Source organism: Coregonus lavaretus, assembly GCF_964263955.1.
Source record: "Coregonus lavaretus genome assembly, chromosome: 24".
Taxonomy (NCBI): domain Eukaryota; kingdom Metazoa; phylum Chordata; class Actinopteri; order Salmoniformes; family Salmonidae; genus Coregonus; species Coregonus lavaretus.
The window spans coordinates 21,474,021-21,576,847 of NC_140011.1; the positions used below are offsets into that span (position 1 = coordinate 21,474,021).

A 102,827-nucleotide genomic window follows, 5' to 3' on the forward strand; every position below is an offset into this window, starting at 1 on the left:
AAGCAGAGCTGCAGGGGCTCCCTCTACTCCAGGGTAAAACCTAAATCCCATGGGATTCATCTGGGTCTGTTTAATCTCAGGCATATTCTCCCTGCACCAGCAGCGGCACCACGCCACATCACAGCTGCTGGCAGATGGGACAAAGCCCTGACACCACCGACCTGAGAGAGAGGTCGGGCTAAATACCTAACTTTATGCTCAGTGTACAGAATACTGATGTCTGAACTCTAGATAGACTGTGCTGAATACTCAGCATCAATCAAATCAAATCAAATTGTATTTGTCACATGCGCCGAATACAACAGGTGTAGACCTTACAGTGAAATGATTACTTACAAGCCCTTAACCAATAGTGCAGTTTTAAGAAATAATACCTAAACAAATAAGAAACAAAAGTAACAAATATTTAAAGAGCATCAGTAAAATAACAATAGCGAGGCTATATACAGGGGGTACCGGAACCGAGTCAATGTGTGGGGGCACCAGTTAGTCGAGGTAATTGAGGTAATATGTACATGTAGGTAGAGTTATTAAAGTGACTATGCATAGATAATAAACAGAGAGTAGCAGCAGCGTAAAAGAGGGGGGGGGGGGGGGGGGGGGCAATGCAAATAGTCTGGGTAGCCATTTGATTCCTCTGACACCACCTGGTATAGAGGTCCTGGATGGCAGGAAGCTTGGCCCAGTGATGTACTGGGCCGTACGCACTACCCTTTGTAGTGCGTTGCGGTCGGAGGCCGAGCAGTTGCCATACCAGGCAGTGATGCAACCAGTCAGGATGCTCTCGATGGTGCAGCTTTAGAACCGTCTGAGGATCTGAGGACCCATGCCAAATCTTTTCAGTCTCCTTAGGGGGAATAGGTTTTGTCGTGCCCTCTTCATGACTGTCTTGGTGTGCTTGGACCATGTTAGTGAGTTGGTGATGTGGACACCAAGGAACATGAAGCTCAACCTGCTCCACTACAGCCCTGTCGATGAGAATGGGGGCGTGCTCGGTCCTCTTCTTTTTCCTGTAGTCCACAATCATCTACTTTGTCTTGATCACGTTGAGGGAGAGGTTGTTGTCCTGGCACCATTTTTTACATTTTTTACATTTTTAGTCATTTAGCAGACGCTCTTATCCAGAGCGACTTACAGTTAGTGATTACATATTTTTTTTATACTGGCCCCCCGTGGGAATCGAACCCACAACCCTGGCGTTGCAAACGCCATGCTCTATCAACTGAGCTACATCCCTGCCGGCCATTCCCTCCCCTACCCTAGACGACGCTGGGCCAATTATGCGCCGCCCATGAGTCTCCCGGTCGCGGCCGGCTGCGACAGAGCCTGGATTCGAACCAGGATCTCTAGTGGCACAGTTAGCACTGCGATGCAGTGCCTTAGACCACTGCGCCACTCAGGAGTTCACCACATGGCCAGGTCTCTGACCTCCTCCCTATAGGCTCTCGTCGTTGTCGGTGATCAGGCCTGTGAATGGGCCTGACTTCACAGTATCGTATAGGATCAGTTTTCAAAATTGTGCACAGTATTGCAGGTACAGTATTTTGTAGCTTTAAGAGCTATAGCCTATTGTACTGTATGAATTAGTGGCTGAAATGCAAATTCGATGGATACAGAAAGCAGAGAGTGTACAGATTTAATAAAGGCTGGATATCTGACTGGAGACTAGGGGCAGAGGTTAATGCAGTACCTCAGACTGAAAGTCATCTGACAGAGAGGAGACGTGAGGAGGACAAAGAGTGTAGATTTTTGGGGCGAGGTTGTCGGGAGAGGTCGTGTTTTTCTCTGGCTGGAGGTAAGCAGGAGGTAAGCTACATGTAGTGTTGAGTAAAGCTTAACCATGTGTTAGATCGTAGGTAGGTAGTTAGCTGTAGTTAAGTATTGTATTTATTGTAGGTTAGTATTGTTGTTATTGTAGGTTTCCGTGGGTAATTGTGGGTTAGTATCGAGGCACGAGGCTAGCTAGCTAGCGGGTAGCTACTGGTAACGATTAGCAACGCTGGAGAGCTGGTTCCAATGGTAATGTAGTCCTAGCCAACGTTTAACTTTTGCTTAACCATGTATTAGATCGTAGGTAGGTAGTTAGCTGTAGTTAGGTATTGTATTTACTGTAGGTTAGTATTGTTGTTATTGTAGGTTTCCGTGGGTAATTGTGGGTTGGTATCGAGGCACGAGGCTAGCTAGCTAGCGGGTAGCTACAGGTAACGATTAGCAACGCTGGAGAGCTGGTTCCAATGGTAATGTAGTCCTAGCCAACGTTTAACTTTTGCTTAACCATGTATTAGATCGTAGGTAGGTAGTTAGCTGTAGTTAGGTATTGTATTTATTGTAGGTTGGTGTTGTTGTTATTGTAGGTTTCCTTGGGTAGTTGTAGGTTAGTATCGAGGCACGAGGCTAGCTAGCTAGCGGGTAGCTACTGGTAACGATTAGCAACGCTGGAGAGCTGGTTCCAACGTTTAATTTTTTATTTTATTTTTTGCTGCGTTGTGAAGGGAACTCGACACGGACTTGAATTGTCTGTTTGGTGTGCTGACACACTCTTGGCAGTTTGTTGTGGCCAGGTGTTGATGCTAAGTTGTGTGTTAATGGATGCTAGCTTGCAGGTTGGCTACGGCGTCATAGCTAGGCTTCGTGGGTTGTTGTGGGTAGTTACTGTGTCTTGGCAGTGTCCTCGGCCGTGCCGGCTGTAGCACGAAGCTAGCTAGCTAGCCGTTCTTCAAACAGAGTCAACACAGTGGCCATTGCTAGCTACCCAACATGACCAGCTGGCTGTACTGTAGTAGCTAACCACAATATACTTGTCCTAGCTAGCCAACGTCTAATCATTGCTGCGTCATGAAAGGAACTTGACACAGACACGAATGATCTGTTTAGTGTGTTATCACATTATTGGTGGTTTGTTGTGACCAAGTGTTGGTGCTAAACGGTGTGTTATTGTTATTGGATGCTAGTCTGCTAGTTGGCTATGGTGTCATAGTTGGCTAGCTGAACAAAGTGGGTTGAGTCTATTCCTTTAAACATTGAACCGCTGTGGTTCACAACAATTCTGATTTCCAAAGGCGGAAGTTGGGAGAGTTTTTTGTTCGGGTGGTTCAGTGAAACAATTTTAGTTTCTGAGGTAGAAGTTTTTGGTGAGGGAGGCCCTGCTCTCTCCGCTCCCAGATGCTTAGTCCATTTCATTCCGATCTCCTCTGCATTTTTGTAGCCATTTGCTACAGCCTGTCAACTATGCCTCTGCCTATCCCTGTTCTCTCCTCTCTGCACAGGCTACACAAACGCACCACACCGCGTGGCTGCTGCCTCTCCAACCTGGTGGTCCCTGCACGCACCACCCACGTGGAGTTCCAGGTCGCAGGCAGCCTCTGGAACTGCCGTTCTGCTGCCAACAAAGCTGACTTCATCCCAGCCTATGCCAACCTCCAGTCCCTCGACTTCCTGGCGCTGACGGAAACATGGATCACCACTGAAAACACCGCTACTCCTACTGCTCTCTCCTCGTCTGACCATGTGTTCTCGCATACCCCGAGAGCATCTGGTCAGAGGGGTGGTGGTACAGGAATCCTCATCTCTCCCAAGTGGACATTCTCAATTTTTCCCCTAACCCATCTGTCTATCTCCTCATTTGAATTCCATGCTGTCACAGTCACTAGCCCATTTAAGCTTAATATCCTTGTCATCTATCGCCCTCCAGGTTCCCTTGGAGAGTTCATCAATGAGCTTGACGCCTTGATAAGTTCCTTCCCTGAGGATGGCTCACCCCTCACAGTTTTGGGGGATTTCAACCTCCCTATGTCCACATTTGACTCATTTCTCTCTGCCTCCTTCTTTCCACTCCTCTCCTCTTTTGACCTCACCCTCTCACCGTCCCCCCCTACTCACAAGGCAGGCAATACGCTTGACCTCATCTTCACTAGATGCTGCTCCTCTACTAATCTCACTGCAACTCCCCTCCATGTCTCCGACCACTACTTTGTTTCCTTTTCTCTCTCACTCTCCTCCCACACTACTCACTCTGCCCCTACACAGATGGTAATGCGCCGCCGCAACCTTCGCTCTCTCTCTCCCACTACTCTCTCCTCTTCCATCCTATCATCTCTTCCCTCTGCTCAAACCTTCTCCCTCCAATCTCCTGATTCTGCCTCCTCAACCCTCCTCTCCTCCCTTTCTGCATCCTTTGACTCTCTGTGTCCCCTATCCTCCCGGCCCGGCTCGGTCCTCCCCTCCAGCTCCGTGGCTTGATGACTCATTGCGAGCTCACAGAACAGAGCTCCGGGCAGCGGAGCGGAAATGGAAGAAAACTAAACTCCCTGCCGACCTGGCATCTTTTCACTCCCTCCTCTCTACATTTTCTTCATCTGTTTCTGCTGCTAAGGCCACCTTCTACCACTCTAAATTCCAAGCATCTGCCTCTAACCCTAGGAAGCTCTTTGCCACATTTTCCTCCCTCCTGAATCCCCCCCCCCCCCCTCCTCTCTCTCTGTGGATGACTTCGTCAACCACTTTGAAAAGAAGGTTGACGACATCCGATCCTCGTTTGTTAAGTCTAATGACACTGCTGGTCCTGCTCACACTGCCCTACCCTATGCTTTGACTTCTTTCTCCCCTCTCTCTCCAGATAAAATCCTGCGACTTGTGACTGCAGGCCGCCCAACAACCTGCCCGCTTGACCCCATCCCCTCCTCCCTTCTCCAGACCATCTCCGGTGACCTTCTCCCCTACCTCACCTCGGTGATCAACTCATCCTTGACCGCTGGCCATGTCCCTTCCGTCTTCAAGAGAGCGAGAGTTACTCCCCTTCTCAAAAAACCAACACTCGACCCCACTGATGTCAACAACTACAGACCAGTATCCCTTCTTTCTTTTCTTTCCAAAACTATTGAGCGTGCCGTCTTTAGCCAACTCTCTTGCTATCTCTCTCAGAATGACCTTCTTGATCCAAACCAATCAGGTTTCAGGACTGGTCATTCAACTGAGACTGCTCTTCTCTGTGTCACGGAGACTCTCCGCACTGCTAAAGCTAACTCTCTCTCCTCTGCTCTTGTCCTTCTAGACCTGTCTGCTGCCTTTGATACTGTGAACCATCAGATCCTCCTCTCCACCCTCTCCGAGATGGGCATCTCCGGCGCGGCTCACTCCTGGATTGCGTCCTACCTGACCGGTCGCTCCTACCAAGTGGCGTGGCGGGAAGCTGTCTCCGCACCACGTGCTCTCACCACTGGTGTCCCCCAGGGATCGGTTCTGGGCCCTCTCCTTTTCTCCCTATACACCAAGTCACTTGGCTCTGTCATATCCTCACATGGCCTTTCCTATCATTGCTACGCTGACGATACACAACTAATCTTCTCCTTTCCCCCTTCTGATAACCAGGTGGCGAATCGCATCTCTGCATGTCTGGCAGACATATCAGTATGGATGACGGATCACCACCTCAAGCTGAACCCTGGCAAGACGGAGCTGCTCTTCCTCCCGGGGAAGGACTGCCCGTTCCATGATCTCGCCATCACGGTTGACAACTCCGCTGTGTCCTCCTCCCAGAGTGCGAAGAGCCTAGGCGTGACCCTGGACAACACCCTGTCGTTCTCCGCCAACATCAAGGCGGTGACCCGCTCCTGCAGGTTCATGCTCTACAACATTCGGAGAGTGCGACCCTGCCTTACACAGGAAGCGGCGCAGGTCCTGGTCCAGGCACTTGTCATCTCCCGTCTGGACTACTGCAACTCGCTGTTGGCTGGGCTCCCTGCCTGTGCCATTAAACCCCTACAACTCATCCAGAATGCCGCAGCCCGTCTGGTGTTCAACCTTCCCAAGTTCTCTCACGTCACCCCCCTCCTCCGCACACTCCACTGGCTTCCAGTTGAAGCTCGCATCCGCTACAAGACCATGGTGCTTGCCTATGGAGCAGTGAGGGGAACGGCACCTCTGTACCTTCAGGCTCTGATCAGTCCCTACACCCAAACGAGGACATTGCGTTCATCCACCTCTGGCCTGCTGGCTCCCCTTCCTCTGCGGAAGCATAGCTCCCGCTCAGCCCAGTCAAAACTGTTCGCTGCTCTGGCACCCCAATGGTGGAACAAGCTCCCTCACGACGCCAGGACAGCGGAGTCACTCACCACCTTCCGGAGACATTTGAAACCCCACCTCTTTAAGGAATACCTGGGATAGGATAAAGTATTCCTTCTAACCCCCCCCCCCCCCACCAAATTGTAAAGTGGTTATCCCACTGGCTATAGGGTGAACGCACCAATTTGTGAGTCGCTCTGGCTAAGAGCGTCTGCTAAATGACGTTAATGTGCCCTTGAGCAAGGCACTTAACCCTAATTGCTCCTGTAAGTCGCTCTGGTTAAGAGCGTCTGCTAAATGACTAAAATGTAAAATGTAAAATTATATGCTAGACCTACAGTGGGGAGAACAAGTATTTGATACACTGCCGATTTTGCAGGTTTTCCTACTTACAAAGCATGTAGAGGTCTGTAATTTTTATCATAGGTACACTTCAACTGTGAGAGACGGAATCTAAAACAACAATCCAGAAAATCACATTGTATGATTTTTAAGTAATTAATTTGTATTTTATTGCATGACATAAGTATTTGATACATCAGAAAAGCAGAACTTAATATTTGGTACAGAAACTTTTGTTTGCAATTACAGAGATCATACGTTTCCTGTAGGTCTTGACCAGGTTTGCACACACTGCAGCAGGGATTTTGGCCCACTCCTCCATACAGACCTTCTCCAGATTCTTCAGGTTTCGGGGCTGTCGCTGGGCAATACGGACTTTCAGCTCCCTCCAAAGATGTTCTATTGGGTTCAGGTCTGGAGACTGGCTAGGCCACTCCAGGACCTTGAGATGCTTCTTACGGAGCCAGTCCTTAGTTGCCCTGGCTGTGTGTTTCGGGTCGTTGTCATGCTGGAAGACCCAGCCACGACCCATCTTCAATGCTCTTACTGAGGGAAGGAGGTTGTTGGCCAAGATCTCGCAATACATGGCCCCATCCATCCTCCCCTCAATACAGTGCAGTCGTCCTGTCCCCTTTGCAGAAAAGCATCCCCAAAGAATGATGTTTCCACCTCCATGCTTCACGGTTGGGATGGTGTTCTTGGGGTTGTACTCATCCTCCTTCTTCCTCCAAACACGGCGAGTGGAGTTTAGACCAAAAAGCTCTATTTTTGTCTCATAAGACCACATGAGCTTCTCCCATTCCTCCTCTGGATCATCCAGATGGTCATTGGCAAACTTCAGACGGGCCTGGACATGCGCTGGCTTGAGCAGGGGGACCTTGCGTGCGCTGCAGGATTTTAATCCAAGACGGCGTAGTGTGTTACTAATGGTTTCCTTTGAGACTGTGGTCCCAGCTCTCTTCAGGTCATTGACCAGGTCCTGCCGTGTAGTTCTGGGCTGATCCCTCACCTTCCTCATGATCATTGATGCCCCACGAGGTGAGATCTTGCATGGAGCCCCAGACCGAGGGTGATTGACCATCATCTTGAACTTCTTCCATTTTCTAATAATTGCGCCAACAGTTGTTGCCTTCTCACCAAGCTGCATGCCTATTGTCCTGTAGCCCATCCCAGCCTTGTGCAGGTCTACAATTTTATCCCTGATGTCCTTACACAGCTCTCTGGTCTTGGCCATTGTGGAGAGGTTGGAGTCTGTTTGATTTAGTGTGTGGACAGGTGTCTTTTATACAGGTAACGAGTTCAAACAGGTGCAGTTAATACAGGTAATGAGTGGAGAACAGGAGGGCTTCTTAAAGAAAAACTAACAGGTCTGTGAGAGCCGCAATTCATACTGGTTGGTAGGTGATCAAATACTTATGTCATGCAATAAAATGCAAATTAATTACTTAAAAATCGTACAATGTGATTTTCTGGATTTTTGTTTTAGATTCCGTCTCTCACAGTTGAAGTGTACCTATGATAAAAATTGCAGACCTCTACATGCTTTGTAAGTAGGAAAAGCTGCAAAATCGGCAGTGTATCAAATACTTGTTCTCCCCACTGTATGCCCTTTCCCCGGTGCTTGGTGCTGCTGACTGGGTGGGCACCTGGGGTGCAGTGCCAGGTCACAGATGGTCAGGCTGTGGGCAACATCAGCCAAGCGGTCGGCGGAGGGAGCTATGAGCTGTGTACAGCTCCTCCATCTGTCAGGGCTCCAGTGAAAGCCCCAGAGAGGGGATTTACAATACCAAGTCATTAACTCACTGATCTTACGCAAGCCTAACACACACACACACACAGACAGGCCAATGTTAAAACAGTGTTTACTTGCAGGGGAGAGTATGTTGAGCCATTTCTTACATTCAGCATCACTACATCAAGGGAAATATAGTATTCTTTCTAACAAAGATATCTACACTGAGTGTACAAAACATTAGGAACACCTTCCTAATACTGAGTTGCACCACCTTTTGCATTGAGAACAGCCTAAATTTGTCAGGGCATGGACTCTACAAGGTGTCAAAAGCATTCCACAGGGATGCTGGCCCATGTTGACTCCAATCCTTCCCACAGTTGTTTTAAGTTGGCTGGATGTCCTTTGGGTGGTGGACCATTCTTGATACACACGGGAAACTGTTGAGCGTGAAAAACCCAGAAGCGTTGCAGTTCTTGACAGACTCAAACCGGTGCGCCTGGCACCTACTACCATACCCCATTCAAAGGCACTTAAATATTTTGTCTTGCCCATTCACCCTCTGAATGGCACACACAGACAATCCATGTCTCAATTGTCTCAAGGCTTAAAATCCTTCTTTAACCCATCTCCTCCCCTTCATCTACATTGATTTAAGTGGATTTAACAGGTGATATCAATAAGGGATCATAGCTTTCACCTGGATTCACCTGGTCAGTCTATGTCATGGAAAGAGCAGGTGTTCCTAATGTTTTGTACACTCAGTGTATATTTCAGGATGTTGTGTATCCCTGGATATAACCAGAATGAATGTAAACCTAACAGTTTACAAAACATAGCTTGTCCAAAAAAAAGCGGTCTCTTGGCACAATTTACCCGGGGTATGGGTTAAATTGAGCAGGGTAAGTTGAGCCGCCATGGGGTAAGTGGGTGGTAGGTCAAAGTTTAATTCATGGAATGGGGGTGTGGTATATTGTATATATTAAATGTATGCCTACATTCAGATATAGATCTCTCTGTTCAATATCACTTACCCTTCCATTTCTTGACCAGTTGTCTGGGACAAGGTTGTTGTTTCAATGTGCCAATTCGTAGGCAAGTTCTCTGCATTTGAGGATACTAAGCCCATGAAACTGGTCCACGAGATTCTTAATATGTTTAGCAAGCTCAGACGCCATGTCATCAGATAAGACCTTGTGTGCCTCTGCTACTGTATCACAGCCTCTCTTTCGCACAGGTACATGTTTGTTTTCTTGTTTGTCAGTGAACCTCTTAAGCGTCATTCAGTAGATTTTGTTCATCCCTTGCTGCTGCTCTAATGGACTTATTCCCTTCTCTCACTTCCTTGGCTGCTCTCTCAAGAACCTCAATGATGATGTCTGCTCTGTAACAAAAAATGCACTTGAGCTCATATGCATGACACATTGCAAAAATACTATGCATATTATGCATAAAACTGACCAAATGTAATCATAATTTGTATGGAGTATGGTCGACATTGGCTCAACTTACCCCAAGGCCATTGGCTCAATTTACCCCAAGGCAAACATGTTGACTATATTAGCCCACACAGCTACAAGGATGCACTTTCATGCTAGATTAAGGACCTCATATTGTAGTTTATAGAGACCCCAAATTATGTATAAAACAATATTTGGTTTAGATAAAACGTTGGTTTAGATACAAGCATCATGAAACGTATAACACAAATTCATTTGACTTTGTGAAAATCTGTTTTTGGGTACCTAACTTGCTTACTACTTTTTGTGGTTTTGTCCTTCATAGACTCAATGAAATGATGACCTCTTCCTAAATATTTGGTCACATGATTAATTTTGTGTATGGTTTCCTAGAAACAAGGGGTGGCTCAACTAACCCTTTGGCTCAACTTACCCCACTCTCCCCTAGCATCAGTAGGCCTATTGGTTACATTTTGTTGACGTGTTTGTGGTTTCAGCAGGACAGGATTAATGCATAGGCTAAGCAAGGTGGTGTGACGACTGACAAAAGCTTGTAGGCTATTCAAGTCCCACGTTGGATGGCCGCTGGGAGGACATTTTTAAAAAATCTGCCTGAACGTGAGGAAATTAAAAGGGTGGGACAGCAGGTAGCTTGTACAGAAAGCGCTGTCCCGATTCTGTCACCATGTGTGGAGTGGGACATAACCCAAAAGGAAAGCAAGCTGACTAGGCGCTCCTGCGATTAAATATCCTAATACATGTTTGTTTATTGACAACTGCTCTACGAACGGGCTATCGTCCTATTTAAAAAAGAGACACCTGTCTGAATGTCCGACGACGATGAAAGCCTATACGATGTGACACGTCACTAATTAAATGATCCGCCAGGTGCTTTTCATGGTCAAATCATCGGCGCCACCGGTACCTTCATCGATTGAAATCGATACAGTGGTGTTATGCGAGTCGCCGTAATGTAGGCTACATCGTTGCCCTATCTCCTGGATGATAAATAGGCGTTTACCTGTTCATGACTAGGAATGTGTAGATCGCGTAACAATCCGCTTCACAATGTTCATCCTACTGGTCCCTCTGCTCTGTACCTTCAAACAACTTGCATGGATTCGGCCCGATCTGTCAGTTCCTGCGGCATCGTGACATTTGAGCGGATTACCGATGCACAAAGCGCCTTTAAAAGACTGCTGTGTTTCAACATGATGGCGCTGCACCGGGCGTGTTCCACCTCTTCGTAGGCTACACTGCTGTGGTCTGCACCACTTTTTCCCACTCGCAGTGCGATATCAGAGCCCGCCAATTATTCCCTTGCCCGCAATGCACCCCCTAGGGCTAGGAAACACTTGTGTAGGCAAAATATCCACACCACGGTGTCAAGCACACAAAACAAACAATTCAAGGACACTCGCTCACAGCATTTTATCAGAATAGCCTATGGATGTAGACTAGCCTACGTTATCTAGGAGGAACATATTCCCTAGAACGCACTCACACCTCTATTGCTACCTTCTCGAAAGTCTAAACGGAATCCTTGGGACGTCCCAACTCTGACGTCAACCTATTGAAGTTGACATTTAAAACGGTTAATGTAAGGTTTAATGTTGGGGTTAGGTAAGGTTTATGGTTAAGGTAGGGGTATGGGTTAAGTTTAGGGTTGAGGTAGATACGTCCCAAGGTTACCGGATTGCAATAAACCTCTCTTCACCGGAGCAGAGCTGTCGTTACCGTGACAACATGTGACTGAAGATACTGATGTCAGTAGTAACCATGGTATCCAATCTGTGATCAGCATTTCAACCTAGAGGGGCCTGATTGTCCCTTCTCCCTCTCTCTTTCCCGCACATCCATAATTTCAGCTCCTTCTTGAACGGTAAAGGAGTGATTGGTTTGGCAAATTTGGATTCATCCATGTTGGATTCATAAAGTAGCCTATCATATACCCCCTTCTTATAGGTGTCACCTAGCATTTCATGCTCCCATTCACACATTTGCTCTTCTATTTTGAGACTGGGCATCAATAATTTATTCTCCTTTCTTTTCATTCATTGATGAAGGTATATATTCTGTTTTAAGTTATTTAGGAACATAACAGGCTTGAGAGCATGTTTATTGGATAGGACCCTTTTTTTTTTTTTTTTTCACCTAAAATGACATACCCAAATCTAACTGCCTGTATGTAGCTCAGGACCTGAAGCAAGGATATACATATTCTTGATACCATTTGAAAGGAAACACTTTGAAGTTTGTGGAAATGTGAAATTAATGTAGGTGAATATAACACATTAGATCTGGTAAAAGATAATACAAACAAAAGAACATGCATTTTCTTTTTTTCTTTTTGTTCCATCATCTTTGAAATGCAAGAGAAAGGCCACAATATAATATTGCAGTTTAGGAGCAATTGAGATTTTGGCCACTTGATGGCAGCAGTGTGTCGGCAAAGTTTCAGATTGATCCAGTGAAGCATTGCAATACTGGACTATTTTGTATCAAGTCTGCCCAAATGTCCCGAATTGGTCAATTGATACATTTTCAAGTACATAACTATAGAGAACATACAAAAATGATATGGTAATACAAAATGTAAGTTTACACACTCCCAGGAATGTCATACATGATGGATCATTAGCTTATACACTAACTTTCACACATCTAGATGGCCGAGCGGGGTGGGTGTGGAGCCAGAGGCAGCAGGGGTTCAAACTGTAGAACCCAGTTCCTACATTTGAATATAAAAATTGATTTTATCAAACAAAACTATGCTACATTTTATCTCTGGGACCCTTAGGATGACAAATCAGAGCAAGATTATTGAATGTAAGTACATTATTTACCTTCAGAGGGGAATGTATCAAACCAGTTGCCGTGATAAGTTTGTTGTTGTTGTGCACTCTCCTCAAACAATAGCATGGTATTTTTTCACTGTAATTGCTACTGTAAATTGGACAGTGCAGTTAGATTAACAAGAATTTAAGCTTTCTGCCCATATAAGACATGTCTATGTCCTGGAAAGTTAGCTGTTACTTACAACAGTCATGCTAATCACATTAGCGCACGTTAGCTCAACCGTCCCGTATACGGGACACCGATCTCGTAGAGTTTAAAACCCATCTTTGAAATTATAATTCATAAATGTTTGATCAGGTCCATTGCAGTGTTGTCACGCAAAACCTATGGCCCACATGCAAGACCTCCAGTATTCCAGGCTTAGACTCCACTGAAGAAAGCAAGGGTTGGATAGTGTAGTATTGTCTCTTCCTCTACCATCTTCCCAGTACTTACCATTGTGCTGAGCTGGGCTGCAGGTGGCACTGTCCAATGGCTGAACTGTTCTTAATCTTTTGATATGAGCTGACCAACCATATGGTACGCCTATCAACTTCCTGTGCTTACAGAATATGTACATCATTGCAAGGCTCAAACCACTCCCATAACAATCCATGACACTCCCATAAGCAATGTGTGACATTGTTTGAATATACAGTACCTGTCAAAAGTTTGGACACACCTACTCATTCCTGGGTTTTTCTTTATTTTTACTATTTTCTACATTGTAGAATAATAGTGAAGACATCAAAACTATGAAATAACATGTATCATGTAGTAACCAAAAAAGTGTTAAACAAATCAACATTTATTTGAGATTCTTCAAAGTAGCCACCCTTTGCCTTGATGACAGCTTTGCACACTCTTGGCATTCTCTCAACCAGCTTCATGAGGAATACTTTTCCAACAGTCTTGAAGGAGTTTCAACATATGCTGAGCCCTTGTTGGCTGCTTTTCCTTCACTCTGCGGTCCAACTCATCCCAAACCATCTCAATTGGGTTGAGGTCGGGTGATTGTGGAGGCCAGGTCATCTGATGCAGCACTCCATCCCTCTCCTTGGTCAAATAGCCCTTACACAGCCTAGAGGTGTGTTTTGGGTCATTGTCCTGTTGAAAAACAAATGATAGTCCCACTAAGCGCAAACCAGATGGGATGGTGTATTGCTGCAGAATGCTGTGGTAGCCATGCTGGTTAAGTGTGCCTTGAATTCTAAATAAATCACTGAAAGTGTCACCAGCAAAGCTGGTTTCTCTTTGCTTATTTGAGCTGTTCTTGCCATAATATGAACTTGGTATTTTACCAAATAGGGTAAATCTTCTGTATACCCCCCTATCTTGTCACAACACAACTGATTGGCTCAAACGCATTAAGAAGGAATAAAATTCCACAAATTAACTTTTAACAAGGCACACCTCTTAATTGAAATGCATTCCAGGTTGACTACCTCATGAAGCTGGTTGAGAGAATGCCAAGAGTGTGCAAAGCTGTCATCAAGGCAAAGGGTGGCTACTTTGAAGAATCTAAAATCTAAAATATATTATGATTTGTTTAACACTTTTTTGGTTACTACATGATTCCATATGTGTTATTTCATAGTTTTGATGTCTTCACTATTATTCTAAAATGTAGAAAATAGTACAAATATGAAACACCCTTGAATGAGTAGGTGTGTCCAGACTTTTGACTGGTACTGTATATTCAAAGGTTATGTCCTAGCTCTTGCATTATAATGTTAATAATAATATTATTATTCAGATTATCTTTGGTGCCATTCAGAAACAGGGACTTTAAATAATTGTAATTGTTATTTTACTTTAACAGGCAGGTCATTAAGAACAAATTCTTATTTACAATGACGACCTGGAAACTCCACACAATGCTTGCCTAGAAACTCCACACATTGACAACTGCAACTGGTTGAGAGACATTCTTTTGGGATGCTGTCGTCGATGATTGTTCTGGGAGGAGAGAGAGGGGGGACTAGCTATTATCCATCCAGGCCCCTAATGAGGCCATCTGGGCTGGGCTGGCCCCGGGGATGGGTGGGGCCCAAAAGGACCTGACCCATAGAGTCCTCTGGTCCCTTGCCACATTCTGCACAGAACCTGTCAGAGTATCAGCTTACACACAACAGCACTGTGTCGACCCACGTGGCTACAGATGTCATATTCTTCAAGCACACTTAGGTGTTTATGAAACCATTGTCCCAGTTTACAAGGTGCTTGAGAAATTACATGCTGTTATTTATACCGTTTTTGTTGATTGTCATTTTATGATGATTGTGGTAGTTTCCGACCTAATGGAATTCTGTGTATCTTGCTGGTTCAGTTCTCTCAATGCTTGGTCTTACACTGTAAATTACCCCACTCTTCACTCTTAGCGAAGTCTGGCCCTCCTTCACATAATCAAGTGTGTATACTGTAATATTTCACCCAGAACTGACCTCCATCTGTTTTCCCGTATAGCATTTCACTGCACCTTCAGGAAAGAGGGAAAGGCGAACACGAAGGAACAGACCAGACAGTTAAAGTACATATGGAAGACGAATGTGAGATGTGCCGTATAACTAGCATCAGACCCTCTCTGCCCAATCCATCACCCTGATGGCTCTTGACTTTTACCTCCCTCTGACATTCATTTGTTTATGTTCTGAAGCAGATGACAGAATTTAACAGACAACCATCTTTTTATTATCAAAGGCTGGCTGTCATTCAGCCTCTTGTGATTTACTTCTGATAATTTTAACCCATAATTCCCATCAGGTCACTTTTTCAGCTAAAAATGTTCCATGCCACAGAATACTGCCAGTCCTCTCTGAAAAGGAAGCTTCACAAAGGACTCAGTGTGCCGTGTGCCATGTGTGTGTGTGTGTTGAATGTCAGCCTTTTGTAAACATTTTTAATTAAGAGCAGGGATTTAAGGACCAGTTCACAATGTTTATTTTTGGTTGTCAAGGACATGTATACAAACATATGACACACATCCCAGCTAGCACATAACATTCTGGGAACCATATGTTTCTTAGAGCTTGGTGAGAGCGTGGTTGTCCTATGGTTATTTTGCATACAACCTTCCCACAACTTTCTGGGAATGGTGCAGGATAGTTGCTTGGCTTTGGAACATTCTCAGCACATTTAAGCAACTTGAATTATTTTTATTTATTTATTGGTATTTCATTACTTTAACAAAACATTTCCTAAAATGTAAAACATGGTTACATTTAATTTCAATTTTGGTAATGTTCTAGGAACGTTCTGGTTTGACATTGGGAATGTTCTCAAATTGTTCCAAGTGTCAAGGGGTGCTGAAGGTGGGTGTGGTGCATGAATCAAGCGCAGGACGCAGAAGCTCAGTCCAAAAGACTTTAGTGCAATATTCACGTAGAAAATAAGCACAATAAGCCCGAAGGCGAACTAACGGCGCACACAGGCGTCAAACAAACGGCGCACTAACATGTGCGAAAAACCTCTCCAAAACACTGGAGGGAAGTACGTAGCTCCAACACGAAACAGAAGAGCAATCACACACAAAGACAAACACACACAACGAGAACTAAATAGGACACTAACGAGGACTAACAAGACACAGGTGTACAACATCAAGACAAAACCAAACGAACATGAAACATAGATCGGTGGCAGCTAGTACTCCGGGGACGACGACCGCCGAAGCCTGCCCGAACCAGGAGGAGGAGCAGCCTCGGCCGAAACCGTGACACCAAGAACATTAAGAAACAACGTTCTTCTGAGGGAATTTCAGCACTTCAGCATAACGTTTCCTACAGGTTTCCTCATGGTTCTATTTAAAATCATGTTCTCAAATTGTTCCAAGAACGTTAGGAAACAATGTTGTTTTGTGGAAATGTCAGTACTTCAGCATAAGGTTTCGTACAGTTTTCCTCATGGTTCTATTTAAAGTCATGCTCTTAAATTGTTCCAACAACCAATGTGAAAGAAAAAACATACGTTCCCACAACTTCCAAGGAACCAAATGTGCTAGCTGGGATAAAAGGCCAGGCAGGCAAAAGGCATAGCAGCTTGCAAAATGTTTAGCTTTTATTGGTACCATGTCTTACTTGCTGGACATTTTTTACATCTCTTGTATTATTATTTCCTGTCTCCTGTAGACTAGTCACGAGCCATATCTCAAGTCAACACCATATTTTCGTGAATTGAGAATCAGTGCTTGACATTCTGGAGAAACCTCTCTAGAACTGCTGGAGTCGAGGTTACTTGGGGACTGACCAATATGTATAAATACAAAAGCAGTGTACCTTAAAGGCTACCTCCCACAGTATAAATAAAGACAAACTCTCCAGGAATCTGAGGTGAGAGAAGTGTGAGAGAGTTCTGCTGCCTGATTCTGGTACAGATTATTACTCCCTCCCTCTCTCCTCCTCCTCCTTCTCCTCCTCCTCCTTCTCCTCCTCCTCCTCACAGCATACTCTCCAGATATAGTCTTCCAATCTGAGACTCTACAGTGTGCTGCCAGTCTGTGAGCTGGAGAGCCACCGACAGAGCCACTGACACAGATTGATACTGATTGATACTGACAGGAACAGACTTTGACAGATGACCAGACAGAGATAATGACGGTGTGGACCTTGGGGTGGCATTGATTTTAGTTGGCACGCACACTTGCTCCTGCATTTGTTTGAAGGTACTTCAGCTCGTCTCCTGGTCTTGGATCATTTTTATGTAAGACTGCAATGCTTCCATTCTACCTCTTCACCCTGTTTGGTGAGTAAAGAAAACACATTTGCAGTGAATATGTGCATGTTTTTGTACATGCAGCGATGCTTGTTTTAGTGTCTGTGTATGATTCATATCCTCCATCTTCTCTCTTCTCCCAGCCACAGTCCAAGGCCAGAATGGGCCCTTGCCAGGCTGCTGTAGCTTTGAGTCCAGCACCTGCGGACAGTGGTGTAGTGGTCCCTGGAGAAGTGGGTATACTCTCAGTATTCACCTTTTTTTTTTTTAAGTAGTCCAGAAAAAAGCCCTGTTTTAGAAACAGTGACATGTAAGACTATGATTTAGTTTACCCAAAAATATGTAATTTCTACTTGCACACTATTATAAAATGATCATGACTTGATTAGGAGCAGTTTGTAGTTACTACTGGTCACAAGAGCAGCCTGGATGAATGTAAAATGTATTTATCATGAGGCAAACAGGAAATGGTGTTTCGATTATTTTTTGCACATTTATTTAAATAAAATACTTCAAATCTGAAGGTGACAATGCATCCTTGTTCATATTGCTATATGCTTTGTTTTGAACATGTTCATTTACCGGTAAATCATTCAACAAAATATGTTACAACAATATTTAGTTAACAATTAACAAAAATATATGCATTAACAACACATCAACAGTGATATACTCTCTCAACCCAGCACTGGGTTTCTGACCTTTGCTCATACTACAGTATATTCCAGACAAATTTGCTTTCTGCAGGAGCTTTCACACTGCACTGTCTAGAACGCACCGAAGAGGCAGCACGATGGCTCTTCAACCAGGTCCTTGTATATTTTCTAGGATCAAACTTGGAAGTTGGTGGGCCGTTGATATTAATCATCATCAAGTTTGATATGTTTGAGATCAGAAGGACAGCCCTCTTGTCTGAGCTTATATTGTTCATAAGGCTAAAATTCCTCTCACACTCTGCTGTACCGACAGGGAATGTTTTCATACAGTTCATAAGTGGTTTTAGGTCCTTGGGCTCACTACTGGGCTCTTCCAGTAGGTCCCGCATCCCATTCAGTGCTTGGTCTGTGCACAAGTTAAATCGCTTGCACAGTCGCTTAACTTGTTCTTCACCATGGCGGATGCTGGGCTTTGATGGCCACTTACTCTGATCAAGGATGCTGAGGTCCATGATGGTCTCATCTTCAAAAGACAAGCGTTTCTCCAGATTGTTCACAAGGCTTTGTAAGAACTGGCCTGGATTGATAGACTTCAGCTTTGCATTTGTTTTCAGGGCTATAGACCGATACTCCCCAGTCTGTTTTGCTTCTAAAGCCTCACTATATTTCTCACCTGGACTCTCTTTGAATGACTGGATCACTCTGATTGAGCGTTTCAGCAGATGCTCTGCTCTGAGGAGCGTTATAGAACGAGACTGAAGCTCCTGTGACAGGAGACTTAGTTCATGGAGAGTGTCGTACATGAGGCCAAGGTCACAAATGAATTCTGGACTTTGAACACGGTCTAACAAACCTCTGTACATCTGCCTCTCTTTGGTGGACCTCATCTCATCACTGCAAGCATTTTTAAAGTGCTGCACAAGAGCTCCCAGGGATGTCCAAACAGCACGAACAGTCCGAAAGCTACTGGCCACCCAGCGTACATCCAAGATTCTGCCAATGCGAAGAAGTTGTGAGCCTACTTCAGCTGCTGCATTAACAAGTTCACGTTCATTTTTGTTTGACACACTATACAGAGAGTATAGCTTCTGGATAAAAGTTTTAAAGTGATTGACAGAGTTTACCTCATCAACTGCATCTGACACAGCAAGTTCAAGTCTATGGTTCATGCAGTGCCATACAAAAAGCTTTGGGAATCTCAAAGTCAGTCTGGTTGCTACTCCTGACTTCTTTCCTAGCATGACACTGGCTCCATCAGATACAAATGTTACCCAGTTTTCATGAAGCCACTCTTCTGTAAAGCCAGCATTAGTTAAACAGGTGAGTAACGCCTGTAATATGCCATCTGCTCTCTGATTTTCCAGTTCAACAAGTTCCAGGAATATGAACTCAGGGCTTTCTTCTTGAATTGATGCTTTAATAGAAACTGTCATGACAGCTTTGTGACTTAAAGAAGATGCCTCGTCAATTAGGACAGCTAACTTACTGGATGATGCTATAATGCTACTGATGATTTTGCTCTGCATCTCACTAGCAACATGTTGTATTATTTGTGTTGCACTGTAACGTGAATGAAGTATTGAGCCCATTTTTACACCATTCAGTTCCTGCAGCTCAATGAGGCTCTCATGGTCAGAAAAGGGTCGGTTCTTTTTGGCCAGATGGTAGGCTGTTCGAAACACAGCTTCAGTTTCCTTCATGTAGGACTCAGTCATAGTCTCCACTGCATTCTCAATGGCAGCTTCTTTCTGTTGCTCTGCCACCTTCACAGCCTGAGTGTGGGCCTTGGACAACGCATGTTTCCTCACCTTATTTCTCAAGATTGACAAACTTGTTGTTCTACTTCCCTGGCCAGACACTTGAATTTCAAAGTTCATCCATTCTCTTGAGAGCGATACACCTTGTCCTTGCTCCTTGTCGATCCCAATGGAGTTCACACTGCTACAGACCAGACATCCTGCGAAGCATAAACAAACAATGTAACTACTCCTGTATCCACAGCTGTACGTGTGCATGGTCCTTTACACACACACACACACACACACACACACAAAGTTATCTGTGCCCACTGTTTCAGAAGTTACCCAAACTAGCAATCTACCTAAACTTACCCAATTTTTTGTTTTTGGATCCCAACCAGGGGTTCTTGGATTTGAAGTCTTCTGTTTGTTTAGCACTCCACAGGTCTGGCCAGTCATTATTGATGTCTACAGACAACAACAAAACTAATTATGCATCTCCCTGTCTCTCTCTCTCTCACACACTTACACACACACACACACACACACACACACACTACTGTGATCACAATAGTCATCAGCAAGACATGGGTCCCCCTCTTTACATTAACAATCTGCATAACCAAGTGGAAATATTTTCAGCAAGTGAAGCTGAAGCATACAGGAGATTAGTGAGTGAAATACTTGGGAGAGTTTATTTAACAAAAAAACAACAAATTTAACACAAAATGTTATATAACAGTAGCATTGTAAAAAACAAACATGGATACAGACAAAATAAATAGAAGGGCAATAAAATAAATAACATCACACAGAAATTCAAAATGAGGCTTAATCTGTCAAAATCACCTTTTGTTACAGTGTGAGGCTTCACTTTTCAATAAACTGGAGATGCAATTTACTGCCTGTGTGTTCTGACCTGGTGGTGGTAGACTGGATCCTTCTCTATGCTCACACTGACTTGCCTGGCTAGCTCCCGGTTGAGAGCTGCCAGGGCTGCTGGTTTTAGGGGTGGGGTCTGCCTGGGCCTGATCTGGGCCTGATTTGTGCCTCTTTACAAAAAAGTCTGCAATATCTCCCTTCCTTTTCATGGTTACCTGTCCCTATACAAAATAAGACAGCCTGATTAGACCTCAATATTGTTTTAGGCTGAATCTTAAACTATTTGTCCCCATTCTTGTGTTTTAACTTACTTAAAAATCAACTACCAGCTTAGCTACTATGCAATTAAACTAGATCATATAGGTTAGTTAGGGCTAAGTAACTTGGCTAATGTTATAATTTAGGGCTTAGTAACTTGGCTAACGTTATAATTTAGACCTTTACAATAATAAACAAGCTTCATAAACATTGAGATAATCAGTTTCATCAGTCTGGTATGAAATTCTTATGAACTGGGTTGATTAAACACTTACTGAAAACCAACAATGCCCCGGTTTCCCCACATTATCCCAATCTACGTAGCTAGCTTCATAACGTTAGCCGACTCGCACTAACTATTGGCGGCAACATCTCTTCTCCTCTAAATGTGCAGTCACTGGCAATTTGCCAGTAGTTTAAAATAATGATTCATTTGGAAACCACCTTAAAACTTACCTCAGAATGATGTCTTCCATCAACTGGGGTGGCACACCGCCGCTTGTGTCCTTTCTTCATCCGTTGTTTGGTCTGCTGCCGTTATCGTAGTCAAGTGGCACCGGCACCTGAGTTTTTTTTTTTTTTTTTTTCACTGGCACCTGAGGTATTAGCGATATTTTCCTCGGCATGACCCGCCCTACTCTGCCTCTGATTGGCTCATCAGTCCTCATGCCTAAAGTTAACCAATCTAATCAGTGAAAGCAGCGAGTACCAGCCAATTAGAGGCAGAGGAGGGTGGGTCATGGCTTCACTATCCCCGAGGAAGAAAATAGGCAATCTGACTCACAGATATTACTGAATGATGCGCATCAGGGGGGATTTAGAAGTGGGTATACGCAATGCTGACTGAAAAATAAGTAGGTATACGCCGTATACCAGCGTATACCCTGGACTACACCTCTGCCTGCGGATACACGTCAGACCCAGACTTTACGAGCTGGACGCTCAACAAAGATGGTAGGAGACTTTGAAAAAGGTTGAAGCCTACCCCCTTTAAATTACACTGACAAGTGCCTATAATACAGTAGCTTATACCCTTTGAAGTGCTTGAAATGCATGGCAACCTGTTGTTGTGTATGGAAAACACAAGAAGACAGTGACCTCTCTTCTATGCAGCAAAGATTATTGGGGCTTATTACACATATTTTAATATTCTAGTGCCTGTAGTAGTTGTTGTACTAGTTGTTGTACTTGTTGATGTGGTTTCTGCAGTTGTTCTGAGGGAAAGGAGAGAGACAATAGCAAGAGAGAGACATCTGGAATGCAATTGTTTCCAACATCAGAGCACATCTGGAGTCAGTGAAATAGCACATTTAGGCATTCACAGCTCTAAGAGTTGGTACTTGGTACTATTCTGAAGAGTGCTAGATACATATTTATACCCCAGATAAGTCCATCATCACTTAAGCAGAATGATCAAAGGACACATAAGAAAGCAGATGAAATGTTATGGCAACCATGTAATCATAATTGATCTGTAATTATTCTGTTTTGCCCTGAGACAGGGACACATAAACTGTTGTTCACTGAGCAAACAGAATGTCTCCTCCTGTGTTTGTCTTTTACTTGTGTCCTGTTGTGGCGAACCTTCTCCAGTCCTTCCTCTTCATCATCTGATTCCTCTCTTCTTTTTTCTATCCATCCTTCCCTGCCACTGTCGCCCTTGGCATCCTTTGAAATAAGGCGTAATGACAATAGATGAAGTAGATTCTGTTATACTCTCTATCTCTCTCTGTTTTCATAGTACCTCTATTCAAACTGTCTCTATGTCTTCTCAGGGTCTTTTATCTCAGTGGACACAGGACTAGAGTACCAGAATAGTCAGGAGAAGAGGCCAGAGGGAGAGGAAAGGTCAGAGGGAGAGAGCAGGGGGGTTCTGCTGAGCCCGGCCATGGAGCAAGAGGACTGGAGCTGTCTCAGGCTGGTGTACCAACTCTCTGGGTCGGGCTCCCTGCAGGTCCAGCTGCGCAGGGAGGGAGAGAGCTTCGACTGGACACTGTGGAGCACCCAGACCGCCTCTGACAGCTGGCTCATCTCTAGCATCGACCTCCAGAACACCACAGAGCCGTACAGGGTAAACAACACACCCTCAGGAACACGGGAGGCACATACACACTGTTAAAACATATGTGCTAATCTAAACACTGCCATACGTAGGTGGAGGAATGGGGCCTGGAAAATGTTAGAGCCCTCACATTGATTAGTCCAAACATGAAATGACATGCATGTCTCGTATCTGCTGCTCAATCTCTCATGTCTGTGTACTGCTACAATGTATGGCAGGGGTCGGCAACCTTTTTTGTGTGGAGTGCCATTTTACAATTTATCCTACCATTTCTAATGATCTGCATGCCAGTTATGATTTTCATATGTGCATTGCAACTAATTGTGTCAATTGAATATCTAATTGCCCACAAAAGGAAGAATTCCATAGCTCGCTAAAAAGGGGCGCTGTCCATTAGCACCACGGGCTTGATCTTGGAACACAGATTCTCTTGTTGAATGATACAGTGACATTTAACCACAGGGTGGCCAATCTTATCTTCAATCAGCTTTGAGAATCCTTTAGGTTTCCCCACCATAGTGGGGGCACCATCAGTTGTAATAGTGAATATGTTTTTAATATCGACACCTCTCTCCTCAAAACGATCTGTGAAGGCTTTTGCTACATCTTCCCCTTTAGTAGTACCATGCATGGGTTTTAGACAATGCAGCTCCTCACGTACCTGCTCTGAGTCACAGTAACTTGCAACAACTGCCAGACGTGGAATGTCATTCATATCCACACTCTCATCAAGAGCCACACTAAACACAGGTGCATATTTTAACGCTACAGTTTGCTGCTCCTTTACATTTTCAACCATCTCGGCAACTCGCCTTTCAACAGTTCTGGCAGACACAGGCATCTCTTTTATCTTTGAGATGATTGTGTCTTTCTTAGGTAATCCATCAAATAAGCCTCCTTGATATATTCCCCATTAGTAAATGGTTTTCCATGTTTAGCAATGCACTGTGCAACTTTGTAGCTCTCCTCTGTAGCTTGATTTGTGACTGCATGTAGATTTGTAAACACACAGCTTTGCTTTTCATACCTGGACGGCCTTCTTGATTCCTTCAGCCTTGTCCACCTCATCCTTGAAGTTTTTCTCATGTCTCGTTTCAAAATGACGCCATACACTTGATGTCCGACAAACAACAGTTTTACAATAGAGAGCGCAAACAGAGCCGTCCTTCAGTAAAACAATCCATGTTCCTTTGTCCAAGAGGCAATAAATGAGCGGACATATGCCTTATTTTTCTTTGCTAATGACATTTTGCGCCCTGAACTTTTTTAAATAACAAAAGAAGGTTTGCTAGCTGCTAGCCATGAGAAAACACATTTCTCATCTTCAGCGCTGCCAAATTTGGCGGGAGAGGCGGGTCATCTTGCTCTGAACTAATAATATGAAACTATTCTATTGGCTAATCAGGATTGATATACCTTGGGAACTACAACATTGCAGTGAATACCAATGCAATTTCGAAACCAATGCATGCAATTTCAATTATTTTCTCCAGTTTCATTTTTTTATTTTTTTTATGGCAAAAATAAGTGAGATAATAAACGTCCAGCCAAGGCTTAGCACACCACGCAAGGGGGGTGGCTCATACGCCCCCCAGCTAGCATACCCTCACTTGCCAAGGCTGGCACACATGCCTTAGGTTGCCGACCCCTGTTGTATGGCATGTAACCTCTTAAATGTACTTCCTGCTGCACAACCTGACTGGATTGATAGAAATAAGGGAGCATGGTGGAAACGTGCGGTGCACTGCACACAGGCTGTAGTCATGGTTTTAAACGTTTTGAAATCTCACAGTATCAACTTTGCTGTGCGTTCGAGGCTTCTTTTTACAGTTTATAGCTCGAGGAAACTGTGCAGACATGGTGATCTGAGCTATCTCATTGGCCAGCGGTAGGCCTATAGGTGCACTTGATTTGTTCTCTGGGCCTACTGAGTAGGCGTTCTACCTTCAGACACATGAAATGGTTCAAAATGGGAACACTTTGCCTTCCCAGTGCTAGGGCTGCTGAATCAAGTGCACCTACGCCAAACGCAAGGCTTTATCGCTGGATTTTTTACAGAAATGTTTGGTGATCGACTAGGAATGCCTTGGAGATCAACCAGTCGATCGTGATCGACCGGTTGGTGACCACTGAGCTAGACCATGCTGGTCGGCCAGCAAAACCAGTTAGATCATGTTGTTCAGAACAGCTTGAACAGCATCAGACCAGCACTGACCAGCATGGACCAGAATAGACCAGCTTGAAATGTTTTTTTCAGCAGGGATAATGGAGCACAGACATACTATACCTCCATATCCCCTCCTACTTCATTACTGATTGAGGGCCATTACTGAACATCTGTTTCCCATCAGATTGTCATTGATGGCAGACCCGGTGAGAGCACAGGCAGCAGTGTGGCCATCTTTGAGATACGCATCAGCTCTGGATACTGCTTAGGTCAGTGAATCGCACACATATCATATACCCATGGGATTTGTAAGACTTTGAAAGTGTATGATATCATGCACATACGCCCCCCAGCTAGCACATAACGTTCTAAGAACCATATGTTTCTTAGAGCTTGGTGAGAGCGTGGATGTCCTATTGCTTTTTTGCATACAACCTTCCGACAACTTTCTGGGAATGGTGCAGGATAGTTGCTTGGCTTTGGAACATCCTCATCACATTTAAGGAACTTGACAAAAATATATATATTTATTGGTATTTCATTACTTTAACAGAACGTTTCCTAAAAGTTCAAATATGGTTCCATTTTATTTAAATGTTCGTAATGTTCTAAAAACGTTCTCCAACTGGTTTGACATTGGGAATGTTCTCAAATAGTTCAGAGACTGTTAAGAAACAACATTCTTCTGTGGGAATTTCAGTACTTAAGCAGAACGTTACCTACAGGTTTCCTCATGGTTCTATTTAAAGTAATGTTCTTAAATTGTTCAGAGAACGTTAAGAAAACTTTCCATAAAAACCACAAGAAAACGTATACATTCAGTTCTCAGCATCAACAAAACTCTTTCTATCCTCTGTCTTGTTAAGTGTGTTCAGACGTGTTGGCAACACCTGATCTTAATGAGTGCTTGTTTCCTTTTAAATGGGGTCTCTTTAAACAGACTAAAATGGCATGCTAACGCCATCCTGGGGGTGCAGTGGACTAATTCCATGGATAGAGAAAATAAGATTATAGGTTCGAATTACACTGATGCAGTGTCACAATAAAAAAAATGTTGTTTACATCCCTGTTAGTGGGAATTTCTCCTTTGCCAAGATAATCCATCCACCTGACAGGTGTGGCATATCAATAAGCTGATTAAACACCATGATCATTACACAGGTGCACCTTGTGCTGGGGATAATAATAGGCCACTCTAAAATGTGCAGTTTTGTCACACAACACAATGCCACAGATGTCTCAAGTTTTCAGGGAGCGTGCAATTGGCATGGTGACTGCAGGAATGTCCACCAGAGCTGTTGCCAGAGAATTTAATTGTCACGGTTTCGGCCGAGACTGCTCCTCCTCCTGGTTCGGGCAGGCTTCGGCGTTCGCGGTCTGTCTTGTACACCTGTGTCTGTTTGTGTTCTGATTACGTGTCCTATAAGTTCCCTGTTTTGTATTGGTTAGATTGTGTGTTGTTGTCTGCCTGTATTTCGGAGCTGCGTGTTGACGCTCTGTTTGTTTGTTTAGTGTTTACGCATGGTTTACGTATTCACTCGCCTCTGTTTGTTTCGAGGCCGTGTATTGTATTTTTGCACTTTTGACTAGTAAAGTCTGTTGGACGAAGCCTCTGTGTCCTGCGCCTGACTCCTCCACCACATCCACATCGGTTCATCTGACAGAACAACACACCAACCATGGAGTCAGCAGGAGCAGCTGCGACACCCAAGTCGCTGGAGGAACGGATCAGCTATCAGGACACCATGATCCGGCAACTTGGGTCCGCCATGGACGAGGTGTCCAACACTCTGCGCCGGTTGGTTACTGGGGAGGTGCCCACGTCTTCTTACACCATCCCATCACCAACGGCCAGTCCTCCTCTCTCAGCACCGGAACCCAGGGGCATTCGGCTCTCGCTCCCGAGGGCATATGACGGTTCTGCAGCCGGGTGTCAGGGGTTCCTCCTGCAGGTGGAACTTTACCTGGCTACCCTACACCCAGCGCCCTCGGGATACGAGAGCGTCTCCGCCCTCATCTCCTGTCTATCCGGCAAGGCGTTGGAGTGGGCCAACGCCGAATGGAGGGGAATAGACGCCGCTACCATCACCTACGCGGAGTTCTCCCGCCGCTTCAGGGCTGTCTTCGATCACCCACCTGAGGGAAAGGCGGCGGGGGAGCGTCTGTTCCACCTCCGACAGGGGAAGAGGAGCGCACAGGAGTTCGCCCTGGAGTTCCGGACTCTAGCAGCGGATGCGGGGTGGAATGAGAGGGCCCTCATCGACCATTACCGGTGTAGCCTACGAGAGGACGTTCGTCGTGAGCTGGCCTGCAGGGACACCAACCTATCCTTCGACCAGTTGGTGGACATCTCCATCCGTCTCGACACCCTGCTGGCTACCCGCGGACGTCCCGAGTGGGGGTCGTCCATTCCACCCTCCAGCACCTCCGAGCCGATTCCCATGGAGCTCGGGGGTGCTGGCGCTAGAGAGAGGAGGAGAGAGAACCCGAGGGGGGCCATCCCCTGCACCAACTGTGGCCGTGGAGGACACACCGCGGCCAGGTGCTGGGGAGGGTCTCCTGGGAGAGGGGACAACAGGTCACGCACTGGGGAGTCATTTCAGGTGAGTAGGCGCCCCACTTACCCAGAGCTCTCTGTTGGTCACATGAGTATTCCTGTGAGATTTCCACAGGTGGCACCTTATTCCCAGCATAAGGCGCTAGTAGATTCAGGCGCAGCTGGGAATTTTATTGATCGTGCATTTTATTATAGGTTAGGAATTCCCCTTCGGCCGGTAGAAGCCCCCTTTCCTGTCCACGCCCTAGACAGCCGGCCGTTGGGGTCGGGGCTGATCAGAGAAGTCACAGCACCACTTAAGATGACGACGCAGGGGGGTCATGAGGAGATCATTCAGTTTTATCTGATTGACTCTCCTGCGTACCCCGTGGTGCTGGGGCTTCCCTGGTTAAGCGCCCATGATCCTACCATTGCGTGGCAACAGAGGGCTCTTATGGAGTGGTCTGCCCAGTGTGTAGGGAAATGTCTAGGTGTTTCCTTAGGGGCGACCTCGGTAGAGAGTCCGAACCAAGTGCCCGCAATGCGCATTCCCCCTGAGTATGAGGACTTAGCACTTGTGTTCAGCAAAACGAGGGCAACACGGCTACCACCTCATAGACAGGGGGACTGTGCGATAAACCTCCAAACAGGAGCGGCACTTCCGCGGAGCCGTGTGTATCCCCTGTCTCAAGAGGAGACTGCGGCTATGGAGACTTACATAGCCGAGTCCTTGGCACAGGGATACATACGGTCCTCCATTTCCCCGGTTTCCTCGAGTTTCTTCTTTGTGAAGAAGAAGGACGGGGGTTTGTGCCCGTGTATTGATTACCGTAGTCTCAATCAGATCACGGTTAAGTACAGTTACCCTCTTCCACTGATTGCGACTATGACAGAATCATTACGCGGAGCGCAGTTCTTCACAAAGTTGGATCTCAGGAGCGCGTACAATCTTGTGCGCATTAGGGAGGGGGATGTATGGAAAACAGCATTTAGCACCACCTCGGGTCATTACGAGTATCTCGTCATGCCATACGGGTTAATGAATGCTCCTTCAGTCTTCCAATCCTTTGTTGACGAGATTTTCCGGGACATGCATGGGCAGGGTGTGGTAGTGTACATCGACGACATCCTAGTGTACTCTTCTACACGAGCCGAGCATGTAGCCCTGGTGCGCCGAGTGTTGAGAAGACTGTTGGAGCATGACTTGTATGTCAAGGCAGAGAAATGCCTGTTCTTCCAGGAGTCCGTCTCCTTTTTGGGTTATCGGTTGTCCGCGTCTGGTGTGGAGATAGAGGTAGACCATGTGTCGGCCGTGCGTAATTGGCAAACTCCAACCACTGTAAAAGAGGTGCAGCAGTTCTTGGGTTTTGCTAATTACTACCGGAGGTTTATCCGGGGCTTTGGACAGGTTGCAGCTCCCATTACGTCCCTGCTAAAGGGGGGTCCGGTTCGTTTGCAGTGGTCAGCTGAGGCGGACAGGGCATTTGTCAAACTGAAGAACCTGTTCACCTCGGCCCCGGTGCTGGCGCATCCGGATCCCTCTTTACCATTCCAAGTAGAGGTAGACGCGTCCGAGACCGGTATTGGGGCAGTCCTGTCACAACGGTCCGGCACGCCACCTAAGCTCCGCCCCTGTGCGTTCTACTCCAAGAAGCTCAGCTCGGCGGAGCGCAATTATGACGTTGGGGACAGGGAGCTGTTAGCTGTAGTCCAGGCCCTAAAGGTGTGGAGGCATTGGCTTGAGGGGGCTCAACACCCTTTCCTCATTCTGACTGATCACCGTAACCTAGAGTACATCCGGGCAGCTAGGAGATTGAACCCTCGTCAGGCTAGGTGGAACATGTTCCTGACCCGGTTTGTTTTTAAGATCACATACATCCCAGGGTCCCAGAACGGTAAGGCAGACGCCCTGTACCGGCGGTATGACACAGAGGAGAGGGCCATTGAGCCTACTTCCATACTGCCGGAGTCTTGTCTGGTGGCTCCGGTGTTATGGGAGGTCGATGCGGAAATCGAGCGGGCACTGCGTACCGACCCTACTCCCCCCGAGTGTCCTGTGGGGCGGACGTACGTTCCGCTCGAGGTTCATGATCGTCTTATTTATTGGGCTCATACATCACCCTCCTCTGGACATCCAGGTATTGGCCGGACAGTGCACTGCCTTAGCGTGAAATACTGGTGGCCAACGTTAGCTAAGGATGTGAGGGTTTATGTCTCCTCCTGCTCGGTGTGCGCCCAGTGTAAGGCGCCTAGACATTTGCCCAGGGGTAAGTTACATCCCCTGCCCGTTCCACAACGACCATGGTCCCACCTCTCGGTGGATTTTGTAACCGACCTACCCCCTTCCCAGGGGAATACCACCATTTTGGTCGTTGTGGATCGGTTCTCCAAGGCCTGTCGTCTCCTCCCAATGCCGGGTCTCCCTACTGCCCTACAGACCGCCGAGGCCCTATTTACCCACGTGTTCCGGCACTATGGGGTCCCCGAGGATATTGTGTCTGACCGAGGTCCCCAGTTCACCTCCAGAGTCTGGGGGGCGTTCATGGAACGCTTGGGGGTCTCGGTGAGCCTTACCTCGGGGTACCACCCAGAGAGCAATGGGCAGGTTGAACGAGTCAACCAGGATGTGGGTAGGTTTCTGAGGTCCTATTGCCGGGACCGGCCGGAGGAGTGGTCTAGGTATATCCCCTGGGCAGAGATGGCCCAGAACTCTCTCCGCCACTCCTCCACCAATTTAACACCTTTCCAGTGTGTTTTAGGGCATCAGCCGGTCCTGGCACCGTAGCACCGTGGCACGAGAGCCAGATCGAGGCCCCTGCGGTGGACGAGTGGATTCGGTGCTCGGAGGAGGCGTGGGACGCTGCCCATGTCCATCTGCAGTGGGCCATCCGTCAACAAAAGGCGAGCGCCGATCGCCACCGCAGTGAGGGACCGGTGTACGCACCGGGAGATCGAGTCTGGCTCTCGACTCGAAACCTGCCCCTCCGCCTGCCCTGCCGGAAGCTGGGTCGGCGGTTTGTGGGGCCCTTTAAAGTCCTGAGAAGATTGAACGAGGTGTGTTACAGGTTACAACTGCCTATTGAGTACAAGAATATTAACCCCTCGTTCCATGTGTCTCTTCTCAGGCCGGTGGTAGCTGGCCCACTCCAATAAGATGAGATAGGAGAGACCCCTCCGCCCCCTTTGGACATCGAGGGGGCCCCGGCGTACAGGGTCCGGACCATCTTGGACTCGAGGCGCCGGATGAGTGGTCTCCAGTATCTCGTGGAGTGGGAGGGGTACGGTCCGGAGGAACGGTGCTGGGTGCCTAGGAGGGACATCCTAGATCCATCCCTCCTGACTGAGTTCCACCGTGGGCATCCCACGCGCCCGGATCCGCGTCCTCCTGGCCGTCCCCGAAGCCGGGGTCGGCGCACGTACTGTCACGGTTTCGGCCGAGACTGCTCCTCCTCCTGGTTCGGGCAGGCTTCGGCGTTCGCCGTCCCCGGAGTACTAGCTGCCACCGTTGAATGTTTCGTGGTGTGATTGCTTTGGTCTGTCTTGTACACCTGTGTCTGTTTGTGTTCTGATTACGTGTCCTATAAGTTCCCTGTTTTGTATTGGTTAGATTGTGTGTTGTTGTCTGCCTGTATTTCGGAGCTGCGTGTTGACGCTCTGTTTGTTTGTTTAGTGTTTACGCATGGTTTACGTATTCACTCGCCTCTGTTTGTTTCGAGGCCGTGTATTGTATTTTTGCACTTTTGACTAGTAAAGTCTGTGGGACGAAGCCTCTGTGTCCTGCGCCTGACTCCTCCACCACATCCACATCGGTTCATCTGACATTAATGTTAATTTCTCTACCATAAGCCGCCTCCAATGTTGTTCTAGAGAATTTGGCAGTACGTCCAACTGGACTCACAACTGCAGACCATGTGTAACCACGCCAGCCCAGGACCTCCACATCTGGCTTCTTCACCTGTGGGATCGTCTGAGACCAGCCACCCGGACAGCTGATGAAACTGAGGAGTATTTCTGTCTATAATAAAGCCCTTTTGTGGATTGGCTGGGCCTGGCTCCCAAGTGGGTGGGCCTATGCCCTCCCAGGCCCACCCTTGGCTGTACCCCTGCCCAGTCATGTGAAATACATAGATTAGGGCCTAATTAATTTATTTCAATTGACTTATTTCCTTATATGAACTGTAACTCAGTAAAATCGTTGAAATTGTTGCATGTTGCATTTACATTTTTGTTCAGTATAGAACCATTGGGAAACCTGTAGGTAACGTTATGCTGAAATACTAAAATTCCCACAGAAGAATGTTGTTTCTTAAAGTTTTCTGAACTATTTGAGAACATTCCCAGTGTCAAACCAGTTGGAAAACGTTCCTAGAACATTACCAACATTTAAATGAAATGTAACCATGTTTGAACTTTTAGGAAATATTCTGTTAAAGTAATGAATTACCAAGAAAATTATGTTTTTTGTAAAGTGCCTTAAATGTGCTGAGAATGTTCCAAAGCCAAGTACCTATCCTGCACCATTCTCACAAAGTTGTGGGAAGGTTGTATGCAAAATAACCATAAGACAACCATTCTCTCACCAAGTTCGAAGAAACATATGGTACTCAGAACGTTATGTGCTAGCAGGGAATGATACTGTATGTTATCTAATGTATATGAAATGCTAATGATATCACATGGTGTGGTGGTTTATTCATGGTTTACTGTGCTGTTGTCTCCAGAGTGCAACTACGAGGAGTCCCACCTGTGTGGCTACAGAAATCAGTGGAACACCAATATCAACTGGTACAGGAGAGGTGGGGCTGCACGGGACCCTCAGAGTAACCTACCTGATGACCACACGCGGAGCAACGGAGCAGGTGCAGTCTTAGCAACTCACACATTTAAATGCTAGTAGATGTATATCGTAGCTCAACAACAACAAAAAAGCAGATAGCACAGCCCAACACAGGTCAATAGCAAATAACACAGCTAAAACGAAACACAACCAAAACAAATAACTTAGTACAATATCAACATTCAACAGAACAACAACATTATATATACTCAGCAAGGGACCCTCTCAACTGACAGCACTGGCCTCCTTCCAATAGTTCACAAAAGCTCTTTCGTTTTTTTCATATGGCAGCAAACTGCCAATAAATTGTAGCTTGAGGAAGTACAATGGACAAGGGAAACTAAAGTTTGTATCATCCATAATTACTTCAAGTTGAAAATGAAAGATGCCATTGCCTCTTAGGTCACTACATGTATGTGGATTCAGTGTACGCCAAGACATTCCAGGAGGTAGCCAAACTGGTGTCTCCCTTGACAACGGTGCCAATGTCGGGCTGCCTGATCTTCCAGTACCGGCGGGGTGAAGAGCGAGGGAACCTGTTCTCCGTCTACACCAGGGACCAGGCAGGCCAGTACCAAGATCTGTGGAGATCTGACCCAGAGGACCAGAACCTTAATGACTGGACCAATACAACCTCTGAGTGGATACCTGTGCAGGTGGACATCAAGGCCCCGCACCCTCTGCAGGTCAGTGGGGTGCAGATGTTTTCACAAGGAGTACAAATTGGATTTACATTCTGATTGAATACTAAGTACAGTGTAGCTCAGTTGGTAGAGCATGGCGCTTGCATCGCCAGGGTTGTGGGTTCAATTCCCACGGGGGCCAGTATGGAAAAAAAAAAGTATGAAAATGTATGCACTCACTACTGTAAGTCGCTCTGGATAAGAGCGTCTGCTAAATGACGTAAATGTAAAATGTACAGTGAGCAGCATGTCCACTTCTTTGTATGTGCTGGCCTGATGTTCTATGATTGTATGTGTACACCTGCTATCTCCAGGTGGTGTTTGAAGTGGCCTTCAACAGCCCCAGAGGGGGTCAAGTGGCACTCGATGACATTACCTTTTCTCCCGAGTTCTGTAGTGCAGAGACAGGTGGGTCTGTGTGTTTGGTCTCTCTCCTCCTGTTTTCATCAAATCAAATCAACGTTTATTGGTCGCGTACACAGATTTGCAGATGTTATCGCAGGTGCAGTGAAGTGCTTATGTTTCTTTCTCCAATAGTGCAATAATATCTAGCAATACAATAACAATACACACATAATTCCAAAAGTTAGAACATCAGAAATATGAGAATGAGCAATGTCAGAGTCCGGAATATCAATATATTTATAAATGGTGTGTATAGACTATATGGACAGTATATGAATAGAAAAGGTGTGTACAGCAGTAGTTACAGTATATAGGATTAGCCATGACTAGAATACAGTATATACATATAAAGTTGGTAAAACAGTATGTAAACATTGTTAAAGTGACCAGTGTTTAATGTTTCTATATAAACTGAGTGTACAAAGCATTATGAACACCTGCTCTTTCCATGACAGACCAACCAGGTGAATCCAGGTGAAAGCTACGGCAACTCAATATTAGGCTAGTGACAGTGTCTAAGGTGCCGGGCAGAGGACTGGGCAGTGGCCGGCTAGTGATGGCTGTTCAACAGTCTGAGGCCTGGAAATAGAAGTAGTTTTTCAGTCTCTCGGTCCTGGCTTTGATAAACCCGTACTGTCTCCATCTGCTAGATGGTAGCAGGGTGAACAGGCCATGTCTCGGGTGGCTGAGGTCCTTGATGATCTTGGCCTTCCTATGACACCGGGTGCTGTAGATGTCCTGGAGGGCAGGCAGTATGTCCCCAGTGATGCGTTGGACTGGCCGCACCACCCTCTGGAGAGCCATGCGGTTGTGGGCAGTGCAGTTGCCGTAGCAGGCAGTGATGCAGCCTGACAGAATACTCTCGATGGTGCATCTGTAGAAGTTTGTGAGGGTCAAGGGGCCATGCCTAATTTCTTCAGTCTCCTGAGTTTGAAGAGGCATTGTTGCGCCTTCTTCACTACTGTGTCGGTGTGGTGGGCCCATTTCAGGTCCTTCGTGATGTGTCCAAGTGGGATAGGGTGGTGTGCAGTGCAGCGGCTATTGCGTCATCTGTGGATCTGTTGGGGTGGTATGCAAATTGTAGTGGGTCGAGGGTGTCTGGTAAAGTGGAGATAATCTGGTCCTTGATAAGCCTCTCAAAGCACTTCATGATGACAGAAGTGAGTACTACTAGTTCAGTTACCTTCGCTTGCTTGGGTACCAGAACAATGGTGGAAGAAAGTGGGGACGACAGACTGGGATATGGATAGATTGAATATGTCCATAAACACTCCAGCCAGCTGGTCTGCGCATGTTCTGAGGACGCGGCTGGGGATGCCATCCGGGCCAGCAGCCTTGCGAGGGTTAACTCGCTTGAAAGTCACATCGGCCACAGAGATCTAGAGATCACAGTCCTCGTGAGCAGAGTGGGCTGCAGTCGGCGGATCTGTGTTATTCTCCTCAAACGAGGTGAAGAAGGTGTTCGGCATATTTGGGAGTGAGGCGTTGGTGTCAGTGCCGTGGCTGGTTTTCCCTTTATAATCCGATTGTCTGGAGTCCCTGCCACATACGCCACATGTCTTAGCCGTTGAATTGCGACTCCACTTTGTCGCCTCTTTGATCACCTTACGGAGGTCATAGCTGGTCTGTTTGTACATGTCCATGTTCCCGGTCACTTTGCCGTGGTTAAATTAAGTGTTTCACACTTTCAGTTTTGTGCGAATGCTGCCATCTATCCACGGTTTTTGGTTTGAATATGTTCTGATCGTCACTGTAGAAACAACATCCTCTATGCACTTCCTGATGACCGAGTCAGTGTAATCGCCAATGTTATTCCCAGAGGCGACCCGGAACATATCCCATGTGATCACACAGTAGATTCAGATTGTCCCTTTCCTCTTCTCCTAACTCTCATGACTTACATAGATTAGTTGAAAGGTAAGATAGGAGAAAAGCATGCTATTAAAGAGTATTGGGATGCAGCCTCCTAATGTCTCCCATGTGTGCCGCAGAGCCAACCTTTGATCCCTCCATTGCCAACTGTGACTTTGAGGGTGGTTTCTGCCGCTACACACAGGATCAAAAGGAAGGGTCCCCATGGAAGAGAGTGTCAGTCAAGCCCAACATTTACAGGACTGGGGACCACACAACAGGGGCAGGTAAGAGATTATACGATTTTGACCACCAAGAGATGCTAGAGGCGCAAATAGTGAATGAGAGATGGCTTCTCTATCTTCTCCTGCTGACAATTTGCACTACATTACATTTGGCTTTGGTAAAAACCTGAAGTATTTCAGGTGTGAGAAAGACACTTAAACAATGACGTATTGTGAGACTTGAGACTTGACCAATGGGTGCAAAGTGAAAATATTCCATGGCAAACCGATTGACAGGAAACAGAGTTGCGCAAGACGATAATAAGAGTTATTTCTCTCCCCACAGGATCCTTCCTTCTGGCCCACTCCCGGCTGAATCCACGCGCTGGCTATATTAGCCGCCTGCTCGGGCCTCTTCTGCCCGGCAACATGAAGTACTGTCTGAGGTTCCACTACTCTCTCCATGGATTCATCCAGACCGACCAGGCTCTCACCGTTTACCTTCAGGATCAGAGCGGAATCACACAGGAGAGGATATGGACCCAGAACGACAAGTCCAGAGGTGTCTGGATAGCGACGGAGATCACCTTCCAGAGTCCACATGTTGCCAATGTAAAATGGCTTAACATAATATTTCCCTTTTTAGTTAGTTGTTGTTTTCATTCCTCAGTCACAACAACTGATGTCCTGTGCATGCCCTTCCTATAGTGTTTCATAATGTTTGTAACTGAAATCCTTGTGTTTGGGGCTTTGAAGTTTGTTCGGCTTTACATTGTATCTTTGACATTGTTTTTTTTATTGTCAGTCTTTTGGTTTGAATCCAGCTTTATAAGGAGAAGCAGTTAGATGACAAGGTTTCATATGTTTCACATTTAAACAAGATCCTGAAGTCAGTAGTCAGAGATTCTCCTCAATGGTTTTTCTTTTTAAACTGCTTTTGCCCTGTTAAAACATGAATTATACCGTATCACAATGAATGAAATAGATGTAACTGTCTGCAAATGTATTATGCAGTTACATTGTCCAGAAGCTATATCCTCTGAGAATGTCTGTTGTTGTTGATGATGTCACCCACTCTGCCCCTGCTGTCCAGGTGGTGTTTGTCAGCACATGTACGAACTTCTGGGACTGTGGGTCAGTTGCTCTGGATGACATCAGTGTGAGCCTCGGGGATTGTGATCTTACAACAGGTAACTTTACCTTCACGTATGCCCACAGGATCTCTGGGAGATCTCTAGAAGTAGTGCCTCTGTGATAAACATAATGTAGCTCCTTGAGAGTCTTTTTGGGTGTCCATATACAGGTCTTCTCCTGTCTGTCCCTGGGCACTGTAACTTTGAGATGGGTCACTGTGGGTACATTCAGGACAAAGAGGGTGATAAGGGTGACTGGGTACTGGTGAGAGGGCCTACCCCCACTTCTTACACCGGGCCAAGGGGGGATCACACCACAGGAGTCGGTGAGTATCCAACTCCCTCTAGCATTCACTGAAGGAGTGTAAATGTGACATCTCACTGTAGTCTGTTTCCATGTTATACCATGATAGTTAGAGTTTGACCCTGTGAAACTCTGTTTGTCAGGGTACTACATGCACATTGAGGCCTCTAACATGCTGCCTGGTCAAAATGCCCGACTATTCTCCAGTCCTCTGAGGGGGTCCAGGTGTCCTCAGTGCCTGCGTTTCTTCTACCACATGTACGGCTCGGGCACGGGTGAGCTCAGTATCCATCTGCGCAAGGATGGAAAGGACGAGTTGCTATGGAAACGCACTGGAGAGCAGAGCATCACCTGGCTGAGAGCCACTGTGGAATACCGGAGTGACCAAAAGCATCAGGCAAGTGGTGAAAAACTTCACTACCCATAATCCCTTTCCTCCACTGTACAATAACACCAGAGATGTAAGAGGAAAGAGACACCCAACTCGTTGTTTTATTCTGTTTTTTTTTCTGGTTCGATGTAAGTCAATGAACTAATTAGCTGCTATTGCATTTGTGTCTATGAGAGACACCCAGTTAAGTAAACTGGAACTGACCTTTTTTTCCAATGTTAAACTGCCTGAGTGAACTATACTGAACAAAAATATAAACGCAGCATATAAAGTGTTGGTCCCATGTGTCATGAGTTGAAATAAACTACCCCAGAAATGTTCCATATGCACAAAAAGCTTATTTCTCTCCAATTTTGTGCACAAATTTGTTTACATCCCTGTTAGTGAGCATTTCTTATTTTATATATGCCATTTAGAGACGCTTTTTCATCCTTTTCCAAGATAATCCATCCACCTGACAGGTGTTGCATATCAAGAAGCTGATTACACAGGTGCACCTTTGCTGGGGACAATAAAAGGCCACTCTAAAATGTGCAGTTTTGTCACACAACACAATGCCACAGATGTCTCATGTTTTGAGGGAGCGTGCAATTGGCATGGTGACTGCAGGAATGTCCACCCAAGCTGTTGCAGATAATGAAATGTTAATTTCTCTACCATAAGCCGCCTCCAACGTCGTTTTAGAGAATTTGGCAGTATGTCCAACCAGCCTCACAACCGCAGACCACGTGTAACCACGCCAGCCCAGGACCTCCACATCCGGCTTCTTCACCTGTGGGATCGTCTGAAACCAACCACCCGGACAGCTGATGAAACTGAGGAATATTTCTGTCTGTAATAAAGGCCTTTTGTGGGGAAAACCTCATTCTGATTGGCTGGGCATGGCTCCCCAGTGGGTGGGCCTATGCCCTCCCAGGCCCACCCATGGCTGCGCCCCTGCTCAGTCATGTGAAATCCATAGATTAGGGCCTAATTTATTTATTTAAATTGACTGATTTCTTTATATGAACTGTAACTCAGTAAAATCGTTGAAATTGTTGATTGTTGCATTTATATTTTTGTTCAGTATATATTCATTTATTCACCATCTTTTATTTGATAACACCACCTCCAAATTACAAAACGATATTCAGGCAAAGATTTGAAGAATTACACTCACTACTACTGCACCCAGTCTTATTCACAACATGTGCTCAGGCCAAATACTTTTTTACTGAGTCATCACTTGTTGTTCTTTTTCTCCTATTGTTCTAGATTGTATTTGAGGCCATCAGGGGTTCCTCAATAAGAAGTGATATAGCCATTGACAACATTGTGTTTGAAAGTGGACCGTGCCCAGGTATTGTATCTGTTGCCCTATAAGGGTCATACAACCTCTCCAAAAATTGATTGTTTTGAATTGTTTTGCTTTTATGTAGTCTTGCATAACCTTGTCCCCAGGCTCAGTTCGAGATCCGGCTTGGGATTAGATTGTGTCTTTCATGCAACTCATTACTCCTGTTGGTTTTCTTTTTTGTCCACAGATATTGAAGTAAAAATGACCCATTCCTCTGGAAACTCAAATGATATTGAGTGAAGGAGCAGCAGAGGGGAATAGTGCTGAATAGGATGCATGAATCAGTTGAGTTGAAACTTGCACATGTGGACAAAAATGTCCCCAAATACATGTTATTTTATTACATTTTAGTCATTTAGCAGACGCTCTTATCCAGAGCGACTTACAGTTAGTGAATACATATTTTTTTTTATACTGGCCCCCCGTGGGAATCGAACCCACAACCCTGGCGTTGCAAACGCCATGCTCTATCAACTGAGCTACATCCCTGCCGGCCATTCCCTCCCCTACCCTGGACGACGCTGGGCCAATTGTGCGCCGCCCATGAGTCTCCCGGTCGCAGCCGGCTGCGACAGAGCCTGGATTCGAACCAGGATCTAGTGGCACAGTTAGCACTGCGATGCAGTGCCTTAGACCACTGCGCCACTCAGGAGTGTATGTTGTACTGATGGCACCGAATCATTTTGCACGTATAACTTCATATTGATTTCAAACAAAAAATGCAGCAACCTTGCCATGATGAGTAAAATATATTCTGCATTTACAACCAATCAAATTGCTATATCACTGTACATTTTGTATCTATGTCACACCTGACTATACTTGCTCTTTGTAAAGAAACTGGTAATAGCGTTGTCGATTGATGGGGCGGCAGGTAGCTTAGTGGTTAAGAGCGTTGTGCCAGTAACCGAAAGGTCGCTGGTTCTAATCCCGAGCAGACCAGGTGAAAAATCTGTCGATGTGCCCTTGAGCAAGGCACTTAACCCTAATTGCTCCTGTAACTCGCTCTGGATAAGAGCGCCTGCTAAATGTAAATGACTAAAATGTCAAAATAGTAATAGTCAACATTTCCACAGCAATAGATGAATGGTAAAATAAAAAGAGGGAAGCTTTTTCAACATGCTTCAAATGTGTCCTTGTCTTGATCTTATCAGAAATCACAATGCATGCCTTTGTCTTCACTTTACGATGTCTATTTGATTTCGAATTTTTGGACACCTTTAGGTATATATTTTTGTATTATTAATTTTTTGATAAAATATTGAATTTGACCTGTACTGCTATAGCCCATAGAAACGCATTGAATAACACATTCATAAACGGCAAAAAAGACAGTCAAAAAATGTATCATAAGGAATTAGGGTTTGAAGTGTCTGTTCTATATCAAGCTCAGTAAATATGTTTTTTCGGACACATATGTAACCCCTTTTGTTGGGACAATACTAGCACCATACTTCGGAGAAGACTATCACCAACCGTTCGAACGCTACAGACGCTTTCGTGAGAATTACGAATTTCGTGATGTCTTATTGTCTTGACAAACACCGCTGTAGCTCCGCCACCTTCCACAGCAGATGCGGAAGGCCGACTTAATTAATTACTGTAATTGCGGTAACGAACTGTTACTGCCACTTAGTGGACATGAGTTGCATGTTGTTTTGTTTGTGAACTACACGTGACCCACCTTGTCCAATCATCAATCGACAACCTTCCACACTGGGCGCGCGAATCGCAGTGACAGACTGCTGGTTCGCACGCCCAGTGTGGAAAGTTGTCGATTGATGATTGGACAAGGTGGGTCACGTGTAGTTCACAAACAAATCAACATGCAAGAGCAACATGGCTTCTGTGGGCAAACGAAAACGAGTAAGTAACGTAACGAACACACAAACTTCAAATAATGGAGCACGCTCGTACTCTGGTATTAAAACGGACCCACGTGCCGTTGGAGATGGTAAAATGGCTGGATTTGTCGAAGGATCCATACTTTGCATCACAATGCAAAACTTCCTGTAAGTCAACTCACCTCTGAAATGCTCCAAAACAAACAAGCTAGCTTCCTGTAGCTAACAAAAACCAGCTAGCTAACCATGATGAAGTGATAGCGATTTACCGAACGTTAGCTAGCTACGACTCTTATGTGCTAGCATACGTTAGTCTTGTGAAATGTTTGTAGTAAGCTGATCTACCTAGTTAGGTAATTTAGCTAGCTGTGAGAGATGTTGCTGTTTTGCAGAGACACCTACTTGGCATGAACAACCGAGTCAAAGATGATGGTAATTAATCTCTGACCAAGTCTTGTAGCTAGCTGAATGTGCTAGCTTGCTAGCAAACTTAAAAGTTGCTGAATTTGCATGTGTCCGACAGAGGTTGTTGTGTTGTAGCCGAGGCTACCTAGCTAACTGAATGTGTTAACTACTAGATAAAGTTGCTGCACTTAAGTTAAGCTGACACTCTTCACTTTCCTTCACACAGAACCTACGACCACTCCATAGTTCACCCTGGACCAAACCTGAACATGATTGTGGGAGCCAATGGAACTGGCAAGTCCAGTATTGTCTGTGCCATATGTCTGGGTCTGGCAGGAAAGACTGCCATCCTGGGCAGAGGGGACAAGGTAGTTGGCTATTTATTAACAAGTGTAACGTTACTAACGTTAGCTAGCTACAACTGGGATATGTTGTCAAGAGCTTCAAACTGTCCGTTGCATTCTTTTGGATTGTTGCATGAATGGCACTCAATATTGTACTTCATTTCTGTTTGTGTTGGGTTTTGTATTTGATTGTACAGAATTTAATTGATAACTTGTATTTAATGACTAGGTTGGGCTGTATGTGAAGCGTGGGTGCAACAAAGGATCGGTTGAGATTGAATTGTAAGTCTGTTATTGATTAATCAGAAATACCATCACACTGATTCCCATATGTCTCCAATAGTGGGTATAATAACATGGATGGAACCCCACCTGTGTTTTCAGGTACAAGGCCGGGGCGAACCTGGTGATAAACAGAGAGATCCACGTGGAGAATAACCAGTCAGTGTGGATGCTGAATGGGAGACACTCCAGCCAGAAGGCTGTGGAGGAGGAGGTGAAGGCTCTACAGATCCAAGTGAGCAACCTCTGCCAGTTCCTGCCACAGGTGAGTGTAAACTTGGAGGTAGCCCTTTTTTTTTTTTTTTTTTTATACTTGATTGCTAACGTCATACTCTTTCGTCATACTCTTTCAAATTCTCTGACCACCCTTTGCCTCCTGCCCTGTGACTTTGCAGGAGAAGGTGGGTGAGTTTGCCAAGATGACCAAGATTGAGCTGCTAGAGGCCACAGAGAAGTCAGTGGGACCTCCAGAGATGTACGAGTTCCACTGCGAGCTCAAGACCTTCCGCACCAAAGAGAGGGAACTGGAGGTGAGCACAGTTCTAATTCTCGCTCTATGGATGAATGGGGACTCATAGCTTCTTCTTTTATAAAGAAGCTTTTGCTGCAGTGTTGACTGCTCAGGGAGAGCAAGTTCAAAGGTACGCTGGTTTGTTTTTTGGTAGAATGTGTGCAAGGAGAAGGCCAGCGCCCTGGAGAAGTTCAAGCAGAGGAACGAACGGAACAAGCATGACGTGGAGCGCTACTACGAGAAGAAGAGACACCTGGATATGATTAAGATGCTGGAGAAGAAGAAACCCTGGGTGGTGAGTTTTCATAGCAAGATCATGTGACATACCTGGGTCATATTTATTAGTGCACACCAACGTAAACCGCTTACTCCAAACACTACAACGGTTTCCGTTGCAAAACATTTAGCTATGTTGTGCACCAATGAATACAACCCTGTAGTCATTCATAGATTGCTATAAGACACTGGACATGGTATAAGACACTGGACATGGGTAGATTATCCTCCATGTAAAAACAAATTGCATGTGTGGGTGTATTTATATGAATGTTATGTGAATATGTTAATAATCTTTGTCAACCCTTTCTGTCCTCTCTAGGAATATGAGACCGCCCGTAAGGAGCTGGAGGGGGTGAAGAAGGAGAGGGAGAACGCCAAGAAGCAGCTGAAAACTGTGAGGGAGTCCCAAGCCCCCACGCTGAAGAAGATCCAGCACATTGACAGCCAGCTGAGGCCCATCGAGAACCAAATGAAAGACAAGGTCAGACAGGCTCCCTGGGCTGTGTAGCTGCGATGGATGGAGGGGGATGTCCATTTATTCCCCTTAGTTCCAGGTTCACGGCTTATTCATTTTGAAACAGGGCCCTGGGTAGAAGCATGGGTTATATTTACTTGGTGGGTGATACTGCACAGACATTTGGGAACCAGTGTGTTGTGTAGCCCGTGGACTAGTGGTGATGTTTCCTTGTTGTGTTCCAGACAGCCAGAATCAGGGAGGCCTCTCAGAAGTGTAAACAGAAACGGGACCACCTGGACAGTAAGCACAGAGAGGTCTGGCACTGTTTTCTTTCTCTATTTCTGCTTTATTTTGATACCCTCTTGATACCAATGAGAAAGTATGACATCAAAGAAATGTAAAAAGCTTGATCCTCCCCTATCCCTCTAGATTGAGGACATCAAGCAGGCCTTCAGCCTGAAGCAGACGGAGGAGGCGGACCGGCAAAAGCGAATCAGCAACACCCGACGCATGATTGACGACCTGCGGGCAGAGCTGGCTAACCTGGGCGACATATCGGACGTGACACCGCGGATCGATGTGGTGAACACAGAGCAGAGGCGCATCCAGGAGGAGAAGGCCAAGATGGAGGGAGAGAAGGCCGACCTTCGCAGGGAGAAGGACAACCTGAACGGAGAGTGTAGACGTAAGAGACATGCACACACAGGCTCTGAGTAGTCCTGGGTCACAAACTTTCATGTCTTGGCACAGTGCCTTACTACACCATTTTAACCATGGTGAAGTGTTACACATACCATTAGGCTGGACAATAGAACGAGTCAAAATTCACCCAAGGCTGAAAAATGGCCAAAGAACGTTGGTTGAGCTGGAACACTAGCGCGAGGCCATAGCAAATGAATTGAAACTAACCTTCGCTGAGCCTCTTTTAACTGGAATGATCCTTAGAATTCAATTTTCCCTAAATGGCACCAGAAAATGTATACCTTTTCATTTTACCACTACAATCTGTTTTTAGGACAAAACTGAAAAATAACAACTTGTGTAGAAAGTAAACATCCGCATCTCGATGGTGCCAAGTGTGCTTATGTCTGCATAACAAGGAAGTAGGAAATAAATGGCAACTTCTGATTATTTCTGGTCTAGCGATCGATGACAATGGAGTACGCTGCCCAGCCTTAATTAGAAAGAGGAGATTATCCTGATTTAAAATGGTGTCCTACTTGAAAAACAATGGCAGTCTGAAAGTTCTAAGAACAGTCTTTTATTTAACCAGCTTACCATTTATCTACTACCATTTGCCTTTTTGTGTTTATCATTTTGTGGTTTGTAATCTAGCAGTTAAGCGTGTTGGGCAGTAACCGAAAGGTGGCTGGTTTGAATCCCCGAACGGACTAGGTGAAAAATCTGTCAATGTACCCTTGTGCAAGGCACTTAACCCTAGTTGCTCTGGATAAGAGCGTCTGCTAAATGACTAAAATGTAAACTAGGCCTCTGTGAAAGCTTGGCAATAACTTATTAACTTTTCAGTATTCACAGATCTATTCCTCTGATGACATGGCAGGCAGGCATGCAGACAGACTCTTCTGATGGCAGGCAGCACACTCAGCATAGCAAAGGCTCTTTTGAGAGCTACCAGATTTATACAAAAATGTTCTATGTTAAGGGTGTGTTACTTTGGCAGATAATGTCACCCATCTAAATAAATAGTAAAAAAAAAGATTTCAGTAAATGTATGGTGTTCATGTCAGTTTCATTGTTTGTTATGCTATACATTTATTTTATTTTGTATTTAACTATAGGAAAGTCAGTTAAGAACAAATTCTTATTTACAATGACGGCCTACCAAAAGGCCTCCTGCGGGGACAGGGGCTGGGATAAAAAATTATAATATATATATATATATACTACCAGTCAAAAGTTTGGACACACCTACTCATTCAAGGATTTTTTTTTTTTTTTTTTTTACATTGTAGAATAATAGTGAAGACATCAAAACTATGAAATAATACATATGGAATCATGTAGTAACCAAAAAAGTGTTAAACAAATTAAAATATATTTTATATTTGAGATTCTTCAAATAGCCACCCTTTGCCTTGATGACAGCTTTGCACACTCTTAGCATTCTCTCAACCAGCTTAATGAGGTAGTTCCTGGAATGCATTTCAATTAACAGGTGTGCCTTCTTAAAAGTTAATTTGTGGAATTTATTTCCTTCTTAATGCTTTTGAGCCAATCAGTTGTGTTGTGACAAGGTAGGGGGGGTATACAGAAGATGGCCCTATTTGGTAAAAGATCAAGTCCATATTATGGCAAGAACAGTTCAAATAAGCAAAGATAAACAACAGTCCATCGTGTGTGTGTGTGTGTATGTATATATATATATATATATATAAACTCAGCAAAAAAAGAAACGTCCCTTTTTCAGGACCCTGTCTTTCAAAGATAATTTGTAAAAATCCAAATAACTTCACAGATCTTCATTGTAAAGGGTTTAAACACTGTTTCCCATGCTTGTTCAATGAACCATAAACAATAAATGAACATGCACCTGTGGTCGTAAAGACACTAACAGCTTACAGACAGTAGGCAATTAAGGTCACAGTTATGAAAACTTAGGACACTATAGAGGCCTTTCTACTGACTCTGAAAAACACCAAAAGAAAGATGCCCAGGGTCCCTGCTCATCTGCGTGAATCTGCCAAAGGCATGCTGCAAGGAGGCATGAGGACTGCAGATGTGGCCAGGGCATTAAATTGCAATGTCCGTACTGTGAGACGCCTAACACAGCGCTACAGGGCGACAGGACGGACAGCTGATCGTTCTCGCAGTGGCAGACCACGTGTAACAGGATCGGTACATCCAAACATCACACCTGTGGGACAGGTACAGGATGGCAAGAACAACTGCCCAAGTTACACCAGGAACGCACAATCCCTCCATCAGTGCTCAGACTGCTGCAATAGGCTGAGAGAGGCTGGACTGAGTGCTTGTAGGCCTGTTGTAAGGCAGGTCCTCACCAGACATCACCGGCAACAACGTTGTCTATTGGCACAAACCCACCATCGTTGGACCAGACAGGACTGGCAAAAAGTGCTCTTCACTGACGAGTCGTGTTTTTGTCTCACCAGGGGTGATGGTCGGATTCGCATTTATCGTCGAAGGAATGAGCGTTACACCGAGGCCTGTACTCTGGAGCGGGATCGGTTTGGAGATGGAGGGTCCGTCATTTTTTACATTTTACATTTTAGTCATTTAGCAGACGCTCTTATCCAGAGCGACTTACAGGAGCAATTAGGGTTAAGTGCCTTGCTCAAGGGCACATTTATGTCATTTAGCAGACGCTCTTATCCAGAGCGACTTACAAATTGGTGCAATCACCCTATAGCCATGGTCTGGGGCGGTATGTCACAGCATCATCGGACTGCGCTTGTTGTCATTGCAGGCAATCTCAATGCTGTGCGTTACAGGGAAGGCATCCTCCCTCATATGGTACCCTTCCTACAGGCTCACCCTGACATGACCCTCCAGCATGACAATGCCACCAGCCATACTGCTCGTTCTGTGTGTGATTTCCTGCAAGACCGGAATGTCAGTGTTCTGCCATTGCCAGCAAAGAGCCCGGATCTCAATCCCATTGAGCACGTCTGGGACCTGTTGGATCGGAGGGTGAGGGCTAGGGCCATTCCCCCCAAAAATGTCCGGGAACTTGCAGGTGCCTTGGTGGAAGAGTGGAGTAACATCTCACAGCAAGAACTGGCAAATCTGGTGCAGTCCATGAGGAGGAGATGCAATGCAGTACTTAATGCAGCTGGTGGCCACACCAGATACTGACTGTTACTTTTGATTTTGACCCCCCCTTTGTTCAGGGATACATTATTCAATTTCTGTTAGTCACATGTCTGTGGAACTTGTTCAGTTTGTCTCAGTTGTTGAATCTTGTTCATACAAATATTTACACATGTTAAGTTTGCTGAAAATAAACGCAGTTGACAGTGAGAGGACATATCTTGTTTTGCTGAGTTTATATATATGTTTGTGTATGTATGTACATTGAGGGGGAAAAAGTATTTGATCCCCTGCTGATTTTGTACGTTTGCCCACTGACAAAAAATGATCAGTCTATAATTTTAATGGTAGGTTTATTTGAACAGTGAGAGACAGAATAACAAAAACAAAATCCAGAAAAACGCATGTAAAAAAATTTATAAATTGATTTGCATTTTAATGGGGGAAATAAGTATTTGACCCCTCTGCAAAACATAACTTAGTACTTGGTGGCAAAACCCTTGTTGGCAATCACAGAGGTCAGATGTTTCTTGTAGTTTGCCACCAGGTTTGTACACATCTCAGGGGGGATTTTGTTCCACTCCTTTTTGCAGATCTTCTCCAAGTCATTAAGGTTTCGAGGCTGACCTTAATGTGCTCTTCTTGAGCCACTCCTTTGTTGCCTTTGGCCATGTGTTTTGGGTCATTGTCAGGCTGGAATACCCATCCACGACCCATTTTCAATGCCCTGGCTGAGGGAAGGAGGTTCTCACCCAATATTTGACGGTACAATGTGATTTTCTGGATTCTTTTTCTCATTTTGTCTGTCATAGTTGACGTGTACCTATGATGAAAATTACAGGCCTCTCGCATCTTTTTAAGTGGGAGAACTTGCACAATTGGTGGCTGACTAAATACTTTTTCCCCCCACTGTATGTCATGCAATAAAATGCAAATTAATTACTTAAAAATCATACAATGTGATTTTGTGGATTTTTGTTTTAGATTCCATTTCTCACAGTTGAAGTGTACCTATGATAAAAATTACAGACCTCTACATGCTTTGTAAGTAGGAAAACCTGCAAAATCGGCAGTGTATCAAATACTTGTTCTCCCAACTGTATGTGTGTATACACTACCGTTCAAAAGCTATTTTTTGCCACATTAAAATAACATAAAATTGATCAGAAATACAGTGTAGACATTGTTAATGGTGTAAATGGCTATTGTAGCTGGAAATGGCTGATTTCTTAATGGAATATCTACAGTTGAAGTCGGAAGTTTACATACACCTTAGCCAAATCCATGTTAACTCAGTTTTTCACAATTCCTGACATTTAATCCAAGTACAAATTCTCTGTCTTAGGTCAGTTAGGATCACCACTTTTATTTTAAGAATTTGAAATGTCAGAATAATAGTAGAGAGAATGATTTATTTCAGCTTTTATTTCTTTCGTCACATTCCCAGTTGGTCAGATTTGTACATACACTCAATTAGTATTTGGTAGCATAGCCTTTAAATTGTTAAACTTGGGTTAAATGTTTCGGGTAGCCTTCCACAAGCTTCCCACAATAAGTTGGGTGAATTTTGGCCCATTCCTCCTGACAGAGCTGGTGTAACTGAGTTAGGTTTGTAGGCCTCCTTGCTCGCACACGCTTTTTCAGTTCTGCCCACAAATTTTCTATAGCATTGATGTCAGGGCTTTGTGATGGCCACTCCAAAACCTTGACTTTGTCCTTAAGCCATTTTGCCAGAACCTTGGAAGTATGCTTGGGGTCAGTATGAAAATGTATGCACTCACTAACTCTAAGTCGCTCTGGATAAGAGCGTCTGCTAAATGACTTAAATGTAAATGTCATTGTCCATTTGGAAGACCCATTTGCGACCAAGCTTTAACTTCCTGACTGATGTCTTGAGATGTTACTTCAATATATCCACATAATTTTCCTTCCTCATGATGCCATCTATTTTGTGAAGTGCACCAGTCCCTCCTGCAGCAAAGCACCCCCACAGCATGATGCTGCCACCCCCGTGCTTCATGGTTGGGATGGTGTTCTTCTGCTTGCAAGCCTACCCCTTTTTCCTCCAAACATAACGATGGTCATTATAGCCAAACAGTTCTATTTTTGTTTCATCAGACCAGAGGACATTTCTCCAAAGAGTACGATCTTTGTCCCCATGTGCAGTTCCAAACGGTAGTCTGGCTTTTTTATGGTGGTTTTGGAGCAGTGGCTTCTTCCTTGCTGAGCGGCCTTTCAGATTATGTCTGTTAAGGACTCGTTTTACTGTGGATATAGATACTTTTGTACCTGTTTCCTCCAGCATCTTCACAAGGTCCTTTGCTGTTGTTCTGGGATTGATTTGCACTTTACACACCAAAGCACGTTCATCTCTAGGAGACAGAACGCGTATCCTTTCTGAGCGGTATGACGGCTGCGTGGTCCCATGGTGTTTATACTTGCGTACTATTGTTTGTACAGATGAACGTGGTACCTTCAGGCGTTTGGAAATTGCTCCCAAGGATGAACCAGACTTGAGTTTGAGTTTATTTTTACAGGGACAGTGCACATTAATCAACGTTTCAGTAAAAGTGCCGGTTTTAGCCAGCCGGCTAATTTTCAACCGCAGTCCCTGGGCAGGTTATTAAAAACAATTACAATATAGACAATAACAACATAGAACTTGTGGAGGTCTGTAATTTTTTTCTGAGGTCTTGGCTGATTTCTTTGGATTTTCCCATGATTTCAAGCAAAGATGCACTGAGTTTGAAGGTAGGCCTTGAAAGACATCCACAGGTAGACCTCCAATTGACTAAAATGATGTAAATTAGCCTATCAGAAGCTTCTAAAGCCATGACATCATTTTCTGGACATTTCCAAGCTGTTTAAAGGCACAGTCAACTTAGTGTATGTAAACTTCTGACCCACTGGAATTGTGATACAGTAAATTATAAGTGAAATAATCTGTCTGTAATCAATTGTTGGAAAAATGACTTGTGTCGTGCACAAAGTAACCGACTTGCCAAAAATATAGTTTGTTAACAAGAAATTTGTGGCGGGTTGAAAAACAAGTTTTAATGACTCCAACCTAAGTGTATGTAAACTTCCGACTTCAACTGTGTGTGTGTGTATATGCATATATAAAGTGCTGTTCTTATTATTCTGACATTTCACATTCTTAAAATAAAGTGGTGATCCTAACTGACCTAAAACAGGGAATTTTTACTAGGACTAAATGTCAGGAATTGTGAAAAACTGACTTTAATTGAATTTGGCTAAGGTGTATGTAAACTTCCGACTTCAACTGTATATACAGTGGGGGAAAAAAGTATTTAGTCAGCCACCAATTGTGCAAGTTCTCCCACTTAAAAAGATGATAGAGGCCTGTAATTTTCATCATAGGTACTCGTCAACTATGACAGACAAAATGAGATTTTCTTTCTCCAGAAAATCACATTGTAGGATTTTTAATGAATTTATTTGCAAATGATGGTGGAAAATAAGTATTTGGTCAATAACAAAAGTTTCTCAATACTTTGTTATATACCCTTTGTTGGCAATGACACAGGTCAAACGTTTTCTGTAAGTCTTCACAAGGTTTTCACACACTGTTGCTGGTATTTTGGCCCATTCCTCCATGCAGATATCCTCTAGAGCAGTGATGTTTTGGGTCTGTCGCTGGGCAACACGGACTTTCAACTCCCTCCAAAGATGTTCTATGGGGTTGAGATCTGGAGACTGGCTAGGCCACTCCAGGACCTTGAAATGCTTCTTACGAAGCCACTCCTTCGTTGCTCGGGCGGTGTGTTTGGGATCATTGTCATGCTGAAAGACCCAGCCACGTTTCATCTTCAATGCCCTTGCTGATGGAAGGAGGTTTTCACTCAAAATCTCACGATACATGGCCCCATTCATTCTTTCCTTTACACGGATCAGTCGTCCTGGTCCCTTTGCAGAAAAACAGCCCCAAAGCATGATGTTTCCACCCCCATGCTTCACAGTAGGTATGGTGTTCTTTGGATGCAACTCAGCATTCTTTGTCCTCCAAACAAGATGAGTTGAGTTTTTACCAAAAAGTTCTATTTTGGTTTCATCTGACCATATGACATTCTCCCAATCCTCTTCTGGATCATCCAAATGCACTCTAGCAAACTTCAGACGGGCCTGGACATGTACTGGCTTAAGCAGGGGGACACGTCTGGCACTGCAGGATTTGAGTCCCTGGCGGCGTAGTGTGTTACTGATGGTAGGCTTTGTTACTTTGGTCCCAGCTCTCTGCAGGTCATTCACTAGGTCCCCCCGTGTGGTTCTGGGATTTCTGCTCACCGTTCTTGTGATCATTTTGACCCCACGGGGTGAGATCTTGCGTGGAGCCCCAGATCGAGGGAGATTATCAGTGGTCTTGTATGTCTTCCATTTCCTAATAATTGCTCCCACAGTTGATTTCTTCAAACCAAGCTGCTTACCTATTGCAGATTCAGTCTTCCCAGCCTGGTGCAGGTCTACAATTTTGTTTCTGGTGTCCTTTGACAGCTCTTTGGTCTTGGCCATAGTGCAGTTTGGAGTGTGACTGTTTGAGGTTGTGGACAGGTGTCTTTTATACTGATAACAAGTTCAAACAGGTGCCATTAATAAAGGTAACGAGTGGAGGACAGAGGAGCCTCTTAAAGAAGAAGTTACAGGTCTGTGAGAGCCAGAAATCTTGCTTGTTTGTAGGTGACCAAATACTTATTTTCCACCATAATTTGCAAATAAATTCATTAAAAATCCTACAATGTGATTTTCTGGAGAAAAAAAATCTCAATTTGTCTGTCATAGTTGACATGTACCTATGATGAAGATTACAGGCCTCTCATCTTTTTAAGTGGGAGAACTTGCACAATTGGTGGCTGACTAAATACTTTTTTTCCCCACTGTAGCTAACTGTAAAGTAAAGAGAAAATCATGAGGCATATAGTCTTTGGTTGCATGCTATTTTATGTCAATCATATTGCTGCTATAGCCTGTAACTGATGCTTCGTGGTCTTATGCTGCCATCTATTGGAATTATTTAGCAATTAAAAGTTATTAAGTCACATAAAGACATTGGTAAGACAGCTGAGAAATAAAGTGTATTTTCCTTATTATTTCCTGAGATCCGTCTCAAACCTGCCCCATCTATCCCAACCAATTGCTGGACTTTCATATATAGGTTACTAGGTCACACCCAGTTCAAACCACATTTGAAAAATAAAATGTGGCTTGTTTAAGTGTTCTGCCTTGCAATAATAAAGATAATAAAATAACTAATAACAAAACAGCTAAATGCTTTCGTAGGTTTAGATTTTTTTTAAATAATCAAAATGCTATTTAGTACTATAATGGTATTTACTAACATAATATTATTACAAAAATAGTTTCTAAAAGTGTTCTAGGCTACCTTACCCAATAATTAGGGTTAGGGTTAAGGCTAAAATGGGTTAGGGTTGCCATTAGGGTTAGAAAAATTGTGACCATTACAGCTGTAGGTGCATTGTGTTACAGGTTAGAGTTAGAATTACTGTGACCATTACAGCTGTAGGTGCATTGTGTTACAGGTTAGGGTTAGAATTACTGTGACCATTACAGCTGTAGGTGCATTGTGTTACAGGTTAGAGTTAGAATTACTGTGACCATTACAGCTGTAGGTGCATTGTGTTACCGGTTAGGGTTAGAATTACTGTGACCATTACAGCTGTAGGTGCATTGTGTTACCGGTTAGGGTTAGAATTACTGTGACCATTACAGCTGTAGGTGCATTGTGTTACAGGTTAGGGTTAGAATTACTGTGACCATTACAGCTGTAGGTGCATTGTGTTACCGGTTAGAAGTTGCTCAGTTGGTAGAGCAAGGCGCTTGCAACGCCAGGGTTGTGGGTTCGATTCCCACAGGGGGCCAGTATGAAAAATGTATGCACTCACTAACTGTAAGTCGCTCTGGATAAGAGCGTCTGCTAAATGACTAAAATGTAAATATAAATTACTGTGACCATTACAGCTGTAGGTGCATTGTGTTACAGGTTAGGGTTAGAAAAATGGTGACCATTACAGCTGTAGGTGCATTGTGTTACCAGTCAGGGTTAGGGCTAGAATTACCGTGACAATTAAAGTTATAGGTGCATTGTATTACCGGTTATGGATAGGGTTAGGGTTACCATTACAGCTGTAGGTGCATTGTGTTACCAGTCAGGGTTAGGTTTTATATTCGGTAGGGTTAAAATAAACTGTTTTGTTTTTTAGATGCACAGGCCTATTCCTATTTGCCCCGCCGATGTTTCAATAGAATGTGTTCTTCAAGTGCAGGACTTTTAAAAAGTTGCTAGATGACATCATAGGATCATAAGTACCCTCTGGTGTAATTGTTTTCAAAACTCTTATCCAATTGCATTCTGCTGCCCCTCGCTGTCCCCAGGTCCACCCAGGACCCGCCTGCAGACCCGATACACTGAGATTGGTGATGGGGTGATCTTGAAAGTGATTAACCAGTACTGTCTGTAATTGTGCTCATTTGATGTTGTACAGGTGTTTCAACCGGGTTTCTATTGTATGTTTTCTTTGACCAATATAATGTTTATTGCATAGTGTACAGGTGATAATATAGATAACATTGGAGGTGCTGAGGGAAAGGTTATCTGTGATCAGGGCAGAGGTGTCACTGTGGGGATTGGAAATGAATTTTCTCTGTCTGTAGTGGGTGGTATGGGGTTTGGGGCGTTGTGGTGGTATGTTACTGAACTTTGCCTGGGTGAGTAAATCTTTGAAATTTTTGTTTTTCCTGAATGCTGAAATTACTCTTAAGGTTGAAGGGGTGGGTAAACCTGTTGTGCTATGCAGAAGTTGTGTTTTATTGCTTGATGTAGGGGTCTGACTATGTGAAAATGTTGATACCAAGGGGATGAGTATTTTGTGTTGATGGGATGATGAGGAGAAAGATGAAGGGGATAGGGTCCGGCTGTTGTTTAGAAGGGTGTCAGTGTTCCCGTCTTTGGGGGGGTTGGGGGTGGGAGCAGGATACAAACCCTGTTTGGGGTAAGGGACAGGGTTGGGCAAGGTGATAGGCCAGGGTTGGGTTTGGTTCAGACAGAGGAGAATTGGATGGGTTTGTGTTGTATGCTTGTGTTGGCTGAATGGGAGGGAGAGCCACCAAAGTGCTGTTCTTGATTGTTCTTAAAAACCTATTTGCGTAACCTCGCCCTCTAAGGACATGAAATAAGGTTGAGATGGTATGGTCCAAGTCCTGTTGACGGGATGAGATTCTATTGACTCAAATTAAATTGTGATTTCACTATACCTTTTTGAAAGGGTGTTTTGGATGGTAGCTGTGTTTATGGAGTAGAGCATGTGTATCTGTAGGTTTAAAGTATACTTTGGTGAGTAATGTTTTCTGTGTTGCATTGTTTTGGTTGAAGAAGACTGTTGTATCCAAGAAATGTACTTCCATTGGATCTATTGTGTATTTAACTTGATTTGATGGGTGGTGATTTTTGAGAATATTAATGAAATCTGTGAAAAGTGTGATGTCATGGGGCCAAGCTCCTATGATGTCTAAAATAGAAGGTGGGTTGGAACGGGCACTTTGTCAGTACCTCCCTCTCCCATTCAGCCATGTAAATGTTCGCATATGCAGGTCTCTACCCATAGCTGTTCCCTCCACCTGTAAGTAGTGCCTACCATTAAACATGAAGTCATTGCTCGTCAGGCTGATCTCTAATAGTTCAAATATTTCGTTGTCCGGTTTATCCCTATCTGGAAACCTATTGAAAAGTGTTCTAACTGCCTCTATCCCTACCACTGTGTTGATATTGGTGTATAAGATATCTATATCAATGGTGAATATATGTATGTATGTATGTTTGGGAGGGAACAGCTATGGGTTTGATATTTTCTAAGAAGTGATATGTGTCCCTAAGATAATTGGGGTGCTTAGTGGAGAGGGGGTTGAGATAATAGTCAATGTATTCTGAGATGTTGTAGGACTCACTGTTACAGTCAGAAACAATTGGTCTTCTGGGGGGAACCTCAAAGGGAACTATCCAGGTGTCTGGTTCTTTGTGTATTTTCGGGAGTAGGTAAAACAGTCTAGGTCGTGGGGTGTCTGGTCCAAAGAGTTCTGTTTAGCAGTGATATAATGTTTTTCATAGAGGGTTTGAATGATTTACCTTAATTGTATTTGTCTGTAGTTGTATACTGTTGCCTTGGTTTATAGTGTTTAGTGTTGGATAATTGTCTGTTTGCTTCATATGTGTATAGGTGTTTATCTAGTATAACTATTTTTGATCCTTTGTCTGCTGGTTTCAGTATAATGTGTGGGTTGTTTTATTGCCTCTCTTTCTATGTGGGTGAGATTGTCTTTTGTGTCTGTCTGGGGTTGGTAATTGTGGAGAGTATTTTAGTCTGTTCTGATTAGCAGCTTAATCGCTTAAACTTTGGTTCCCAGGTGGAATGAAGGGTAAACGGCAAGTAATTGTCATTAGTCTCATAGTCAAAATAGTCTAAAAGTCTCAGTCGTCTGTGGTACTTGTGGGTGTCCCTTCCTCCCAGTGGAATCTGTTGGGGCGGGGAGTAAAATAAAACTCTTTTTCCAGGAGTTGGATCTGTATTGCTGTTGGCTGAGAAGTCTGTGATGAATTCATGATGTTTAATAAACCAGGTGTAGTTCTGCCCTCTGCTGGTGGATTTGAGGTAGTGGCTGTGGCAGCAACACTGAGGGAAGAGGGAAAAAGTTGTGAAAAGATTCTGTTGGTGTGGCTGTGATTGTCCAAGCTGTGGATGGACGTAAATGTATTGCTGGCACCAGTTATTGAATATCAGTCTTGCTGTGGTTGTTGTCCAGTGTATCAGATCTGCAGATGTATGGAATGTATCATGCGGTATCTCTACGAGGGTTGGGAATTGTTAGAGTTAGGGTGACTATTACAGCTGCGCACCATTTGCTCAATTCGATGCCTACGAACAAACAGATTTCGACGCATATCAAATTACCCAGCAGCCATTTAGAAACAACAAATAGTCAAAACAAAGGTTCTTTCTTAATTAAAATTTTTATTCTGGCTGTTTTTAAATTGGCCACGTCTTGAAAAAGAGGACCGGGACATGCGTTTTCTTCAGGTTTACACCTTTTTCTGAAAACAAATATGGTTAACCATGACCAGAAAATGTTTGTTTGATGGCTATGCGCCAGCCATCGTTAGCACTGTGGGTCACAACAGCATGTACCAAGGCGAACAGTGAGCTTGCTCACCAAGTAGCCGTAACCTTGTTAATAATAAATTACCTGAGGTAAGCCTCCGAGTTGAACATGGGCAGGTCTCATTGCCAACAATAGCGAAGCAGGCATTGTGACGTAGAACAATGGGCTGGGAATAGAACGTTCGGAAGGCGAGTTGGTGCTCAATAGAACTAATAGGAGCTGGCAGGGTGAAAAATGCCCTAAAATAAGGCCTGTTCTTTTTCGCGATTACGGCAAGCAGCTGGAACATATGGTAATATTATGAAACTGGGCTCCACGGCAGATGCAATGTACTAGTTTTTATCCGAAAAAAACGTTGTTAAAAATGTCATGTGTCCAGCCTAATACCATTTGACTTGGTGCTTAACTCTCCCTGTTTCCTGTAGTGTTGAAGAACAGGCTGAGAAGTCTGGATGACATGATGAAGATCAAGGAGGAGAAGCTGAGAGTGCGCTCCAGGGACACCTACGCTGCCGTCCAGTGGCTGAGGCAGAACAAACACCTCTTCAGTGGCAATGTCTATGAACCCATGATGCTAGTGGTGAGAGCATTCTATATGTCCTGGCCCTGTCCTAATACTTTAAAGTGTCATTGTTGTCGAGCACCCCTCATACTTTGGTTTGTTTGCTGTAGCGCGGAGGCCTTTTTTCAATGAAAAGACCACTTGGTTCAAAGACCAAGTAAACAGAATTTGAAAGCCCATAGTAGCATTTTGTTGAATGAAACGTTCTGTTCTATCAGATCAGTGTCCGCAACCCTAACCATGCCAAGTACGTGGAGAACCACATTCCTTTCAACGACCTGCGGGCCTTCGTCTTCCAGAAGAGGGAGGACATGGAGAAGTTCATGACGGAGGTGAGGGGGGCCTGCAAATAAAGAATAGATTCAGAAAAGAAATTAAACTGCCAATACAACAATGCTCTGTCTACAATGATACAAGGCAGGGTTTGTATGGTCATGAAAATCCTGGAAAAGTCATGGAATTTTAAAATGGTGTTTTCCAGGCCTGGAAAAGTTTTGGAAAATGATACAATTCAAAAAGGTTTGGAAAAGTCATGGAAATTAATAAATAATTTCTGTTAATGTAATTTATTTAGGCACAGTTTTTAAATATGTTATCAATCAAATAAAAATCAACATCAGCCAGGATCGGAATGACACCTAACGCGTCTGTGGTTGCGTGCATCACCTGTATGTGTTCGAGACAATTGGGCTGTTGCTCAAGGTAGAGCGGGACTGTCGGACATTGTAGCAGCAGGTACTCCTAGCCTATAAAATATGATAGAAAACAGACTAATAACTAGGTAGCCAATTCAAAACATATCTTGTACCCTCTAGTTAACTGTTTAGCTATTATTAGCATGTATTAATGTTTTCGTCATATCCCGGAAAACTTTCACTGACACTCACGAAAAAGGCCATACAAAGTTGATTTACTTTTTTGAACGATTCATATGATTAATATAAATTATTCTTTTTGACAAAACAAACAATTCACTTTGCCATTATATTAGTTGGGATTTGGTTCAATTGTGGTGAATTAAATCGTGAATCAAAATAATTTGTGAATGGCGAATAGTAAATTTAGGAATAGATTTGATGTAGCCTTTTGGATTATGTGGCTTCAAAATTTGTTTTGTAGATACTTCCAGTTCATTTGGGCATCCAATGTATCGGACATTGCAACTCAATAGATGCTAGTCAGCCTGCAAAGTAAAAACGACTATAGGCTAAATATAACTAAAATCGAAAAGGTATATTTTCTGAAAATTTGTGGGCTTGCTTCAGCTGAATACAAATATTTGTAACCTACGATAGCCATTTGATCTTTGATATATATTGAATGAGCAAATTATTTCAAAAGGCATAAAACGTATTTGGTTGTAATGTTGCGATGTTATACATCAAGGGTGGTCAACCATCCTCCAGGAGAGCTAATGGGTGTGCAGGCTTTTATTCCAGTCCCCTCTAACGAACCACATTTTAGAAATTAGCTGCTCAACCGGACCTTGTTAATCTGGCTCTGTTTGAGCAGGGCTTGATCAAAAGCCTTGACACCCAGTAGCACTCTGAGGGTTGACCACATGTTTAAAACAGTTGCCTAACAGGTGTTCTACTTTGGGGGGGGTTAAGTGTCTTGCACAACGACATGGGATCAGAGAGTAGCCTCCCAGAGCCGATATCACATTACGCATACTTTTTTATACCTACATAGAGATGCTGTCAATTGTTGGTCATGGAAAAGTCATGAAATTCCATCTGTCAAATAAGGCCCTTATTTTTACTGACCATGTGACCCACCTGACAATGTGACCCATCTGCCCAGGCTCTAGTTATAGGCTCTAGTTCAAGGAACTATATACAGTAAAAAAGTTATAATGGATTTGTCCTTGGCCTCAGGTACGTGACAGCCAGAACCTGAGGGTGAATTCAGTCTTTGCTCCTGAGGAGTCCTGTGCCACACGCCCCCCTTCCCGACCCATTGAGTCCCTGAAGTGAGTAGTCCTCTCATACTGTCCCAAGATGGATTGTAAATGTATCAAGCCTATACCTAACCGTAATTCTACCCTTCCAGTTTAATGTGTAAGATGCATCTTTATCTTCTTTTCCTGTCTGTAGGCGCTTTGGGTTCTTTGCGTACCTGCGGGAGCTCTTCGATGCTCCAGAAGAGGTTATGAGCTACCTCTGCAACCAGTACAAGGTGCACGATGTTCCCGTGGGAACGGACCAAACCAAAGCCATGATCAAGACGGTACGTTCCATACCCCAGACTAGCTGGTAAGATGGAGAGTCATGAATGTCAACAAATGTCACTTTCATAGTTTATTTGATTTCTGAACAGACTGGAATCTAAGCAGCTCCAAACTAGGGGTGTGACCGTTAAAACAAAGTTGGGATCCTTAATGTTAAGAAAATCCCTAAAAAATATATTTTCCTGTGTTATAGACTATTAGACAATAGGCTATAAAGGCCTGGGGATTCATGTTTTCTTTTAAATCCACAACTTGAATCCCTCCACAGCCTCATAGAGGATCTAGATACATTTTCTAACCTCTCTGGATTACAACCAAATTATGATAAATGTACTATATTAGGTATTGGAGTTATGTCGCACATGCAGCTAACAAAAACATATGGAAATGTCTGCTCTACCCAAAATTACAACCAAATAATTGCAGCATTACCGCAAAAATGGAAAAGGAAAGTGGAAGGGGGAAAAAGTAAGGAACTTGTCTGTCGGCCCTGCATTAAAGAATATAATTGGTTAAAGAAAATTGTGATAAATAATAAAAGTATACCAGTTTCATTTAAGGACCAAAGGATTGACAGCCGTCCCATATAGATTGCAAAATAGTTGGGAAGAGATTTTTGACGTACCGATTCCATTGCATAGTGTTTATGAATTGATACGCAAAACGACGCTGGATTCAAAACTTAGAATTTTTCTATTTAAATTATTATATTAAATTCTTGCTACCAATAGGATGTTATTTATATGGGGGGGATACAATCTTCCCAGCTGCAGATTTTGCTGCGAAGAGACAGAATCATTAGATCATTTGTTTTGGTACTGTCCATTTGTAGCTTGTTTTTGGACACAGGTCCAGGAATGGCTAAAGTATTGCAATATTTACCTGGCGCTAACCCTGCAGATAGCACTACTGGGTGATCTGAAAAGTCATAATCAATCGATCAATAATATAATACTTTTAGCAAAAAAGTTTTTTTTTCAATTTACGATCTGTAGAAACGATGAGAATAGAAAGGTTCAGAACTTTTGTAAAACATCACAGTTGAAAAATATGGCAAATAGAAATCCAATATGGATGGTGTTAAGAGATAGATGGGAGGTGTTGAATGGAGCTGAAGGATGGGACTAATAACAACAACAACAACAAGATAACTAATGTAAAGCATACTTGTCCATAAGTATATAGTGTATATCAATGATGTCGCTCTTGCTGCTGGTGACTCTCAGATCCACCTCTACGCAGACGACACCATTTTGTATACATCGGGCCCTTCATTGGACACTGTGTTAACAAACCTCCAAACGAGCTTCAATGCCATACAACAATCCTTCAGTAGCCTTCAACTGCTCTTAAACACTAGTAAAACTAAATGCATGCTTTTCAATCGAACGCTGCTAGCACCCGCCCACCCGACTAGAATCACCACTCTCGACGGGTCTGACCTAGAGTATGTGGACAACTACAAATATCTAGGTGTCTGGTTAGACTGTAAACTCAACTTCCAGACTCACATAAAGAATCTCCAATCCAAAGTTAAATCTAGAATCGGCTTCCTATTTCGCAACAAAGCCTCCTTCACTCATGCTGCCAAACATGCCCTCGTAAAACGGACTATCCTACCGATCCTTGACTTCGGCGATGTCATTTACAAAATAGCCTCCAACACTCTACTCAGCAAATTGGATGTAGTCTATCACAGTGCCATCCGTTTTGTCTCCAAAGCCCCATACACTACCCACCACTGTGACCTGTACGCTCTTGTTGGCTGGTCCTCACTACATGTTCGTCGTCAAACCCACTGGCTCCAGGCCATCTATAAATCACTGCTAGGCAAATCCCCGCCTTATCTTAGCTCATTGGTCACCATAGCAGCACCCACCCGTAGTCTGCGCTCCAGCAGGTATATCTCACTGGTCATTCCCAAAGCCAACACCTCCTTTGGCCGCCATTCCTTCCAGTTCTCTGCTGCCAATGACTGGAACGAATTGCAAAAATCTCTGAAGCTGGAGACTCTTATCTCCCTCAATAACTTTAAGCATCAGTTGTCAGAGCACCTTACCGATCACTGCACCTGTACACAGCCCATCTGAAATTAGCCCACCCAACTACCTCATCCCTATATTGTTATTTATTTTGCTCTTTTGCACCCCAGTATCTCTATTTGCACATAATCTCTTGCACATCTAGCATTCCAGTGTTAATACTATTGTAATTATTCTGCACTATAGCCTATTTATTGCCTTACCTCCATAACTTGCTACATTTGCACACACTGTATACAGGTAAAAGTCAGTAAATTAGAATATTTTGAAAAACTTGATTTATTTCAGTAATTGCATTCAAAAGGTGTAACTTGTACATTATATTTATTCATTGCACACAGACTGATGCATTCAAATGTTTATTTCATTTAATTTTGATGATTTGAAGTGGCAACAAATGAAAATCCAAAATTCCGTGTGTCACAAAATTAGAATATTGTGTAAGGGTTACATTTTGAAGACACCTGGTGCCACAAAATAATCAGCTGATTAACTCAAAACACCTGCAAAGGGCTTTAAATGGTCTCTCAGTCCAGTTCTGAAGCCTACACAAACATGGGGAAGACTTCAGATTTGACAGCTGTCCAAAAGGCGACCATCGACACATTGCACAAGGAGGGAAAGACACAAAAGGTTATTGCAGAAGAGGCTGGCTGTTCTCAGAGCTCTGTGTCCAAACACATTAATAGAGAGGCAAAGGGAAGGAAAAACTGTGGTCAGAAAAAGTGTACAAGCGATAGGGATCACCGCGCCCTAGTCAAGATTGTGAAAAAAAACCCATTCAAAAATGTGGGGGAGATTCACAAGGAGTGGACAGCTGCTGGAGTCAGGGCTTCAAGATCCACCACCAAGAGACGCTTGAAAGACATGGGTTTCAACTGCCGCATACCTCGTGTCAAGCCACTGTTGACCAAGAAACAGCGCGAAAAGCGTCTCACCTGGGCTAAGGAAAAAAAGAGCTGGACTGCTGCTGAGTGGTCTAAAGTCATGTTTTCTGACGAAAGCAAATTTTGCATTTCCTTTGGAAATCGAGGTCCCAGAGTCTGGAGGAAGACAGGAGAGGCACAGGATCCACGTTGCCTGAAGTCTAGTGTAAAGTTTCCACCATCAGTGATGGTTTGGGGTGCCATGTCATCTGCTGGTGTCGGTCCACTCTGTTTCCTGAGATCAAGGGTCAACGCAGCCGTCTACCAGCAAGTTTTAGAGCACTTCATGCTTCCTGCTGCTGACCTGCTCTATGGAGATGGAGATTTCAGGTTCCAACAGGACTTGGCGCCTGCACACAGCGCAAAATCTACCCGTGCCTGGTTTACGGACCATGGTATTTCTGTTCTAAATTGGCCAGCCAACTCCCCTGACCTTAGCCCCATAGACAATCTGTGGGGTATTGTGAAAAGGAAGATGCAGAATGCCAGACCCAACAACGCAGAAGAGTTGAAGGCCACTATCAGAGCAACCTGGGCTCTCATAACACCTGAGCAGTGCCAGAAACTCATCGACTCCATGCCACGCCGCATTAATGCAGTAATTGAGGCAAAAGGAGCTCCAACCAAGTATTGAGTATTGTACATGCTCATATTTTTCATTTTCATACTTTTCAGTTGGCCAACATTTCTAAAAAATCCCTTTTTTGTATTAGCCTTAAGTAATATTCTAATTTTGTGACACACGGAATTTTGGATTTTCATTTGTTGCCACTTCAAATCATCAAAATTAAATGAAATAAACATTTGAATGCATCAGTCTGTGTGCAATGAATAAATATAATGTACAAGTTACACCTTTTGAATGCAATTACTGAAATAAATCAAGTTTTTCAAAATATTCTAATTTACTGACTTTTACCTGTATATATTTTCTGTTGTATTTCTGACTTTATGTTTTTTTTACCCCATATGTAACTCTGTGTTGTTTTTATTGCACTACTTTGCTTTATCTTGGCCAGGTCGCAGTTGTAAATGAGAACCTGTTCTCAACTGGCTTACCTGGTTAAATAAAGGTGAAATAAAAAAATAAAAAAAATAAAAAAAAATAAAAATAGGTTATAGGTTGAGAGCTTTTGTGAAAGAGCACAGTTAGAAAAATATGGCATATGGAAGCAAACCAGATGGACATCATGAAAATGATCAGCGGAAGTTCAGGAGTAAAAACAAACAAAATATAATTGTAGAATTTGACTGTGTCCATAAAATGTATATAATATGTATGGGCTGGAAGTAGAGGCCTAAGCGTTGTTGTTCACTAGTTTACTCCAATTGGGTAAGGGGTGGTGGGGTTGGAAAGTAATGAAGGGAAATATACTTATTTTTTTTAATATGTGTGTGTGTATGTACAGTGGGGAGAACAAGTATTTGATACACTGCCGATTTTGCAGGTTTTCCTACTTACAACGCATGTAGAGGTCTGTCATTTGTATCATAGGTACACTTCAACTGTGAGAGATGGAATCTAAAACAAAAATCCAGAAAATCACATTGTATGATTTTTAAGTAATTAATTTGCATTTTATTGCATGACATAAGTATTTGATACATCAGAAAAGCAGAACTTAATATTTGGTACAGAAACCTTTGTTTGCAATTACAGAGATCATACGTTTCCTGTAGGTCTTGACCAGGTTTGCACACACTGCAGCAGGGATTTTGGCCCACTCCTCCATACAGACCTTCTCCAGATCCTTCAGGTTTCGGGGCTGTCGCTGGGCAATACGGACTTTCAGCTCCCTCCAAAGATTTTCTATTGGGTTCAGGTCTGGAGACTGGCTAGGCCACTCCAGGACCTTGAGATGCTTCTTACGGAGCCACTCCTTAGTTGCCCTGGCTGTGTGTTTTGGGTCGTTGTCATGCTGGAAGACCCAGCCACGACCCATCTTCAATGCTCTTACTGAGGGAAGGAGGTTGTTGGCCAAGATCTCACGATACATGGCACCATCCATCCTCCCCTCAATACGGTGCAGTCGTCCTGTCCCCTTTGCAGAAAAGCATCCCCAAAGAATGATGTTTCCACCTCCATGCTTCACGGTTGGAATGGTGTTCTTTGGGTTGTACTCATCCTTCTTCTTCCTCCAAACACGAGTGGAGTTTAGACCAAAAAAGCTCTATTTTTGTCTCATCAGACCACATGACCTTCTCCCATTCCTCCTCTGGATCATCCAGATGGTCATTGGCAAACTTCAGACGGGCCTGGACATGCGCTGGCTTGAGCAGGGGAACCTTGCGTGCGCTGCAGGATTTTAATCCATGACGGCGTAGTGTGTTACTAATGGTTTTCTTTGAGACTGTGGTCCCAGCTCTCTTAGGTCATTGACCAGGTCCTGCCGTGTAGTTCTGGGCTGATCCCTCACCTTCCTCATGATCATTGATGCCCCACGAGGTGAGATCTTGCATGCAGCCCCAGACCAAGGGTGATTGACCGTCATCTTGAACTTCTTCCATTTTCTAATAATTGCGCCAACAGTTGTTGCCTTCTCACCAAGCTGCTTGCCTATTGTCCTGTAGCCCATCCCAGCCTTGTGCAGGTCTACAATTTTATCCCTGATGTCATTACACAGCTCTCTGGTCTTGGCCATTGTGGAGAGGTTGGAGTCTGTTTGATTGAGTGTGTGGACAGGTGTCTTTTATACAGGTAACGATTTCAAACAGGTGCAGTTAATACAGGAAATGAGTGGAGAACAGGAGGGCTTCTTAAAGAAAAACTAACAGGTCTGTGAGAGCCGGAATTCTTACTGGTTGGTAGGTGATCAAATACTTATGTCATGCAATAAAATGCAAATTAATTACTTTAAAATGATACAATGTGATTTTCTGGATTTTTTTAGATTCTTTAGATTCCGTCTCTCACAGTTGAAGTGTACCTATGATAAAAATTACAGACCTCTACATGCTTTGTAAGTAGGAAAACCTGCAAAATCGGCAGTGTATCAAATACTTGTTCTCCCCACTGTGTGTACATATATATATATATATATATGAGGGAAAAAAGTATTTGATCCCCTGCTGATTTTGTATGTTGGCCCACTGACAAAGACATGATCAGTCTAATTTTAATGGTAGGTTTATTTGAACAGTGAGAGACAGAATAACAACAACAAAAAATCCAGAAAAATGCATGTCAAAAATGTTATAAATTGATTTGCATTTTAATGAGGGAAATAAGTATTTGACCCCTCTGCAATACATAACTTAGTACTTGGTGGCAAAACCCTTGTTGGCAATCACAGAGGTCAGACGTTTCTTGTAGTTGGCCACCAGGTTTGCACACATCTCAGGAGGGTTTTGTCCCACTCCACTTTGCAGATCTTCTCCAAGTCATTAAGGTTTGGAGGCTGACGTTTGGCAACTCGAACCTTCAGCGCCCTCTACAGATTTTCTATGGGATTAAGGTCTGGAGACTGGCTAGGCCACTCCAGGACCTTAATGTGCTTCTTCTTGAGCAACTCCTTTGTTGCCTTGGCCATGTGTTTTGGGTCATTGTCATGCTGGAATACCCATCCACGACGCATTTTCAATGCCCTGGCTGAGGGAAGGAGGTTCTCACCCAGGATTTGACGGTACATGGCCCCGTCCATCGTCCCTTTGATGCGGTGAAGTTGTCCTGTCCCCTTAGCAGAAAAACACCCCCATGTTTGACAGTGGGGATGGTGTTCTTGGGGTCATAGGCAGCATTCCTCCTCCTCCAAATATATTTGCAAGGGAAAAAAACATATGGGGGATTGGAATTGATGCAGACAATTACATTGATGGAAGTTACAATCTATCTGAAATATTAAAGCTGATCTACCCCCTAAAAAAAAGTTGTGTCATGTAAATAAAACCAGAGGAAGAGGTGAACTTTAGGCTACTTTGGTGAATTTACAAAGGATGCAAGACGACATTGCGAGACGCAAATTACCAAGACATATGTGCATGGTTCTCCCTGCTCCATTCTCTCTTGTGTTGGCCTGCCTGCTCTTTCTCTTCACTAATGATGGGAGTGTGTGTTTTGTATTCAGTCTTTGGTCTGTTGCGTGTAGAATATCCTAGCCTATTAATGACACTGATGTCGCCGGGATACAGAGGTATCTTCAGGCCAGTCTTGTGAGCATGGGATAGCCTACTCTTCGTTACGGAGTGGGTGGGGGTGCTTTCGTCTCATAATATGAAATTACAGTAGGCTACTGGCATTTTTGTTTGTCAGAGTAGGCTACACTACGGCTTTTTAAATGCCGACACGAAACCTTCTCTTGACATATGAATGGGCATTTTACTTGTCTGTGAAGGAATGCCGCTTCTGATGCGGGACAAACGTTCATCGCTAGGTGACCAGAACTGTCAATCAAATTATCTCGATCTGCCTGTACGCAGACCACTCTCCTAAAAAAGTACTTTAAAGTTCATTTAAATACTGTGACATACCAAGAAATTTAGTAGAAACAAAACACATCTAGCTACCCTACCATAAAAAACAACACAGCAGCACATCAATCCGCAACGTTTATTGTTGTCAAGGAAACGATACAGAACATTCTATGCAGAATTCTGTCTGAAAAGGTACAGATGCTTCTGATGCGGCAGATTTTTTTTTTTATCGTCTGAAAAGTTATCAATTGTTGCTATTGACACGTTACTGTAGCTGCGTTCTATGTCTGATAGAAATAATATAGCCCTAGGGGTCATACATGCGTAATAGTACCATTATTCTGCATTGTGAATTGAAGTGGAATTTTATGATTTTGCATCGTTTTAACGGAAAACCTATAAAAAAATGCCAGTTGAAGTGTTAAGCAAAATTGTCCATTTGTCACATCCCTAATATTTCACCTCAATAATAATCATTTGACCATATATGTTTGTCAGGTGATTGACGAGCCTTATCTGAAGGTGCTCTACACGGCTGAGGAGAAGTACTCCCTGAAGAAGTCCTTCTACTCGGGCAAGACCAGCACCAGTAACTCTGCCGTGCGGCCCTCCCAGTACCTCACCATGGCCGTGGACGCCGAGGACAAACGCCAGCTGGAGGAGCAGATCAGTGTGAGGCCAGGGAAAATATGAATTTGAAATAACACATGCTATACACTGTCCATTTGCAATCAGTATACTTTTGTTATTTCACACAGGAGAGGAACTTTCTAAGATTGACTTGACACCTGCCATAGTAATACATTTATATCATAGACACACAATGATGCCAGTTGGTATAGATTACTTACAGTAATGTAATAATAACCAGATGCTTAGCATAGCATTACACCTTGAAAGTGAAGTGTAACCTTTGGCCATGCCCAGACGGCTGAGAAGAGCATGCAGGCCATCGACGCACAGATGATAGCCACGCAGGAAAGTGCTGCCAAACTTGATCGCCGTGACAACGAGCTGCGGGCCCAGAAGAAGGCGCTCTCGGAGCTGAAGGGCAAAAAGAGACAGCTGGAACAGAAGATCAGCACCAAGCAGGACAGGTGGGTGGCACACACACAGTGTAAACCTTTAGACAATACGTTTCGTATTTGTAAATTCTCTCTCACACACCATTTCCTCTTCTGTGTGTAGTCTTCGGCAGATGGAGCAGGGGGGCATTGATCTGCAAAAGGCTGAGGAAGAGACCAAGGCCCAGATCTCAGCAGTCAACTCCCAGAAGTTGGCCATTGTGGCTGAGTTCATGGCCCACATGAAGGTACACTGTCACAGGGGTTAATGCTGAAGGCTCAATATACACAGACTCTATGATACATGAGATGTGAATACTAAAACCCTTTCTCTTTATCCCACTCTCTCCTCCCCCTCTCCCTCCTCTAGCTGAGGGCTACGTTGAGTATAGAGAAGGTGTACATGGCTCTAGAGACCGTGGGCATGACAGCAGAGAAGACCAAGCTGGAGACTGACTGCAGGGACGGCTCGGCTGAGCTCAGGGTCCTAGAGGTCTGGAGGTCACACGCGCGCACACACACAGGATGTAAAGATGGCGCCGACAGAGAGGGCTGCCTCGCTTCTAGTCCTTAGGAAACTTTGCAGTATTTTGTTTTTTTTATGTATTATTTCATACATTGTTAGCCCAGAAAAAGTGTTGTTACATACTGCTGGGAAGAACTATTGGACATCAGAGTGGCTTCAACTTACCAGCACTACGACCAGGAATACGACTTTCCCGAAGCGGATTCCTTCTTCCGCACCACCCAGGACATTTGAACTGATTCCAGAGGCCGACCCAAAACAACGCCGCCAGAGGAGAGGGAGCCGGAGCGGTCTTCTAGTTAGACTTAGGAGGCGTGTACACCACCCATCGCTTCCGAGTATATTACTCGCTAATTTCCAGTCCCTAGACAACAAAGTTGACGAGATCAGGGCAAGGGTTGCTTTCCAGAGAGACATCAGGGATTGTAACATACTGTGTCACGGAAACATGGCTCTCTGGATATACTGTCCCCGTCCATACAGCTATCTGAGTTCTCAGTACATCGCGCCGACAGTAATAAACATCTCTCCGGGAAGAAGAGGGGTGGGGGGGTATGTTTCATGACTAACGACTCATGGTGTAATTGTAACAACGTACAGGAACTCAGGTCATTTTGTTCACCTGACCTAGAATTCCTCACAATCAAATGCCGACCGTATTATCTCCCAAGAGAATTCTCTTCGGTTATAGTCACGGCCGTGTATATCCCCCTTCAAGCCGATACCACGACGGCCCTCAAGGAACTTCACTGGACTTTATGCAAACTGGAAACCATATATCCTGAGTCTGCATTTATTGTAGCTGGGGATTTTAACAAAGCAAATTTGAGAAAAGGGCTACCTAAATTCTATCAGCATATTGACTGTAGCACTCGCGCTGGAAAGACACCGGACCATTGTTAGACACATTTCCGCGATGCATACAAGGCCCTTCCCCGCCCTCCTTTCGGCAAATCTGACCACAACTCCATTTTGTTCCTCCCTTCCTATAGGCAGAAACTGAAACAGGAAGTACCCGTGGTTAGGACTATTCAAACGCTGGTCTGACCAATCGGAATCCACGCTTCAAGATTGTTTTGGTCATGCGGACTGGGATATGTTCCGGGTAGCCTCTGAGAATAGTATAGACGTATACGTTGATTCGGTGAGTGGGTTTATAAGGAAGTGTATAGGAGATGTCGTACCCACTGTGACTATTAAAACCTACCCTAACCAGAAACCGTGGATAGATGGCAGCATTCGCGAAAAACTGAAAGCACGAACCACCGCATTTAATCATGGCAAGATGACTGGGAATATGGCAGAATACAAACAGAGTGGTCGTTCCCTCCGCAAGGCAATCAAACAGGCAAAACGTCAATATCGATACAAAGTGTCGCAATTCAACGGCTCAGACACGAGACGTATGTCACAGGGTTTACAGACAATCACGGACTACAATAGGAAAACCAGCCACGTCGCGGACACTGACGTCTTGCTGCCAGACAAGCTAAACAAGTTCTTTTCCCACTTTGAGGATAACACAGTGCCACCGACACAGCCAGCTACCAAGGACTGCAGGCTCTCCTTCTCCATGGCCGACGTGAGTAAGACATTTAAACGTGTTAACCCTCGCAAGGCTGCCGGCCCAGACGGCATTCCTAGCCCCGTCCTCAGAGCATGCGCAGACCAGCTGGCTGGTGTGTTTACGGACATATTCAATCTCTCCCTATCCGAGTCTGCTGTCCCCACATGCTTCAAGATGGCGACCATTGTTCCTGTACCCAAGAATGCAAAGGTAACTGAACTAAATGACTATCTCCCCGTAGCACTCACTTCTGTCATCATGAAGTGCTTTGAGAGACTAGTCAAGGATCATATCACCTCCACCTTACCTGTCACCCTAGACCCACTTCAATTTGCTTACCGCCCCAATAGGTCCACAGACGATGCAATTGCCATCACACTGCACACTGCCCTATCCCATCTGGACAAGAGGAATACCTATGTAAGAATGCTGTTCATTGACTATAGCTCAGCATTCAACACCATAGTACCCTCCAAGCTCATCATTAAGCTTGAGGCCCTGGGTCTCAACCCTGCCCTGTGCAACTGGGTCCTGGACTTCCTGACGGGCCACCCCGAGGTGGTGAAACAACATCTCCACTTCGCTGATCCTCAACACTGGGGCCCCACAAGGGTGTGTGCTCAGCCCCCTCCTGTACTCCCTGTTCACCCATGACTACGTAGCCATGCACGCCTCCAACTCAATCATTAAGTTTGCAGACGACACAACAGTAGTAGGCTTGATTACCAACAACGATGAGACAGCCTACAGGGAGGAGGTGAGGGTCTTGGAGTGTGGTGTCAGGAACATAACCTCTCACTCAACGTCAACAAAACAAAGAAGATGATTGTGGACTTCAAGAAACATCGACGGGACAGCAGTGGAGAAGGTGGAAAGTTAAGTTCCTCGTGTACATATCACTGACAAACTGAAATGGTCCACCCACACAGACAGTGTGGTGAAGAAGGCGCAACAGCGTCTCTTCAACCTCAGGAGGCTGAAGAAATTTGGCCTGTCACCTAAAACCCTCACAAACTTTTACAGATGCACAATTGAGAGCATCCTGTTGGGCTGTATCACCGCCTGGTACGGCAACTGCACCGCCCACAACCGCAGGGCTCTCCAGAGGGTGGTGCGGTCTGCACAACGCATCACCAGGGGCAAACTACCTGCCCTCCAGGACACCTACAGTACCCGATGTCACAGGAAGGCCAAAAAGATAATCGAAGACAACTACCACCCGAGCCACTGCCTGTTCACCCCGCTATCATCCAGAAGGCGAGGTCAGTACAGGTGCATCAAAGCTGGGACCGAGAGACTGAAAAAACAGCTTCTATCTCAAGGCCATCAGACTGTTAAACAGCCATCACTAGCACAGAGAGGGTGCTGCCTACAAACAGACTTGAAAATCACTGGCCACTTTAATAAATGGAACACTAGTCACTTTAATAATGCCACTTTAATAATGTTTACATATCTTGCATTACCCATCTCATATGTACAGTGGGGGAAAAAAAGTATTTAGTCAGCCACCAATTGTGCAAGTTCTCCCACTTAAAAAGATGATAGAGGCCTGTAATTTTCATCATAGGTACACGTCAACTATGACAGACAAATTGAGGAGAAGAAATCCAGAAAATCACATTGTAGGATTTTTTATGAATTTATTTGCAAATGATGGTGGAAAATAAGTATTTGGTCACCTACAAACAAGCAAGATTTCTGGCTCTCACAGACCTGTAACGTATTCTTTAAGAGGCTCCTCTGTCCTCCACTCGTTACCTGTATTAATGGCAGCTGTTTGAACTTGTTATCAGTATAAAAGACACCTGTCCACAACCTCAAACAGTCACACTCCAAACTCCACTATGGCCAAGACCAAAGAGCTGTCAAAGGACACCAGAAACAAAATTGTAGACCTGCACCAGGCTGGGAAGACTGAATCTGCAATAGGTAAGCAGCTTGGTTTGAAGAAATCAACTGTGGGAGCAATTATTAGGAAATGGAAGACATACAAGACCACTGATAATCTCCCTCGATCTGGGGCTCCATGCAAGATCTCACCCCGTGGGGTCAAAATGATCACAAGAACGGTGAGCAAAAATCCCAGAACCACACGGGGGGACCTAGTGAATGACCTGCAGAGAGCTGGGACCAAAGTAACAAAGCCTACCATCAGTAACACACTACGCCGCCAGGGACTCAAATCCTGCAGTGCCAGACGTGTCCCCCTGCTTAAGCCAGTACATGTCCAGGCCCGTCTGAAGTTTGCTAGAGTGCATTTGGATGATCCAGAAGAGGATTGGGAGAATGTCATATGGTCAGATGAAACCAAAATATAACTTTTGGGTAAAAACTGAACTCGTTGTGTTTGGAGGACAAAGAATGCTGAGTTGCATCCAAAGAACACCATACCTACTGTGAAGCATGGGGGTGGAAACATCATGCTTTGGGGCTGTTTTTCTGCAAAGGGACCAGGACGACTGATCCGTGTAAAGGAAAGAATGAATGGGGCCATGTATCGTGAGATTTTGAGTGAAAACCTCCTTCCATCAGCAAGGGCATTGAAGATGAAACGTGGCTGGGTCTTTCAGCATGACAATGATCCCAAACACACCGCCTGGGCAACGAAGGAGTGGCTTCGTAAGAAGCATTTCAAGGTCTTGGAGTGGCCTAGCCAGTCTCCAGATCTCAACCCCATAGAAAATCTTTGGAGGGAGTTGAAAGTCTGTGTTGCCCAGCGACAGCCCCAAAACATCACTGCTCTAGAGGAGATCTGCATGGAGGAATGGGCCAAAATACCAGCAACAGTGTGTGAAAACCTTGTGAAGACTTACAGAAAACGTTTGACCTGTGTCATTGCCAACAAAGGGTATATAACAAAGTATTGAGAAACTTTTGTTATTGACCAAATACTTATTTTCCACCATCATTTGCAAATAAATTCATAAAAAATCCTACAATGTGATTTTCTGGATGTTTTTTCCTCATTTTGTCTGTCATAGTTGACGTGTACCTATGATGAAAATTACAGGCCTCTCTCATCTTTTTAAGTGGGAGAATTTGCACAATTGGTGGCTGACTAAATACTTTTTTCCCCCACTGTATATACTGTATTCTATACTATTTTAATAATGTTTACATATCTTGCATTACCCATCTCATATGTATATACTGTATTCTATCTATTGCATCTTAGCCTATGCCACTCTGATAATGATATTGCTCATCCATATATTTATATATTCTTATTCCATTCCATTACTTAGATTTGTGTGTATTAGGTTTTTGTTGTGGAACTGTTAGATATTACTTGCTAGATATTGCTGCACTGTCGGAACTAGAAGCACAAGCATTTCGCTACACTCGCAATAACATCTGCTAACCATGTGTATGTGACCAATACATTTGATTTGATTTTTAGCTATTACACACCACAATATTTCATGTATAATTTGCTGAGTGCTAACTGTGTGTGTTTCCTATTTTTCCCCCTCGCAGCAAGCGTGTGCCATGCTGGAGCAGCGTAAGGCCCGTCTATTGGAGAAATGTAAGGGCCTGCTGAGGAGGGCCAGGGAGATCTGTAACATGGATCCTGGAGAGAGTGTTGTACCCCCAGACCTACACACGGTCAGTATAGTACAGTAACCTCAACACTGAGTCGTCCATTCATTCTACCAGGTTTAATTCATTAATCTATTCATTCATTTGTATATTTCTTAATTTGTGTTCTGTAGGCCTTCAGCCAGCTGCCCGACACTCTGGATGAGATAGATGCCATGTTGAATGAGGAGAGGTCCAGGGCAGAGTGCTTCACTGGCCTCAGTGAGAATGTAAGTCAGAAGGCTCCTCAAAGCATGCAGTGTGTGTGTCACTGGCATACCACACACTCCCGCAGTGGGTAAAACCGCAAAATAATTCTAAGCCTCAGGGCAAAATGTGTAGAATAGCAGGAAATTAGCTTTAAAACATCAACCTTTTCCCTCAGCCTCATGGCAAAATGTGTAAAATGGCATGAGAATAGCTATAAAACTGCAAATGTTTCTTTTTGCCCCACGCCAATGTGTAGAATTGTAGAAAGTTAGCTGTCACCACCCCCCCCCCATCCCCCCCCCCATCCCAAAAATATGTAATATTTTGGCGGTATGCCACTGGTGTGTGTGTGTGTGTCTGAGAGCATAGATTCTGCCTCACTATTTGACCTCCCTCCCCAGGTGGTGGATGAGTACAACAGAAGAGAGCAGGAGATCAAGAACCTGGAGAAAGAGCTGGATGACAAGAGCAATGCCCTTGACACCTACAGACAGAACATATCAGAGGTACTTCAGTGTTTTGGATGAATGCCATTGGCCAGATTTACTTTTTTTCAGAGGATTACAAAAAACTAAGCTTAAATGTGAAATTACCTTTTAAATAGTTCCATACCTGATTTTAAATTGCATTGTAATATTTTTCCTTCATATTTTTTGTTATTTCAATGCGTCATAAAAAAGCAGGTGCAAAATTGGCCTCAGAAAATACACAATCTAGAAAATATGTGTGTTTGGTAGTGTACTTGCGTAAAAGTGCATGTTCAGGTGTGTTGTCTTGTAGAGAGCGATGTTTCCTTCCTGAGTCCTTCTCCCTCTCTCTGTTGACAGGCTAAGGAGCGCTGGCTGAACCCTCTGAAGCAACTGGTAGAGCAGATCAATGACAAGTTCAGTGATTTCTTCCGCTCCATGCAGTGTGCCGGGGAGGTGGATCTGCACTCAGAGAATGAGGTAAGCATGCCACACAACCTGTTCGCACAAGGTGCTTAAAGTACTTGAATTTGGCACTCTGAAATTCAAGTACTGGAATACCTTGAAAATCACTTGAAAAGTACTTGAATTAAAATGAGAACAGAAAATGATCAAATAATGTGTTAATATTAAAAATATTAGAAAAATATATTGGTCTTGCAAATTAATTTCCAGTCAAACTAGAGAGTTTTATTCACTCGCGTGTTTCGCGCTCTGGATGCCAGGCGAGATCGCTCATTCCACCCACAATGCCACTCAGCCAGGCAGGTACAGAACTGACTGATTTAGGCGGCGCCAAACGTCGTATCGATAGCTAAAATGCCGGGCAAATGTAGATTAAATTCTGGCAGGATATTGATGTTTATGAATGGGTTTTGCCAGACCCAACCAGGGATCTAGTGGACGGTAAACGCTGTTTTACACACCTCTTTATTTGTGAAATAGCGTTTACTCACTTATTGCGTTCCCCGAGTTTATCAATGCTCAGAAGGCTTCTTGATCTGAGTTCTAATCGCGCCTACCACTGCGAACGAGTGGAATCATGAATGATTCATGTATGCTTGTTATGTTCACCTGCTTCCTCGGATTAGCCTTGTTAGCCGCGCATTCATTCACCACTCAGTCCAACGGGAAACTCCGCCCACGACATAGGCCGAGAGGTGAAGCTAACTACCTCAGCCCAGACCTAGTGGCAGAGAGACGCTGCTGACAGTGGGATTTTTTAATTTATTTTTTCAATCCCTCGACTCCTGCCGTGTCAACTAGCTGGCTAGAAGGATGAAGTTAGAAGCTAACGTTGAACGGAGCCAGACCTCAGCAGGACCAGTTGACTGAAATTAAGCTCGCTATAATCAAAAGATGGGCTACTATAAGTTCTCATAACAAAATACCTATTCTTTACAGAGAGTAGTGAGACAGACAGTGGTGAGTCAGGCTGCAAAGGAGATACACAGAGAGAGGAAGCATTGAAGCAAGCAGGGAGAGAGGTTAGTAGTACAGTGGTTCCCAAACTTGGGGTTGGGGACCCATGTGGGGTCCTCTAAAATTTTAAATAGGGTCCCCTGAGTGAACACAATAACTTGTTTCTCTTCAAATGGGTATAGAATACAACATTTTAGAGTCAACTAAGGGCCTTTTACACTGTCAGAATTCACTTTCATGTCATTATTTGTTTGGAAAACCTGTGGGACATAACATTTAGTGAAATATAAGGACAATGTAATATTATTATCATGTACACTGAACAAAAATATATAAACGCAACATGGAACATTTTCAAAGATCTTACTGAGGTACAGTTCATATGAGGAAATAAGTAATCAGTACTGACTTACCACTCCTGTATGTAGTAAACAGGTAGTGAAAGAGGTATTATTGAGTAGAACTTGTAAGGTAGTGATGAATAGTAAGTTAGTTGTTTTTTTCCCATGAGGTTGTGGCGGTATACTGCCATCTGGTGGCGACTAGAAGCAATTGCATAATAGGAACTATTACAAATTAATGGTCCTTGGAAATAAGTATTAGTGCTTGAAAAAGTACTTGAAAGTCCTTGAATTTGACTTGCTGGTTTACCCTGTATATCAGGTGTCCCCAACTACATTCAGCCTTTTTTTTTTATCTTGAGTGGATTGCCGGGGGGGAAATAATTTGTACACTGAAAATTGACCTTAAGAAGCCCAAACAGATATAGCATTTGACGTAAAACATCATTTCAAACCTTGATTACATTTGGGATACGATCACATATGCCTCTCTATTTATGCGTGGGAATACTTGGGAACACATTTCCTAAATTAAAATCACTGAGCTGATATCCTGGTGGTTTTAGTCTTTTATGTCCAACAACGAAAAATAGTATTTATTTTATTATTTAAATAGTTATCCCGCGGGCTGCCATTAAAGTTTTTCTTTAAAACCCTGCGGTCGGCCTTGAACTTCTGTGGCTTCAATGAGAGGGGGCAGTCGTTCTGCCCTGGTGGGAGCTCTAGTAGCAGTAGTAGAGTTCCGTCTGTGACTGGTGCCTGTCCCCTGCAGGAGGAATATGATAAGTACGGGATCCGCATCCGGGTGAAGTTCCGCAGCAGCACACAGCTCCACGAGCTCACAGCACACCACCAGAGTGGGGGGGAACGCAGTGTTTCCACCATGCTCTACCTCATGGCCCTGCAAGAGCTCAACCGCTGCCCTTTCCGAGTGGTGGACGAGATCAACCAGGTATGTAATACACATACACACACACCAACTAGTGATGGGGGAAAAATCGATACAGTTGCATATTGGGATATTATTTTTGACTGTATTGTTTTGACAATATCGCTATATTATTTTTGCGCTAGTTGGCTGTACCTGCACCAAAACTCATAACTTTGTTTTCCATCTTTTTAAAAAGGAAGCCAATTAGTTTTCAGCACTTTTATTTCCATGACTGATCTAAACTGGTTTTCTCATGACTCTTTCTTGTCCCTCTGCAGCAGACATGGTGAGCAATATGTTTGGGACATCGAATTGCAATATAATCACAGTATCGAATCACAATACATATAGAATCGCAATACATACGTATCGGCACCTAAGTATCGTGATCATATCGTGAGGTCCCTGGCAATTCCCAGCCCTAACACCAACTGGCCGCTAAGAGTGGTAAAATCACTTAAACATCCAGACTGTATTCACACAGGCTTTTTCTTCCTATTCCAACCAGGGTATGGACCCGGTCAATGAGAGGAGAGTCTTTGACATTGTGGTACGGACAGCCTGCAAGGAGACTACCTCCCAGTACTTTTTCATCACACCCAAGGTAAGTGTCACATTGCATAGGTGGTGACTTACTGTTTAGTGGGTGTGTTCGAGTAGTAAGGCTAAAGAAGCGGACTGTAGACTAGACGAAAATTGAGTGAAGTCTAGGGAGGTATTTTCTTACTGCGAGTACTTTTTTGAGTACTCAATTTTTAAAAAACTGCTACTTTTAGACACAAGGCCCTCACTGGAAAAAATGTGTGCATTTATCTATATGCCAACAGTGTGCAACAATTCCTAATTTATCATAACCATTACAGATAATTAATCCTAATTGCTAAATTGCCCCATATATATTCAGTCAATAAAAAAACAAGTGCCATTTAAGATACATTTATTGAAACCGTAATATCAACTATATTATATCGTAGAACATAATCTTCAAAAAGGCAGTAACCTCAGCAATGGCACTTGCTTGTAAAAGCCTATGGTTGTGCAATGGCATAGCCTTGTTTTGTTAATTTAGCAGACAAGGCGCTATTATTTCCCGAGCCCTTATCACAGTCAAGACACCTATTTTATAGTTTAAAAATATATATAACAGGACAAAAATGGAACAGAATATTTTTGTGATGCGCTGCGCATCTCACATTTGGAAGTTATTCTCAACGAGTGATTTAATTTATTCTGCCTGTACTTTGGGATTTTCACTGCATGGGGATGAATTACAGCCACGGAATCTGTTTGGTGAGTAGGCCTAGGCTTAATGAGGCTGATGAAAATACGCTCTGTCTTTATTAAACTAATGTTTTTGCATATTTTCAGTGTGATGTTAAGGGGGGTTATAGCCTAGGCTAATCAATGCGAACTGCTAGTGCCATTTAGAAAAGTAGCCTAAGCGGAAAATAGACGGGACGCAATTATTCCAAAACTGCAGCTCGTTGTTGGAACACATATTTCTTTACATCAATCAACCAGTCCGTTTTGAATGTGTGATAAAACTGGCATTTGGCAAGGAATTAGATATGTTTTTATAGGCATTTATTTCTGTAGGCCTAACGGGAGCTTGTGTGCACACTCAGCACGCATGTGTAGAAGGAGCGGTAGGAACGCAATTGAGTGAGACGCGAAAGGGAATTTAGGGAGAAGAACTGTGTGATGCTTGGCTTTGTTTCTTTTTTGCTGTGCCCTGCAAAAGTGCATGTACAAATGGAACACTAGAGTCAAAGCAAATTAATGTTGTCTTCAAGACAAATTGTTGATCTCTGGTTAAAGATAGAGTTTTGACATCCGTTTGAGTACTCGTGTACTCATGCCCATCCCTAGAGGGAGGTGCATCTGCGACTGGCCGAAAGAGAGACACAGTAGTGGTTTTCTGATAGCAAGGCTCCGATCAACATGGCAATGTCAACATACAGTAGCTGCTACTGTTTTATAAAAGTTTTTCTTAAAAAATGCTGGAAAACTTTCTATACCCCGATATCACACACTCACAAACGTGTGTGTACGATTCAATGATTAGAAAGAAGTCTCATGTCCCTTTCATTTGCATCCCTGAATGATGGTCACCGACTAGACAAAATAGATCTGCTCGAATGCACCCAGTGTGTGTCTGTGTTCTGGATTAATGTGTGTGTTTCTCTCTTTCCAGCTCCTGCAGAACCTCCAGTATGCAGATGAGATGACCGTCCTGTGTGTCCATAACGGACCTCACATGCTGCCCCCCCACAAGTGGGATGAGAAGGCCTTCACCAGACGCCGCATGGTCAAATAGTGAAATCACCAGTTAACGCTTTTCTGAGCTCTGCCATCTAGTGCCATCATTTTTGGTTTGACAGAAAAAAATTAAAGGCACAATCAGTTCTTTATTTTGCCGTTGTTCGCCCTACAGATTTGCACAAATTATTTGTTTATTTTTATATACTCTTCAAATTAATAGATATTTTGTTTGTACTGTTCAAATAAATGTTTTCTGTAAATGTATGACTAAGAAAAATGTATTGTCAATTGTTTAGATGCAAGTGTGGAAAGGTATACCTAGTCAGTTGCACAACAATGCATTAAACCGAAATGTGTATAACGCATTTAACCCGACCCCTCTGAATCAGAGTGGTGCGGAGGGCTGCCTTAATCGAGGTCCATGTCATCGGCGCTCGGGAGCAGCTGTTGCCTTGCTCAAGGGCAGAACAGCAGATTTTTCCACCTTGCCGGCTTGGGGATTCGAACAAGCAACCTTTCGGTTACCGTCCCAGCGCTCTAACCGCTTAGCTACCTGCCGCACAAGCACTGTTACATTTAGGGTCAAACAAAATAATAATGGATTCATTTTACATTTCAGTGACATCTAGCTGTCAGCATGGCAAGAAACATTTCTGGATTATTTTTAATACATGTTAGTATGTTAGCTAATGGTTTTTTGCTGAGTGCTTAGGACATCAGATACTGAAATCACCAAGCTTTTCCCTCACCCCCTCCCATTGTATCAATGGTCTCTTGATCAACTTGGTTACCTTTTGTCTAAAAACCAGAGGGGTGGGGGGGCAAAGAGATCAGAGGTGGCAGAACGGAGTGCTCGGGTTGGGGTGTAGGGTTTGAGCATAGCCTGGCGGTAAGGAGGGGCAGTTCCTCTTGCTGCTCCGTAGGCAAGTACCATGGTCTTGTAATGGATGTGAGCTTTGACTGGAAGCCAGTGGAGTGTGCGGAGGAGCAGGGTGACATGGGAGAACTTGGGAAGGTTGAACACCAGGTGTGCTGCAGCATTCTGGATAAATTGCAGGGGTTTGATTGCACAAGCGGGGAGCCCAGCCAACAGCGAGTTGCAGTAGTCCAGACGGGAGATTCGGACCTGCGCCGCTTTCTGTGTGCGGTAGGGTCGTACTCTACGAATGTTGTAGAGCATGAACCTGCAGGAACGAGTCACTGCTTTGATGTTTCCAGAGAACGACAGGGTGTTGTCCAAGGTCACGCCAAGGTTCTTTGCACTCTAGGAGGGGGACACCGTGGAGTTGTTAACTGTGATGGAGAGGTCTTGGAGTGGGCAGGCTCCATCTTGATGAGGTGGTGGGCAGACGTTCAAGCTGAGATATCAGCCAGCATGCAGAGATGCGTGTCGCCACCTGGGTTTCTCAGAAGGAGAAAGGTAGTTGTCATCTGCATCGCAATGATAGGACAGACCGTGTGAGGCAGGGATGGGCAACTGGTGGCCCGTGGACCACCCCCCTTTTTATTTTATTTTTTAAGAACTCAGTCTGGGTTTCAACTTACTGTTGCGAGTAAGAATAGTAGAATACACACGGTGCAATTTGGAAATGTTGTTCTGCATCAGCAGTTTTTCTGTTATGTCAGTCACTGATAGTCAGTCAATTAGACCATGTCAGCTCAAACATTTTTGATTTCTAAATTAGTTGAGCTGCCAGCTATCTAAACTTATCATAGTCAAATTACCTGCCGGGGGGCCCCCATTTGATTCTGTTAGTCAGTCTCACTCAGATATAATATTAAAAACTGCAAACATTTCTCGCCACCCTATGGCAAAATGTGTAGAAAGGCAGAAAATGTGCTGTAAAACAGCTCATTTTCCTCTCCGCCCGTGGCAAAATGAGTAGATTTACATTAAATTAGTTATAAAATTGCAAAGTCTTCTCTCCGCCCCATGACAAAATGTGTAGATTGCACAATGTATTTAATTTTTTAATCTGCTGTCAAGAGGGGGGCCACAAATGTTTTGCTCGGAATGTGTGGGGAATGGATCTGGGTACGCAGACCCGTGAGCAACTGCAGCCCCTCATGATGAGTTTAGATTTTTTGTGGCCCCCACCCCATCAAAGTTGCCCATCCCTGATGTGAGGATATGACGGAGCCGAGTGACTTGGTGTATAGAGAGAAGAGGAGAGGGCCTAGAACCGAGCCATCAGGGACACCAGTAGTGCGAGTACTTGATGCAGACACAGATCCTCTCCACATCACCTGGTAGGTAGCGGCCTGCCAGGTAGGATGCAATCCAAGAGTGTGCAGAGCCTGAGACACCCAGCCCTGAAAGGTTGGAGAGGAGGATCTGAAGGTTCACAGTGTCGAAGGCAGCGGATGATCTATGAGGATGAGAACAGAGCAAAGAGAGTCAGCTTTGGCAGTGTGGCGAGCCTCTGTGACACACTCATTTACCAATCAAAATGTGTAGAATTGCAGGAAATTTGCTTTAAAACTGAAAATATGTATCTCCGCCCAATGGCAAAATGGATAGGATTACAGGAAATTAGCTGTAAAACTGCACAAATGTTCTCTCTCGTTTAGGGCCCCCAAAATGCTAGGGCCCTGATAACCCTCATATTTTAAATTGTCTTGTGCTTTTTCCTTTTCTGGTGTTCTTATCTTGTTCAACATGTAGTTTCAAATGACTGATCAATGCCAGTACTGAAATTAAATCAGCATAGACGTTACCCAATATTATTTTATTTACTAGTCAGTGCTAACATTAGTATGACATTGTGTAACGTAAACAAGGTATTACTCAAGTTCGACATTATTTACTTCCCTAATATACAGTCATTGTTTACTCCGGTGTTTTGTTGGTACACCGTGTCCAAGCCACGAATGATGCAAAAACGATGACAGATGATTAGCGATGCTTGTTTGGGGCGTTGACTGCTCAAATTCACTGATTTCCAAAACATCCGCTAACGGTCTTCAAAATGGTTGCATTGTAGCTAACGCTTGTCCCGTATGTGTTAAAATTAGAGCGACGACCGAAAATGGGTGCCCCTACCCTCCTCCAACCATGGGGTCGCTATCTTCCATGACGTGTTTTTCCACTCCTCTTACTAAAGAAGGCAACAAACGCTCAAGCGATGGAAAACATTAGCTAGGCTAGCCAGCTGGTGGGAGTCAACGCTGACGGAGCCTTAGTATCTCAGAAACGGGAAACGGAGAGTCTGCCAGGACTTTTCTTACACCGAATGACCCGGCACTACAGAGCAAGAACCCTCTGATTAAATTAAGCTACACCGATAATAAGGTAAGTGAAATGCCTTTAAAAGTATTTGCCTGCCAATGTTAGCTACTGTAGCTGTCTAACAGTTGTTTACTGTGAGTGTGAAAAAGGATATCGAAAATGTATTGGCTAACGTTAGAACTAGTCAGTTTTTACTTTTACTAGCTAATGTAAAATAACCTAACTATACAGGTCAGTCGAAGCTATTTTAATCCGTTTAATTACTTTATGGTGAAGTAATGAGGGCAAACGGCTGGCTACCTAACGTTACCTAATTAGCTAGCTGTTTTTGTCCACGAAATGAAAAGGGCTAGGTAGTTAGTGTCATGTATAGCTATCTTTTTATTCGGGGGAAAAGTCAGAACATTTTCACCGCGGAAAACAATCCCAGAACTGGCCAGCTAACTAACGTTAACTAGCTACCTAAAACGACAACCATCTGAGTTCGATCAGCGTGGTTGATGATGATTAACTTAGATCACTAACGTTACGTTAGGTTGACGAGTGTGTGATGTGCGGATCATCTCGACCCGAGCCCTCGGCGAGGCAACCTCAACCTCGAATATTTTACTTGGTTAACGTAGGTAGCAACCAACGTCTGTTGGAATGGGCATCTGTTTTAGTTAACGTAAGCTACAGATGTAGGTAACTAGTTATTGGTGTACCGAAATTATTTGCTCATTTTGAACTGCCAAAACAGGAAGAGTCTGGCAGGAACAAAGACATGACAACGTGCTAACGTTAGCTAGCTAATAATCGTGATTTGCGATTAACCACATTTCGCTACCTAACGTTTGATATATTATTGAATCATATTATTGATCATTAGCTAGTTAGCTACTGCAATATGATCATGTCATGTGCAGTTAGGAAACAACGCTGTGATATCAATAAAACTATCGAGTACAGTACGTTAGCTACCTAGCTAGATGTCGGAATGACAATCTTCGCTAGCTAACGTTAACTAGCATGACTCAGTGGATTTACAGAGCAGCCGAGGCCTCCAATGGGTGCAATGTCTGAATCGTTGGCCTGAGCTTTCGTTCCAGCTTGCTCGCCAGTCTGTTTGGAGGAATTTATTAAATATATGTTGAAATGCATTATAGTTTGTCTAACGTTGTCAGTGGCTAACGTTGTTTCGATATAAAGTAAACCTTGTCATTGGACCCTAAGTAACGTTGGGGGGGATTCCTTCATGTTTTTCCTATAATATATATATTTTGTATATCATTTATAGTTACATCATGGGACTATTTGCTTATCAGCTAACACCACATTTCCTATCGAGGCATGTGGCTTTGCAGCTTGTAGGTATGCAGCTAGCCAACTCCACGATTTACAATGGCGTTGAGCGGCCACTCGTGTGGGCGGACTGGAGCGCCGACGTCACATTTGATCAAACTACTGATTTTCAGCACACAACGAATAACCCACAATTATGCCGCGTTGTTCATGACGTTAATGAACTTCAGGTCGGAAGTTGGATGACCGTTCAAAACGGGTTTTCCCAGTAGGAGCACTTTTTTCCCCCTAGATTTCCAAGTTGTTTTGAATGTAGTGTGTAATTGCATGCTATTCTTTTGGGTGCTGACGATGCCTCATTTTATGTTACGTCGGAGCTCCAGTCCGCCCACACGGCTGGTATGTAGCTAAATATTGTAATATAGTGCATTCAAACTTTAAGCGCCCTACTTTCGTTCCAATATAAATAAACAATCAATGCACAGTCCCGCTGTGTGAGCAGGCTTTGTGTGATGTAACCAAACCTTAGTGGGCCTTCCAGGGTTGCCTATAAATAGTCAGGTTGTTTGAGATCAGTGTGTCAACCTTGCTTGTGACAGGCAAAAGCCAATACTCCTGTCCATGTGAGTCAGTGCGTTTGTAACCAAGTGTGGTGGGAATTTACCACCAGAGTTAGAGGACTCTAGAGGGATAAAACCTGTTCTGGCACTGCCATTGAGGGCTTCCACCATGTTAAAGTAGCCAACTGGGTGGGCCTTCCTATGGGTGAAGACGGATCAGCCAAGGAATTATACTTGTGAGCAAACATTCTATAACAATAGGTGGCAGTAAATCGCCAGCCTTGGCTTTATACCTGTTCTAACACTCTAGCTGGCAGTATGCACCCTTTCAGTTTGTTTGCCAACTCTGAAGTAGTAGAAAATGGACTACTTCAAATTGGAGATGGCCGCAATGGCGCTGCCCGTGTGCTCAGATGCCGTAATGGGACGTGTATTCACACCCCCTGACTTCTTCCACATTTTGTGGTTACAGCCTGAATTTAAAATTGATTAAATTGTGTCACTGGCCTACACACAATACCCCATAATGTCAAAGTGGAATGTTTTTTGGTTTTTTTTATGTTTACAAATTTACTCATGAAAAGCTGACATTTCAGTAAGTATTCAACCCCTTTTATTGCCAGCCTAAATAAGTTGTTTGCTTAACAAGTCACAAGTTGCATGGACTCATCTGTGCAATAAGTGTTTCATATGATTTTTAAATGACTACCTTATCTCTGTACCCCACACATACAATTATATGTAAGGTCCCTCAGTTGAGCAGTGAATTTCCCAGATTCAACCACAAAGACCAGGGAGGTTTTCCAATGGCTTGCATAATGTGGAAAATAAATTAACTTTGTCCTGAATACAAAGCGAGTACCACTCTTAATATTTTCAAACATGGGGGTGGCTGCATCATGTTATGGCTATGCTTGTCATCGACATGGACTAGGGATTTATAATTTATTTCTTTTTTAGGATAAAAAAAAAAAAAAGAAACTGAATCGAGCCAAGCACAGGCAAAATCTTAGAGGATTCCCTGGTTCTAACTGCTTTCCCACAGACAGTGGGAGACAAATTCACCTTTCAGCAGGACAATAACCTAAAACACAAGGCCAAATATACGCTGGAGGTGCTTACCAAGATGACATTGAACATTACTGAGTGGCCTAGTTAGAGTTAGTTTAGAATATGTCTAGCAGGGCATAAAATTAGCACCTGCCAAATTAGGGTATATTTAGGTATTGGCGGGTAAAAGTGTCTATTTCACCAGCCAATGCACATTGGCGGGTGGTCAATTTGCAGGTCTCTATAATGCGAGCATTACATTCGCGAATAAAAAGTTAGGTATGAGCACGTGCGAGTTGCAATTTGTATTAGAAAAATGCTGCAATGGCTGTTTTCAAAGTATATTTGCTGTTTTTGCTTCCTAGTTGCTAATCGCACAAAGAAATATGAATCCTATATCCCACCTCACGCTGCAACACTTCCTGGCAGTAGAGTTGTGAGTGAAGTGCTGATAGATTCATTTTTTGGAGGCGCTGCGCACAGGCATAGAAGTTGGTCTAATTTACTCACGTCGACAAAGCGACACTATGGCCTCGTGTTTCTTGGCTATTTAGATTTGTTTTGTTCACAAGCTAAGTTGTTTAGTTTGAGTCTGCTGCTTCAACTGATAGAGAAGAGATGCCTGTAGTCAGATCCAGGGTTGCCAGGTAAAGCAACATTTCTAGCCCAATGACCACTCAAAACCCGCTGAAAAGGCCTGAAAACTAGGCAAATAATTTTTTGGCAGCAAGAGAGGAGTTGCCATATCTATACAATAAACGATTTTTCCGTTTCATTATCGAGCAGGAATATCATAGTAACTTGTAACAACGTTAGAAGCAAAATTCGCGTTTTCTCAAAATAATAATTATTGCAAGCTATGACATGGTGTAATAAAGGAATTTGAGTATGTTACAAGAGAAAAGATAATTCACCCCTATTAATCTCGCCAGATCATTTTCCATCGATGGATGTCTATTTAACTCGCTTGACTGCTATCATTATCATCCACTGCTAAGGGCTGTTCTTAAGCACGACGCAACGCGAAGTGCCTGGATTTAGCCGTAGTATATTGGCCATATACCACAAACCCTCGGGGGTTCTTATTGCTATTATAAACTGGTTACCAACATAATTAGAACAGTAAAAAGTAATATTTTGTCATAACCGTGGTATATGGTCTGATATACCACGGCTTTCAGCATTCAGGGCTCGAACCAGGTTTATAATTGTAAATAAATCCCCTTTGAGCATGTGCATAACTATACATACATCTGACAGGAGAGTTTGAGTGATGAAAGTTGGACAGAGGATCTCAATCTCTGAGCAAGAAACACTTGGATGGCAATTGTGCTGTTATGTGCCCATTTGCGAGATTTACTTGTCATTTCAATAGGCATAGGCTACAGACTCAAATCTGGGTTTATGATTCTAATAAAATGTTGCCATAGTTTGCTTAGATAAAGGCAGGCAGCCTATAGCCCCTGATAGGCCTACATCTCATTTCAGATAGTCTACAGTAGCATAAACAAGATGTAGGCAATATGTAAACTGAACGATTTAGCAGCTTGCTTAGTTCAAATTAAGACACATTTATTCAACATGAATAGTGAGGCGATTTCGCAATAAGAAGTGCTTGTTTCCCCAATAGCCTGCTGGAATAGGCTACTGAGGATGGGTCATAATTTCAATCACTGAATTAAATATTAATAATATGTATATGAACTGGATATACTTGTCAACAACAGCCAGTGTTTATTTTTTTGAATTTGTTTTACCTGTAGCCCGACCTTTGCGATGTAGTAGGGAGTTGTAGTTTCCAACAGGCCAATATTCTACATAGTTTAGGGCAGAAAGCGTGGTAATTAACTGCATTGACCATAATCCATTGCGCGCCTACTTGTCCAGTCTGTGTGGGGCAGACATGGAAAGGAGACCGAAGACGCGCTATCGAGAGGAATAGAGAGCAGTTGCTTTGCAGGTATCTTAACCTGAAAATACATGATCTAAGTAATTGTTAGTTGGTATTCACCAGTCATAAAATTGCCTTTTTTACTTTGAAGAACTAGTAAGAGTGATTTTGTCAGACAGCATAGGCAGCAGTTCTATAGAGATGAAATTGTGACTTGGAATGAAGTAATACATTCATTAAATGTAATATACACCTGAAATATTTTATTAAAGTTATGTAAATAAATTATGGTTAAGTGATTAGCAGTAATGGGCAGTCACTACCATCATGGGACTTTTTGTTTTATTTGGTCACAACATTCATCCCACAAAATGCATAGTGCATGTTTAGAAATAACTATCGAAATTGAAAACGCGATAATTTCTAATAACCGAACCGACTTCAAAAAAACACTAATCGCTCAGAACTACCACATAGTGACCTCTGACATCACCTACTAAGGAAATGACCTTGATAACAGCCTTTTCGGCAGTTAACGGTGCAATGTGCAGAAATCACTTCGCCATTTCCTGGTTGCTAAAATTTGAATAGTTCACTTTATATCAGTTTGTGACAAAACAAGCAGTCATTGAGTACGTTTAAATGCACACTAATAATTCGCTATGTTTGCGCACAAGTATAATTAATTGGGTGATCCCTTCGGATGACCCTGGATGGAATCATGTGATCCTTCCTTCACCCATAGGCAGTCCCACCCAGTTGACTACTTTAAAATGGTGGAAGCCCTCAATGGCAATGTCCATACCAAAATGGGTTTTATCCGTCTAGAGTCCTATTTAACTCTATGGTGGTAAATTCCCACTTGGTTAAGAACGAAGCATGGGACGTCGAAGAACACTGCAGTCAGCAGGCACACGTGATGGGGCGATTGCAGTGCCTTTCCGGGGAAACTCTGCATGTCGCAAAAAAGCGTGAAGTGTACTGTTGGCTTTTTTTTTTTTTGCGTGGGGCCCATTGGTTCTCAAACTGATACAACTGCCATAGAAATAGAATTCAGTATTTCTATGGCCCGCCCCCAGCTCTTGATTTTTAGTTTTCTTCCCATGAAAATTATATTGGGCCATGGCTAGGCTAATGGTAACTGACTGCTTAATTTTGTGTTTCATGTGGAATCAGGTAGCTGATCAGAATTCTCTGGGTTGGGCCGAGGCTCATACGTCTCTTTTGTTTGTCTCTGGGTGTGATAGTGAGTGATGCAACCAGAGGGACTGGTTGTTTCTTGCCTTTGATTGAAAATTGCACATCCCACCAGCTGTCTAAAGACTCCTGTCTTGTCTGTTGACCTTGTGTTGACAACAACAATGCAGGCAGCCGCACATTGACTGTGATGAGCTCACCGGCGATGCCATCTCGATTTAAACTCTAACTAGGCCTAGACCCCCCTGATTAACACATTGCAGAAAAAGTGACTTGAAACAGATGGTGATTAAATGGATGAAGCTGTAAAAAAACTGAACTGCAGACAGCGAGGCTATCAAAAGCCTGAGAAATTTCAATGTGGCTCAAAATAAACCCACTCTGACCCTGATGTACAGGGTGAGCGAGTTCAAATCAGTTGAACCTGAATGATGTGGAAGTGATTTAGAATGGCGGCAAGTAGCTCAAGGCTGCAGCGATGCCGTGACAGCCCAGCAAGATTAAAATGCTGGAATAGCATATTGCTTCTTCAGTTGAGGGTTCAGTATCTTCTATCGGTAATCTGTGTACTGTTGTCTGATGCGTAAACAGCTTTGTCTCACTAACAATTGGTTATGTTATTAAGACATTTTGTCAAATGATAGGCTAATAACTGTAATAGAATCACATTAGAAGGGACTCAACTAGCCATAGGTCATTAAACACATGACCCCCCGGATGAACACGGATGAAATTCTGCCTGACTGTTTGTAGCCCACACGTCCCACTCTCTAATGAGCGTCTCTGTTTGCTTCTCCAGGACAATTCACCCAGCAGAGATGGCACAGGAGACCAATCAGAGCCAAGCGCCCATGCTTTGTGCTACCGGCTGTGGTTTCTTTGGAAACCCCAGGACCAGTGGCATGTGCTCTGTCTGCTATAAGGACCACCTAACCAGACAGAACAATGGAGGAGTGAGCCCCCTGAGTGCAATGGGTAAGATCTGCCATTCCTCCATAAAATGTTATTTGTTTTTGTTCATTTTTATCTGTTTGAGAAGTAGATGCCTTACGACTCAGGTTTGCGGTCATTACTTTTTCTCCTAGTAAATCTGATCATGTATTGTCTCATTTAGGTGGCAGTGTGTCCAGTAGCCCCACAATGGAGGCCTCTGCCATCCAAAGAATTGAGGCCACCTTGAATAGTGCTGCCGCGGCTGCTGCTGAAGCTGATGCCGACGCTGCCAGGTGAGTGTCTGTTGCTACTTAGAAATGACCATGGAGACAATTCTTTAAGACCAATCCACACCAAATGACTGTCACTTTTCTCGCACCACGTTTGTTAGATCATTACATCTGAATGAGATGGCTAGTATGAAGTGGCCGATTTGGAGTACAGATTTGTAGCTCTTCTCATTCTCTTTCTCTCACTGTAGTGGGGCAGCAGCAGCTCTTCCTGTTACACAACAGATGACCGAGATGAGCATTTCCTGTGAGGAGAAAGGAGCTTCGCCTAAAGCAGAGCTTGCAGAACCTGGTGTGTGTCTGACTCAAATGGGTGTTCAGTGCCTCATGGTGGGGGGGGGGTCACCTGTGAGTGGTTACAGGCCTGTGATGGGAGGTGGTTGTGAATAGTCTCTTGTCCTGTTTTTATTTTTTATTATTTTTGAGGTCTTATTTTGCTTTCCCCTATTTTTCCAGTGGTCACTCAGCCCATCGCCTCAGCTTCCCCTCCCAGTGCTGCCGGCAGTAACGAATCCAAATCACCCGAACCCCCCAAACCGAAGAAGAACAGGTGCTTCATGTGCCGCAAGAAGGTTGGCCTTACAGGTGAGGACAAACGTTCCAGTACTGCTCAACACATTACTGCTTATTCAGTCAGTTACACCTCAAGAAGGCTGTGCCTTTATGATTTGAGTTTGATACACGGTGCAGAGTTGATATGAGCCAGGTCTATTAGTGTGACTCACTGTACCTTTTTTTTATCTGCCAGGTTTTGACTGCCGCTGTGGGAACTTGTTCTGTGGACTCCACCGTTACTCAGACAAGCACAACTGCCCATACGACTACAAAGCAGAGGCCGCCGCCAAGATCCGCAAGGAGAACCCTGTGGTGGTGGCCGACAAGATCCAGAGAATATAAGACATTTTCTCACTTTGACCTTGAGAACACTGAGTGATTGGAGAGAGAAAAAAGGACTTGCTCTTGACCTGCGTTCTAATGGACTAGTTTTTTAAATTACAGTATGGGGGGGATCCAGTTTTCTGCAATGCATGAACGATCACATTTTTCTTTTGTTTTCCGTCGGTGTCTGTGCTTACGATTTTTTTTTAAATGAGAAGGAACAAAAATGTCTAAAAAAAATACTGCAGACTAGGACATATGCTTTTCCAGGGATGCCTGGACCTGGCTTAATTCTTACTGTTTATGGGGGAGTCTGATTTGTTGTCAAGTAGGCGATCTGATGTGTTAACTACTTTTATGACTGTCTTATGTATTGCTGAGATTTTTCTGAGAAGAGGGGGGGACACTGTTACAGCCCCGACCGGATCACTCCCGCAGTGGCAGGTCACAGCTGGCTTATGTTGCAAATGGCTGTTCTTGCTCATCTGTGGGGGGGGGGGGGGTTTGTTTGACCTTCCCAACTTATCTCATAACGTGTCATGGTGTCCTCATGGAGTCTGTTTTATATGTACTACCAGACATGTTTGTTTCTGTGCTGCATGGGGCCTCAGTTCAGGGGAGGACCTCCAAGCACATTTCTCTATTGTGAGATAAGATGTGAAGTAGTGACTTTAAAATAAAAAATCTTGATTTTTTTAGTCTACTAAAGAACATCTTCGAGAAGCTTATGAAATTAAGTGGTCATCCAGTAGGAAGGGTGAAAGCAGCCAGACACTTGGAGGATGGATGGATGTGTTCTATTCCAACCTTATTGACTCATCAGAAATGCATCTTAAACAAACCGAATATTAGGGTGTCATACAAGCCTGCTCCACTGGTTCATTCTTCCGGCAATGTGTGCTGCACTAAAAAACATTGCTTAGGTTTACTTGTATCCGTTAAAGATTATTTCCTAAAGAAGTATTTAGGTCTGATGCTGTGATGTTCATTTGAAGGGGGAACTTGGTGCTGCCTCTGTATGGCTGGAAGGGAAATTGGCGGAAGACCGTTCACTTCCTGCATTGAGATCAAGGTCATTTGACCTCCCTCATCCAGCCACTCAGGTCATGTGACAGTGTTGATGCCCATTCTGTGCTCTTTTTTTTTTCTTTTTTCTCGTATCCATGTTTTCATGAGGATATGGGGTGTTTTGCATGGGTTGTTGTATCAATGACAAATAGCCTAAATGAACCAGATTGCTGAAGTTGTAAGGGTTAGGCCCACTAATCTTTTGATCAATGTTTCACTTCTGCGTTTTATGTTAGTTGTTTTTATTTTTAATATGTGTGCTGATATATTTTTGATATATTGTGGAGTGCGTGTCACATGCTATGTATTAAACACAAGTGTCTGATGTATGCCATTTCCAGTAGACTTGGATGGATGGTGGATGAGTATTGTGTATGTTTGTATGTATGCAAGTAAGTGCTTGTGTTCCTCAGTCAGAACTAATCCAGTGGACTCACTCTTGTTGATCTAGATTCTTTTAGTTTTTCTGTTTTGTTTGGTCTGGCTGCTCAGTGCTATTCGCTCTGTAGGGCTGTGAGATTTAACTTTAATATCTGTATGTTTTAACCATTTTAGTTATGCAAGTTTGTACAAACCATCTTTATATTTATGTACCGCGCATATAATCTTGTTACTCAACATTACTGCAAAATTGTATCATGTAAATAAAATTGTACAGAGATATAGAATTATGTAATCGGTGACAATTTTATTTAACATTGTAACCTGTTTTCACGTTGAGGCTTTTAACATGTCGCAACAGTGAAGGTGATGCATTTCCCTATGTCTCTGAGACGCCAATGTCTTTGCTAGTATCAGTACATCATTGCATTGGCTTGCTACGCTGCCCATGGTATTTTACTATGCAGAGGGGCAAAACCTGAATGATTGTCATATTTTCTCCATCAGTGCTATGACAACTGTGGAGGTGCTGCTTTTTTAAGTCTATTTGCATTTATTAAGGATCCCCATTTGCTTCCTGTGGTCAAAACAAGATTAAGGCAATTACGTCACAAAAAAAACCCAGTACATTATACAACCTGTTATAACACTTCTACCAGTACAGCAATATTAGTGTGTGTGTGTGTGTCTCGTCACAGTCCGCGTTGTTCCATAAGGTGTAGTTTTATCTTTATTTAAAAAAAAAATCAGATTCTACTGCTCGCTTGAGTTACTTGATGTAGAATAGAGTTCCGTGTAGTTATGGCTCTGTAGTACTGTGCGTTTTCCCAGAGTCTGTTCTGGACTTGGGGACTGTGAAGAGACCCCTGCTGGCATGTCTAGAGGGGTATGCATAGGTGTCTGACCTGTGTGCTAGTCGTTTGAACGGACAGCGTGGTGCTTTCTTTTCAATACCTCTCACAAAGACAAGTAGTGATACTGTCAACCTCTCCTCTACTTTGAGCCAGGAGACTACATTTCTTGTAGTTGGCTACCAGGTTTGCACACATCTCAGGAGGGATTTTGTCCCACTCCTCTTTGCAGATCTTCTCCAAGTCATTAAGGTTTCGAGGCTGACGTTTGGCAACTCGAACCTTCAGCTCCCTCCACAGATTTTCTATGGGATTAAGGTCTGGATAGGCCACTCCAGGACCTTAATGTGCTTCTTCTTGAGCGACTCCTTTGTTGCCTTGGCCGTGTGTTTTGGGTCATTGTCATGCTGGAATACGCATCCACGACCCATCTTCAATGCCCTGGATGAGGGAAGGAGGTTCTCACCCAAGATTTGACGGTACATGGCGCCGTCCATCGTCCCTTTGGTGCGGTGAAGTTGTCCTGTCCCCTTAGCAGAAAAACACCCCCAAAGCATAATGTTTCCACCTCCATCTTTGACGGTGGGGATGGTGTTCTTAGGGCCATAGGCAGCATTTCTCCTCCTCCAAACACGGCGAGTTGAGTTGATGCCAAATAGCTCGGTTTTGGTCTCATCTGACCACAACACTTTCACCCAGTTCTCCTCTGAATCATTCAGATGTTCATTGGCAAACTTCAGACGGGCCTATATACAGTGGGGAGAACAAGTATTTGATACACTGCCGATTTTGCAGGTTTTCCTACTTACAAAGCATGTAGAGGTCTGTAATTTTTATCATAGGTACACTTCAACTGTGAGAGACAGAATCTAAAACAAAAATCCAGAAAATCACATTGTATGATTTTTAAGTAATTAATTTGCATTTTATTGCATGACATAAGTATTTGATCACCTACCAACCAGTAAGAATTCCAGCTCTCACAGACATGTTAGTTTTTCTTTAAGAAGCCCTCCTGTTCTCCACTCATTACCTGTATTAACTGCACCTGTTTGAACTCGTTACCTGTATAAAAGTCACCTGTCCACACACTCAATCAAACAGACTCCAACCTCTCCACAATGGCCAAGACCAGAGAGCTGTGTAAGGACATCAGGGATAAAATTGTAGACCTGCACAAGGCTGGGATGGGCTACAGGACAATAGGCAAGCAGCTTGGTGAGAAGGCAACAAATGTTGACGCAATTATTAGAAAATGGAAGAAGTTCAAGATGACGGTCAATCACCCTCTGTCTGGGGCTCCATGACAGTTGTTGTTTAGTCAATCAATCAATCACCTTTATTTATAAAGCCCTTTTTACATCAGCGGATGTCAAAGTGCTGTACAGAAACCCAGCCTAAAACCCCAAACAGCAAGCAATGCAGATGTGGAAGCATGGTGGCTAGGAAAAACTCCCTAGAAAGGCAGAAACCTAGAGAGGAACCAGGCTCTGAGGGGTGGCCAGTCCCCTTCTGGCTGTGCCGGGTGGAGATTATAACAGTACATGGCCATTAAGGCCAGATTTTTCTCCAAGATGTTCAAATGTTCATAGATGACGAGCAGGGTAAAATAATAATCACAGTGGTTGCAACAGGTCAGTACATCAGGAGTAAATGTCATTTGGCTTTTCATAGCCGGGCATTTAGAGGTTGAAATAGCAGGTGCGGTAGAGAGAGTTGAAAACAGCAGGTCTGGGACAAGGTAGCACGTCCGGTCGGGTTTCCATAGTGGTTCCATAGTGGTGGAAACTGGTGCAGCAGCACGACCAGGTGGACTGGGGACAGCAAGGATTCATCAGGCCAGGTAGTCCTGAGGCATGGTCCTAGGGCTCAGGTCCTCCGGGAGGGGAGGGAGAGAGAGAGAATTAGAGGGAGCATACTTAAATTCACACAGGACACCAGATAAGACAGGAGAATAACACCAGATATAACAGACTGACCCTAGCCCCCCGGCACATAGACTATTGCAGCATAGATACTGGAGGCTGAGACAGGGGGGTCGGGAGACACTGTGGCCCCGTCCGACGATACCCCCAGACAGGGCCAACCTGGCAGGATATAACCCCACCCACTATGCCAAAGCACAGCCCCCACACCACCAGAGGGATATCAACAGAACACCAACCTACTACCCTGAGACAAGGCTGAGTATAGCCCACGAAGATCTCGAGCCCGATGGGGCGACAAACCGAACAGGAAGATCACGTCAGTGACTCAACCCACTCAAGTGACGCACCCCTCCTAAGGACGGCATGGAAAGCACCAGTAAGCCAGTGACTCAGCCCCCGTAATAGGGTCAGAGGCAGAGAATCCCAATGGAGAGACAGGAACCGGCCAGGCAGAGACAGCAAGGGTGGTTTGTCGCTCCAGTGCCTTTCCGTTCACCTTCGCACCCCTGGGCCAGACTACACTCAATCATAGGACCTATTGAAGAGATGAGTCTTCAGTAAAGACTTAAAGGTCGAGACCGAGTCTGCGTCTCTCACATGGATAGGCAGACCATTCCATAAAAATTTAGCTCTAGAGGAGAAAGCCCTGCCTCCAGCTGTTGGCTTAGAAATTCTAGGGACAATAAGGAGGCCTGCGTCTTGTGACTGTACCGTACGCATAGGAATGTACGGCAGGACCAAATCGGAGAGATAGGTAGGAGCAAGCCCATGTAATGCTTTGTAGGTTAGCAGTAAAACCTTGAAATCAGCCCTAGCCTTAACAGGAAGCCGGTGTAGAGAGGCTAGCACTGGAGTAATATGATCACATTTTTTGATTCTAGTCAAGATTCTAGCAGCCGTGTTTAGCACTAACTGAAGTTTATGTAGTGCTTTATCCAGGTAGCCGGAGAGTAGAGCATTGCAATAGTCTAATCTAGAAGTGACAAAAGCATGGATTAGCTTTTCTACATCATTTTTGGACAAAAAGTTTCTGATTTTTGCAATGTTACGAAGATGGAAAAAATATGTCCTTGAAATATTCTTGATATGTTCGTCAAAAGAGAGATCAGGGTCCAGAGTAACGTCGAGGTCCTTCACAGTTTTTTTTGGAGACAACTGTACAACCATCAAGATTAATTGTCAGATCCAACAGAAGATCTCTTTGTTTCTTGGGACCTATAACTAGCATCTCTGTTTTGTCCGAGTTTAAAAGTAAAACATTTGCCGCCATCCACTTCCTTATGTCTGAAACACAGGCTCCCAGGGTAGGCAATATGGGGCTTCACCATGTTTCATCGAAATGTACAGCTGTGTGTCGTCCGCATAGCAATGAAAGTGAACATTAAGTTTCCGAATGACATCACCAAGAGGTGAAATATATAGTGAAAATAATAGTGGTCCTAAAACGGAACCTTGAGGAACACCGAAACTTACAATTGATTTGTCAGAGGACAAACCATCCACAGAGACTAACTGATATCTTTCCGACAGATAAGATCTAAACCAGGCAAGAACTTGTCCGTGTAGACCAATTAAGGTTTCCAATCTCTCCAAAGAATGTGGTGATTGATGGTGTCAAAAGCAGCACTAAGGTATAGGAGCACGAGGACAGATGCAGAGCCTTGGTCTGACGCCATTAAAATATAATTTACCACCTTCACGAGTGCAGTCTCAGTGGTATGATGGGGTCTAAAACCAGACTGAAGCGTTTCGTATACATTATTTGTCTTCAGGAAGGCAGTGAGTTGCTGCACAACAGCTTTTTCTAAAATTTTGGAGAGGAATGGGATATTCAATATAGGCCGATAGTTTTTGACATATTCTGGGTCAAGGTTTGGCTTTTTCAAGAGAGGCTTTATTACTGCCACTTTTATTGAGTTTGGTACACATCCAGTGGATAGGGAGCCATTTATTTTGTTCAACATGGGAGGGCCAAGCACAGGAAGTAGCTCTTTCAGTAGTTTAGTTGGAATAGGGTCCAGTATGCAGCTTGAAGGTTTAGAGGCCATGACTATTTTCATGAATGTGTCAAGAGATATATGATAAAAAACTTGAGTGTCTCCATTGATCCTAGTTCCTGGCAGTTTTGTGCAGACTCAGGACAACTGAGCTTTGGAGAAATACTCAGATTCAAAGAGTCCGTAATTTGCTTTCTAATGATCATGAGCTTTTCGTCAAAGAAGTTCATTAATTCATCACTGCTGAAGTGAAAGGCATCCTCTCTTGGGGAATGCTGCTTTCTAGTTAGCTTTGCGACAGTATCAAATATACATTTTGGATTGTTCTTATTCTCCTCAATTAGGTTGGAAAAATAGGATGATCGAGCAGCAGTGAGGGCTCTTCGATATTGCACTGTACTTTCTTTCCAAGCTAGTAGGAAGACTTCCAGTTTGGTGGAAGGTTGGACGTTTCAATTAGGTTGGAAAAATTAGCCGGTGCCCCCGCACATTGACTCTGCACCAGTACCCCCCTGTATATATAGCCTCCCTACTGTTATTTTATTTTACTTCTGCTCTTTTTTTCTCAACACTTTTTTGTTGTTGTTTTATTTTACTTTTTTATTAAAAATAAATGCACTGTTGGTTAAGGGCTGTAAGTAAGCATTTCACTGTAATGTCTGCACCTGTTGTATTCGGCGCATGTGGCCAATAAAATTTGATTTGATTTGATTTGATTTCCATTCCAATTTTCTGGAAGCTTGCTTCAGGGCTCGGGTATTTTCTGTATACAAGGGAGCTAGTTTCTTGTGACAAATGTTTTTTGTTTTTAGGGGTGCGACTGCATCTATAGTATTACGCAAGGTTAAATTTAGATCCTCAGTTAGGTCGTTAACTGATTTTTGTACTCCAACGTCCTTGAGTAGATGGAGGGAGTCTGGAAGGGCCTCTAGGAATCTTTGGGTTGTCCGAGAATTTATAGCACGGCTTTTGATGGTCCTTGGTTTGGGACTGAGCAGATTATTTATTGCGATTGCAAACATAATAAGATGGTGGTCTGATAGTCCAGGGTTATGAGGAAAAACATTTAGATCCACAATATTTATTCCACGGGACAAAACTAGATCCAGGGTATGACTGTGGCAGACGACACCACAGTGGCCTGATTACCAACAACGACGAGACAGCCTAGAGGGAGGAGGTGAGGGCCCTGGCGGAGTGGTGCCAGGAAAATAACCTCAACAAAACAAAGGAGATGATTGTGGACTTCAGGAGACAGCAGAGGGAGCACGCCCCCATCCACAACAACAGGGCCGCGGTGGAGAAGGTGAAAAGCTTCAAGTTCCTCTGCGTCCACAGCACTGACAATCTAAAATGGTCCACCCACACAGACAGTGTGGTGAAGAAGGCGCAACAGCGTCTCTTCAACCTCAGGAGGCTGAAGAAATGTGGCTTGGCCCCTAAGACCCTCACAAACCTTTACAGATGCACCATTGAGAGCATCCTGTCTGGCTGTATCACCACAACGCAACAGTGGCTTCGAGACAAGTCTCTGAATGCCCTTGAGTGGCCCAGCCAGAACCCGGACTTGAACCCGAATGAACATCTCTGGAGAGACCTGCAAATAGCTGTGCAGCGACACTCCCCATCCAACCTGACATAACTTGAGAGGATCTGTAGAGAAGAATGGTAGAAACTCCCCAAATACATATGTAGATCTGATATTTCCGAGGGGTTTTATTTTTATGAATTTGCAAAAATGTCTAAACATATGTTGTCATTATGGGGCATTGTGTGTAGATCGATGAGGGAAAAAACTATTTTATCAATTTTGGAATAAGGCTGGAACGTAACAAAATGTTGAAAAAGTAAAGGGGTCTGAATACTTTCCGAATGCACTGTATGAGTTGTGAGTCCCCCTACCATCTCTGCCTAGCATGTGAACAATACTAAAATTATATTTAAAATCAAATCAAATTTTATTGGCCACATGCACCGAATACAACAGGTGCAGACATTACAGTGAAATTCTTACTTACAGCCCTTAACCAACAGTGCATTTATTTTTAACAAAAAAGTAAAAATAAAACAACAACAAAAAAAGTGTTGAGAAAAAAAGAGCAGAAGTAAAATAAAATAACAGTAGGGAGGCTATATATACAGGGGGGTACCGGTGCAGAGTCAATGTGTGGGGGCACCAGCTAGTTGAGGTAGTTGAAGTAATATGTACATGTGGGCAGAGTTAAAGTGACTATGCATAAATAATTAACAGAGTAGCAGCAGCGTAAAAGGATGGGGTTGGGGGGCAGTGCAAATAATCCGGGTAGCCATGATTAGCTGTTCAGGAGTCTTATGGCTTGGGGGTAGAAGCTGTTGAGAAGTCTTTTGGACCTAGACTTGGCACTCCGGTACCGCTTGCCGTGCGGTAGCAGAGAGAACAGTCTATGACTAGGGTGGCTGGAGTCTTTGACAATTTTGAGGGCCTTCCTCTGACACCGCCTGGTATAGAGGTCCTGGATGGCAGGAAGCTTGACCCCAGTGATGTACTGGGCCGTACGCACTACCCTCTGTAGTGCCTTGCGGTCGGAGGCCAAGCAGTTGCCATACCAGGCGGTGATGCAACCAGTCAGGATGCTCACGATGGTGCAGCTGTATAATTTTTTGAGGATCTGAGGACCCATGCCAAATATTTTCAGTCTCCTGAGGGGGAATAGGCTTTGTCGTGCCCTCTTCACGACTGTCTTGGTGTGTTTGGACCATGATAGTTCGTTGGTGATGTGGACACCAAGGAACTTGAAGCTCTAAACCTGTTCCACTACAGCCCCGTCGATGAGAATGGGGGTGCGCTCAGTCCTCTTTTTTTTTCCTGTAGTCGACAATCATCTCCTTTGTCTTGGTCACGTTGAGGGAGAGGTTGTTGTCCTGGCACCACACGGCCAGGTCTCTGACCTCCTCCCTATAGGCTGTCTCATCATTGTCGGTGATCAGGCCTACCACTGTTGTGTCGTCGGCAAACTTAATGATGGTGTTGGAGTCGTGCCTGGCCATGCAGTCATGGGTGAACAGGAGTAAAGGAGGGGACTGAGCACGCACCCCTGAGGGGCCCCCGTGTTGAGGATCTGTCACGATCGTCTACGAGAGAGGAGGACCAAAGCGCAGCGTTGGTAGCGAACATATTGATTTTAATGTAATACACGAAAATACAAAACAAAACACGATCATGAAGTCCTCAGTGACAACGACTGAACATAGAACAAAAACCCACAACCCCAAGGTGAACAATGACAGTTTAAATATGGCTCCCAATCAGAGATAACGAGCCGACAGCTGACACTCGTTACCACTGATTGGGAGTCACTGGACCAAACAATGAAACCACCAATAACAACCCAACTAATCCCCAAACACAAAAAAATGAACACACCCTGGCTCAATAATACAAAGTCCCGGAGCCAGAGCGTGACAGTACCCCCCCCTAAAGGCGCGGACTGCGACCGCGCCTCAAAGAACCCAAATAGGGGAGGGCTGGGTGGGTGTTGCTCCTCGGAGGCGGCTCCGGCTCTGGCTCCGGGCTTGACCACCATCCTACATCCATCCCCCCGTAATGGCCCCGGTCCGATCCAACCCAGCTGGCTGGATCCGGACTGATGACGCGCACCCCTAACTTGGCGCGTGAGGCAGGGACGGACCGGACCTGGCTGACGATACGCATCCTCGGCTTGGTGCGTGGAGCCGGAACGGACCTCCTCAGGCTGACGACTCGCCTCCCTGGCTTGGTGCGCGTAGCAGGCATAGGCTGAACCATGTTGACGACTCGCCCCCTTGGTTTGGTGCGAGTAGCCGGAACGAGCTGACCCAGGTTGACGACTCGCACCCTTAGCCTGGTGCGAGTGGCAGGAACAGTCCGGGTTGGGCCGGCGACGCACACCGTAGTTTTGATGCGTGGAGCAGGAACCGGCCGGGCTGGGCTGGCGACGCACCCCTTTGGCTTGGTGCGTAGAGCAGGAACCGGCCGGGCTGGGCTGGCGACGCACCCCTTTGGCTTGGTGCGTAGAGCAGGGACAGGCCGGGCTGGGCTGGCGACGCACCCCTTTGGCTTGGTGCGTAGAGCAGGAACGGGCAGAGCCGGGCTGACGAGACGCACCACAGGCTTGATGCGGAGAGCAGGCACGGGCCGTGCCGGACTGACGACGCACACCACTGGCTTGGTGCGGGAAGCTTGGATGGACCGGACTGTACTAGGGACACACACCACTGGCCCTACACCGGGATCTGGAACGGGCCGGACCGGACTGGCAACACACGCCAGTACCTCTCGCCGTGCCTCTACTTCCTCCATCCCCTCTTCGACCAGTGGCCCCCGTAACCCGGCGGCCTTCTCCAGCAACCCACTGGGCCGCTCTATCGCGGCCTCCTGCTGGTCCGACGTCGTGAGCCCCCCCCTAAAAATTTTCGGGGCGTCTCTCCTACCCGTGGACCAGGTCTCCATATCCCTCGCCAGCCTCTCGCCCTTCTGCCATAGTGTCAAGCCCTTCTCCTCCTCACTCGGCTTGACCCAGTCCAGGAGGCGAAGGAGATCTGTGAGGGATCTCCCTGGCGACGGCTCCTGGACACGCTGCTTGGTCCCATCTTGGTGGGTTTTTCTGTCACGATCGTCTACGAGAGAGGAGGACCAAAGCGCAGCGTTGGTAGCGAACATATTGATTTTAATGTAATACACGAAAATACAAAACAAAACACGATCATGAAGTCCTCAGTGACAACGACTGAACATAGAACAAAAACCCACAACCCCAAGGTGAACAATGACAGTTTAAATATGGCTCCCAATCAGAGATAACGAGCCGACAGCTGACACTCGTTACCACTGATTGGGAGTCACTGGACCAAACAATGAAACCACCAATAACAACCCAACTAATCCCCAAACACAAAAAAATGAACACACCCTGGCTCAATAATACAAAGTCCCGGAGCCAGAGCGTGACAGGATCAGTGTGGCAGATGTGTTGTTACCTACCCTTACCAGTCCAGGATCCAGTTGCAGAGGGAGGTGTTTAGTCCCAGGATCCTTAGCTTAGTGATGAGCTTTGAGGGCACTATGGTGTTGAATGCTGAGCTGTAGTCAATGAATAGCATCTCAGCATGAGGGATGGAGCATTCAATAGCCAATGCTTATTTTTATGACTTATTCAAAAATGTCCATGAACGGCTGCAAAAATACATAGCCTAATATAATCAATTAAGTCCGATTTCAAATATGTGATTATACTGGCAAACTTGGGAAGAAGTGGAATAATAAAATAAGTGTGGGGAATAACAGTAGTGTTCTTGCTGACAAGCACACTAGTTACCCTTTAGTTAGCCCATTGTTAAGAATGAGAATTGTTCCGCTGATCAGACTAAATAAAGTAAGTAGATCAAATGTTCTGAAGACAAGATTACATAAATCTGCCCCTACACCCTAACCAAAAATCTGCCCCCCCCCCTTCTTTAAAACGTGCATCCAATCCCCTTGATCCCTTACATAACTAGACCAATCATATGCTTCAATGTGCCTCGATTCACAGTGTGATAAAACAGGACAATGATAGAGGTTCTGCTCGTGATGTTAAATTGCAGGCGCAGATGCTACGATTTCAAAACGATTTGGAGCACAGTTGAAACGTTAATGCACTGACTATACAGTGGACTAATTAGAAAAGTAAATGCAGTACTTTTCCATGCCTGAGATATAAGAGGTGTGGTGGCATGTGAGCGTGAGAAGAGGGTCAAATGATGGTATGAGCTTGATGCTCTCATATCGAGGGACTTATTCTGGTGACATGATGATCGACGCTTGACTGACGTTTCGACAATGTAAAAAGATCAGTCTTTTAGTCATAATCTCATCATGTAGACTAGCCTACCAGAACTGTATCTGGGAGCTGTTGGCTAGATCGCACATGCCAAGACCAGAGTAGGCACATTTGCTATTTAACACAACTGTTTTTGTGACAAAACTATCAGTAGAGTTGAAAATGCGATGGAAACAAGTCAGTTTGGTGGAAACACACCACTGGTGGGAAAATGCGCATATTTTCTTTATGCAGATTTTAGAATATTTGCATGAAAATATGTCACCAATTGGATGGAAACCTAGCTACTGACTGTTAGCACTTGGTGGTCTATAGCAACTTCCCACAAGAATAGGCTTTAGGTGAGGAAGATGAACCTGTAGCCATATTACTTCAACAGCATTTGACATGAGATCCTTTCTAAACTTTACAGGAATATCACTCTGAATATAAACAGCAACACCTCCCCCATTGTTATTCCTGTCTCTTCTGTAGATGTTAGAACCATGAATTGCTACCACTGTATCATCAAAGGAATTATCTAAGTGAGTTTCAGAGAGCCAGAATATGAATGTTATCTGTTGCTAGCAAGTTATCTATTTCATTAACCTTGTAATATGTTAATGTGGCCTATCTTTAGCACTTTTCTGGGTTGCTTGATTGTTTTTAATTGCTTTACTGGGAGGCTTATCTGAGGTAGACATGACAGTGATATTTGTATTGATCTGATAGTGCAGGGTGAACTGCTCACAATGGGCTTCCTACTAGGGAAAACCACCTCAGTGCTAATAGTATATCTCAGGTTCATAGGTGCATGATTACTGCTGACAATAGTCATTCAGGAGAGTTAGAGGAACATACATTAGTTTACTTACATTATGACTGACAACACCCCTGTGTGTCTCTGCCTATGGGTAAATATAGAGACTGGCAACCTGATTTGCAGCTGCGTGGCCTTCTCTCACATTAAATACTCACCCCCAGCTTCCACCAGTACAGTATGTTTAGATGCACACTGTCGGGCAGGCAGGCAGGCATAATCAGCCTAAAACAAGCTGCACGTGTTCAGCTACAGAACAACCCACGGGTCACAGTCACAGTAGGCACCCTGTGGATTACTATAAAAGGCCCCCAAACACCATGCGGGAGAGAGAAATCTTTGGGCAATGAGTTGGACCTCTTGTGATTGCCAGTTCTCTGACAGACAGTGGTGGAAAAAGTACCCAATTTT

General features: G+C 44.2%; 2 protein-coding genes and 1 pseudogene across 4 annotated transcripts; all 3 read left to right on the plus strand.

Moving 5' to 3' along the window:
• Window positions 1–21,628: 21,628 nt before the first annotated feature.
• On the plus strand, window positions 21,629–39,730 carry LOC311099432 (MAM domain-containing protein 2-like; the record flags this gene model as incomplete). The annotated part of the gene is made up of 13 exons (XM_084140119.1): window positions 21,629–21,650; window positions 22,453–22,748; window positions 25,091–25,175; window positions 32,164–32,301; window positions 32,682–32,965; window positions 33,277–33,370; window positions 35,359–35,505; window positions 35,789–36,054; window positions 36,536–36,632; window positions 36,746–36,901; window positions 37,023–37,276; window positions 38,525–38,609; window positions 38,794–39,730. 13 exons carry the CDS (start codon window positions 21,629–21,631, stop codon window positions 38,844–38,846), a joined length of 1,977 nt encoding a protein of 658 aa, XP_083996245.1. The 3' UTR covers window positions 38,847–39,730.
• Window positions 39,731–40,399: 669 nt separating this feature from the next.
• On the plus strand, window positions 40,400–78,514 carry LOC311100316 (structural maintenance of chromosomes protein 5-like). 2 transcript variants are annotated; one of them, XM_084141186.1, is made up of 24 exons: window positions 40,400–40,472; window positions 41,082–41,223; window positions 41,429–41,481; window positions 41,584–41,746; window positions 41,877–42,011; window positions 42,147–42,287; window positions 42,591–42,752; window positions 42,971–43,042; window positions 43,158–43,413; window positions 56,129–56,283; window positions 56,484–56,597; window positions 58,143–58,237; window positions 58,362–58,494; window positions 66,372–66,545; window positions 66,801–66,970; window positions 67,062–67,185; window positions 67,308–67,430; window positions 72,511–72,639; window positions 72,747–72,842; window positions 73,224–73,328; window positions 73,650–73,769; window positions 75,825–76,004; window positions 76,492–76,587; window positions 78,178–78,514. In XM_084141186.1, exons 2-24 carry the CDS (start codon window positions 41,125–41,127, stop codon window positions 78,298–78,300), a joined length of 3,018 nt encoding a protein of 1,005 aa, XP_083997312.1. In that variant the 5' UTR covers window positions 40,400–40,472; window positions 41,082–41,124; the 3' UTR covers window positions 78,301–78,514. The 2 variants fall into 2 exon arrangements, with proteins under 2 accessions (XP_083997312.1, XP_083997311.1); XM_084141185.1 differs by having other exon boundaries at window positions 40,424–40,618.
• A 2,841-nt stretch (window positions 78,515–81,355) lies between these two features.
• On the plus strand, window positions 81,356–91,291 carry LOC311100317 (AN1-type zinc finger protein 5-like; annotated as a pseudogene). The gene is made up of 6 exons (XR_014615718.1): window positions 81,356–81,537; window positions 88,253–88,428; window positions 88,568–88,679; window positions 88,868–88,968; window positions 89,133–89,261; window positions 89,425–91,291. The product of XR_014615718.1 is annotated as an AN1-type zinc finger protein 5-like (transcript).
• Window positions 91,292–102,827: the final 11,536 nt, after the last annotated feature.

Coding starts and splice junctions, on each gene's coding strand:
- LOC311100316 (XM_084141185.1), top strand. CDS start 40,446: ATGGCTTCTGTGGGCAAACGAAAACGAGTAAGTAACGTAACGAACACA. Junction 56,598..58,142: donor TGGAGAAGTTCATGACGGAG/GTGAGGGGGGCC, acceptor CCTTGGCCTCAG/GTACGTGACAGCCAGAACCT. Junction 73,770..75,824: donor ATCTGCACTCAGAGAATGAG/GTAAGCATGCCA, acceptor TGTCCCCTGCAG/GAGGAATATGATAAGTACGG.